This window comes from Magallana gigas, chromosome 7 (genome assembly GCF_963853765.1).
Source record: "Magallana gigas chromosome 7, xbMagGiga1.1, whole genome shotgun sequence".
Lineage (NCBI taxonomy): Eukaryota > Metazoa > Mollusca > Bivalvia > Ostreida > Ostreidae > Magallana > Magallana gigas.
This window is the reverse complement of record NC_088859.1, coordinates 5,675,342-5,819,520: the sequence shown is the minus strand read 5'-3', so window position 1 is coordinate 5,819,520 and position 144,179 is coordinate 5,675,342. Positions and strand designations below refer to the sequence as shown.

Below are 144,179 nucleotides of genomic sequence, written 5' to 3'. Positions count from 1 at the left end.
GATTTTAATTTTTCGGAAAATTGAATTTTTTTATCGAATAAAAAACGAATATGTGTTTTGTAGAGCTTTTTAAGCTGAACCTAACACTGAAAACTGTTTAAAAATCGGACGATGCATTACAGAGAAATTTGGCTTTAAAAATTGATTTTTCCGGAAATTTCGATTCCGCTTTTTTGGTTAAGAAAGTAGTATCAAGTTCTTGGTTAAAGTAACTTGTACCTAAAAATTAATTGTTAAGTCGTACTGTAACACATTCGGATTTTTTTTGTTAAGTCGTTCTTGAAATCGGAAAAGTTTTTGTTAAGTCGTACTTAAAATCTTTCGGATTTTGTTAAGTCATACCAGGAATGTTTCGATTTTTTCATCTTTTTATTTTAGTTTCTCTTGTTGTTGGTTTAAGAGCTCTATTTCTTACAGGAACTCCCAGCTTTACTTCCGACATGAACGGAAGTCCCACTCGTTGCTTTGCAACGAGCTTTGCTCTAGTTTTTTATTATTTTTCTGACTCCTCGGCTTTATATCTCAAAAAGTTTTCATCCGATTTCAATGAAATTTTCAGAGCATTTGTAAAGTAACCGTGCCTAAAGGATGTAAAAGTTTCAGCATTTATGTCACTTCCGTTCAAATTTGGCGGCCATTTTTAAATTTAAAAAAAGTGATTTTGTCCGGAAGAAATCTCCGTAAACTTTAAAGATATCGCTTTGAAATTTTTACTGATGATAGATGTATCAATTCTATAATGTACTGGGGGGTTTAAAATTTAGTTCATCAATTTTGCTTAAAACCGGAAGCAGTTCCAATTTTTGGAAATTTTCATTTTTTTGAACAAAATAAGACAATACCATCGTCTTATAGAACTTGCCATGGTGAATTCAAATCTGAAATCTGTTTGAAAATCGGACGATGCATTACAGAGATATCGGGGTTTAAAAATTGATTTTCCGGAAATTTTGATTCCGCGTCCTTGGTTTAAAAAATAGCGTAATGTTCAAAGTAAAAAAAATTCGTACCAAAAATAACTGTTAAGTCGTTCTTGAAATCAGAAAGGTTTTTGTTAATTCGTACTTAAAATCATTCGGATTTTGTTAAGTCGTACCAGGAATAATTCGATTTTTTCATCTTTTTATTTTAGTTACTCTTGTTGTTGGTTTAAGAGCTCTGCTTCTTACAGGAACTTCCGGCTTTACTTCCGACATTAACGGAAGACCCACTCGTTGCTTTGCAACGAGCTTTGCTCTAGTTATTATTCTTTTTCTTTATTTTTCTGACTTTTTTAAAGCTTAATATCTCAAAAAGTTTTCAACGGATTCACATGAAATTTTCAGGGATTATGAAGTATCACTGTCCCTTAAAGGTGTTAAATTTTTAACTACAACGTCACTTCCGTTTTTACGTTACGTCAATTTTTAAATTTTAAAAAAGTGATTTTGTCCAGGGCGTTTTTCAAAAATGCTTCAAGATAGAGACTTGGAATTTTCTGTGTTGAAGCATTGATCGTTTTTATTTGGACATAAGGCTGGAATTTAGTTTCCGTCACTTCTGGTCCAAACCGGAAGTGTTTTAAAATTTTCGAATTTTCGAATTTTTCGTTTTAATTTCAAATGTTCACGAGATTTGTAGAGTTGGTTACGCTAAATACGAAACTGAAATCCGTTTGAAAATCGGTTGATGCATTACTGAGATATCGGGGTTTAAAAATTGATTTTTCCGGAAATTTTAATTCCGCGTCCTTGGTTTAAAAAATAGCGTAATGTTCAATGTAAAATTAACTCGTACCAAAAATAATTGTTAAGTCGTACTTGAACACATTCGAATTTTTTTTTGTTAAGTCGTTCTTAAAATCGCAAAGGTTTTTGTTAAGTCGTACTTAAAATCATTCGTATTTTGTCAAGTCGTACCAAGAATATTCGATTTTTTCATCTTTTTATTTTAGTTACTCTTGTTATTAGTTTAAGAGCTGTGCTTCTTACAGGAACTTCCAGCTTTACTTCCGACATTAACGGAAGACCCACTCGTTGCTTTGCAACGAGCTTTGCTCTAGTTATTATTATTATTAGGGTCTTCCGTCTTCAGCGGAAGACCCTTCTATTATTCTATTGTTTCTTTTTCAATTTTATTATTATTATTCTTTTTTTCCTTACACATTTTGTGCAGGCGATTTCTCGGAAATGGCTGATTCGATTTCCTTCAAATTTGCACTGATGATGCCTCGTTATATGACGTTTGTACCCCCGTGAAATGTTTTTAAAATTCACTTCCGGTTGGAAGTTATCGTCAATAAACGATTTTTTAAAGTCAATTTTGTCTGCGACGTTTCTCAAAAACGCGTAAAGATATAGAGCTGAAATTTTCAGAGATGATAGATCTACCGTTTTTCTGGTGTACCTTGGTCAAGAGAATGTCCGTCATCACTTCCGGTTGTCACCGGAAGGAAATTTGAAAAATTGATTTTTTTGACTTTTTTATTTTTTAATATTTTATTTTGAAATTTTTACACCTTATAGTGACCCTTTTACTGATTCAGAATATGTAATTTGTTTTAAAATCGACCAAGGCATTCTCGAGAAATTAAGCGTCAAAGTTCTGAAGCGAGAGTCCGAGTAGCTCAGTCGGTATAGTCGTGGACATGGCCCAGGCGACCAGGGTTCAAGCCCCGAGGGCCGCAATTTTTTCTCTCTGTTTTTCGTTTAGATCTACGATTTTATCTTTAAATTGATAAGTTAAATCTAATCTATTCAAAAATTGGACGGAAGACCCACTCGTTGCTCGCAACGAGATCGAATCTAGTTATTTTTCTTTGTCTTTATTTTTCTGACTTTTTCAAAGCTTAATATCTCAAAAAGTTTTCAACAGATTTACATGAAACTTTCAGGGATTATGAAGCATTATTGTGCCTCAAAGTTTTAAAACTTTCAACTACAACTTCACTTCCGTTTTTACGTTACGTCAATTTTTAAATTTTAAAAAAGTAATTTTGTCCAGGGCGTTTTTCAAAAACGGTTCAAGATAAAGACTTGGAATTTTCTGTGTTGAACTAATGATCGTTTTTATTTGGACATAAGACTGGAAATTAGTTTCCGTCACTTCCGGTCTAAACCGGAAGTGTTTTCAAATTTTCGAATTTTCGAATTTTTCGTTTTAATTTAAAATGTTTACGAGGTTTGTAGAGTTTGTTATGCTGAACACGAATCTGAAATCCGTTTGAAAATCTGACGATGCATTACAGAGATATCGGGGGTTTAAAATTGATTTTTCCGGAAATTTTGATTCCGCGTCCTTGGTTTAAAAAATAGCGTAATGTTCAAAGTAAAATTAACTCGTACCAAAAATAATCGCTTAGTCGTACTTGAAAGGTTTTTGTTAAGTCGTACGTAAAATCATTCGTATTTTGTTAAGTCGTACCAGGAATAATTCGATTTTTTTCATCTTTTTATTTTAGTTACTCTTGTTATTGGTTTAAGGGCTCTGCTTCATACAGGAACTTCCAGCTTTACTTCCGATATTAACGGAAGACCCACTCGTTGCTTTGCAACGAGCTTTGCTCTAGTTATTATTATTATACTTTTTCTTTTTTTTCTGACTCCTGTTTTGCTTCATAACTCAAAAAGTTTACAATCGATTTCAATGAAACTTCCAGAGATTTTAGCAAGTAATCGTCCCTTAACGATGTTAAAGTTTTGAAGACAACGTCACTTCCGTTTTGACGTTACGTCATTTTAAAAATTTCTAAAAAGTCATTTTGTCCGGGACTTTTCTCAAAAACGCTTTAGGATAGAGGCTTGAAATTTTCAATGGTAATGATTTGGTCGATTTACCTCTGTAATGAAGCTATATAATAAAAATCCGTCACTTCCGGTCGAAAAATTGAATTTTTTGATCAAACAAAAAACGTACACGTATTTTGTAGAGCTTTTCAAACTGAATCTAATGCTGAAAACCGTTTAAAATTCGGAGGATGCATTACAGAGATATCGGGGTTTAAAAACTGATTTTCCCGGAAATTTTGATGCCGCGTTCTTGGTTTCAAAAATAGTGCAAAATTCATTCTACTGTAACAATTCGTACTGATCATAAAACTTTATTAAAAACATAAAATTATATGCATATTGTATAGTTTGCAAAGCTAAATACAAAACTTAAATTCGTTTTAAAAGCAGATACTGCATTGCAGATATATCGGGGTTTAAATATTGATTTTTCCGGAAATGTTGATTCCTCGTTATTGGTTTAAGAAATAGTGCAAAATTCACACTTAAAGTAACTCCTGCTGAAAAGATTTCGTACATGTCATAAAACCGAACTCCTTTTTTATATAGTTAATCAGAGTGTTTATTGAAACAATTTCGTTAATTCGGTCGATAATTACAGTCATTTCATGCATATCTTTTACAATTTAATGCTATGCTATGGTATGCGATTTTAATGATATGCTATGAGATTTGTATGCTATGCTATGAAATTTGTATGCTATACTATGAGAAATTGAAATGAAGGGCTTAATGATATGGTATGCTATGGTATGCTATGAGATTTGAAAAAAACGCCTCCATACACAGAAGAGTTCCACACATTTCGAAGTAAAATAATAAGAAGCCAAGCCAAAGTTAACCACAAATCTATCATGTAAACATTTATTTTTTCAAATAAAAAACATTTAAAACCGAGTTAAAATAATGTTGTATGCTATGCTATGCTATGCTATGGTATGGTATGATATGACGAATGCGATTCTATGAGATTGTATGCTAATGCCTATGGTATGAGATTCCAATGCTATGCTATGAGATTTCAATGCTATGCTATGCTATGGTGTATGTTGTAAAAGATATGCTTGAACTGACTGTAGGTTGTTAGTTTTTATTAGTCTTATTAGTTTTAATGGAATAATTATCGTACGATTCACCATGTCAACTCGCCATGGTTTGACTGCGAACAACAGCTGATAGCGGTGTGTCAGAAGAATGGCCTGCAAACGGCGATAGTGGAAATTTCAGCTCAACTAACGTATGACAGATTATAAAGGTATGTTTCAATACAGAATATGTCGTATTGACTTTTTCTTTTCAAAGTGTTTGTGCACTTTTCAATCTAATCCGACATTCCTCTGACTCTAAACTTCGCTTTTGACGTGCGTAATAATATAATAGCGGGCATTTGAGTCAGAGAAATCTCGGGATATTATCTGTTCAATGTATTATCATGTGTATGTTTTGCTCACTACTCTTTAAAATTTCTATTTATTATTATGTATATGTATGTCTTATTTTGTATTGAACAAGTCAACACACCACACACTGTAAAACAGTGCAATTAAAAGGGGTGGGGGTCCAAAGGCACACAAGAGTAGAATGTTGTAATTAGAGTACATGTTTGCATGATGATAACTTTACCCTAAATATTTGAATATAGCAGATCTTTACCATATCACCTCCACTTAATTAATGAATTAAAGAACTCAGACAGACTTGTGCTTAATTAAATAAATATATTTGACATTGTAAATATTCAGTCTAATTAAAATTAAAACTTTTGTCTGGCTCGCCGTTATATATGATTATCGCCTGTGAAAGAGCATGTAAAACAGAGTGCAAGATGAAAAGAACTTTAAGTTCAGATTTTAGGTTAATGTTCCCTGATATCTTTAAAACATTCTTCTCAAGATTTTATTATTTCACAGAACCATTGTAAATTCTTTGAGATTAGTTTATCTTATATATATATTGAATTTTATTGATTCATTTTAGGTAATCTTTACATGCAGAACACATCTACATTGTAAACAATTTTTACAGTAAGACAAATGTATGTAATAATTTTTACTACATGTGCCTCATCTCTCTATCTCTCTCTCTCTCTCTCTCTCTCTCATGCTTTTAATCTTGGCAAAGCATCACAGAGCAACATCATTTTGTGCATATCTCTATCTAGGAAAAGAAATCAACAATGCTTTAAATTTCAAAATGAGCATGTATTATCGTGCAGTCCCTCATTTTTTCATTGTGCAACTAAAATCCAAAGCTTTGTAAAATTGTTTATGGAATTTTATACATACTAAACATAATATTGTTTTTAAAACCTGTCATTAATAAGAAAAGAGAAAAAAATCCTCGCTAAATTTATTTGCAAAAAAAAACAAAACAGTAGAATGCATTTAATAAAAAATGGTATAGCAGAAAATTATACTTTGAGGCTGTTCGGATGAAATACTGTAAGATGTTTTAATTCCACCGTGTTAAAATTTCATGATTTTTACTAAAGTATCAATTGCGATGGTTTTAATTTCACGCTGATTAAAAATTAAATTGATCAGAATAGAAGCATTTAAATTTCATAATATTTGGTTAAAGTGTTCAAACTAATGGTTCTTAGGAAAATCAACAAATAGGGGGATGGTATACATGTAAGGGTATTTCTAAGTGATATGATGCTTTTGTCATGATAATATCATGTATATGTATGTAGTTTTGAATAAGGTTTCTTATTTAGGGAGGTTGAACAACAGTTGACCTCTATAAGATTAGGTAAAGATGCTTTATTTATGGAGAGCACTATAAATCTGTGTTAAATAGAAGAAAGTGGAAATGCTGGGTTCACTTAAATGGCCATATTTTTCTTAATCCTTAATGGAATTGGCAAAATGAGGTATACTTTTTCTCAGAATAGCATAAGCTTTGTAAGTTTAAGACAAGATGACTTTTCAGAGAATGTTAGTGTAAGTTTCAAGACTACATGGTATTTTCAGATTTCTCATTTAACTGTAATTTTGAGTGGATTTTGTACCAAAATTGGGAAAATGGATGATTTTGTTGGTTATATATGTCATTACATGATTTATTAGCTATATACAAGGGAAGTAAATCCCTTTTAAATGTGTAGAATGACCACCACTAGAGTAAATTGGCTTAGAAAGTTGGTATTTCCTATCCTGATGACAATTTATAGGCTTAAGTTAATTACCGAGATAAGAATTAATACCGTAAAAGAGTTTTGATCAATTGAATTATTTAAATTATAAATTTGCAGCAATTTTGCTGTCTGATTTCATGAAATAACATTAAGCAACCTGACTTATAACAGGCCCGGTTCTCTCTAAAAATTGAAGTAGAAGGGAGAAATAAAAAAGTAGAAGGGGATCTGGAGGTCTAGCTTATAGCTAGATTGTGTTTGAAATGCAATAATAGCCGGGTAATTACGCCAGGGTCTTATAGACAACCCTGAACTTATATAACTCAATTTTTTTAAAACAGCATATTTTTCTTTCAAATAAAATTCACATGTAGACAAATGCAGTTATCAAAGCATAAAATATGTTAAAAAAACTCAAGTTTTTGCTCCTTCCTATCCAAAAATGATATTTTAGATATATTTACAGAATTCAAAAAGCCACCCCCTCTTTCCAATTGTCTCCATTACCCTTACATGTTGGATATGTAAATGTACATTTGACCTTGAAATAACATCTGCTAAAATAATTACTCTCGAAACGATCAAGAAACAACATATTTTTACCCTTTTATTGTATATATGCATCAAAAATGTAGGAAAAGATGTAAAATTTGAACATTTATCATGGAATTCTCATCCGTCCCCAGGAACCCAGTTGTGTTTGAATTTCATTTTAATTAAGAGCAGACATCACACATGTAGGTCTTACTATTTTAGCAAAGTTAATAGGAGACTAGAAACCAGAATAAATAAGATATTCACTAATAAAATATGATTATAGGCTTACTGTTTCATAAAAACAAGAAATCACATGTATTGCGGCATGCCTTTTTGTGAAAAAAAATGTTACATTTCATCCATTTATCAAGAAAAGATCAATTTTCAATACCAGTGCATGATGGTTGACTCGAGGGAATTGCCACAAGTTTCATAATATTAGGTTAAAGTGTTCAAACTAATGCTTCTTTGGAAAATCAAAAAATAGTGGGAGGGTATACATGTAAGGGTATTTCTAAGTGATGTGATGCTTTTGTCATGATAATATCATGTATATGTATGTAGTTTTGAATAAGGTTTCTTATTTAGGGAGGTTGAACAACAGTTGACCTCTATAAGATTAGGTAAAGATGCTTTATTTATGGAGAGCCCTATGAATCTGTGTTAAACAGAGGAAAGTGGAAATGGTGGGTTCACTTAAATGGCCATATTTTTCTTAATCCTAAATGGAATTGGCAAAATGAGGTATACTTTTTCTCAGAATAGCATAAGCTTTGTAAGTTTAAGACAAGATGACTTTTCAGAGAATGTTAGTGTAAGTTAAAGGTAGCAAGGGACAGTTTCGGATAAAGTACCAGTCAATATTTTTGTAAAATTGAGAGTTGCTGTACTTGAAGGCTTATGAGTGTTGCTAAAATTCATGAAATGATTTTTAATGATTATCATTAGTTAGAGGGATGTCTCTTGTTGAAATTGATATTCAATATGTAGGCCCCATATGTTACGTACATGAGATTCAGAAGTAAAATGCGAAACCTGCGGCTATGACTGTTGTGTTGACTTTAGACAGTGAAAATGCAAGTTACAGACGGGAGGGTAAATAACACGAAAAGGAGGTGGATGGGGCAATATTATAAACTATACACCGGTAAGTTTCTGACATGTGATGGAGGAACATGCACATGGTACGGAAGGTCAACCCTTTCCAGGGAATTGGCTGGGGGAGGTCTAAAAAGTGGAAAAATCATGAAAAATTAGCAAAATATGGAAGGGTCTCATCTCATCTCATCAAAATATCATAAAAACCAGTATGTAGAAAATTTTACAGGTTTTGACTAGTAATTTTTATTCAGAAATTGGTGATTGGCCTTATAAAGAGTAAATTAAAGGTACTTGGGCTGAATGGGAACTGAGGAAATTCTAGTTACAGGGTTCCGAAGACACACGTCCCGAGGCTACAATGAAATGTATCAAAAAAACTGTCCTGTGCCATCTAATGTCACGTATCAGGATATATCATACTTATTACACTGCATGGTCAGTGTATTTTTTTTTCAGAAATACTATGCATATGTTAATGTAAACACAGCTATTATTAGTACCGGTACATGTATTAACACAGCTTATTGATTTTTTTAATTTCAGCTATTGGTGGCCACGTGGTTTTTACCTGTTGATTCTTTTGAGCTCTTGAGGTTAACCTGTCACCTCTACCCACATGCATATTCCTTAATGTGTTCTACAGACTATTTACCAGTAATTCAAATTAAATCGGATAATTCATGAACAGTTACTGTAATGGAACTTTAAGAAAGCATCATGCCTTGTTGTGGTTTGTGTTTGATAAGAAATTATAACAAACAAAATTATGGCTGTTTAAAGTAATATACAATTGTTAGCTGTGAAAATTTGTTTTTCAATAAAAGTATGCAATTATGTTTCCTTCATTTTATTTTTAGCTCACCTGAGCCAAAGGCTCAAGTGAGCTTTTCTGATCACAATTTGTCGTTGTCGTTGTTGTAAACTTTTCATATTTTCATCTTCTTCTCAAGAACCACTGGGCAGATTTCAACCAAATTTGGCACTAAGCACCACTAGGTGAAGGGGATTAAAGTTTGTTCAAATGAAGGGCCACTCCCTCTTTAAAGGGGAGATAATTGAGAATTATTGAAAACTTCAAAAATCATCTTCTCAAAAACTATTCGGCCTGAAAAGCTTAAACTTGTGTGGAGGCATCCTCAGGTAGTGTAGATTCAAGTTTGTTCAAATCATGGTCCCTGGGGGTAGGGAGGGGCCACAAGAGGGGGATCAAGTTTTACATAGGAATATATAGAGAAAATCTTTGAAAATCTTCTTCTCAAAAACTATTAGGCCAGAAAAGCTCAAATTAAAGTGGAAACATCCTCAGGTAGTGTCGATTCAAGTTTGTTAAAATCATAGTACCAGGTGGTATGGTGGGGTCACAATGGGGGAATGGATTTTTACATAGGAATATATAGAGAAAATCTTTTTCTCAGAAACTAATCAGCCAGGAAAGCTGAAACTTATGTGAAGCATCCTCAGGTAGTGTAGATACAAAGTTGTGAAAATCATGACCCCAGGGGTAGGTTTGGGCCACAATGGATGGGGGGGGGGGGGTCAAAGTTTAACATAGGAATATATAGAGTAAATATTTAAAAATCTTCTTCTCAGAAACTAATCAGCCAGATGATTCTTTATAATTGTTAAGTTCTTTGGCCTCTCAAGAAGGTTCAGAGTTTTGTGTAGGTTTATATCCCATATATAAACTATTGTTAAGGATCTTTTTGAGAACTGCAATACTCAACATGTGATATGACTATAAAATCAATTTAAAATCATCCTTTTAGAAAAGGAACTAATGATTATAAACATAATAAGGGGGTAAAAAGGATTTTATTTATACAGGATCTACATGTATTATTGTACATTGTCCAGATAGTTTGCATTGTGACTCCATTAAGCTGATTTTATCATACCTATTGTTCCTCAGGTGAGCGATGTGGCCCATTTGCCTCTTGTTTTAGTTTTTCATTGTTTTTCAATATTAAAAATTAAACATATGTAACCTACGGTAATTTTCAGGATGAGTACAAAACTAAAATCCGTTTTTAAATCGGACGATGCATAACAGATATCGGGGTTTAAAAATTGATTTTTCGGAAATTTTGATTCTGCGTTTTTGGTTTCAAAAATAGCGTAAAGTTCAAACTCGTACCAAAAATAATTCAATTTTTTAAGTACTTTGACACCTTTGGAATTTTTTGTTTGTTAAGTCGTTCTTAGAATCGTTAAAGTTTTCGTTAATTCGTACATAGTATCATTCGTATTTATTTTTATCTTAAGCTTTTAGTTGAAGTTGCTGTTGTTATTGATTTAAACACTCTGCTTCTTGCAGGAACATCAAGCTTTACTCTTGACATTAACGGAAGACCCACTCGTTGCTTTGCAACGAGCTTTGCTCTAGTTATTATTCTGTTTCTTTTCTTCTGACTCCTTTTTTGCTTCATAACTCAAAAGGTTTTTAACCGATTTTGATGAAATTTTCAGAGATATTTGCAAGTTGGCGTCCCTTAAGAATGTTAAAATTTTAAAGAGAACGTCACCTCCGTTTTGACGTGACGTCATTTTTAAAAATTTAAAAAAGTCATTTTGTCCCGGACTTTTCTCAAAAACGCTTTAAGATAGAGGCTTGAAATTTTCAATGGTTATGATTTGGTCGATTTACCTCTGTATTAAGGCTCGAAATAAAAATCTGTCACTTCCGGTCGAAACTGGAAGTGAAACAAATTTTTCGAAAAATGAATTTTCTGATCAAATCAAAAATGAACATGTGTTTTATAGAGCTTATTAAGCTGAATCTAACACCGAAAGCCGTTTTAAATTCGGACGATGCATTACAGAGATATCGGGGTTAAAAAATTGATTTTTCCGGAAATTTTGATTCTGCGTCCTTGGTTTAAAAAATAGCGGAATGTTAAAAGTGAAATTAACTCGTACCAAAAAAAATTGTTAAGTCGTACTTGAACACATTTGGATTTTTTTTGTTAAGTCGTTCTTGAAATCGAAAAAGGTTTTTGTTAATTCGTACTTAGAATCATTCGGATTTTGTTAAGTCGTACAGGAATAATTCGATTTTTTCATCCTTTGGTTTTAGTTACTCTTGTTATTGGTTTAAGAGCTCTGCTTCTTACAGGAACATCCAGCTTTACTTCCGACATTAACGGAAGACCCACTCGTTGCTTTGCAACGAGCTTTACTCTAGTTAGGGTCTTCCGTTTTCAACGGAAGACCCTCTTGTTATTCTTCGGTTTCTTTTTAGGGTCTTCCGTTTCCAACGGAAGACCCTCTTGTTATTCTATTGTTTCTTTCTATTATTATTATTATTTTTTTTTATGGAAACAGAAGACCCTCTTGTTATTCTATTGTTTCTTTCTATTATTAGGGTCTACCGTTTTCAACGGAAGACCCTCTTGTTATTCTTCGGTTTCTTTTTAAGGTCTTCCGTTTCCAACGGAAGACCTTATTGTTTTTGCCCTATTATTAGGGTCTTCAGTTTCCAACGGAAGACCCTCTTGTTATTCTTCGGTTTCTTTTTAGGGTCTTCCGTTTTCAGCGGAAGACCCTCTTGTTATTCTACGGTTTCTTTTTCTTTATTATTCTTTTTTTTCTTTTTCTGACTTTTTTGGAGCGATATTTCTCGAAAACTATTCATCCGATTCGCACAAAATTTTAAGGACGGATAAAGCATGATCGGTGCTACATATTATAAAATTTTTAAATGATGACGTCACTTCCGGTTTCAGATATTGACGATTTTGAAATTTTTAAGGGTCATTTTGTCCACGCATCTTCTCCGAAACTAATCAAGATAGAAGCTTGAAATTTTCAGGGATTGTAGATGAATGTATGTAGATGTACCCCCATGCTTCCAATGATGAAAATTGCTAAAGGCCTCAAAGCTCACCTGAACCTGAAAATTGGCACCAAATTTTTTCACGAAATTTTTGCACATTTTCTGTGATATCTTTTGATGTATAAATATTTTGTTAAAACATGTAATGCAAAAGTTGTTTCAAATTACACGGGCTTTCGTTTATTATCAAGAAAAAGGGGCTGGTCCCTCAAATTAGGGGCCAAGAGGGCTGTAAAGTCTTTTTACAATAACTCTTTACTGAATAATAATTTGTTATTAATTATAGAAGCAAAAATGTTTATTGTTGGGCTGTTTATCTATACAGTACCATACTTAAGTCATATGATACGTAATTAGGGGTTTCAAGGGGCCAGAAATTCAAAATTTCGATCATTAATATATGAAAAAGGAGAAATATTTTGAAAAGCATTGTAGAACAAAAGTTGCTTAAAATAATGTTCTGTACAATATGTCACCTTCAATTTTTTTGTTCATGACCCCATTTAGGAGATAAAGGGCCGGCCCCTAAATCACATTTGTTAAGATATCCTAAGAACGGTTAACATTTCGTGAACACTTGTTGAACAAAATATGTTTATATTTGCAAGACCTTTCATTTGATATCAAGAAAAAGGGGCTGGCCCCTCCAATTAGGGGTCAATAGGGGTCTTAAATCTTCTTACAATAACTCTTCACTGAACAATTATTTGTTATTAATTATAGAAGCAGAAATGTTCATTGTACAGCTGTTTATCTATACAGTATCATACCTAAGTCATATATTACGTAATTAGGGGTTTCAAGGGGCCAGAATTCAAAACTTTGATCATTAATATCTGAAAAAGGAGAAATATTTTTAAAATTAATGTAGAACAAAAGTTGTTCAAAATAATGTTCTTAACAATATGATACCATAAATTTTGTTGTTAATGGCCCCGGTAAAGAGTTAAAGGGTCGGCCCCTAAAATACAGTTGTTTAGATATCTCGATAACGGTTAACCATTCGTGAACATCTGTAGAACAAAATACGTTTATATTAGTGAGACCTTTTATTTGATATTAAGAAAAAGGGGCTGACCCCTCAAATTAGGGGCCAGAAGGGCTATTAAGTTTTTTTTTATACTAACTCTTTTCTGACCAATAATTTGATATAAATCATAAAGCAAGAAAGGAGCTTTTATTAAGCTTAATTTAAAACTGAAATTCGTTTTAAAATCAGACGATGCACTACAAAAATTTTGGGATTTAAAAATTGAGTTTTCCGAAAATTTTGATTCCACGTTCTTGGTTAAGAAAATAGTGTTATGTTCAAAGGTAAATTAACTCGTTCCTAAAATAATTCGGAAATTGTTAATTCCTACTTAAAGACATTCGGGACTTTTTTCATTAAGTTGTTCTAGAAATTGTAAAGGTTTTTGTTAATTCGTTCTTGAAATCATTCAGACATTGTTAAGTACTACTAAGAATTATTCGATTTTTTAAAAATATATTTTTTATTTTCTTTGTAGTTTGTTTTAGAACTCTGCTTCTTACAGGAACTTCTATCTTTACTCTCGACACCACCGGAAGACCCACTCGTTGCTTTGCAACGAGCTTTGCTCTAGTTATTATTATTTTTTTCTTTTTCTTTTTTTTCTGACTCCTTTTTGGCCTTATAACTCAAAAGGTTTTCAACTTATATAAAGGAAACTTTCAGGGATTATGTGCAATTATAATGCCTCAAAGATGTAAAAGTTTCCATAACAACGTCACTTCCGTTTTGACGTTACGTCATTTTTAAACTTTAAAAAAAGTCATTTTGTCCGCGACATTTCTCAAAAACGCTTTAAGATAAAGTTTTAAAATTTTCTGTGGTTATGAATTTGGCAATTTACATGTGCAATAAGGCTGGAAATAAAAATCCGTCACTTCCGGTCAAAACCAGAAGTGAAACAAATTTTTCGAAAAAATGAATTTTCTGATCAAATCAAAAATGAATATGTGTTTTATAGAGCTTATCAAGCTGAATCTAACACTGGAATCTGTTTTAAAATTGGACAATGCATTAAAGAGATATCGGGGTTTAAAAATTGATTTTTCCGGAAATTTTGATTCCGCGTCCTTGGTTTAAAAAATAGCACAATGTTCAAGGTAAAATTAATTCGTACAAAAAATAATTGTTAAGTCGTACCTGAACACATTCGGATTTTTTTTGTTCAGTCGTTCTTAAAATCGGAAAGGTTTTTGTGAAGTCGTACTTAAAATCATTCGTATTTTGTTAAGTCGTACCAGGAATATTCGATCTTTTATTTTAGTTACTCTTGTTAGTGGTTTAAGAGCTCTGCTCCTTACAGGAACTTCCAGCTTTACTTCCGACATTAACGGAAGACCCACTCGTTGCTTTGCAACGAGCTTTGCTCTAGTTATTTTTCTTTTTTTTCTTACAAATTTTGTCCGCGCGAGTTCTCGGAAATGGCTCAGCCGATTTTCGTGAAACTTTCAGATCTGATAGATATTGATCTGAACCTTATTGGAAATTTTTTATATTGATGACGTCATTTCCGTTTCCGATATTTTAACGTAATAGCGATTTTTGGAGGCTTAGTTTGTCCATGGAACTACTCCTAAACTATAAAAGATATTGAATTCAAATATTCAGGGATTGTAGACAAAAGATTGTAGATGTGTATGATGTCGATCAAATTTGTCTGTTTAAAAAGGCGCCGAAGCTCGCCTGGACCTGAAAATTGAGTTTAAAAAAACGTCGTAATTTTTCTAGGTTTTCTGTGTTTATCTCTTTTCTGAAAAATATTTTGTTAAAAGATGTAATGTAAAAAAGGTTTATATTTACAAGACCTTTTTTTTTATATCAAGAAAAAGGGGCTGGCCTCTCAAATTAGGGGAAAAAAGTGCTCTAAAGTCTTTAATATGTAGCCCTTTACTGAGAAATATTTTGTGAAATGTTATAGAAGCAAATATGTTTATCTCACAGTTATGTATCAAAGCAGTGTAAATATTTTGTTATATGTTACGTAATTAAGGGGTTTTACGCAGAACAGTTAAGGCGGTCAATAAAAATATGGGCAAATTTTTGTGATGAAAACACGTATACTTTAGTTTAACCGGCATGTCCTTTTTAAAATCAATAACAGTCACTCAAATGCAATATATTTCTAAAATATATATATAACAGTACAATATTTTATGTTCATAGTGGTCACGTGATATGGCAGTCGCATGGTACAAGCAGATGTATTTGTGGTTTTGAGGTCATTTAAAAAATTCAATATTGCAAGGGCATAATCATGTCAAAATTCACAACCGAATTATGAAATAACTTGATGTTATATCGTAGATTTAGAAAAACGGTGCGAACCTTTTAAGATAAGAATATTTGTTAGTAGAAACCGTAATTTATAATGCATATGTTGAATAATTTTGAAGGTCACAGGGTTAATTTCATTAAAAAATAATTAATTTGCAAGATTTTACAAGGATCGTAGAAGTTTTTAAGTTACATAGCATATTTCAAATTCACATGTAAAAGTTTGTCGGGATCAGGTAAGTGTATGCCCTTGCAATTAAGGTAGCTCCATACTCGTAAAATTCTCTGAGGAAAGTTGAAAAACCGAACTGATTTCGATTTAATAGACTTAAATGTCATCAATTGTTAGAAAAAATATACATGTCATCACACTTTTTGAGATGCCAGATAAACATAAACTAAAGCATATTTTAGCATTAGAAAAATGTATTTTTTTTCTGTCAAAAGTAAAATCTTGTAGGCAGAAATTTGTTTTTCTTGTTTAATTTTAATGTCAACTTTATCAGAAAACTAAAATTACAAAAATATTTTAAAATTAATCGTTGGAATAAGAAAAACTATAGCATTTAGACATACAACTGAGAGAAAAGTCAAAAAAGAGTTATTTCCCCTTTGCATAGATAAAATATATAAAAATTTGGAAATTTAGTATAAAATTAAGTGCAAAAATATCTTTAACCTACCAATAATTCTAATTACATCCATGTGATTATATTCACATAAAATAAATAAAACTATCTTGCACAATTTTTAAAGAATTCAAAGTTTTACAAAAAAGTGTGACGTCACAGAACACTGGATCTACTTTAAGTGATTTATTTAGGTACTCAGATTTTAGATATACGATATTTTATACAAAACCGAGGTGGCTTCTTTATACGATGCATACTTTTAACAAAATGAAAATAAAACTATATAGGTAGCATTCTACTACTAATAATTTTAAACAAAATATTCATTTATACTTTGCCGTTAATGTATGACATTTATTTTTCTTCGCTATAAAACTGCACGATAGCCTTCGATGATTTAACTTAAATGCGTCATTTTGAAGCATATGACGTCATATTTTGTAGTACAGCGAGAACGACATCTCGCTTATTTTTCAGTGTGTACGATATAACGGACATCAAAATTGTAAGTAATAGCATTTGTTGTTTTTAATTAAAAGATTAGTATAAGTTAATTTGACTAATAAATAGATTAATAAGTACTTTCGAGGTTTGTAATATACTGTGATGTCATAATGCACATTTCCCGTACTTTTTGTCTGAACGGAGTTTATTGACAGCCTTAACTGTGCTGCGTAGGGGCCAAAAGTCCAAAATTTTGATCATCCATATCTCAGAAAGGAAATATATTTTGTAATGCAGTACAGAAGAAAAGTTGTTCAAAATGATGTTCTTAACAATATGCAACCTTCAAAATTTCGTTAAACGGCCCCTATAAGGAGAAAAGGGACCGGCCCCTAAAACTTACTTTCTCATATATCTCTAGAACGGTAACGAATTTTTAAACACTTGTAGAACAAAATGTGTTCAGAATTAAATGACCTTTTATTTGATATCAAGAAAAAGGGGCTGGCCCCTCAAATTAGGGGACGAAAGTGCTCTACAGTCTTTAATATGTAGCCCTTTACTGAGAGATATTTTGTGTAATGTTATAGAAGCAAATATGTTTATCTCACAGTTATGTATCCAAGCAGTGTAAATATTTTGTTATATGTTACGTAATTAAGGGGTTTTAGGGGCCAAAAGTCCAAAATTTTGATCATCCATATCTCAGAAAGGAAATATATTTTGTAATGCAGTACAGAAGAAAAGTTGTTCAAAATGATGTTCTTAACAATATGCAACCGTCAAAATTTCGTTAAACGGCCCCTAAAAGGAGATAAGGGACCGGCCCCTAAAACCTACTTTCTCATATATCTCTAGAACGGTAACGAATTTTTAAACACTTGTAGAACAAAATGTGTTCAGAATTAAATGACCTTTTATTTGATATCAAGAAAAAGGGGCTGGCCCCTCAAATTAGGGGACCAAAGGGCTCTAAAGTCTTTAATTTGTAGCCCTTTACTGAGAGATGTTTTGTAATATGTTTAAGAAGCAAAAATGTTCATCTTTCACTAATAAAACTATACATTATAAAAATTTTATTATGCGTTACGTAATAAGGGGTTTTAAGGGGCCAGAAGTCCAAAACTGCGATCGAATATATCTCAAAAAGGACAAATATTTTGAAAAGCAATATAGAATAAAAGATGCTTAGAATGATGTTTTAAACAATATTCAATCATAAAAGAATCGTTATCTGGCCCCAATAAGGAGATTAGGGGTCGGCCCCTAAAACGTCCTATCCCAGATAGCTCTAAAACGGCAAAGAATTTCTAAACACTTGTTGAACAAAATATGTTTCATATCAAAAGACCTTTCGTATGATGCCAAGAAAAAGGGGTTGGCCCTTCAATTTGGGGGCCAAAAGGGCTCTAAAGTCTTTATTCCATAGCACTTTACTGTGAAATATTGTGTAATATGTTTAAGAAGCAAAAATGTTCATCTTTCACTAATAAAACTATACATTATAAAAATTTTATTATGCGTTACGTAATTAGGGGTTTTAAGGGGCCAGAAGTCCAAAACTGCGATCGAATATATCTCAAAAAGGACAAATATTTTGAAAAGTAATATATAATAAAAGATGCTTAGAATGATGTTTTAAACAATATTCAATCATAAAAGTTTCATTATGTGGTCCCAATAAGGAGATAAGGGGTCGGCCCCTAAAACGTACTATCCCAGATAGCTCAAAAAACGGCAAAGAATTTATAAACGCTTGTTGAACAAAATTTGTTTAATATTAAAAGACCTTTCATATGATGTCAAGAAAAAGGGGCTGGTCCTTCAATTTGGGGGCCAAAAGGGCTCTAAAGTCTTTCTTCCATAGCACTTTACTGAGAAATATTTTGAAAAGCAATATTGAATAATAAACGATTATTATTGAATAATGATGCGCTTGTCAATATTCAACCATCGATATTTTGTCATATGGCCCCAATAAGGAGATAAGGGATCAGTCCCTAAAACGGTCTTTAGAAAATGGCTCAAAAACGACAAAGAATTTCTAAACACTTATTGAACAAAATATGTTTAATATCAAAATACCTATCTTTTTATATTTAGGGGCCATAAAGGCTCTGAAGTCATTATTCAATTATTAAAGTATTTGTTTTATACTTCATTGAATATATATATATCTTCAAAATTTACTCGATGTATAAATTTATCTAAATTTGAAAGCAAGAACGCAATATGCTCAAATAATTTAGTTTTATTCAAAAAGCACGAATCGCGAGTACTGCTTTATTTCATCAGCTGATCTGCATAAATTTATGTCATTTGGCTATGTGGCAATAGAAAATCAGGATATCATACACTTACATTTACATGCACGTAGTATTGTAATACTTTTTGCATTCTTGTAATGAAATTCAACCCAGGAAATGATTCTGTCTGGCTAATCCTATAAATTTGAGGAAGAAAAATATGTGAATAAATGATAAAGATTCTAACGATAAAATCAGTCGGCGGTCGGGAGAGGATGCTTGCAAAGCGAAATATCTTTGAACGAGTTAACAAGATTAAAATGATTTAATTCGGATTAACTCATATTTTTCCCAACGGAGTAATTTATGGTTAGGGAAATGACCGAGGAGTTACGATTGGACGTGATGTCTATATCTAATATTAGCACAGCTGGTGTTGGTAGAAGAACTACGCAGTTAAAAGATCACTAGCAGAGATTTTTATTCGGCAATCAAAGTTGAATGCTATAGACACTTGGACATCACAAGAAGTAGAAGCATTTACCCAAGCTTAAGTTTGTCTTATTGATTTTCGTACAGTACACATCTGACGAAGTGCACAGTGTAAGTTAAACCTACGACGCGATGATTATGAAATTCACGCCATATTACTGTAAGCCATATGAATTTGTTTGATCATGTTGACGTTCAGAAGGCAAAGGTCGACCCACAGGGAACTGATACGATTTTTTGTGATTTAAGTTTTTTTTTTATTTTTGTTTATAATACACAAATCAAACAGCAATTTCGTAAAGTTTAGTAACAGTCTACACGGGACTCCCAAAACGTAGTCTTTGGCTCCATAATGCATTGCGGTAAAATGGCGTTCCTTATGTAAACAACTTATGAGTTATGCCCCTAGTTCTAAATAAATCTCAGGGGTTGAAATATTTCAGGAAAACTCACTAGCCCAGAGGTTACTAGTAAGTAAAAAATCACTAGCCCAAAGCTCAAATCAGCTAGCCCAACCATTTTAAGATGCAAAATAAAAATACATGTAGAACACAATTACAGCTGTTTAATTCATTTTGAAATAAATTCTTCTCAGAGATAATACATATTATGTTTAAACTTCATTCACATCATCGTAATACAGTTCTGAATCCCCTGATTTGCTGGCCCGATGGACTATCAGTTGGTAAAAATTAGCATGCCCGAGTTTTAAACTGATCGCCCCGGGCGTCGGGTTACCAATATATTTCAACCCCTGAATCTCTTAACTTGGCCAAAAACACAACAAAAATTAATTTTAAACTTTCATAAACATTTCTGAACGTGTATGTGTCATGTTCATAACTGCTTACTTGTAAATTATGTAAGATAAATTTTTAAAATGAAATATCACCTATATCTTCGATCACTCAATACTATACTGGCATGCGACCAGTTCTCACTGAGTACCATTTCTCGCCAGTACATTGTGACGTCATTTTATCAACACATAAAATTATATTGGTAAAATGACGTCACAATGTACTGGCGAGAAATGGTACTTGGCGAGAACTGGTTGCACGCCAGTAACTGTTCAAAAATAAATTATATGGTATGATATGATCATTTATCTTTTTTTTTTAAAGTCAAGTTTCATTTACTTCATTTTCAGGCTTAATCATTTAATTATGTAACGTTGAATAGTTATGTATTTAACAAGGTTTTCTAACTTCGGGATCGCTGCAAGCGATTATAATTGTTTTGATGATAATTATCTGTTTAATTTAAAGAGTTGCTGTATCTAGAGTGACAATTTGTTTGATTTTCTAAGTTCTAAAACAATCAATCCTATTTTTACAATACAAATGAGACGTTTTAAATCATTGCTAGAGCAGCAAGTTTTTGTTAGTAACCGGGGCTCTTTTCGTTTATGTACTTATCAATTTGTGAGTTTGGTGACTAAATTGTAACACAATACGAAAAAAATACTGTTGACTCCGTTTTGGGAGCTCGTCTAGACTGGATAAGAGCAGGTTTTCAAAAAGTTTAAGGACAAAAAGATAATGACAAGCCTTTTTGGTTGACCTTTGTAATAAACATCAGCTTTGACGGGTACAATATTTCATAAAACTACAGGTAAATCTTAAGTGAAAGACATGCTATAATTGTTATCACAACACAATTAATACCTCTTGTTCTGAACCTATATGATAACGCCATGCCTTTAAAAACCTCATAAAAAACAACAAAAACGAAGGAAAAACATTATACTAGTGGCCCATGTATAAATGTAAACAGCGTTTCAATGTTTTTTGTTAATAAATTCAGAGCAATAATAACACGAGAAAAATAACTTGATACAGTGAGATGTTTCGCTCTGAGGAAGGTATGAAACATCGAGGTGCGAATCATGTCAGCGCGAAACAGAATAGGTGCGAACCATCCTGGGTTTTGTTCATAACATGAGCTCTTCTGGTTTGGTTGATTCTCCCCCATTTTGGATTGTTGTTGGTTGTTGATTGAGATGAAGACACACTTATAGCATTGTAGAATTATGTATAAGAGGATTGATGGTCATGGACAATTTTAGTCTGTTTATTGATCTTTTAATGAAGAAGAGCTCTATATAAAAAGAGCTCTGTATAAAGCTTCTTCATCATGGAGTTATCTCTCCTTGCTTGTTCATAATGGAATTAATAATCATTAAATATAATGTAATTAAGAAGTTGTATGATCAAAAATCATATGCAAGTATTTATATTTATTTAAAAAAACAATTTTAGGAGTCTTTAGATAAACAAATAGACTCATTAATAATAAAGTAATAATTGGCTAACCAAAATCACTGATAAACAGTACATATAGAATGATTTTGGTATAAATATCAGATGGTGTCCAAATAGTGTTATATGCAGAAAATTGGAAAATGGATCAGAGGTATGAGTCTACATTTAAAATTTTTTATGCTGTTCTCTAATAAGTTTTTTGTTTAAATGCGCACAGGGAGACAATCTGTCTGCCCCTGCCGATGCAAGATGGGAGGTTGTTTTAAATAAAACATGTTTACTAGCCACCTTTGTTTTAGTTTATCTATGAAAACATATACAATTAAAACAAGTTAACAAATGTGGGAAATTTATTTTCAACTATTTTCTTGTACCTTTTCAAAATCGTCATGCACTTTATTATGATCTTTAGAAGTTTTTTGCTAAAATTATAGGTTTCATAGTCATTTTTGAAAGATTTCAGGAAAGAAGGTGGTCGTCATTACAATATTATAATTTTTTTACTCCATAATGAAACTTAATTAAATGCATATGTGTATGAGACTTGACAAGTTTGTGTAAGGGCTATGATACTCAGGTGACCGTTAAAGTTTATTGGCCTCTTGTTTATTAGTCCCCTACCGGTTTCACCGAAGGGGACTATAGCTTTCCTCTGCGTCTGTCAGTCCGTCTGTCTGTCTGTCTGTCCCACTTCAGTATTCCGTTGTTTTTTTCATAGCGTTTGACGAATGATGTGAAACTTGCGGAGCAGCTTCAAAATATCAAACAGCAGACCAAGTTTATACTTTTGTAGCGTATAGTCAACACAATTTCCAGAAATTTAATTTTTTCCACTCCAAATTTTTTAATGATCGGGTTCGTTATCGGGCTCGGTGTGTACTAAATGAACGAGGACATTATGTGGTCAGTAAAATAATAAATAATATCGTGCATTATTTGTTTTATTACATTTATCATTTCTAATAACAAACAAATAAGTTCTGTAAAATGGTGTTAAGTATTGTGTAAATTTTAACGTCAGGGTTTTATCATTATTATTATTACTATCGGGTTCGTTATCGGGTTTGGGCTGTTGAATGATAGACTAGACTTCTGTGTTTGCTTTCCTTCAAATATGTACTTTTTTAATGGATTTTTGAGATTGTTTGCTGTTAATTATAATCATTTTTCATAATTTCATACTTTACAATTACTACATTTATGATAGGGGATATTTGATATACAGGGTCTCAAACTTTTGCCATTCTCAATCAAAGGGGTTACCGGTAGGGGACGTGTATTGCTTATGCAATACTCTCAGAATGCTTGTTGAAATCTGTTATTCAAGGGTAGTAATGTCAATTGCAAAAAGATGCCAGTAATATGACACACTTTCAAAAAACATTAATTCCTTGTGTAGTCGTTTCATCATGGTATATTGATTTCAATCAGTGTTTTTTGTGCCTTCGTGGAGAAGAAATATTTGATACAAATCTTCAAAATTTCATATTATTTCATTTCACATTTTTTAAATTAGGTCTTCCATAATTATTGTCCATTATTCTATGTTTGATAAAAGCTGTGCTTAGGTTATGAAGAAACTGGGTTCAAGGGGGAAAAAATCTACTTTAATTTAATCTCATCAAGTTTATTTTACTAAAATACTGTAATCAGTAGAAATTTGAAATGTTTAGAGCACATTGTAGACTATCGGTATATATAATTATATCAGATACTCAATTGGATTGTCGGGAAAGATGATTATCATAAGAGTAGCCTACATGTCGGGCCTTATGTGCAAGCAGGCATGAAGAGGTTAGGTGAGGTGAGCCTACTATACTTTAAGCTTGAGTTGAATAATCACTGGATTGAAATTGTTTGTTTGAAAATGTTGTTTCTCTTTATTTTATCATCCTTCCTCATACATTGTCATAGGTTTGATATTTTGAATTGACATTAAACGTAGAATAAAGTTTTGATGTCCTTATCAGGGTGAACACTTAGAAGAAGTTTTGTTGAGTCTATAGGGGGTATGATGTTATGAAAATTGTTTGTTTTAGGTACTTTTGTGCAATAAATTTTATGTAAAAATTAAATTATGATTTAATCATAATTAAATTATAATTTAATCTTAAAAAGATGATTTATAAAGAGAAAGTTAAAACTCATGGGCTTCTTACTTCACACAAAGGCTGCTTATCAGAACTTTATCACCAGATGAGTCTTAATTTTGATCTAAGGTCATGTGGGCAAGTTCAAGGTCACTGGTAGAAAAAACTTCAAGAATAATATTTGTTCTGTATCTCTCAAAAAACTAAAGAAGTTGTACTTCAAACAAAGATTGATTTTACACGACGGTGTGTCAAGATTTTGAACGGAGTTCATTTGGTCAACTTCACAGGGGGTGGGTGTCTAGGTATCATCTTTTAACTCTTGCACTGGCTCACAGTACCTCTAATTGGTCCAAATAATTAGTAGATGAACAGTTTGCAAGTCTTCCATATTGACTGCAAGGAATCTGTTGAAATTCTATAGGTATTTAGGACACAATATCTAAGTTAGGAATTTTTTTTACTGTTTTCTATATTATCTAGATATCTAAAGTAGGAAGAAAAAATTCCGTTTTCTGTTTTCTCTGGGAATTTGGATGTTTGGAATTTAGAATTTTGTGGCAGACAAAGAATAATGTGCATATTTGCATAAATTTTTTATCTTATTTTTTGTAAGTTATTCTCTTTCTCAATTTATTATGTAGATTCATTGCATATTCTGCGATTTATTATATGTAGCATTGTAAAGTAATGGGGGAGCATTGGATATGTGAGATACAGCTTTTTTCCCTTGACCTTATTATGAAATGCTGAACTGGTCCATAAATTTTAGTTGCTTGAGCTGATTAAAGATTTGGAGCAGGTGCCCTTTGATGACCATATTAAAGTTTCTACTGGTCCAAAATTCATCATACTTGGATTGCTATTTGTTTTATGATACTTATGCACTACAGGCTTGAATGCTAAATCTTAGCTATAGAATTTGAATGCTGGATTAGGTTAAGGTGTTTGGAGCATGTTGTATAAACCCAATCATTTGGGTGACTAAAATAGACTGATTCTGTTGGTGTATATTATATAGGCGAATGTCTAACTTTCTATGATAATTGGTTTGTACGAAAAAAAATTGATATTGTATTAACCAAAAGATCACATTATGCAGCTTTAAGATTTTGGAACAATTCAAGTTGAGAAAAGCTCCTGCTCCTGGTTAAAGAATGAATTAAATACAATGTTGTATCATATTTTGTTGTACAAGTATCATATTTTACAACATTATCAACCTATTTACTGGTTATGCCAATGAGGACGATAGCAAGTTTATTGTCCCCTAAGACAGCAGCTGTTCACCATTTTCCTTTTCAAAGGGGACAATGAACTTGGTATTGCCCTCATAGCCAGTAGATAGACATATGATGTCATCATGTGATACAATATAGTATTAATTTACAAATCCAATTTGTATTATTCGATATAAAACAATATCTTGATGTGGTGAAATATTATGACTCAATGTCATACATTACTATATTGTATCATAAAATATCATATGACACAGTATTATATAGTATCATAGGATACACTTTTATTTCATAATAATATATTGATAAATATTGTATCATATAATACAGAATGATATTTAAGTCTCCTAAATAAAGTTTGGAGACTAATTGATTTTGTACGGTTTCTTCCCCTTTTGCTTCTTTCCCACTCTGAAATTGTTCGTCGCATTTCTCAAAGATAGCTGAATAGAATTGTACAAAACCCTAGAATACGATAGACCTGCATATCTAGATGTGCACGCTGGTTTGATTTTTCTCATTTGGGGTTGAACCTTATTGGAAAAATCTTGGACTTTATTGTAAATGGTTTTAACTTGAAAACGGACAAAGTTTTTAGAATCATAAATTGACTGTTAGAAGCAGTATAAAGGGTTTATTAGATCTTACCCCTGGGCTCATCCCACCCCCCCCCCTGAAATTGGAAATGACCATATATCTCAGAAACTGTTAAAATCCTGATGCCTAAACCATATATATCCTTGTTCCATGTCTTAAGGGGCATCAAATGGTACGTAGGTCATGAGCCCTGGGGATGGTCCTGACCCCCCCCCCCCCCTCAAACAGGAAGTGCACAAATAACTTGAAAATGGTTAAGATCCCCACCCCTAAACTGTATTTATTATTGTTCCTCGAGTCAAGGGGCATCAAATGGTATGTAGGTCATGGGCCCAAGGGGTGGTCCTGACCCCTCTCTAACAGGAAGTGCCCAAATATCTTGAAACGGTTAAGATCCCCACCCCTAAACCATATATATTCTTGTTACATGTGTTAAGGGCCATCAAATAATTTGTAGGTCATGGGCCCTGGGATTGGTTCTGACCCCCCTCAACAGGAAGTGCACAAATATCTTGAAAACTGTCAATATCCCCTCCCCATAGCATATATATTCTTGTTCCTTGTGTTAAAGGGAATCAAATGGTATGTAGGCCATGGGCCCGGGGGTGATCCTAACCCTCCTCAAACAGAAAGTGCACAAATAATTTGGAAGCGGTTTAGATTCCCACTTCTGAACCATATGTATTCTTCTTCCAGGTGTCAAGGGGCAACAAATGGTATGTAGGTCATTGGCCCTGGGGGTGGTCCTCACTATCCTCAAACAGGAAGTGCCCAAATATCTTGAAAACGGTTAAGATCGACACCCCTAACCACATGTCTTCTTGTTCCTTGGGTCATGTTGGTTCACCTGATGTATAATAAAGGACCCCTGGGGAACATCATGAAACTTCAGAAATAGAAATAATCAAGTTGTAACTCTTTTTGTCTGTAAAGTTTGACCATGTGGGTCATCCCTACTCCCAATGATGGCCTCATTCGTTTGGGATACTTTATAATTGTCCCGATTATAATTACATCTTGATACATATGATAAACATAACATGTAATCATGTATCATAATACATGTTTACATGATTTGGTGTCTATCTTATATAAAGTTTTCATTAATTAACTACTATTTTGATATAATATGACAAATGTGGCTTAATGAAAGTAATGCTGTGTCTTGGTAAGCTTTGTAATATGTTATTAATTGTGGCTCCTGTTTAGCTAGTTAATGTATAACTATTTTGTCAAAATCTACATTTGAAAGGACAGCAAATGTAATTAACTACACACATAATTAACTTCTAAAAGAATTCAAAAGTCCAGTGGTCCTTCACATAATAAGTGATAATATTTACCGCGTTTGAACTCTCTTTACCTTCCATAATGCTCCTTGTATATACTAAGCATATCATGTGACATAGATATCAGTAAGCATGTTTGATGTGACTTTAAATGTCATCTAATTTTTTATGCAAATATATTATTTGTAAGTTGTATTAGGTGCCAAAGGGTTATATTATATAAATAGTCCCTTTTCGGGAGGTATGAGGTTGACAATGGTTTTCGAGGGGTGTCAATTTCAATAGTTACCCTCCCAAACAGGCACTATTTTTTTTATTTTACTGAATGGTCTATTTTACTGCTTTTATATAGAAATAAAGTGAATTCTACGGAGAACCTTACGCGCATAATTTACATGCATGTAACAATTCGTTGTGTTACCTGTTACCAAATGTGTTGATAACGCTGAGGGTAATAGAACGGATTACCAACTGCGTCTAAACCAATCAGATTTTAGTATTTAACATGAAAATATAATAATTCTATTTATAAACTATTCCCTCAAATTGTGAGAGATTCAGCGATAAATGAACTCATGTGATATGTAAATGCAGTGTTTTCCCGAGGAAATTATTGATACATCGTGGGGAACTGTCGTCGTTGTAAACTTTTCACATTTTCATCTTCTTCTCAAGAACCACTAGGCAGATTTCAACCAAATTTGGCACAAAGCATCACTAGGTGAAGGGGATTCAAGTTTGTTCAAATGAAGGGCGACGCCCTCTTTAAAGGGGAGATAATTGAGGATTATTGAAAATTTGTTGGTATTTTTCTAAAATCTTCTTCTCAAAAACTATTCTGCCTGAAAAGCTTAAACTTGTGTGGAGGCATACTCAGGTAGTGTAGATTCAAGTTTGTTCAAATCATGGTCCCTTGGGTTAAGGAGAGGCCCCAGAGGGGGATCAAGTTTTAAATAGCAATGTATAGAGAAAATCTTTAAAAATCTTCTCACAAACTATTAGGCCAGGAAAGCTCAAATTTGAGTGGAAGCATCCTCAGATAGTGTAGATTCCAGTTTGTTCAAATCATGGTCCCCGGGGGTAGGGTTGGGCCACAATAGGGGGATAAAGTTTTACATAGGAATATATAGAGAAAATCTTTAAAAATCTTCTTCTCAACAACTACTGTAAGTCGTTTTAATTCCACGGTGTTAAAATTTCATGATTTCTAATTTAGTACCAATCGCGATGATTTTAATTTCATGCTGATAGAAAATCAATTAATCAGAACATAAGCATTAAAAACTAATGGTTGTAATCACGGTGGGTTTAATTTTGCGAGAAATGATGAATCGCAAATAGTGAAATTTAAACCATTGTGATTATTTGCCAATCTACAGTATTAGGCCAGAAAAGCTCAAATTGAAATGGGAGCATCCACAAGTAGTGTAGATTCAAGTTTGTTCAAATCATAGTCCCTAGGGGTAGGGTGGGGCCACAATGGGGGGATCAAGTTTTACGTAGGAATATATAGAGAATATAGAGAAAATCTTTAAAAATCTTCTTCTCACAAACTATTAGGCCAGGAAAGCTCAAATTTGAGTGGAACCATCCTCAGATAGTGTAGATTCCAGTTTGTTCAAATCATGGTCCCCGGGGGTAGGGTGGGGCCACAATGGGGGGATCAAGTTTTACATAGGAATATATAGAGAAAATCTTTAAAAATCTTCTCACAAACTATTAGGCCAGGAAAGCTCAAATTTGAGTGGAAGCATCCTCAGATAGTGTAGATTCAAGTTTGTTCAAATCATGGTCCCCGGTGGTAGGGTGGGGCCACAATTGGGGGATAAATTTTTATTCAGGAATATATGGTGAAAATCTTTTTAAAACTATTTAGCTAAGAAAGCTCAAATTGGCGTGTAACCATCCTCAGATAATGTAGATTCAAGTTTGTTCAAATCATGGTCCCTGTGGGTAGGGCGGGGCCATAATGGGGGATAAATGTTTATATATAGAGAAAACCTTTAAAAATCTTCTTCTCAAAACTATTAGGCCAAGAAAGCCCAAATTTGAATGGAAGCATCCCTAGACCGTATAGATTCAAGTTTGTTTAAATGATAGTCCAGGGGTACGGTGAGGCCACAAGGGGGGATGCATTTTTACATAGGAATATATAGAAAAAATCTTTAAAAATCTTCTTTTTAAAGACTATTTGGCCAGAAAAGCTTAAACTTCTATAGAGACATCCTCGGGTAGTGTAAATTCAAGTTTGCAAAATCACAGTCCCTAGGGGGGGGGGGGGGGGGGTGGGACGTGATGGCGGTTTGAATTTTTACATAGGAATATACAGAGAAAATCTTTAAAAATATTCTGGGAAAGTTTTCGGTCCAAAACTCAGTACTTAGTGTGAAAGCACAGGTTATGCAGATTTAAGTTCGATGAAACCATGATTCCCTAGAGAAAAGTGGGGCCATGAAATGGGGGGGGGGGGGTAAAAATCTTCTTACAGGTACAACAACAAAAAGGGCTTGATATTTACCCAAAAAAAAGAGGTGGATAAAAATTGACAGATTTTTAATTTTTTTAGCAAGATCTAATGTACTTAGTTGTCAAGATATTTTGATACTGAAATGCTAATTTGATCAGAATTAAGGCAATTGTTGCTCAGGTGAGCGATGTGGCCCCTGGGCCTCTTGTTAAGTTAGGAATTTGTACTTTAGCGAATGGACATATATCAGAGGTGTGCCTATTGCTAGGATTTTTATTTCTAATGATTTATTTAAAAAATACTAGCTGTTGAACTTAGTTAATTTTTTGTCAAGATATTGCATAGAGAGTACCGCTATTGAACTGATAAGTCCTCCTACACTTTTCAAGATGGGAATTTGTTCTTTTGCAGATCAATTAGAAATATATCAGAGGTGTACAATATCTTAGGATTTGATTTCTAATGATTTATTCAAGAAATACCAGCTGTTGATTTAAGTAATTGTTTGGGTATTAAAGTATTGCATATAGAGTACCCCATTTCTTGTGATAGGTAATGTTCATCAATTCAGCATTGAGAGATGGATTAAAGATTTAAATAAGGATACGTGGCGGCACTGTGTCATGCATGACATGGTATGTGATCTTCAATGCATGTCGGTATCGCAATGCAAAAAGGAAAACACTGGAAAAAAATCTTCTTTTATCTGTCTAATTCTTTCAAATGTTCATGACGTCCTCATCATCAATTACATATGTGTGATCAATTGGTGTTCTTCAAAATGACAAGTGAGGGTTTATGTTCCAATAACATTTAGAAGTATGTATTAATTTTTTTTTTTAATTATAGATGCCTAAAAGAAAGAGGGCTGTAAATGCTAGAAAGCAACGAGAAAAAGACAGAGACAAGAAAAGACAGCAGAGACAAACCAAACAAGCTCCTCAAGATGTCTCAGAAGTGCAGATAATGTCAGAGTCCTCTGTCCCCTGCGGGACAGAGGATGGAGCTATCACAGCTTCTCCCGGTAATCTTCCGGGGTTTGGTTCTATGGGGTTTCCACCTAAAGAGGAAAAACCCCTGGCCAGGGTGCAGGCCTCGCCTCGAGTGAAAATGCATTCACCTGCCCCGAGGTTGCCATCTCCTCGGGGAAGTCTGTTTGTCCGTGAGCAGGACAAGGCACCGTCCCCTGACTCCCTAGAAAGGGTTTGTGCTCCACCGAGGGCACCTGGACCGGACACCGTGCACGTGTCTGGACCAGCAGGTCAGGCGCAGCTGGAAACCTCTATGTATGGAGGGACCAGCAGGAAAACAAAAGATGAGGGCTACTTGACGGTAAACAAAAAGGAAACTGAAAGGAAAACAATGATATATATGAAAAACAATGAAATAGAATATGAGAATGATATGACTGAAACACTATCAATTTCTGAAGGTGACTTTGAAGACAAATTGGTGGGACCAAATGCAGAAAACTATGTTGAAGGTAACATGGATAAAACAAATGCAGCTCAGTGTTTGGAGACATTAAATGTAAGAAACAATCAAATAAGTTGTTCTGTTCAAGGTTCATTTCATCAAGCTGATCCATTATTTCTTGAAAACTCTGGAACACAATGTGTTGCAAATTGTCTGGCAGGATTGGCATATCACAAACTTAAAAATGCAAAAAATTGGACAACAATGGATATGGATAGAGTTTTGATGACTGGAGATGAATTGTACACATTTTTGCAACGAAGCTCATCCATCAGTGATAGGTACTTGCTTGTCGAAGAATTGCCACACCTCTTTGAATGTTTCAACCAGTCGTATGAATTTCATGCAAATGAGTCACTTGCAAGTGTTATAATGGCTGATGATGGGATAAATTATGCAGCATTTAATGCATTACCACTTGATGAAGCAATTCAGATTGCTCTTACAGACACTGACGGCTTTTTTGTCTGCTTTGGTGGAAATACTTTGCTAATAGGAAAATTACAAAAAGGCTTCTTTTCTTTTGACTCCCACTCAAGGTCTACTGAAGGAATGTTAAGTATATTTGGAAAGAGCACAAGAGTTTTGCTTCAGAGTGTAGAAGAAGTATTTTCACATATTCAAAATCTAGCACTTTCAATGGGATATTCAAAAAGTGTGGAATGTAATTTGACTGGTGTTTCCTGCAAAATGAACTACATAGGAAATGACAGCAGTTTGCATAAGACAGGAGATGTCGTTACACATTTTGAACAGACAAATATACCGGTTGAAAGTTCTTTTGAAACTGATGATGGAAAAGATGATTTGATTTTTATCGCCCAAGATCAGATACAGTTCAGTTTTACCCCTCTGACTACCAGCTTAAAAAAAAACCTTTGTCAAAAGGTGAATGTACCTTACATTAGCGATTCTGCTGCAATACAGTTTTCTATATCGACTATGACAACACCAAGACAGGAAAAAGAGATTTTAGGTGATGGCAACTGCTTTTTTAGAGCTGTCTCTTTCTGCCTTACAAATTCGGAGGATTTTTACAACGTAATGCGCAGTGCTGTCTGTCAGCATATCATTGAAAACAAAGAGTTATTTGAACCATTCACAAATGGTGAACAGTCTATTGATAATCATCTTAAATCATCCAACATGTCACAAACAGGAACGTGGGCTACTCAGGTTGAAATATTTGCTACAGCTCACTTACTGAATGTTGATATATATACATTCTCTGGAGGGCGTTGGATCAGATTTTCAGTCAGTGATGTAGAACCTTCAGAGCAAAGCAAAACTGGTGCAATTTATTTAAACCACCACCAGCAAAATCATTACAATGTCGTCCTTTCAGTAAATGGGCATGAGTCAGACATGACACAAAAGCAAAATGATGAAATTGTAAATGAGTATGAAAAGCGATACCGAAGTCGAATGCGTTTACGAGGAATCAGACAAACATTACCAGAAACGGAGAACAAGACTAGATATGTGGAGAAACGAAAACAATCTTTAAGGAAAAGATACCAGGAAGATTTAAAATATAGAGACAAGAAACTGAAATCGTGTTCTGAAAAATATTTAAACAGTGAAAAATTCCAAGCTAATTTGAAACTGCTAAGCAAACAAAGATACCATAATGATATTGAGTATCAAAACAAAACGAAAATCAGAAGCAATAAAAGTATTACTGATAGATATGCAGCAGACGAGGAGTATAAGGAAGCTTTTAAGAGAAACAGTTTGGAAAGATATGCTTCTGATGAAAAATACAGAACTGACACTAAATTGAGAAGTATTCGAAAATATGAATCGGATGCTAAACACAGAGAAAATGTTAAGAGCCAAATTAAGCAAAAGTATAAGTCAGATGAACTATACAGAGAGCAAGTTATTTCTGAGAGTTCAAAGAGATACAGGACAAATGAAAACTTTAGAGAAAAAAAACTTAAAACTGCAGCTAAAAGATACGAAAAAGATGAGATATATAGGTCAAAAACAAAAGTTTCTAGCAGAATTCAATATGATTCCAATCCAAGAGTTAAAGCACTAAAAAAGGAGAGTGTAAAAAATCAGAGAAGTGCCAAACATTCTAAATTGAAAAATGAAAAAGGAATTGTGAAAGCGTTTAAAGAAAAGGCTATGCAAGGCATTGATTATTCGTGTTGCTGTTGTGATCGGCTCATGTTTCATAATCAAGTCCAGAGATGTAATCGACACTCATATGCCAAAAATGACCAAGCAAGAAATGTTGCTGAATTATGTATTCAGGATAAACATTGCCACACATGCATAATAACATGTCCAGAAAATTGCATCAAGTCTAAGTTATGGATTTGTTTTACATGTCACAGGAAACTCTTAAGTGGTAACATTCCAGCAGAAGCAGCAGTTAACAAAATGGCGCTTGAAGAAATCCCAGAGGAATTAAAACGACTAAATAGCCTTGAGAGACATCTGATTGGAATACACATTCCGTTTATGAAAGTTATGGCTTTACCACACGGGAGTCAAAAAAACATTCATGGGCCAGTTGTTTGTGTACCATCAGATCTAAGAAAAGTTACAAGTTTACCATTGAAACCTGGAGAAGATCTGCTGCTGAAAGTCAAACTAAAGAGAAAATTGAACTACAAAGGTTACATCGAATATCAATTCGTTAACCCAAATCACGTATCAGAGGCATTAGAATTTTTGAAACGGAACAATGAATGGTATGAAAATGTAACAATTGACACAAACTGGAAACAATCCGATGACAGTTGTCAGGAAATGGTCGAAAGTGCTGATATCTTATCAAAAGATGATGAAGAACACATTGCAACAGATACCTGTTTACAACCAGTTGATATCGCACAAGAAGTTCTTGATCATTACTTTGATGATATTTATAATATCGCTCCAGCAGAAGGAAACAATCCAGTAAGGATGTTGCAAACACAAGGCAATGAGGCAAAGACATTTCCATACCATTTCCCTAGTGGACACTTCTCGTGGAATGACAAGAGAGACACAAGAATAACACTGTCAAGATATTTTAACAACCGCCTTATGAATTCAGATGACAGATTTGCAAAAGACAGCAGTTATATTTTCTTCAGTCAGTATATGTCTGATTTGAATCAAGTAATAGAGAAAACGCAAATATCAATCAGAAAATCGGTCAAAGGCATTCTTAGTGGTCACAATATGACAGCAGATATGGTACAAAACCCTGAATTACTTTCAAAGTTGATGAAAAATGATGAGGCTTTGCGATTCATGCAACCGATACGGGGAACGCCAGCATATTGGTCAGCTGCTCAAAAAGATCTATTTGCTATGCTAAGACAGTTAGGAATACCAACTTGGTTTTGCTCGTTTTCAGCTGCAGAACACAGATGGAATGATGCAGTTGCAACAATATTGAGACAACACAATGATTTAAGAGATCCGTGTGTTTTGGACTGGTCTGAAAAAAATGAGGTGCTAAGAAGCAATCCCGTTACCGTTGCAAGAATGTTTGAGCATAGATTTCACGTTTTTCAGACAGAAGTGATTTTTTCACCATCAGAGCCAATTGGGAAAATATCAGATTTTTTCCAAAGAGTCGAATTTCAGCAAAGAGGGTCACCTCACATGCATTGTTTATATTGGGTAGAAAATGCCCCGAAACTCGATGAAGATGGAGAAGACGCGGTTTGTGAATTTATTGACAAATATGTTAGCTGCGCAGTGCCCTCTGAGAATGAAGATTTGGATCTAAGAGATGTGATATTAGCTGTACAACAACACAGCAGAAAACACTCAAAGTCTTGCAGGAAAAGAGGGACAGATTGTAGATTTAACTTTCCTAGACCTCCATCTGTATGTACCTTTATAAATTCTCCAAATGATGAAGACAACTTGCAAGATGATGCAGAAGCTACGGATTTAAAACAGGAGCAATCAAATGCTAAAGAAATATTATTGCGAGTTTGGAGTGAAGTACAAGATGGATCAAACGAATCTGAAAATACAGAAGATATTTTTAAACGAATAGATTTGACACAAGAACAGTACATAGACGCACACAGACAATTAGCAAAAAAGAGGTCAGTTGTTCTTAAAAGAAACCCACGTGAACTTTGGATCAATCAGTACAATCCGTGCCTTTTAAAATGCTGGGATGCCAATATGGACATACAGTTTGTCTTAGATCCGTTTAGTTGCATCGTTTACATTATCTCTTACATATCAAAGTCGGAGAGAGAAATGGGAATGGTGTTGAAACAAACCAAAATAGAGGCAGAAGAAGGTAATGAAAGTGCTCGTACAACCCTGAAGAAAGTTGGTTCTGCTTATTTGAATCATAGAGAAGTCAGCGCACAGGAGGCTGTCTATCGCGTATGTAACTTGAAAATGAAAGAATGTTCTAGGAAAGTAGTATTTGTACCAATAGGAGACAATCCTACTAGGCTGACAAAACCATTGTCTCAACTTAAAAAAAGCAGAACAAGGTAAATGAAGGGAATCTTGACGAAGACAACGATGAAGAAGATATCTGGATGACAAATATTGTTGAAAGATATGAAAGCCGGCCAAATGAACCATTGTTTCAAAAAATGTGCCTGGCAGAATTTTGCTCAGAATTTAGAGTACTCGCTAAATCCCAGGTTCCAAAGACTCACAATGAAAATGTATTTGAACTGCAAAATTCGAAAGGTTTCATTCAAAAGAGAACACGTACAAAACCAGCAATAATAAGATACCCAAGGTTTAACCCAGATAAAATGTCAGAGAAATATTACCAGTCTTTGTTACAGCTGTTCTTGCCTCACTGGTGTATTAATCAATTGAAACCTCCAGGTTTCGAATTGTATGAGACATTTTACGAAAATGGACATGTTCGAATCTCAGGAAAGCAAAAGTTACAATCGGTCAAGTCAATTGTTGACATGAACAGACTACGGTATGCGAAGAATGAAGATGTAATAGCAGAAGCAGAGGATAATTTTGAAAACATTGGAGATCCAGAAGATGCTTGGGCTAACCTCTGTCCTGAGACAGAATTAATGAGACACGAATGTTCTGCAGAGAGAACTGATCTGAATTTGGATGTTGCTGAAGAATTGCCAGACATGCAACCAGAAACTAATTTTGATATTCTCTACAACATACAACAGGATACACAGTCAAAAGAAGAAATGACAAATATTCTTCAAAATTTGAACGACACTCAAATGAAAGTATTTTACTTGGTGCGTGAGTGGTGTTTGAAGAAAAGTTTCGGACAAAAACCTGAATTAATGCACATTTTCATAACTGGTGGAGCGGGAACAGGCAAAAGTCATTTAATTAAAGCCATACATTATGAGGCATCACGTTTACTTGGAAAAACAATGCCTACTCCTGACAGTGTTTCAGTGCTTCTTGCAGCATTTACAGGAACGGCTGCATTTAACATTGGAGGCAATACAATTCACCATTTATTTTCACTGCCAAAACATATGTCTTTGCCTTATCAACCACTGAGAGAGCAGAGTCTAAGTGAAATGAGAGTTCAACTTGGAGATCTGCAAATTTTGGTTATTGATGAAATTTCAATGGTGTACAAAAAACTATTATACTATGTTCATGAAAGATTAGTACAGATAAAGAAATGCAAGGAACCATTTGGAGGAGTGTCAGTGATAGCTGTGGGCGATTTCTATCAACTTCCACCTGTGAAGCAGCGCAAAGATGAAAGACTTTATAAAGACAACGCTCTTTATCCTTTTGATTATTGGGTAGACCTTTTCAAACTTATGAGACAACGTGAAGACATCCCGTTTGCAAATGCATTGAATACACTTCGAACTAGAGAATTAAAAGAACAATTGGAAGAACCAACCAACGTTATCCTAAATGAATGTGTACGACAGGGACCTGAAGATGTTCTCCACGTCTACTCAACAAATGATGAAGTCAATGCCTATAACTTGTCAATGCTCAGGAGGAAATGTGAAGACCTTGTTGAAATAAATGCTCAAGACTTCACAAAAGATAGAACTACTGGCGAACTCATCCTCAGAAGCAAACCTATCAGTAGGTCTAGAACAGATAGTCTTCCAAGCACCTTATTGTTGGGTCTCGGTGCAAAGGTCATGCTCACAAGAAACAGCAATGTAGATGATGGCCTTGTAAATGGAGTTATGGGCACTGTAGCAAAATTTGTTTATGGTCAAAGACATGCACAAAATACTGTTGTTGCAGTGGGAGTACTGTTTGAAAATATAAATGTTGGGAAGAAAACTGGACAGAGAAGTAAAAATGGAAACCTTGTTCTTATTGAAAAAGTCCAAGAGGATATTCCTGAGCAAAAAACAAAAAATGTTGTTCGACATCAGTTTCCATTACGATTGGCTTGGGCTTGTACAGCTCACAAAGTACAAGGAATGACAGTTGACAAGGTGGTAGTTAATTTAGACCGAACTTTTTCACCAGGACAGGGTTATGTTGCGTTGAGTAGAGTAACGTCAAAGCAGGGATTATTCATTGAATCGAACAAACCAGAAGTATTGCAAAAAAAGATATACGCTGATCCAGAAGTCAACGTAGCATTGCAGAGAATGCCGAAATTAAAACTACCAAACTTTGAAACATCTCAGACTGGCATTAAAATTTATCTTCACAACATTCAAAGTCTCGGTAAACATTTCGGAGATCTCTTAAAGGAAAGCCGATGCAAAGATGCAGATATTATCTGCCTAACAGAGACTTGGCTAAGATCTGGACAAAATGTCAATATGTTTGATATCAACGGTTTCAATTTCTATCCAACAAATAGGCAAGATTCTTATGACGATACCAATACCCAAGTTTCAAAATTACGTGCCTCAAAAGGTGGTGGAGTAGCTGTTTACATTAACCAAACCACAGTAAACAAAGTTGTCAGTTTCCTTCCTGTAAAGAATGTAGAGGGTATCTGTGTAAAATGTTTGCCAGAAGATATAGCAGTTATCGTTGTCTATCGCCCGAACTCTGTGGGTGTTCCTCAGTTTTTAGCGAAACTCGAAAAAGTGATTGCGTATTACAGATCTCAATGTAAATACTTTGTTTGTCTTGGAGATTTCAACGAAGATGCAACGTCTGCAGGCCCTATTCAGAATTTTATGATTAATAAAGGTTGTAAGCAGATTGTTGATTTCAAAACAACAGAGGGAGCTACTATTTTAGACCATGTATATGTGTCAACATCTTTAAAGGCAGAAGTGGTAAAAATGTCAACATACTACAGCTACCACGATGCATTAATTCTGAACATCAATTCCAGAAAATAAATATTAACTGTGTTTCAACTCCTTTTTGCGCCAAAAAATAAAGATTTTGACAGCAATTAAGTCTTAAATATTGTGGGCATTCATTCTACATGTAAATACCCACTGCAAGTAAAAGCCCAATTCAGGAAGGTACTAGTAATGTTTACCAAGCATTCTAATTAAATTCACAATTGTCGACATCCGATTTGCAAACATCTGCATATAATTTTAAAATTGATAAATTTAACGCCCACCGTCATCTCGAGATCTTGCAAATGATATTTACATATGTTATACTTTTCTCATCTGTATTGTATAACAAAAAATTAACATTTACGACTAAAAAATGTGGTTCAAAACAGTATTTCGGATTATTTATGAAATCATGAATAAAAATGAATTGTTTGACAAACTTTTGAACTTCTTATGCTAAAAAAGATTCAACTGAGATTACAATTTAAGACCTAAAAGAGCCCAAATATATACCAGATTTCTCAAGAACGAATTTCAAAATACTTGATGAACAAATTGTGTTTAGAATTATAAACCCTTTATTCAGTATCAAGAAAAAAGGAATGGTTCCTCAAACAAGCGACCAAGAGAGAAAGGTTCTTTTGTTTCCTTACATATTTTGTGCACGCGATATCTCCGAAACGGCTCGAATGATTTTTATGAAACATTTAGACCTAATAGATAGTGGTTATATTGATATCATCATTTCCTTTATTAAGAAATTGACGTTTTAGCGATTTCTAGAAAGGTGGTTTGTCCCTGGATATTGAGTTCAAACTCTCAGCTATAGAAGACAAAAGATCGGGGATTTGTAATTTTATTTTCATTTTGATCTGACTTGAAAGGGGTCGATGCTCGCTTGGACCCAAAAATTGAGATTAAAGGGGCATGGTCACGATTTTGGTCAAATTCTATTTTTATGTTTTCATTATTTACAATGCTATAGAAATGTATTTCTAATGATCATATAAAATTTGAGAGTCATTCGTAGAGTTATTATCAAGATACAGGGCTTGCAATTCTTTGTCATGTAAACAAGGCTCGTGCCCGGTTTTTGTTTACATACGTTCAATATACCAGTAACAAATATTTTTCCGGCTGATTTGTCTTTCTTTTTATTTGTTTTAAACATTGATACACAGTTTTAGATTGAATATTTTGTTAAGACATGTAATATAACAAAAGTTTATATCTCATTTGATATCAAGAAAAAGAGGCTGGTCTATCATATTAGGGAACCAAAGGGCTCTAATGTCTTTTATCTGAAGCCCTTTACTGAGAGATATTTTTTGAAATCTTTTAGAACCAAATATGAGGGTTTTTAGGGACCAAAAGTCCAACATTTTGATCACTCATATCACAGAAAGAAAAAAAAATTAAAAATGCAGTACAGAAGATAAGTTGTTCAAAATGATGTTCTTAACAATATGCAAACCTTCAAAATTTCGCCAAACGGCCCCTTTAAGGAGATAAGGGATCGGTCCCTAAAACCTTCTTTCTCATATATCTCCAGAACGGTAAGGAATTTCTAAACACTTGTTGACCAAATTTGTTTAGCAGTAAATGTCCTTTCATTTGATATCAAGAAAAAGGGGCTGGACCCTTAAATTAGGGGACCAAAGGACTATAAAATATTTTATCTGTAGCCCTTAAATGAGTCATTTTGTGAAAGGTTGTTAAAGCTAAATTAGGTATAATACGTTTATATATCCTAACAATATAATGATTTTCTCTTGCGTTACCCAATTAGCGTTTTTAGGGACCAGAGGTAAACAAGTTTAATCTTTTCTATCTTAATTGGAAGAAATGCAAATATTTAAAAAAGCAATGTAAGAGAACTTATAAAAACGATACAATAAAGCATTATTACTTCACTCCTTTTTCCATATCATGTTTTGTTGCCGAAAATCAAAGTCGATGATGTCTTATTTCCTTCTAAAAATCGGACGGAAGACCTCCTCGTTGCTCGCAACGAGATCGTGTCTAGTTATTATTCTTTTTCTTTGTTTTTCTGACTTTTTTAAAGCTTAATATCTCAAAAAGTTTTCAACGGATTTACATAAAACTTTCAGGGATTATGAAGCATTACTGTCCCTCAAAGATGTTAAATTTTGAATTACAACGTCACTTCCGTTTTTACTTAACGTCAATTTTTAAGTTTTAAAAAAGTGATTTTGTCCAGGGCGTTTTTCTAAAACGCTTGAAGATAGAGACTTGAAATTATCTGTGCTGAAGCATTAATAGTTTTTATTTGGACATAAGGCTGGAATTTAGTTTCCGTCACTTCCGGTCCAAACCGGAACTGTTTTAAAATTTTCGATTTTTTGAATTTTTCGTTTCAATTAAAAATGTTTATGAGGTTTGTAGAGATGGTGATGCTGAATACGAAACTGAAATCCGTTTGAAAATCGAACGACGCATTACAGAGATATCGGGGTTTAAAAATTGATTTTTCCGGAAATTTTGACTCCGCGTCCTTGGTTTAAAAAATAGTGTAATGTTCAAAGTAAAATTAACTCGTTCCAAAAATAATTGTTAAGTCGTACTTGAACACATTCGGCTTTTTTTAATTAAGTCGTTCTTGAAATCAGAAAGGTTTTTGTTAATTCGTACTTAAAATCATTCGGATTTTGTTAAGTCGTACCAGGAATAATTCGATTTTTTCCATCTTTTTATTTTAGTTACTCTTGTTATTGGTTTAAGAGCTCTGCTTCTTACAGGAACTTCAAGCTTTACTTCCGACATTAACGGAAGACCCACTCGTTGCTTTGCAACGAGCTTTGCTCTAGTTATTATTATTATTATTCTTTTTCTTTATTTTTCTGACTTTTTTAAAGCTTAATATCTCAAAAAGTTTTCAACGGATTTACATGAAACTTTCAGGGATTATGGAACATCATCGTCCCTTAAAGATGTTAAATTTTTAACTACAACGTCACTTCCGTTTTTACGTTACGTCAATTTTTAAATTTAAAAAAAGTGATTTTGTCCAGGGCGTTTTTCAAAAACGCTTTAAGATAGAGACTTGGAATTTTCTGTGTTGCAGCATTGATCGTTTTAATTTGGACATAAGGCTGGAATTTAGTTTCCGTCACTTCCGGTCAAAACCGGAAGTCTTTTAAAATTTTCGAATTTTCGAATTTTTGGTTTCAAATTCAAATATTTACGAGGTTTGTAGAGTTGGTCATGCTGAATACAAAACTGAAATCCGTTTGAAAATCGGACGATGAATTACAGAGATATCGGGGTTTAAAAATTGATTTTTCCGGAAATTTTGATTCCGCGTCCTTGGTTTAAAAAATAGCGTAATGTTCAAAGTAAAATTAACTCGTACCAAAAATAATTGCTAAGTCGTACCTGAACACATTCGGATTTTTTTTGATCAGTCGTTCTTAAAATCGGAAAGGTTTTTGTTAAGTCGTACTTAAAATCATTCGTATTTTGTTAAGTCGTACCAGGAATATTCGATTTTTTTCATATTTTTATTTTAGTTACTCTTGTTATTGTTTTAAGAGCTATGCTTCTTACAGGAACTTCAAGCTTTACTTTCGACATTAACGGAAGACCCACTCGTTGCTTTGCAACGAGCTTTGCTCTAGTTATTATTATTATTCTTTTTCTTTATTTTTCTGACTTTTTTAAAGCTTAATATCTCAAAATGTTTTCAACGGATTTTAATGAAACTTTCAGGGATTATGAAGCATTATTGTCCCTTAAAGATGTTAAATTTTAAACTACAACGTCACTTCTGTTTTTACGTTACGTCAATTTTTAAATTTTAAAAAAGTGATTTTGTCCAGGGCGTTTTTCAAAAACGCTTCAAGATAGAGACTTGAAATTTTCTGTGTTGAAGCAATAATCGTTTTTATTTGGACATAAGGCTGGAATTTAGTTTCCGTCACTTCCGGTCCAAACCGGAAGTGTTTGAAAATTTTCGAATTTTCGAATTTTTCGTTTCAATTTCAAAAATTTACGAGGTTTGTAGAGTTGGTTAGGCTGAATACGAAACTTAAATCCGTTTGAAAATCGGACGATGCATGTCAGTGATATCGGGGTTTAAAAATTGATTTTTCCGGAAATTTTGATTCTGCGTCCTTGGTTTAAAAAATAGTGTAATGTTCAAAGTAAAATTAACTCGTACCAAAAATAATTGTTAAGTCGTACCTGAACACATTCGGAATTTTTTTGTTCAGTCGTTCTTAAAATCGGAAAGGTTTTTGTTAAGTCGTACTTATAATCGTTCGTATTTTGTTAAGTCGTACCAGGAATATTCGATTTTTTTTCATCTTTTTATTTTAGTTACTCTTGTTATTAGTTTAAGAGCTCTGCTTCTTACAGGAACTTCCAGCTTTACTTCCGACATTGACGGAAGACCCACTCGTTGCTTTGCAACGAGCTTTGCTCTAGTTATTATTCTTTTTCTTTATTTTTCTGACTTTTTTAAAGCTTAATATCTCAAAAGGTTTTCAACGGATTTACATGAAACTTTCAGGGATTATTGAATATAACTGTCCCTCAAAGATGTTAAATTTTAAATTACAACGTTACTTCCGTTTTTACGTTACGTCAATTTTTAAGTTTTAAAAAAGTGATTTTGTCCAGGGCCTTTTTGAAAAACGCTTGAAGATAGAGACTTGAAATTTTCTGTGTTGAAGCATTAATCGTTTTAATTTGGACATAAGGCTGGAATTTAGTTTCCGTCACTTCCGGTCAAAACCGGAACTGTTTTAAAATTTTCGATTTTTTCGAATTTTTCGTTTCAATTTAAAATGTTTCTGAGGTTTGTAGAGTTGGTGATGCTTAATACGAAACTGAAATCCGTTTGAAAATCGAACGACGCATTACAGAGATATCGGGGTTTAAAAATTGATTTTTCCGGACATTTTGATTCCGCGTCCTTGGTTTAAAAAATAGTGTAATGTTCAAAGTAAAATTAACTCGTACCAAAAATAATTGCTAAGTCGTACCTGAACACATTCGGATTTTTTTTTATCAGTCGTTCTTAAAATCGGAAAGGTTTTTGTTAAGTCGTACTTAAAATCATTCGTATTTTGTCAAGTCGTACCAGGAATATTCGATTTTTTTCATATTTTTATTTTAGTTACTCTTGTTATTGTTTTAAGAGCTATGCTTCTTACAGGAACTTCAAGCTTTACTTTCGACATTAACGGAAGACCCACTCGTTGCTTTGCAACGAGCTTTGCTCTAGTTATTATTATTATTCTTTTTCTTTTCTTCTGACTCCTTTTTTGCTTCATAACTCAAAAAGTTTTGAACCGATTTTGATGAAATTTTCAGAGATGTTTGCAAGTTGGCGTCCCTCAAAAATGTTAAAGTTTTATAAAGAACGTCACCTCTGTTTTGACGTGACGTCATTTTTAAAAATTTCAAAAAGTCATTTTGTCCCGGACTTTTCTCAAAAACGCTTTAAGAAAGAGGCTTGAAAATTTCAATGGTGATGATTTGGTCGATTTACCTCTGTAATAAGGCTGGAAATGAAAATCTGTCACTGCCGGTCGAAACCGGAAGTGAAACAAATTTTTCGAAAAAATGAATTTTCTGATCAAATCAAAAATGAATATGTGTTTTGTAGAGCTTAATTAGCTGAATCAAACACTGAAAGCTGTTCTAAAATCAGACGATGCATTACAGAGATATCGGGGTTTAAAAATTGATTTTTGCGGAAATTTTGATTCAGCGTCCTTGGTTTAAAAAATAGCGTAATGTTCAAAGTAAAATTAACTCGTACCAAAAATAATTGTTAAGTCGTACTTGAACAATTCGGATTTTTTTGTTAAGTTGTTCTTGAAATCGTTAAGGTGTTTGTTAAGTCGTACTTAAAATCATTCGTATTTTGTTAAGTCGTACCAGGAATAATTCGATTTTTTTATCTTTTCATTTTAGTTACTCTTGTTATTGGTTTAAGAGCTCTGCTTCTTACAGGAACTTCCAGCTTTACTTCCGACATTAACGGAAGACCCACTCGTTGCTTTGCAACGAGCTTTGCTCTAGTTTTTTTTCTTTTTCTTTTTTTTCTGACTCCTTTTCAGCTTCATAACTCAAAAAGTTTCAACTTATTTAAAGGAAACTTTCAGGGATTTTGTGCAATTATAATGCCTCAAAGATGTTAAAGTTTCCATAACGACGTCACTTCCGTTTTGACGTTACGTCATTTTTAAACTTTAAAAAAAGTCATTTTGTCCGCGACATTTCTAAAAAACGCTTTAAGATAGAGTGTTGAAATTTTCTGTGGTTTTGAATTTGGCAATTTACATGTGCAATAAGGCTGGAAATAAAAATCCGTCACTTCCGGTCGAAACCGGAAGTGAAACAAATTTTTCGAAAAAATGAATTTTCTGATCAAATCAAAAATGAATATATGTTTTATGAAGCTTATCAAGCTGGATCTAACACTGAAATCCGTTTTAAAATCGAACAATGCATTAAAGAGATATCGTGGTTTAAAAATTGATTTTTCCGGAAATTTTGTTTCTGCGTCCTTGGTTTAAAAATTAGCGTAATGTTCAAAGTAAAGTTAATTCGTACCAAAAATAACTGTTAAGTCGTACTTGAACACATTCGGATTTTTTTTGTTAAGTCGTTCTTGAAATCAGGAAGGTTTTTGTTAAGTCGTACTTAAAATCATTCGGATTTTGTTAAGTCGTACCAGGAATGATTCGATTCTTTCATCGTTTTATTTTAGTTACTCTTGTTATTGGTTCAAGAGCTCTGCTTCCTACAGGAACTTCCAGCTTTACTTCCGACATTAACGGAAGACCCACTCGTTGCTTTGCATTTGCGTTTTCAACGGAAGACCCTCTTGTTATTCTTCGGTTTCTTTCTATTATTATACTTTTTCTCTTTTTTTCTGACTTCTTTTCGGCTTCATAACTCAAAAAGTGTTTGACCGATTTTTATGAAACTTCCAGAGATAATGTGAAATAATTATGGCTCAAAGATGTTAAAGTTTCTATAGCAACGTCACTTTCGTTTTTACGTTACGTCATATTTAAAAATTTCAAAAAGTCATTTTGTCCGCGGCTTTTTTCAAAAACGATTCAAGGAAGAAAGTTGAAATTTTTCGAGCTTATATATTGATCGTTTTGCATCTGTAATAAGGCTGGAAATGAAAATCTGTCACTTCCGGTCGAAACCGGAAGTAAATCAAATTTTTCGAAAATTTGAATTTTTTGATCAAATAAAAAACGTTAAAGTATTTTGTAGAGGTAAATAAGCTGAATCTAACACTGAAAACCGTTTTTTAATCAGATAATTCATTACAGAGATATTTGGGTTTAAAAATTGATTTTTCCGGAAATTTTGATTCCACGTTATTGGTTTAAAAAAATAGCATAAAGTTAAAAGTTAAATTAACTCGTACCAAGAATAATTGTTAAGTCGTACTTGAACACATTCGGATTTTTTTTGTTAAGTCGTTCTTGAAATCGAAAAGGTTTTTGTTAAGTCGTACTTAAAATCATTCGGGTTTTGTTAAGTCCTACCAGGAATAATTCGATTTTTTTCATCTTTTTATTTAATTTACTCTTGTTATTGGTTTAAGAGCTCTGCTTCTTACAGGAACTTCAAGCTTTGCTTCCTACATTAACGGAAGACCCACTGGTTGCTTTGCAACGAGCTTTGCTCTAGTTAGGGTCTTCCGTTTTCCAACGGAAGACCCTTTTGTTTTTCTTCGGTTTCTTTTTATTATTATTATACTTTTTCTTTTTTTTCTGACTCCTTTTTTGCTTCATAACTCAAAAAGTTTTCAACTGATTTCAATGAAACTTCCAGAGATTTTAGAAAGTTATCGTCCCTCCAAGATGTTAAAGTTTTAAAGACAACGTCACTTCCGTTCTGACGTTACGTCATTTTTTAAATTTTAAAAAAGTGATTTTGTCCGGGAGTTTTCTCAAAAACGCTTTAAGATAGAGGCTTGAAATTTTCAATGGTTATGATTTGGTCGATTTACCTCTGTAATGAGGCTATATAATAAAAATCCGTCACTTCCGGTCGAAACTTGAAGCGAATCAAATTTTTCGAAAAATTGAATTTTTTGATAGAACAAAAAACGTATACGTATTTTGTAGAGATTTTAAAGCTTAATCTAAAGCTGAAAACCGTTTAAAATTCGGAGGATGCATTACAGAGATACCGGGGTTTAAAACCTGATTTTCCCGGAAATTTTGATGCCGCGTTCTTGGTTTCAAAAATAGTGCAAAATTCACACTGAAAGTAACTTCTACTGTAACAATTCGTACTGGTCATAAAACTTTATAAAAACATAAAATTATATGCATATTGTATAGTTTGCAAAGCTAAATACAAAACTTAAATTCGTTTTAAAATCGGATACTGCATTGCAGAGATATCGGGGTTTAAATATTGATTTTTCCGGAAATGTGGATTCCTCGTTATTGGTTTAAAAAATAGTGCAAACTTCACACTGAAAGTAACTCCCGCTGAAAAGATTTCGTACAGGTCATAAAACCGAACTCCTTTTTTATATAGTTAATCAGAGTGTTTATCGAAAAGATTTCCTTACTTCGATCGATAATTACGTTGTTAGTTTTTATTAGTCTTATTAGTTTTAATCGAAATAATTATCGTACGATTCCCCATGTCAAGTTGCCATGTTTTGACCGCGAACAACAGCTGATAGCGGTGTGTCAGAAGAATGGCCTGCAAGACTGCGATAGTGGAAATTTCAGCTCAACTAACGTATGACAGATTATAAAGGTATGTTTCAATACAGGATATGTCGTATTGACTTTTTCTTTTCAAAATGTTTGTGCACTTTTCAATCTAATCCGACATTCCTCTGACTCTAACCTCCGCTTTTGACGTGCGTAACAATATAAAAGCGGGCATTTGAGTCTGAGAAATCTCGCGATATTATCTGTCCAATGTATTTTCACGTGTATGTCTTGCACACTAGTCTTTTGAATTTCTATTTATTATTATGTATATGTATGTCTTATTTTGTATTGAACAACACACCACACACTGTAAAACAGTGCAATTAAAAGGGGTGGGGGTCCAAAGGCAAACAAGAGTAGAATGTTGTAATTAGAGTGCATGTTTGCATGATGATAACTTTACCCTAAATATTTGAATATAGCAGATCTTTACCATATCACCTCCACTTAATTAATGAATTAAAGAACTCAGACAGGCTTGTGCTTAATTAAATAAATAATTTATATTTGACATGGTAAATATTCAGTCTAATTAAAATTAGAACTTTTGTCTGGCTCGCCGTTATATATGATTATCGCCTGTGAAAGAGCATTTAAAACAGAGTGCAAGGTGAAAAGAACTTTAAGATCAGATTTTAAGTTAATGTTCCCTGATATCTATAAAACATTCTTCTCAAGATTTGATTATTTCACAGAACATTGTAAATTCTTTGAGATTAGTTTATCTTTTATATATATTGAATTTTATTGATTCATTTTAAGTAAACCTTACATGCAGAACACATCTACATTGTAAACAATTTTTACAGTAAGACAAATGTATGTAATAATTTTTACTACATGTGCCTCAGATCTCTCTCTCTCTCTCTCTCTCTCTCTCTCTCTCTCTCTTTCTCTCTCTCTCTCTCTCATGCTTTTAATCTTGGCAAAGCATCCCAGAGCACCATCATTTTGTGCATATCTCTATCTAGGAAAAGAAATCAACAATGCTTTAAATTTGAAAATGAGCATGTATTATCGTGCAATCCCTCATTTTTTCATTGTGCAACTAAAATCGAAAGCTTTGTAAAATTGTTTAAGGAATTTTATACATACTAAACATGATATTGTTTTTAAAACCTGTCATTAGTAAGAAAAGAGAAAAAAATCCTCACTAAATTTATTTGCAAAAAAAATACCCAGTAGAATTCATTTTAAAAAAATGGTATAGCAGAAAATTATACTTTGAGGCTCTTCGGATGAAATACTGTAAGTCGTTTTAATTCCACTGTGTTAAAATTTCATGATTTTGACTAAAGTATCAATTGCGATGGTTTTAATTTCACGCTTCTTAAAAATTCAATTGATCAGAATAGAAGCATTTAAATTTCATAATATTTGGTTAAAGTGTTCAAACTAATGCTTCTTAGGAAAATCAACAAATAGGGGGATGGTATACATGTAAGGGTTTTTCTAAGTGATGTGATGCTTTTGTCATGATAATATCATTTATCTCATACGTGTGGTGTATATTACCCATGTGATAAACCTTTGCTATATCACACGGGTGATGCTATATCAAATACTTCCGGTCGGAACTACTTTTGACACAGCCCCTCGCTTCAACGCTTCAGTGACCTATTTTCGAAGATTTGCTAGTACTTTCAACATAACTATATCTACTACAAAAATTAATATAAAATTGATTTTGTCAAAGATTTAAATTCCAAATATGAAGGAAAACACATAACTGCGTAGAACAGGCGTCGGAACCGGGGGGCTATTGTGAGTGGGGGGGGGGGGGGGCGGGGAGGTTTGCCCCCCCCCCCACCTTTTTTGCAAAGTTATTCATAACCGTAACCACAAGACCCTTTTTTTCTTGTTTGTCAAGATTTTTGATAAAGTTAGCCCACTTCCAACTTTCAATTTGCTTTGTGAAGTTTATAAAACTACAAATTACGTTAACTAGGCTATCAAGGAGTTCATCCTGACGACGCGATGAAAACAGAGCGCTCTGGTTGTTTTTATAAATACAAGAACTTACCGAAATAATGTTTCATGAGACTTTTATTCCACCACCAGTAAGCATCCTTATTCACTATTTTCAATTTTGAATCATAAGGCTAGCCTAGTGTTTGTTTTATTAAACATCATGCATCAACAACTGTTTCTCGTTCGAGTCAATTCAAACTAACGAGCATTCGCAACTTTGTGTATGTCAACAAACTTGATTATTCAAGTCTTCTAATCGGAATTTCCATTTAATCAAGTGAATAAGCTCTAAGAAAAATTATCTAGAGCTAAAAAATTATTTTAAGGTTTATTTCAGTGAAACTTTACATTAAAACAGTTAGATTTATCTCAGGAATGACGTACTAATTTGTATTGCGCAAGGTCACAATTATAGCCGCATAACACAACGTTGCATCATCGTTTTTAATCTTTGAAAAAAACCAATTTGGGTCACACAAGGGACTGTCTCAAAAGCTTCATAATATAAATCAAATTATATGAGATAAATAGAACATCTATAATTGTGGGATTTTATATTTGCTTTATCCAACTCGTTGAAATGGTTATATTCGCTCGGCAAGCCTCGCGAATATATACACCATTTCAACTCGTTGGATAAAGCAAATATAAAATCACACAATATAGATATCCTCTATGTATATGTATGTAGTTTTGAATAAGGTTTCTTATTTAGGGAGGTTGAACAACAGTTGACCTCTAAAAGATTAGGTAAAGATGCTTTATTTATGGAGAGCCCTATAAATCTGTGTTAAATAGAAGAAAGTGGAAATGCTGGGTTCACTTAACTGGCCATATTTTTCTTAATCCTTAATGGAATTGGCAAAATGAGGTATACTTTTTCTCAGAATAGCATAAGCTTTGTAAGTTTAAGACAAGATGACTTTTCAGAGAATGTTAGTGTAAGTTTCAAGACTACTGTGGAATCATTAGATTTCGTGGTGGCTCAATTTTCGTGGATTTCGTGGGTACCTCTCATCCACGAATTCACATCCTCCACGAATAATATATTAGGGTTATAAAGTCATATTTCGTTTTGTAGGTATAAGAAAATACACGAAATTACGTCCCCACGAACCTATAAAATTTCAGCAATCCACGAAAATTGGCCCCCACGAAAATTAATGATTCCACAGTACATGGTATTTTCAGATTTCTCATTTAACTGTAATTTTGAGTGGATTTTGTACCAAAATTGGGAAAATGGGTGATTTTGTTGGTTATATATGTCATTACATGATTTAATAGCTATATACAAGGGAAGTAAATCCCTTTTAAATGTGTAGAATGACCACCACTAGAGTAAATTGGCTTAGAAAGTAGGTATTTTCTATCCTGATGACAATTAATAAGCTTAAGTTAATTACCGAGATAAGAATTAATACTATAAAAGAGTTTTGATCAATTGAATTATTTAAATTATAAATTTGCAGCAATTTTGCTGTCTGATTTCATGAAGTAACATTAAGCAACCTGACTTATATAACTCAATTTTTTTTAAACAGCATATTTTTCTTTCAAATAAAATTCACATGAAGACAAATGCAGTTATCAAAGTATACAATATGTAGAAAAAACTCAAGTTTTTGCTCCTTCCTATCCAAAAGTGATATTTTAGATATATTTACAGAATTCAAAAAGCCACCCCCTTTTTCCAATTGTCTCCATTACATGTTGGATATGTAAATGTACATTTGACCTTGAAATAACATCTGCTATAATAATTACTCTCGAAACGATCAAGAAACAACATATTTTTACACTTTTATTGTATATATGCATCAAAAATGTAGGAAAACATGTAAAATTTGAACATTTATCATGGAATTCTCATCCGTCCCCAGGTACCCGGTTGTGTTTGAATTTCAATTTAATTAAGAGCAGACATCACACTTGTAGGTCTTACTATTTTAGCAAAGTTAAAAGGAGACTAGAAACCAGAATAAATAAGAAATTCACTAAATATGATTATAAGCTTACTGTTTCATGAAAACAAGAAATTACATGTATTGCGGCATGTCTTTTTGTGAAAAAAATGTTACATTTCATCCATTTATGAAGAAAAGATTAATTTTCAATATCAGTGATGGTTGACTCAAGGGAATTGCCACAAGTTTCATAATTTGAGGTTAAAGTGTTCAAACTAATGCTTCTTTGGAAAATCAAAAAATAGGGGGAGGGTATACATGTAAGGGTATTTCTAAGTGATGTGATGCTTTTGTCATGATAATATCATGTATATGTATGTAGTTTTGAATAAGGTTTCTTATTTAGGGAGGTTGAATAACAGTTGACCTCTATAAGATTAGGTATAGATGCTTTATTTATGGAGAGCCCTATGAATCTGTGTTAAATAGAGGAAAGTGGAAATGCTGGGTTCACTTAACTGGCAATATTTTTCTTAATCCTTAATGGAATTGGCAAAATGAGGTATACTTTTTCTCAGAATAGCATACGCTTTGTAAGTTTAAGACAAGATGACTTTTCAGAGAATGTTAGTGTAAGTAAAGGTAGCAAGGGACAGTTTCGGATAAAGTACCCATCAATATTTTTGTAAAATTGAGAGTTGCTGTACTTGAAGGCTTATGAGTGTTGCTAAATTTCATGAAATGATTTTTAATGATTATCATTAGTTAGAGGGATGTCTCTTGTTGAAATTGATATTCAATATGTAGGCCCCATATGTTACGTACATGAGATTCAGAAGTAAAATGCGAAACCTGCGGCTATGACTGTTGTGTTGACTTTAGACAGTGAAAATGCAAGTTACAGACGGGAGGGTAAATAACACGAAAAGTAGGTGGATGGGGCATTATAAACTATACACCGGTAAGTTTCTGACATATGATGGTGCAACATGCACATGGTACGGAAGGTCAACCCTTTGCAGGGAATTGGCTGGGGGAGGTCTAAAAAACTGAAAAATCATGAAAAATTAACAAAATATGGAAGGGTCAAAATCTCATAAAAACCAGTATGTAGAAAATTTTACAGGTTTTGACTAGTAATTTTCTTCAGAAATTGGTGATTGGCCTTATAAAGAGTGAATTAAAGGTATTTGTGCTGAATGGGAACTGAGGAAATTCTAGTTACAGGGTTCCAAAGACACACGTCCCCAGGCTACAATGAAATTTTTCAAAAAAACTGTCCTGTGCCATCTAATGTCACGTATCGGGATATGTCATACTAATTACACTGCATGGTCAGTGTATTTTTTTTTTCAGAAATACTATGCATATGTTAATGTAAACACAGCTATTATTAGTACCGGTACATGTATTAATACAGCTTATTGATTTTTTTTTTAATTTCAGCTATTGGTGGCCACATGGTTTTTACCTGTTCATTCTTTTCAGCTCTTGAGGTTAACCTGTCACCTCTACCCACATGCATATTCCTTAATGTGTTCTACAGACCATTTACCAGTAATTCAAATTAAATTGGATAATTCATGAACAGTTACTGTAATGGAACTTTAAGAAAGCATCATGCCTTGTTGTGGTTTGTGTTTGATAAGAAATTATAACAAACAAAATTATGGCTGTTTAAAGTAATTTAGAATTGTTAGCTGTGAAAATTTGTTTTTCAATAAAAGTATGCAATTATGTTTCCTTTATTTTGTTTTTAGCTCACCAGAGCCAAAGGCTCAAGTGAGCTTTTCTGATCACAATTTGTCGTTGTCGTTGTTGTAAACTTTTCATATTTTCATCTTCTTCTCAAGAACCACTGGGCAGATTTCAACCAAATTTGGCACTAAGCACCACTAGGTAAAGGGGATTCAAGTTTGTTCAAATAAAGGGCCACGCCCTCTTTAAAGGGGAGATAATTGAGAATTATTGAAAATTTGTTGGTATTTTTCAAAAATCTTCTTCTCAAAAACTATTCGGCCTGAAAAGCTTAAACTTGTGTGGAGGCATCCTCAGGTAGTGTAGATTCACGTTTTTTCAAATCATGGTCCCCGGGGGTAGGGAGGGGCCACAAGAGGGGGATCAAGTTTTACATAGGAATATATAGAGAAAATCTTCTTCTCAAAAACTATTAGGCCAGGAAAGCTGAAACTTATGTGGAAACATCCTCAGGTAGTGTAGATTCAAGTTTGTTCAAATCATAGTCCTAGGTGGTATGGTGGGGTTACAATGGGGGAATGGATTTTTACATAGGAATATATAGAGAAAATCTTTAAAAATCTTTTTCTCAGAAACTAATCAGCCAGGAAAGCTGAAACTTATGTGGAAGCATCCTCAGGGAGTGTAGATACAAAGGTGTGAAAATCATGACCCCGGGGTCAGGTTTGGGCCACAATGGGTGGGGGGATGGGGGGTCAAAGTTTATAGGTCATAGGAATATATAGAGTAAATATTTAAAAATCTTAATTTTCATGATGAGTACAAAACTAAAATGCGTTTTTAAATCGGACGATGCATAACAGATATCGGGGTTTAAAAATTGATTTTTCGGAAATTTTGATTCTGAGTTTTTTGTTTCAAAAATAGTGTAAAGTTCAAACTTGTTCCAAAAATAATTCGATTTTTGTTAAGTACTTTGACACCTTCGGAATTATTTTTTTGTTAAGTCGTTCTTAGAATCGTTAAGGTTTTTGTTAATTCGTACATAGTATCATTCGAATTTATTTTTATCTTTTAGTTTAAGTTGCTCTTGTTATTGATTTAAACACTCTGCTTCTTGCAGGAACATCAAGCTTTACTCTTGACGTTAACGGAAGACCCACTCGTTGCTATGCAACGAGCTTTGCTCTAGTTATTATTCTTTTTCTTTTCTTCTGACTCCTTTTTTGCTTCATAACTCAAAAGGTTTTTAACCGATTTTGATGAAATTTTCAGAGATTTTAGCAAGTTGGCGTCCTTTAAAAATGTTAAAGTTTTAAAGAGAACGTCACTCCCGTTTTGACGTGACGTCATTTTTAAAAATTTGAAAAAGTCATTTTGTCCCGGACTTTTCTCAAAAATGCTTTAAGAAAGAGGCTTGAAATTTTCAATGGTTATGATTTGGTCGATATACCTCTGTAATAAGACTCGAAATGAAAATCGGTCACTTCCGGTCGAAACTGGAAGTAAAACAAATTTTTCGAAAAAATGAATTTTCCGATCAAATCAAAAATGAATGTGTGTTTTGTAGAACTTATTTAGCTGAATCTAACACTGAAAGCCGTTTAAAAATCGGACGATGCATTACAGAGATATCGGGGCTTAAAAATTTATTTTTCCGGAAATTTTGATTCTGCGTCCTTGGTTTAAAAAATAGCGTAATGATCAAAGTTTAATTAACTCGTACCAAAAATAATTGATAAGTCGTACTTGAACACATTCGGATTTTTTTTGTTAAGTCGTTCTTGAAATCGGAAAGGTTTTTGTTAAGTCGTACTTAAAATCATTCGTATTTTGTTAAGTCGTACCAGGAATAATTCGATTTTTTCATCCTTTTATTTTAGTTACCCTTGTTATTGGTTTAAGAGCTCTGCTTCTTACAGGAACTTCCAGCTTTACTTCCGACATTAACGGAAGACCCACTCGTTGCTTTGCAACGAGCTTTGCTCTAGTTATTATTAAGGTCTTCTGTTTCCAACGGAAGACCTTATTGTTATTCTTCGGATTCTTTTTCTTCTTCTTCTTCTTTTTTTTTCTGACGGTTTTTTGTGCACGCTATATCTCAGAAACGGCTCAACCGATTTGCACGAAATTTTCAGATCTCACTAACTATGTTGTGAACCTTATCGGAAATTTTTTTGGTTGATGACGTCATTTCCGTTTTTGAGATATTGGCCTTTTAATGATTTTTAGGGGGTTGGTTTGTCCAAGAGTGTTCTCATAAACTACAAAAGATATCGATTTCAAAATTTCAGGGATGATAAACAAAAGATTGCTTCTCTGAACAAACGCGTTCATATTTTTCTAGCACAAGAAACGCCGGCGCTCGGTAGGACTCGAAAATTGAGATAACAAAAGCGTTCCTTTTTTGCTTGGTTTTCTTAGTTTATCTCTTTTCTCGTAAATATTTTGTTAAGACATGTAAAAGAAAAAAGATTTATATTTACGAGATCTTTTGTTTGACATCAAGAAAAAGGGACTGGCCCCTAAAATCAGGGACCTAGAACCCTTTCAAGTTTTCACTTTATAACTCAAAAGCGGTTAAGATTTCGATATAGCTGTCGCTGCAAAAGTTGTTCATTATGATCTAATTAATGTCATAACAATAATATTTTGTTGGGGTATTGCGTAATATGGGTGTTAAAAGCTAGACTTGTTACCATGTATTTGTGTTTTATTTGGCAAATAAACGGGGTATTAGTGCGTATAACTGACATAAAGGGTACCAGTTTATATATCGGGAATTGTTAGAACGTTTTATTTATTTTCTGGTGAAACACATTATGGATAAAAGAACTTCTTCTATGCAATGCATTTGAGTCGCATTTAAAATCTAGCTGGATTCCGAGCTGTGTATGTGAACAATTACGTATCCGATCCCTTGCCCGCGGCAGAGGAAATAGGTCACGGCTGGACTAGCGAGCGGTCTACCGTTATCCGATACCCAAATTTGCGCCTTGCTGTTATGCACCCATGGGTTTATTTATTTAGCTGCAAACAGAAAAATTCCAATTTTAAAGATTTTACCTACTTCCATAGACAGTAAACCAGCTTACATGCGGAAAGTGTTTAAACAGTGTAATACTTTTCTAGTAAAACACATTATGAATAGAAAAACTGTTTCTATGAATTTATTTGAGTCGCATTTAAAAATCTAGCTGGATTCCGAGCTGTGTATGTAAACAATTTTAAGCATCCGATCCCTTGCCTGCGGCCGAGGAAATAGGTCGCGGTTGGATTAGCGAGCGGCCCAGCTATACCGTTATCCAATACACAAGATTTGCGCCTTGCTGTAATGCACACATGATTTATTTTTTGCAAAAGATTATACCTTTACCTACGAATGAATTCTGTTTTTGTCTCGTAATTTCAAAAAAAGATAGTATGACTGTCATTGAAAAAAGGTGTTACATAATTGTTCTTTGTGATCTTGTCTATGTCATAAAATAGTTCTTTCGTTTAACAGCGCATCGATTGTGAACATTTCAGTGTGGTTTAAAACAAGAGGGTTAAACGACCACGAATTTTGACAGATTTGGCTACAAAGAGTGTAAAAAAGATAGACACAAAACACAAGTGCGATTATATCTTGTAGGAGATAAGAAATATATATAATTAATCTACGTTTGCAATAAATACAAAATTTTATCATAAGAATATTTGAACATTTAGATCCGCCGAATATTTCTATTTCCCTTCATTGTTAAATGCTGATTTGAAATAACGTTTCGAGGTATAATAAGTGGAGACATTTTTATTAAGCTGCATGTTCCGATTGACCATTACATCTTTGTAAGATCATTCATTTGGTTTGCATGGAAAATTATTTGATACTCGTATTTACACGGAATTGATAGCCTTTTAACGTTAGATATATTCAAAGTAAAAAAATATAATTGGGCATACAAAACCCCCATAAATACATCATGGGATAGTTTAGAACGGTTAACTGTTTGGTCTCATCCTTCGAATGACCGGGTTTATTCATCCTGCATGTTTTGCATCAATTATAAACAACGTAAACTTCAAAACTATTAATGAACAAGTATACACTTTTTTATCAAATAGTCATGCTGTATATTTTATTTGTTATTGTCAAAATCGTAATACAATCATACTAGCTTAGGCGTAAGGGGCCAGTTTAAACTCGAGGCGAAATAACGCGAAACCCTTTTATGTCGTTTATTTTGTAAATAAATTTTTACATTGTACGGTAAAACTTGTCTAATTTGGTGGATAAAAAACTTGGCAGGAATGGCCAACTTCCTTTTAAAGATATTTGTTTCAAAATAATTATAGTATTCATTGCAGTAGGTCTTGATCGTGTATTCTTGCAAAATTTTCAATTCTTTTGAAATATATTAGATTACATCGATCTTATTTACGGTACCTATTTTCATTTTCATTTTTTTTCGGGGGGGGGGGGGGTGGGCAATAAATCCATAACGGAATACATACGATGGAAATGCTTTTTCAATCGTAATTGATAATTTTTCAAACATCCGATTAACCTGAAAATTCTTAACCGGAAATTGCTAATAAACATTAACAAGTCAACAGTGGGCTGAACGAATTAATGACGAGAACTGTTATTATGCAGGAAACAAAAGATTAATATTTATATATAAATGAGAATTTTATATATAAAAAATTGAGAATTTTGACAGAATAATATGCAACTTTGTACGTGTACCCATACAACGGGGATAACAAACGATATCGGCAGTTTTACTCCCACGGTATCCTGAATCACGGCCTTAAAAAAATGGGGTGAATTATAATCTACCTATCTAATTTTGGCAAAAAATGCGTATTTATTTTTAACAAGACTTAACGGTATAAACTGAAATGAGCTGCTAGTTTGGATCTTTATCCACAGTTGTTTAAATCAATAGCTACGACAGAAACAATTGTCGATAATTGAGCATTAATTATCTCGCAGAAGGCCGATCGATCGATAAGTGACCGGACTACGGGAGATAACTCTCACTAATTATAAGCATCGCGGCCGGAATAGACAAGATCCCGATTGCACAATATTTTTTAATAATGCACAATATCCGGATTCAACAAGTTTCAACATGTATATTATTTTTTCATTGAAATAAGGCTTAATTGACCAGGAAAACTACTGCAACGTATATCATTACACACATTCTTAGCATAACCCTCGTTCAAAAGCGTAAAAATATTTTATTAAAAATCGGACCAAGCAGCTTTAACATTAAGATTTACATGTGTAAGACACTTATTTGTCATGTGCATGATCCTGGGCATGAATTATTTTCAATACTTGTTTATTTCTCCAAAGTGATCTCTAATTCTATTCACAACTGTTGTCATTTAAAATTACGTGAGGTAAAAAATTTGAGTCGATCTCAACTGTTAACTGTTATATATCGAAGAAATCTATTGATTTTATCATGTGTTACGTAATGAGGTAATTAGATTTTTAGGGGTCAAACGTTGAAAATTTTGATCACCAATATATCATTTGATATTTGACATTTCATTTGATATCAAGAAAAGGGGACTTGCCTCTCCAATTAAGGGACCAGAGGGCTCTAAAGTCTGTTATCTATAGCTGTTTACTGAGAGATATTTTGTGAAAGGTCATAAAAGCAGAAATGTTATCTTACAGTTATGTATCCAAGCAATGTAATGATTTTATCATGCGTACGTAATAAGAGGTTTTCAGAGGTCAAATGTTCAACATTTAAACACCAATATATCAGAAATGAAATATCTTTTGAAATGCAGTATAGATGAAAAGATGCTCAAAATGATGTACTAAACAATATTTAACCTTCAAAATGTCGTTAAACGGCCCCTATAAGGTGATAATGAATTGGTCCCTAAAACTCTCTTTCCCGTATATCTCAGGAACGGTAACAAATATCTAAACACGTGTTGAACAAAATATGTTTCAAATTAAAAGACCTTTCATTTGATATCAAGTAAAAGGGACTGACCCCTCAAATTAGGGATCAAGATGGGCCTAAAGTATTTTTATCTATCTAGTCATTTACTGAGAGATATTTTTAATAGGTTCCAAAAGCAAAATAAGGTATGCAACGTACTTTGAAAAAATTACGCAGTTTGAATTTTTTTTATTTAACCTAACAATTCAATGATCTTCTCATGCGTTACCTAATTAGGGATTTTAGGGGCCAGAGGTAAAACGTTTAATCTTTTCTATCTCAATTGAAAGAATTGCAAGCATTTAAAAAAGCAACGTAAGAGAACTTTTAAAGCATTACAGGAAAGCATTAGTACGCAACTACTATTTCCAGTTCATGTTGTCAAAAGTTAAGCCCATGACGTCAAATCCGTTCTAAAATTCGGACGGAAGACCTCCTCGTTGCTCGCAACGAGATCGTGTCTAGTTATTATTCTGTTTCTTTTCTTCTGACTCCTTTTTTGCTTCATAACTCAAAAGGTTTTTAACCGATTTTGATGAAATTTTCAGAGATATTTGCAAATTGGCGTCCCTTAAGAATGTTAAAATTTTGAAGAGAACGTCCCTTCCGTTTTGACGTGACGTCATTTTTAAGAATTTAAAAAAGTCATTTTGTCCCGGACTTTTCTCAAAAACGCTTTAAGATAGAGGCTTGAAATTTTCAATGGTTATGATTTGGTCGATTTACCTCTGTATTAAGGCTCGAAATAAAAATCTGTCACTTCCGGTCGTAACTGGAAGTGAAACAAATTTTTCGAAAAAATGAATTTTCCGATCAAATCAAAAATAAATATGTGCTTTGTAGAGCTTGTTAAGCTGAATCTAACACTGAAAGCCGTTTTAAAATCGGACGATGCATTACAGAGATATCGGGGTTAAAAAATTGGTTTTTCCGGAAATTTTGATTCTGCGTCCTTGGTTTAAAAAATAGCGTAATGTTAAAAGTGAAATTAACTCGTACCAAAAAAAATTGTTAAGTCGTACTTGAACACATTCGGATTTTTTTTGTTAAGTCGTTCTTGAAATCGAAAAGGTTTTTGTTAACTCGTACTTAGAATCATTCGGATTTTGTAAAGTCGTACCAGGAATAATTCGATTTTTTCATCCTTTTATTTTAGTTACCCTTGTTATTGGTTTAAGAGCTCTGCTTCTTACAGGAACATCCAGCTTTACTTCCGACATTAACGGAAGACCCACTCGTTGCTTTGCAACGAGCTTTGCTCTAGTTTTTATAACCTTTCATTAAAAAAAATCTTTTTTCATCTTTTTATTTTAGTTACTTTTGTTATTGGTTTAAGAGTTATGCTTCTTACAGGAACTTCCAGCTTTACTTCCTACATTAACGGAAGACCCACTCGTTGCTTTGCAACGAGCTTTGCTCTAGTTTTTATTCTTTTTCTTTCTTTTTTCTGACTCCTTTTCGGCTTTATAACTCAAAAAGTGTTTTACCGATTTTTATGAAACTTTCAGAGATTATGTGCAACTATAATACCTCAAAGATTCTGAACTTTCTTTGAAAACGTCACTTCCGTTTTTACGTTACGTCATTTTTAAAATTTTCAAAAAGTCATTTTTTCCGCGGCGTTTCTCAAAAACGTTTTAAGATAGAGGCTTGAAATTTTCAATGCTTATGATTTGGTCGATTTACCTCTGTAATAAGGCTCGAAATGAAAATCGGTCACTTCCGGTCGAAACCGGAAGTGAAACAAATTTTTCGAAAAAATGAATTTTCTGATCAAATCAAAAATGAATATGTTTTTTTGTTGAGCTTATCAAGTTGAATCTAACACTGAAATCCGTTTTAAAATCGGACGATGCATTACAGAGATATCGGGGTTTAAAAATTGATTTTTCCGGAAATTTTGATTCCGCTTCCTTGGTTTAAAAAATAGCGTAATGTTCAAAGTACAATTAACTCGTACCAAAAATAATTGTTAAGTCGTACTTGAACACATTCGGATTTTTTTGTTAAGTCGTTCTTGAAATCAGGAAGGTTTTTGTTAAGTCGTACTTAGAATCATTCGTATTTTGTTAAGTCGTACCAGGAATAATTCGATTTTTTTTTTCATCTTTTTATTTTAGTTACTTATGTCATTGGTTTAAGAGCTCTGCTTCTTACAGGAACTTCCAGCTTTACTTCGGACATTAAAGGAAGACCTACTCGTTGCAAAGCTTTGCTCTAGTTTTTATAACCTTTCAGTAAAAAAATCTTTGATATTAAAATTGGGAAAAAACAATATAATATTAATAGTTTAATTCGAAATCAAATAAGATGAAAATATATTCAAAATAACATTAATATTTGTAAAACACATTATTTCATGCTTCCACAATTGACAAAATATAAGTAAAAGCTAAAATAAAAAAAAATAAAAGGAATTTCAAATTTGAAAATATGTGGTCAGTTTCATTTATTAAAACGTTGTTTCAACGTCGAAAAGTGGTTGATGTCTTCAACGTTTAGAGTAAGTTGGGTCTTCAACGTGGAATCAACGTTGATACATGGTTTGGGTTTCAACGTTGAAACCTCAACGTTGAATCAACGTTGAATAATGGTTGATCAACGTTGCAACTTGATTTCAACCTTTCTTCAACGTTGAAACAACGTTGCGTGCCCACTGGGCTGGGGATATCATTTAATCTCAGTTCATCAGACAGTTCATCTTTTTAGATATTATGCCACAAAAACTCTTGCTTCAAGACCTCCGAGCCCAAATCTCGAGAGAAAAAAAAATTACATATTCTGCATTCATTCAAATGTCTATATCGAAAAAAATAAGGTCTGTAATCTGATAAGGTCGTACTGTACAGATGTTTCGGCGGCATGTCTTTGATGCAGGCAATGCCTAGAGCATCTGAATTTAGCGAGCTGCTGACAGAAACAAGACTGTCACAAACCGGAAATTAACGATATTTTGAAACGAGCTCTAAATTTGTACAGAAAAAAGCCAATATTATTTTGATTTTCGATAAAATTAAACGGAAAACATTAAAGTTCATTATTTTAAAGATAAAATCGTTAAACAAAACACAATTAAGAAAGAAAAAACAATTCGGCATCCGGGTACTTAACCGGGTCGCTTGAGCACAAGTTCACCACTCTAACGAATGAGCTACGCGGACTCTCGCTTCAGGGACTTTAGAGCCCAAAATCTCAGAAACGCATTAATTGATTTAAAATCGTTTTTATATTCTGAGTTTATTAAAGCGTCTCTATATATCGAGTAATAACATAAAAAATATTTTTAAAAAATGTAAAAAAAAAAAAATGTTTTTTTGTTTCCTCCTGAGACGACCGGAAGTGACGGTTGACATTCGGATATGCAAATAACACTGCAGCCGAAGACTTTGTTCCATCCCGGAAAACGTCAAAGTTCTATATTTAATACTTTTTGAAGAAAGTTGTGAAAAAGCAAAAACATCAAATCTTATGTCTCAAGACCGGAATTGGCGACCCAAAAAATGTCGTACAAATTTTTCCATTAAAAAGATCTGAAAGTTTAAAAATCGACTGAAGCGTTTTTGAGAAAACGAGACAGAAAATAATAATAACTAGACGCGATCTTGTTGCGAGCAGCGAGAAGTCTTCCGTTTCCGGAAGTGACGGGCAAAAAAGGATCTATTATTTTCTTACAATTTTTTTTAGAGTAAGATCTGAAAGTTTCATCAAAATCGATTTCACTGATTTCTACTGTACCCCACTGTACATTTCTACTGACCAGCACTGTACCCCACTGTATGGCACTATACAGTCTAACTGACTTCGACTGAACCCCGTTCTATTTCCTTCAAAGTACTTGGTCTAATTGTTGAAACCATAGAAAATAGTATACTTGTACCATAAAAATACGCTTTGACTAGCGATCTCGCGAAACTTTGGCTTCTTTTCCTTGCCCATCCATTCTTTGACTAATTTAAGCTCTTTGTCATTTTCTTGTCTATATGTAAGGTTCGTCAAAAGCGAATTCTTTATCATCTTTTGCCCTTCGAACATGTGGCCCTTTGTCATCATCAATATCATAGCCGCATTGCCTACAGGGTAGACGACTTAAAGCGTCTGCGTTCAGATGTTGCTTTCCTGGTCTGTGTTGTATTTCCATATCGAAGGTAGACAACACTTCAAGCCACCGAGCTAATTGACCCTCGGGATTCTTGAAAGTAGTTAACCATCTTAATGAGCTATGATCTGTCTGCAGAATGAATTTCCTCCCATAGAGGTGAAATACACTACAGCCAGGAGTTCTTTTCCTGTCACGCAATACTGTCTTTCCGACTTTGAAAGAACTTTGTTAGCTATATATATATAAGCAATTAGCCTCTCTTTACCTTCATGAACCTGTGATAACACAGCCCCCATTGCATAATTACTTGCGTCTATGTCCAATACAAACGACTTGTTAAAGTCGGGAATCGCAAGTACTGGGGCGCTTAACAGGGCGGTTTTCAATTGATCGAAGGCAGTTTGACAATCTGTACTCCATGTAAAAGAATCAGTGCTATTCTTCTCTATCAATTTATGTAAGGGTTTTGCAATACCGGCAAAGTTTCTAACAAACTTCCTGTAATAGCCGCATATGCCCAAAAATGAGTGAAGTTCACTGACATTGGCTGGTGCTTTCATTGTTTTGATTACCTCTATTTTCTTGCTATCTGTAGTTATTCCTTTGTCCGATGTGACATGCCCAAGATATTCTACAGACCTGGGCGTTTCCTCTTAAGGACACTGCTAAGTAGAGACCTTTTTCCCTGTCTGTCCACCCATTCAAGGCCGCACATGCTTCAAAATGCGATTTGTAATCTAGCCACGAAGCGCTGCTATCAAATGTTGCTGGCTTTATATAGTTGGATGGCTTCTTAAAAGAAGTATCGGGATTTTTATATCCTCCCTCATCTCTTTCTGTGGGTGCTTCAAGCGGTCGTTGTTGCCTGACTGTAATTTGCGGATCATTTTCCCTTACATCTATTCGATTCTTCTCACGAAACCTCGGCGATGCCGTTAAACCGAGATCCTCTTGATATTCAGGGTCATACATTTGGTTATATTCTCCTCTTTTGAATCGGTTTTCTGTTGGACCTTCAGACATAATTCCAGAGTCGCTTTTCCGAACAGTTTGATGTGCTGGAGTCGAGGTCTGCTGTTTTATATCCTCTCTAAGTTTCATCGAGTGTTCAAACGTCGTCCTGTTAAGCTCCTCAAGCTCCGCTTCAATTCTCTCTATTTCCTCGGTAATATTTTCCAATGCCATTTTTACAATAAAAACACGAGATTTTTATTTAAAAACTTTAATGGACAAAAATCATACAATCAAACGTTGCCCCACGTTGGGCGCCAAATTTTGTAACGTGCCTGCCTAAACACGCTAATATTTATTACGGGTCCCCTCAGATACCTTGCTGAGGTGTTTGATTTTTATGATAATTGTTTAAGATATATAATAATTTTCCTTGTCGCTTCCCTAGCGTTTATTGATTCAAAACTCAATTAAATATAAATATGTGAAGGTATGGGCCCTAGCCAAACCATATGCGTCGCTCCGACACACCTCGTCGCTTCTATCAGTCACTTCAAGCGACCCGTCGCTTTAATCGGTCGCTTCAAACAACCCGTCGCTTCTATCGGTCACTTCAAAGCGACCCCACAAAGCACCCTTATAACTGACAACAAGTGTTTACCCGCTGAATCTAACAAGCAACGCTCACGAAGACAAGTTGTTTCTATACGCCAGTATTTACTTATTGTTCTGCAAATCGATGAGCAATATTGACTAACGACCAACAAGCTTGATACGTGGAAGTATTCACTTCAGTGTCTACACAGCGACTGCATGCAGACTCACGGCATCTCGTATTTATACCCTTTGATTACGTGATCTGAGATACTCAGAACAATCAAAGAATCGGGCGTTTGTGACTTCAGAGTGTCTCTCGGAACTCATCACCAATTTTCATTAACCATTTATGTTACATTTATATCAACTGTACATGTTTAAGTCTGACTAGGCATGAACAGATTTACTCATTTTTTAACAAGCTAAAAGACCCTAATACAATTTGATTTGTTCTTAAACTTTAAACATGCCTAAGCACCTAGATAATCAAGATCACTCTCTGTATCTAAAGCTGCCTCTGTGATTCATTTACATAAATTAATCAGCCATGCAAGTTTGAATAAGTACTATTATTGCATATAACTGTGATGTGCTTCAAAATCCTTAACTTCCTCCAACATCCGAAACCAAAGGCTCAGATTCAGCATCTATGCACTTTGAAAAGAAATAATTTTATATTAAAGTGCGTTTTTATCGTCGAAGTTTGGTAATTAATCAAAATTATATCTTACAAACTTAAATTATTAAGGTTTCAACTTTGACTGCAAAAATACAATACAGTAGAAAACTTGTGCAATCAAAATTATATCTTAAGTAAGCCGATGTAACGACGAAAACTGACCACCGCAGAATATTGGCCGGAGTCATTTTACTACGTAGGAAAATGTCCCACTTGGTTGTAGAATACTTGGAATACATCGTAGAAATTATGGCCTTAAGAACCCCTTTTCTTCGTGTGGGTTGTAGAAAAATGACCCCGTGGAACATTGATTACATTTTATTCGTATTCTTTGTATACTTGCTTAGGTCCAACATTTACAGGGATGGGGTCGGGGTGTGAAAAACATTGCCTGCATGATACTTAGATTATGGAAACATATTTCTCTTCGGTATCACCAAGTTGGAAGAAAAGAAAATTCACCACAGTCTCTATCGCCATGAGTGATTAAAGCTATACATGCTATAATTTGCGTCAATTTTGAATAAAGGGGAAAATGTTTGTGTTTGATTACTAATAAAAGTTACCTCTATGCTGTTAATTATAATGCTCAATTCAAACACGTAACTAATATATCAAATATTAAACAATAAAAAATATTTATTTTTCTGCCAGGAAAGTAATGTCTCCTCGTGAATATCAATCTATCACGTGATATCGACAGCTAAATTTAGTCTATCATACCAAAACTGGTGAAGGGTCAACATCTTCTTAATTGTGATAGTTTCACAAAGGAAAGGATATTTTCAGTAAAGCATAAATTTGTCCGGTATACGAGTACAAACAAAAGAAAAAAATACAAGCCTGTTAGTAGATATGAATACTTCCTTTAAAAAAAAATGACGTAGACCTGTGTTTTTCCCCAATACTATTTATAGATCCTATAAGTGTTAATGCAGAAGTAAGGGTATCGTGAATGACAAACTTATTTTACTCATTATACATGTATGTATTTCAAATTAACAACTGTTAAGCATATTTAAAACCAAGTTGGATATTTAATTAGGCAAACAATAACGACCACCTAGTTCTCCGCGGACATGCGCAATGAGGTCGGTTTCGCTCTTCCTTCATCACTATTCATGAAAAGGTATATTTTTCTGGCAGGAAAATAAACAATTAAAAATCTATATCTTTGTAACGAGATGGAATTCACCATTGTAATTTACAGATTAAGGATAACTTTTATAAGTAGACAAACACATGCGTTTTCACTGTCATTCAAAATTAACGTAAATTATAGCGTGTATAGCTTTAAGTTTTCACCATTGGTCTGAAATTAGGCACATCTCATCACATGCACGAATCAAAAAAATTGTATCGGGTGTGGGAGCAAAAAATAATACGGGTTTCCTTATGTATAGTAAAATGACTTACGAAAACTTTTTCTGATATGTTTACTAATTAGACGCGAACTATCAAGGCCCTAACCACACTTTCTCTCGCAACATTATTCTTAAGTTTACCCGTAGAAAATTAAATCTATGAGGAATCATCCTCTCCCAATTTCTTTAGGAACAGGTAAAAATATAGGAAACATTTCCGAAAAGATTAAGATTTTAAAAACTAGCGTAAAAATTTCCCCTTTTTAATTCACCCAGGCTGAAAGCTTTTGTTATCTTTTCTAATCATTTTTGTGTGGCGTCTATCTGTCTTTTGAAATTTTCGACTTCTTCACCAGAAACACTGAGTCAATTATTTCAACCAAACTTGTCATTAAGAATTATTCAGAGAATGGAAAATTAGAGCCACGTCCTCCTTTAAAGGGAGATAATTAAGAGTTAATGAAATTTTTTGGTATTTTTTTTAGTTAGCTAGAAAAGCTGTAAATTGTGTTGAAGCATCCCCAGTTAAGGCCAAGCTGCGTCCCCACGGCGTGTTCACGGCGTTGTAAAATTCATGGAATCGCCGTAGGATCGCAAGGAAAATTAAGAAAAAATGTACCGTTTTTTTGAAAATTTTACAAGTAGAGTCGTCAAGGCGTCCTTACGGCGACCGAGGCGTTCTTACGGAGCTCCCACGGCGTGTAACTGCGTTTCCACGGAGTTCTACTTGGCGATTAACTGCGCTCTCGCTGAGTCTCCGCCGCGCGCTCATGGCGTGCAAGGAGATTTTACCGCGCGTCCACGGCGTGCTCTGGTGCTGACTGCGTGCACAAGACGTTCTCTACTTCTTGGTAGATTAATATTAATTTGTACAATTGTATGGGAAACAAACAAGAATTTACAACTAGTAAACAAATGATTAAACATTGTTTTGATTTTATGAAAAGGTACATTGTAATATTGAAACATAGTTACTTCTTAACAATTTGTGAAGGACTAGGATAAAACTTTTAGTAGTCAGGTCTACAAAAAAAATCCGTTATTAGTTGTAAGAAAACATAGAAAAGATTTGCAAACATCAGAACCAAATGGCATGAATTCCATCTACGTCCATTGATAGGCCTTGGAATATTAGCAAATTCTACTTTTTACACATCCAGTTTGATAACTATTACATCGCTTGCTATTGTACAACAGCCATTTTTCGAGTTTTCGTGGTCTTGATGACAACGCAGTAGAAACGCCGTGGGAGCGCGGTATAAACGCAGAAGAAACGTTACGAGAGCGCGATAAACGCAGCAACAGCTCTTTGGGGTCGCTGTGTGAACGCAGCCAAATGGAAAGCAACTTGTTCAAACGCTGTGGATGCGCAGTTAGAGCGCAGTGAGAGCGCGATTGACGCAGTGGGATCCCAAAGGTCTCCGTGCAAGCGCAATTGACTTATCACTGCGTCTACACTGCGATTAGCTGCGTTCCTTGAGCGCACCGACGGAGCTCTCTTGGCGCTGTTGGAGATCTTACGGCGCTGTCACGGCGACCTCACTACGCTTCTACGGCGTGTTTATCAGAACGCCGAGCCACGGCGCGTACTTTGTGCATGTTCAAAGTGCGCGCCGTCGCATGGCGTTCATCAATGTTCAAGGCGATCCCACCGCGATGGACGAAGATGCCGTTGCGTTCTTACGGCGCTCTAGGAGACTCTACTGCGTTTACCTTGGCGTTTTACATTATTTAAGGACGCAGCGGGATCGTCGTGAGGACGCAGCTCCGGTGTGACAGGGGTTTTAGGTTAGATTAAAGTTGTTCAAATCATGATCCCCGTGGGTAGCGTTGGTCCACAATGGGGGGGGGGGGGTACAATAGGAATGTATAGAGAAAACTAAAAATATTCAATACAAAAACTGATAGGCTATAAAAACTTTAAATTGCGTGGAAGCAAGTTTGTTCAAATCTTGAAATTGATGAGGTAGGGTTAGTCTACAAATTAGGGTTAAATTTTTACATAGGAAACTATTTAGGAAAATCTTTTTAAAAATCTTCTAAAAAACCAATAGGCCAGAAAATCTGTAACTTGTGTGAAAGCACCCTCAGTAGGGTAGATTCAAGTCTGTTCAAATCATAATTGCCATGGGTAGGGTTAGGCTCCATTATTTTAGGGAGTCACATTTTTACAAAGGAATAGTCAATACATAGAGAAAAATCTTCTTCAATCCAATAGCCAAGAAAAGCTGTAAATTATGCGGAAATATCCTTAGGTAGTTTGGATTCAGGTTTCTTTAAATCATGATTATTGTTTTATTGTAGGTTGGGCCACTCAATGTCCAATAACTTTAACTTAAAACTCTGCATCGTCGACAAAATATGATAATAAAGTAAATACTAGAACTTGTCTTTAACAAAAAGTAAGGGCTTTTCGACATCCCCTTTCCCTTTTTTGATTGTAAATGTCAGGTAAAATCGTATCTATTTCTTATTTAAAAATTCTTCACCGCCTTAGTGTAATCAGTTGCCTATTAGAAATATAACCTTATAAATAATGCAATGTCAAAAAAAGATAACTTCAGAACTTTAAAAGTAAATATACTTTTATTTCTAAAAGAATGTTTCCAAAAAATCATAAAAAAGTAAGTATTCCTTTCTCAAATATAAAACGTGGTATGCTTAGAGTATTAATGTTCTAGGTTCATTGAGCAGAGCGCGATAACTCTTTCTAAGTCACTTTTTCAACTTTTAAAAAGTTGCAATATTCACGCCCTTAAAACTCCTATAAGAAGTCAAAAAATGGACCATAATTTTTACATTGTACTCTTAACTCAAAACTTAAAACCGAAAAGTTTTTAAAAATAGGATGAAAAATAAAAAAGATACAGCTAAAGGGTTGTTTTTAGCTTTGACCCCTCTAGATCCCTTATCTTAAATTTTTTTTGTATCCCAAAACATTTTCCGGTATGTAAATTAGGTCCCTCAATATAAATATCAAATATGAAAATATTAACTTGAAAACTGTTTGAGAAAAAGTGGCACGCGTGAATTCAGATTAACATTAAAACACCCATAGACGATTTTTTATCAACTTATAAAACCGGAAGTTCTCAATGGTTTCAAACGAAACTTTAAATATATGATAATTATGAAAGTTTTACCATTAAAAAAATTTGGTGGTTATTTCAATATTTAATTTTTTCATCCCCCCCTTTTTTCATAGTTTGAAGTCTTATATCTCAATAACAGCAAGAGATAGAAAAAAATTGTCGCTTACGATTTTGTATATCATACCATGAAGTATCTAAATCCAAAATTTCTTAGTTTATAATAAAAAAAAATAGATACAAAGGTCCTTTTAAAATTTTGTTTTTTGCATGTGTAAACCGGAAGTATATATACCGGAAGTCCAAAAAGGGACATACAATTGCTAAACGAATCTAACATTAAATTTTTATTATTTTGATCCGTTTTCAAAAAATCGCTGACGAAACTTTGTCAAGAAGAAAAATAATAACTAGAACTTTTTTGTCTTCAACAAAAAGTAAGGACTTTTCAACAGCCCCAGTTTCCCTTTTTAATTAAATGTTCAAAAAAAATTTATTCTTTAATTTATTTCCAAGTGTTCTAAACGCCTCGGTAGCTTAGATAGGAACTTATGAGTAGTGCAATGTCAAAAGAAAGATAACTCCAGAACTTTACAGGTAGCTACACTTCTAATTTCCAGAGGAATATTTTCAAAAAATCATATTGAAGTAAGTATTCATTCCTCGGACACAAAACTTGGTATGCCTATAGTATTTATGCTATACATTCTTACAGCAAAGCGAGATAACTCTTACTTTAAAAACATTTGAAATTTAAACAAGTGATGATCTTTGGGCCCTCCAAACCCCTATTAGGAGTCAAAAAGTGGCCTCTTGGACCATAATTTTTAATTAAAACTCTTTATTTTAAACAATAAACTGAAAAGATTTTTAAAATCGGATGAAAGGTAAAAAAGTTACAGCTAAAGGGCTGTTTTGCACGTTGGCCCCTGCAGATCCCATATTTATTCGAATTATCTACCCAAAAACTTTTCCGGTCAATGGGTAGTGTCATTACACAAAAGAAATATTGTAATTTTTACTAACAAACTTTTTTAAAAAACGAATCACGCGTGATTTTAGTTTAACATTGAAACTCCCATAGACATTTTTTCATAGGCTCATAAAACCGGAAGTACTCAATATTTTGTATTCAAACTTGGAATGTATGTTTAATAGTGCTATCTGAACAATGTTTAGGCGTCTTATAAAATTTCTATGGTTTTTTTTCTTTTTCACCCCCCCCCTTTTCTCAAGTTCGAGCCTTAATATCTCAAAAATGGTAAGAGATAGAGGAATGACTATGCTTACGATTTTGTACAACTGGACAAGATGCATCTAATTCTTAAATTTGAATGCTCTAACTTAAGGAAGGAGTCTTTTCATTATCAAACATACTTCTTATAATAAGAAATGCATGAAATTTTGACACAGTCAAACGGATCATATTACTTAATGATTCTATCAGTTTAATTAAATTTGACCTTTTTGTTTTCGGATAAAGTTCAGGTCAAGGTCACTACCTTTTTCCTCAACGTAAAGAGTGATAAAAATAAGTGTAGCTCTTTATAGTTCTGTAGACATTTGTTAAAGATTTGAAGAATCAAATCTTCAATGAAATCATAGACCATGAGAGTGTCTATCAGCTTATACTACTAAATTGGAATAAATATTTATACTAAAATTGATATTGCTTAGCCCGCATTTCCTCTAATTTTCTTAAATTTTGAAGAAATTTTGATTATTTTTTTATGCTTCCAATAATAAAATATTTCTAATTTTTATGTATTATGAAGACTTTATATAAAGATATAAATTGACAGAAAAGCTAATATATTGACCGTTTCATTAGAGAGAAAAACTGATTTTAGTGATTTTTTCACAAAAATCTATGTAAAGAATGAGCGCTTTAAAAGGCTTATAAAAATGTTATTTGATAGGCAAATCATATTTTAAAAACATATTCTGAAACCCAAGTATCATATTATTAGTTCACATTAGTAAAAAAAAATCCAACATTATTGTTTTTGTTTTTAAAATGCTTAAACAGACTCATTATATATATATAATCTGCAGCAATTCTGAATTGCGCAACATGTGATATTTTCATACGCCAATATTACGCCAAAAATATAGTTCTTGTTCCATTCTAAACATTCATTACATTTTTCTATGCCAAGTTGTATGATAGTAAAAAAGAAAGGAAAATATACTATTTTAATTTCCTTTCATCTTGATTTAATGAACAATTAATCAAATTTACGTTTGGCAAGTCGAAAACCAGAAAAGACTCCTTCCTTAAAACATAATAATGATATTACGTTTTAATGAATTCTTAGTATATTCCTTGTCAAAACCGGAAGTGTCGAAACCGGAAGTCCAAAACCTTACATACTTGTGTCATCAACAATTGCTATAAGACTATTGAATTTTTGTTTAAATATTTCTTTCCGTTTTCAAAAAATCGCTGACGGAAATTCTGTCGAGAGTATAGAATAATAATAATAAAACATCAGAATAACAATAGGTCTTTTCGACCGAAAGTCGAAAAGCCCTAATAAAACAGAACGAAAACAATAGGTCTTTTCGACCAAAAGTCGAAAAGCCCTAATAAGGCATTGGCTTCTAAACTCAGACTCTAGATAAGTCGGGCGATTGGCCAATGCTGACCGCCATATTCCAGACTAAAGATTGACAATTGTCCAGGACTCTACGATTCTTTAACAATGAGTGAAAATTTACAGGCGATGACATTAAGTAAGCTGAGTGAAAGATTGACATATATTAAATAATGTAATAAACTCAAGATGTCTTTGATGTCCTTTACATAAAAACTGATAAATACAAAATGTTGTTTTAAGAGATTAAAGCAGTAAGACACAACATTCTGTCTCTTTGAAATTACCAACATAAAGTCTGACAAGTGTCAAACACATTGAAATTATTTATAAACATTAAAATGTAAGTAAATATACTAAAAGAATTGTTGCATTTGAAAAGTAAGGTCTAATTTAAAGTTAAAAAAGAACAGTGAATTTTGCACTGTGATACTTTCATCAAATGCAATAAATTGCAAAAATGCAAAAAGGGAGTGCACGCGAGCGCATCATCATGTACTTAAGGGGAATGTTACAACCCTACGAAAGCTTAGCAAAGGGTTCCACATGGCAAGCTGACGATCGAGTACTTCTAGAAAAACACAGACATCGCTTTGTTTAAACTGATGTTATATATGTAACTCTAAAATGTAGAGTAAAACGAGAGGCGCATCTATAGTTCAGCAAATCTTTAATTTGCTTTCGCTGCGCCAACCCCTCGCCAAACATATGAGTTTATAATTGAGGTCAAAATTCTATGGGGGTCAGTTTTCATCGTGTGGGGAGTCGTAGACCTACACGTTTGGAATGGTTTTCTACTGTAGAAAAAGGATCCTACTTGTCATAGAATACTCACCGTGGGTGAGTTTTCTCCGTAGAAATTTGACCCCTGGGACACTATTCTATGGGGGCAACTTTTCGTCGTTACACCGGTTTTTTTTTGGCGTAAAAACTACAAACACAAAACTCTTTATTTTCAACCAAATGTAATTCACACCAACACTAGAATTTTCAAGAAAATATTCCATTGTTCTTCTTCGGGGTCATCTCAAAATACAGGTTCAGTGACTAAACAATTTTTTTTCTTTTCCGAACTTTAAAGCAAATTTAAAAAATGAAGCAAATTTACTCATGTAAAAGGATCTTTAATTTGATGCAAAACAGTGGGCAATGCAAGAACCGAAAATGATCAGTGTATCTCATAATTCAAATGGCTTTAATTTTTATTTGCTTATAAAAAAAACATGAAGAAAAAAGTTACATTTAAACTATCCTTTTTTTAAAATGTGATTGTGAAGTGATCAGTATTATAATAGCTTAAAATTAAAAGGATGGTTTATGTTTAGACACCTACATATACATGTTTTAACATACCATGTGAAAACAATTCTTTGGCTAGCTCTGTTGCAACATAGCATATCTTCATTCTTAAGTTCTGTTGCATTTATTAGTTCATCGTTTACAAGCAGAAGAAGTGATTCAGCAACAACGTATTGTCCGCAAATTTTGATTTGTTCCAGCAGTATTGAGTTATATATGATTAAAAGTTTTTGACTGGAGAATCTATACGTGTTATAAATTAAGGCATTTTGCAAATAAACTTTTAAACGCCTGCACCAGAGTAACTGCTTACACCTTTGATATTTCAACACATGTGAGATGATGTCCGTAATGTATAATTTAATTTTATCTGATAGGTTATAATTGTGAAATTAATCAAAAACCTACTTTCATTTTCGATAAACAAGCCCGAAATAGCAAAAATGAGAGTAAGGTGGTGGACATGCTTTGGCGGATCCAAGTCAGGCGTAGTTTCGATCAAAATATATACTTGCAATGAAATAATATTGAATAAATAAGTAAAGAGTGAATATATTTACTGTGAGCTTATTTAGAAAATACATAAAAGTTAAGATTTGACAAATGTTGAATAAATAAAATGAGTTGATTCGTTTCTTCGGTGAATGATTTTAGTTTCTGATTCGCTTACGAAGCACGACCTCTGGTGAGAGAATGGATAGAACTTTCCAGAACGGGGTAACCAAAAACGCGGATTGACTAATAAACGAAAAGTGTAGGACAAGTTCATCATGCATCGCGGGCAGATACCTTGGATCGGACTTCGATTAATACAAAAAGTTAATATATAAAATGGAACATTTAATGCTTTTTTAGTATTTATGGAAAGAACTTTTCAGAACGCGGTGCCAAAAAACGGGTTGACTTATTGACATAATGGCGGAAAGTGTAGGGCGAGTTAATCATATGCATCGGGCAGATACTTTGAATCAGACAACTTTGGTTTAATTTATGCATATAAATATGAATAACCTAGCGTGTTTTGATTTCATACATTTTCATACCACGACAGATTGGGAGTAAAACTAAGACATTAGATTTTAAACGTTATTTAATGAACAGATTCTACGTCTATATGGATAAATGATGTAAACTATGCATAAAATAGGGCGTCCCGCCTCTTCATATTGTTTTTCAAAACAGTCTTTTATCTGAAATACTTGTTTTGGACTGTAATAGAAATTTTACTGAAATACACTAAATACCAATTAACTGGTTTGAAATGAACACAATAAAAAAGTTCATTTTTTCAGGCAGCTTCAACAAACAGAATTAAAGCCACGTATATGTACATGTATATATTATCCATTTCAATTTAGATTTTTCATCCCTGCCCGCTCCTCTAAATATCTAACAATGCAGTTTTTTTTATTTCAATTTTAAAGAATAAGTTAAGGAAAAAATCGGACAAAGTATATACAAAAAATGAACCAAAAACATTTTTCAACATATGAAGCATTATACCATATTAATGTGTAAAATGTTAATTCCCGCGCTTGCGCAGGCTATTATGTAGTGTTTTTAAAGAACGAGATCTTTTTGATGGACTCGGTCAAACAAAATTATGATGCCATGACAAACATGCCTTTACTTACTTGTGAACCTTCATTTTCTGACAAGATGTCTCTATTGTATGAGGAAGAGATTGATGTTTTGCTATCGTGCTGATCCTCGTTCATAGCTTCAACAAAAGGGATGCTGGCTTTTACATCATCATTTCCAGTCAAACGGTCATTCTAATGAACACATACAAACTCTTTATAAATTGAGTATCCGGTGTATCAAGTTTTATTGTTGAAATTTAATAAGAACACAAAAACCCGCTGGTGATAATGAAAAACAAACTATTTTGTGATAAGTAGTTGTTATAAGCCTCACACTGTTCGTTCTGTCAGATATTGTACAGTCCGAGACGCGTCAGCGCTGAGCACAGTACAATCGCTGACATAATGGGAAGATTAACGCTTATAAATTACACAGAACATTTGGTCTGTTCATAACACGTTAACAGTTTTTGCGATCGCTCTGCTTCATTTCATTCACCCTGAACTATCTAATAAGTTAATAAGCATTAGGCCTAAACAAATCATTTTGCGTTTCTTTATGTTATTTACTAAATATTGAATAAAGAAACACAAGACGATGAAACATGTTTAGATAAACAAAACGTTTTTTGCATTTGTCCTGTCAGTCAACAATGTGTCATGGAAAAACATACGCAAAGGTGAGCATAGTTCGACTTTTCTGAACATTGGTCACTCTTGTACTATAAACGAAAGAGGATAATGTGATTCTGTTGGATCAAAATGTTCTTATATGGATTTATGAATGTTTGGTATAATTTAGAAATCGTTCAATTTCATACCAAAAAACCCCAAACTTTAATCGAACATTTCCAACTGAGTGAATATTTGTTTTAAAAATTTGTGCAATAGGTTATTTTTATTTGATACCCATTCACATCATATGTTAATTGCGAGGAACAAATTCATCTGCACGAAAAAATTTCGTTCATAAGCGATGATCAATGAGTGGGTCTACATTTGCATGTGTATTTGAAAGTCGATGAAAGATAGCAAACAAAACAGTCAAAATGAAATTTGCATATCCCAAAATATATATGAACTTTTAGATCTGATATTATAAAATCGATTTGGAAAATTAGACATTATCTAAGCATTTAATATTTTGTCTTATAATGCTTTGTACACAATTTAAATAACAACAGAAATGATGTAAGCGGAATGAGATTCATGTTCTACTTCAGGTACTAACTCTCACCATTCGTGAGTCTTCGTTTTTTATTCCAGGGTCTCTCTGGTAGAATACTGAATCTGTTGCAATTCCACCACGTGCACCACTTGATTGTCCATTTTCGGTGGGCTAAAAAAGGGGTATTCGAATGAATCTAGTGAACAACATACAGTTCGGTTATCCTGCTACTTGTATATATCGCAAATTCATCAAATATTTTATTAAGAATAACAAGAGGCTCATGAGCCACATCGCTCACCTGAGCAACAATGGCCAACTACTTTGACTTAAAACACTTTAAATAATTAAGAACAGTAAAATTTGATATTTAGCAAAGTTAAGTACCATAACTTTCTGATGTAAGACTCAATATTTTTTAAAAGGGTAGGGGTGAAAATATATTGCAATATATAAATTATATATAACACTGGTATATTATTTCCTGCAGTTTTTGAACATCTGTGAACAGTCAATTAGCTCTTTAAAGATAAAAAATTACATACATTTTCTAAGACGTATATCGGTTTAAAAATCAGCACACGTTGTGGGCCTACCTTATTGTGTGTAATCATAATTTGAACTTGTTGATTCTACACAATTAAAAGATGCCAACATTTTATTTAATTCATTTTTTGTCTCAGAGGTCATGCAATACATATCTATTTTAAATGATGAAAATACTGGAAAAGGTAGTTACCATTTAACAGCAATATTTTTTGTTTGGTCTATTGGTATTTATGACTTTTCATTTTCCACATCTAAGTGAATATTTTTTGTGTTTTTATTTAAGATGCCAAGCTCTATAAATATACTATGCCGATGAGATACTCTTCATTTTCACAGCCTCATATGTGAAAGTTAACAAAGATTGACGGACGGAGGATCACAAGATACATGAAGACTCGATGCCAGTACGCAGTGTTTGATCTCTGTGGCAAAAGTTGCAAAGGCTACAGTCAAAAACCTAATTAGTGTAACTACCTGGTGTAAACTTGTGTGACGTTTTATAACCTTACTCACTTGATGATGAAAACATTCGACTGGAAAATGTTGTCACGTGATATGTTAAAAAGCTATATAATTCAATGTATTGTTAGGCATACAGGTATCAGTTTTGTACTAAATCCCATTATTTATTTTCATTTTTCCTTAAAAACAACAAACGGCTACATACCAAGATGATTTTCTGCACCAATATTTTCTTAAAAATAATGATCATGCAGATATCCTCTTAATTATATATATATATATATATATATATATATATATATATATATATATATATATATATATATATATATATATATAAGTGGAACCCTATAGCGATAAGACTAGTGGACAAGAAGTGTTCTTGTGAACGTTTGGCAACATCAACAGTATAAGCATTACAGTCTCGTTGTGTTTGAGAACTGATCATTATAAGTAAGATCATTTAGCTGTCTATTATTTATAGCTAGTAATTGTCAAAAAAGGGAATTTAATTTTTGGGGTTTAGATTTAAACATTTAGTTTTTTTTTTAACGAGAGTGAGTGTGTGAGTTAGAGTGAAAGCGAGTGAGAATTTTTTAATATTCTCTATTGATTTATTTTCTTGTAAATAAATTCATTAATTGAAAATGTCTGGAGTGTTATTTGGAGATCGCCTGACTCAACCACGTTACACAATAGAATGATCTAATCAAATTGTGCATGCTTCAAAAGCTTCACCAAAATTGACCAAGTAATAGCGGAGATACTCCAATAAAACCCAGGTCCTTATTTTAACAGTTAACTGAACGCGCGCTTTCTTGTCTAGACAGGCTGTAACGTCGCAACGAGGACGGCCATGTTTCAAACAACGGTAAACAGTAGAAAAAGCGCTGCAATTTTATCGCATTTTAGTGTACTGTAGTGCTTGTGTAAATATAAGGAAACTGTGGTTTTATAACAGTTTTTAAATATACATGTAGTATGAAGCTTTAGATCATAAGTTTAGTTAATGAACGTTTTGTGCTATCTATATATCATGGATGGAGTAAATCCTGATGGCAAAATAACCGCAACTTGATATATATATATATATATTTATTTATTTAAGTTATATATATATATGTAACTTATGTACATTCACCTGAAGAAGGATGTAAATCCAGAAAGCGCTAGTGAATAGAAACTTTGGAACTGTTCATTTTCTTTTTTGATTATATATATATATATATATATATATATATATATATATATATATATATATATATATATATATATATATATATAAATATATATATATATATATATTATAAATATTGACTTGGGTTGAGGGCAACATTGATTATATTAGCCACCGAGGGACAAAATATTGCCCGACGCGAACTGGAGGGCAATATTTTCGTCCCAAGGGGGCTAATATTATCAACGTTGCCCGAAAACACAGTCAACATTTGTTTTGTTATATGAAGAAACAAACCAGTATTTAAGAAAGTAATTGAAAAAAGATCGCCGTAATTTGCTCAGCTCAACAGAGAATTCACGAATTCAATTTTGTGCAAAGTTAATTTCCAAAATGTGTGTGTGTGTGTGTGTGTGTGTGTGTGTGTGTGTGTGTGTGTGTGTGTGTGTGTGTGTGTGTGTGTGTGTGTGTGTGTGTATGTGTGTGTGTGTGTGTGTGTGTGTGTGTGTGTGTGTGTGTGTGTGTGTGTGTGTGTGTGTGTGTGTGTGTGTGCCCGGGGCCCTGTTTGTAGATGTGTAATTTTTCACTTTTAAATTTAATGGTTTGACTATATGCAATATCTACGTATTTTTTTAACTGTTTCTTTTTTCTCTTTATTTCTTTTTAATTAGTTCAAAATGTCATATTGTTTATTTCTTCCCTACTGATATACTTACCTGCCTACAGTACTTGCATGCACAATTAGCTTAAAAATGGATCGGTATGACGGTAAAGTATGGCTCTTGCTAGTATATATCTATATAATCTCTATATTAAAAAAACTAAAAACAAATCATACGTCAATGAGGCAGGTATCGCAGTCTATACTGAAATAGCAAGTACACGCATTACATATGTTTGATACACCTCTAAATTTATCGCAGGGAATATAGCACGAGAGCACTGTGACGTCATCCATGACTTTGTTAGTCTTTGTTAACGTATCTCGACTCAATACGAAGGTATGGAAACATGAGTCTCGCCAACCAATATGCGGTACTCAAAACATGTCTTCAAATCGTAAAACGACGTAAGTTACGAGTTAAAAGTCAGCCATTGTTGGCATAGCACCACGGGTGAAAACATCAGAGAGCATTATGGGATGTAGACAACAAATTTTGTTTGATGAACTGTAGGTTTACCTCGTTCTTTTTCCCGCGTACACTAGTTTGAGTGTGCCATACGGCGCACCATGTTTTTTGTTGTTTTTGGATGGTTATCTGAGGAAATAACAGTGTACGTACTTGTGCACATGCCAAAACACTCTTTTTATTTCAAAGAACACTTTGTATAATTCATATATCTCAATTACTTGTCCAACTCTTAACATTTATGATATCTGAAGGCCTCGTGCAGGATTATGGTGTGCCATTAGTGTCTACGTCGTACATCACACTAGAATGTATCTCAATGAATGAGATTATATTGAACATGTAAGCATATTTCATAAGAAATCATATTGAATGTCTGTTCGATATTTTAAGTACAGCATATAATTGCCTTGCACAAAAGTCCTGCTTAAATTTTATAACTATAGAAATTATTCGTGACATAAAAATTATCAGTGTGTCTAAGGATGAAACTGTACTATTGTTTTACATATGATTTTTTTAATTGTTTTTCTTATGATTGTATTATTTTGTATTGCAGTCTTTTACCATATAGGTTAACTGATTGTCATCTTATTTGGCATCCCACGGATCAAAAATATCAGTGGCAGTACAAGATCAATCTTATGAAGTATTTGATATTGTAGCCAATGTAGTTTAATTCCTGTGTAGACTTAAATAGGAGTTCAAAAAGTTTATTCCAAGAAGTTTGTGAATATTTGTAATCTTTTTCTTTCCATTTTGATATAGATGTGCATATCTCTCTTTTTTATCCAATAGTAAAATGTACACGTGTTTACAACCTTTACATGTATTTATAAACAGTAAAATATGATTTGGGATAATTGATCCATATTATATTGCGCATTGTAAATTTTGTAAGTTATATCTTGTGTAAGCAGTCTGGTCATAAATGCAGTTTTAATACTTGCTTACTCTATTACAATTGTCTTTGGATTAATGTTTCAATTTTTCAAAGCTTAAAATTTTTCCATCTATATTAAGTAGATCACATATTCTGTATTGACATAAACTTTTTAAAATATTGATTTTTTTATTATCTACTTTAATTTTGGATTGTTCATTTACCATATATGTTAATTTATAATTTGGGGTTTATTAAGTTGAGTTTGCTCCTTAATCTTTAATCAGCTGAGGAACACGTCTTTCAAAAAATAGTTTTCCAAATTTTTACATAGAGTGTACGAATATTCTAAACTACTTCTCCATATTTCAGAGATACTGAGTTTCAAAATTGATTCCAAAATCGTTACCCATTTTGTGTCAGCTCTAATAAGTCTTTTTATCTTAGAAGATAAAATTCCCTAATCAACCGTTTAAAGACCCCCACGACTATAATTTTGTATGATTGTACTTTTCCATACTTTTTGAGCTTTACAACCCCATAGGAAATGAAAAATAATTTAAGTCTTCTATTTTGTTCTAGCGAAACGAAAACTTTTATACCCAGAATCTCAAAATTTAAATTGTTTCAACCAAGTTTTCATCGTAAGTGATAAAATGCATCCTTTGAACATTTTTTGGCTACCAATCAAAAACAAAAATGTCAAGCCTGACACTTGTGCGAAGGAGTCTAAAATCATACAAATGCTTCATATGATTGCGGTGTGTCATCCATTATAATGGATGTGGTATTTAAGATATTTTGTATTCTTCTCCATCTATAAGTAAACCTTTTTACATCTCTTATTAATATTCCTAAAATCTCGGCACAAAGAAGATAGCCTTTGAATTATAGAATGTTTTTTATCAAATTTTTGAAAGAGTATCCACAGTTATAGAAGTCTTATAGTTATTGTTTTTGAGATAAAACTCAATGAGATAGTGTCAAAAACCTTTTCTAAGTCAATTAACAGTAAAAAGCCTGGTATATCATACTGCTCTGTATATTACATAAGGTCATAAATATGTCTTATATTTTCCCCAATTATTCTTCCCTTCAAAACTCCTGTCTGGTCCTTTTTTATTGATTTATCTTGAACAGTTTTCATGCGTTAAGCTAAATTTCCTGATGCCAGTTTTCAAATAACATTTGATAAAGTATATGGGGCAGTGTGTTAAGAAATGGTTTGGTTTCTCTAGATTGGGGAATGCATGTTATTACATGTGTTTTCATAGGCCCCGTGCCACGCTCCCATCCCGAGCAACTCCCATTAAACATGATAGGTAAATGTTTACCCGTACATAAAATCAACAGTTAATTGGGAATGAATTAAATTCCCGTCGAGTGCCATTTCATGTTCTGGCCGCCCTCCCTTTAGTTATAAAAGTTGGCCACAATTTCGCATTTTCGTTCCATATCTGATACACTAGGACTACTATTTGTAATGAAATAGACATGAGCTCCTCTACCCACAAAATAAATGCACTTAATATTCTAGCAAATTATAACTCTCAAATAACTTTTCAAACCCCAAAATTTCCCTTTTTTCAAAACTTTAACCGGGTCTTTCCTGCGAAACTGTCTCCCGCTACAACCAAATTAACAAGACACAAATTTAACTCGTTTATGAACCCCCCCCCCCCTGAAATATGCCTTTGCTTCGAACAATTACTTTTTTTGGACTTTCAGTTTTTCATGTAAACAAGGTGTATCTAGGTCTTACGGGTTTGGATATGAAATAAATTTATTTGACATCAAATGATTTGTTATAGTTACCAAAGAAAAATCTGCGTTGCTTAAAGTGGGCATCTTTATGCGTGAATCTGAAGTGAGGAGTCAGATGAGATGAGATGAGGCTCGGACGGGGGGAGGGGGCATGAACATTTTCATGATCAGCGCATGATCTCGATAACTGATTTAGACTTTTCCTACTTATATATCCATGATAATGACCTTCCTTTCATTCTCTGTATCCCCCTTTCTCTCTCTTTCTCTCTCTCTCTCTCTATCTAACTCTCTCTCTATTTATTTGTTATACCAACGTACCTATCATGAATACACAGGTGTGATATGTTTTTTCGAAATTATAGCGAAAAGTTTTGACTTTTGACATGTAATCACCGATTTTCATTTTGACATCAATGTTTCGAATAGCTGTAAAGAAGTCATAACTCCTTCATCTATTTTCGTTCAAAAAAAGTAACATTTTTAACCGTTTCTTTCTTTTCGTTCAGTTTCTTGCTTTTATTATTTAGAAACGTTGTCAAAATACTCAGTGCCCAGACTCATATAAACGAAACCATGATTTCAATCAGTATATAATCATTTCATTTTATTGCTTTTTATAGCGTAATCTTAACTCATCCATATAAGAGGAAGATATTGAGTTTTGTGTGTTTTGAAATAAATTTCAATTTTTAAGCATGGAAATCTAACAATTATATAAAACGCCTACCTCCCAAAAACCAAGGATAGATTCCACATCTACGACATGTCGTTTAACACATCGTGTGCAGTCAACAACATCTTTGGACATACTATCCCTTTGTAAGATATTGTCCTCTGGGAGATCATTATACGGGTTTATTTCACATCTGTATCCTTCTAAATATTGTTTCCCGTGTGAATGAGAAGTCTTTGTCAAAGTTTCCAGAATTTCAGAAATGTTCTTTCTCAGTAAAAAACATGAGTTATTGTCAATGGGCCGTGGTTTAACTACTACGGCTTGGATCTCAATTGAGAAGGGATACCTTCCACTATCTTTTTCACTTTTATCACGAATGCCAATAAGCACTTGATTATTCATGTTTTCCAATTTTAGAATGACAACAGTATGGTATATGCACAAAGTTTTTCCATATTCCCATAAAGTCATTTTCATGTTGTTAATACATGCACAGACAAGGCGATGAAAAATAACCAATGGCAAAAATTCAAACATAAAGCAGAGCGTAGATGAAACATTACAGTCTTCCCGAATAATTTCTGTGGTGTATTTTTCCGTGTTCATGCATGGTACGTACCAAAACGTTGGGTCTACCTTTGCTAACATATTTAGGCCTTCCATATGAATTAAAATGTACTCCTTGTATTGCTGGTAATCGTTGTTTCCCCACAAACAATCAAGTAACGTATTATACAGCAAACCACTGCTTGTTAACGAATTACGTTCTTTCTGTTGATCTGGAGGTATCGTTTGAAAATGTCTCTCATCAATTACGATGCATTTAAATGCATCAACAAACCATTGCACGTCAAGAATGATAATATTTTCTATTTCTTTCCGAAATAAAATCACTCCTGTATCATGAAAAAACTTGAGCGCAGTTTTCAATTCCCCTTCCGTATTGATTTGAAGGTCTTTGGACTTTTTAACAGTTTCAAGCAGGCATGAAAAAAGACAAATTTTTATGGACTCCCTCATTTTTTTAAGGAAAGATTCTAATTTAGTCCAAGCAACTGGGACATGTTCACCCCAATGCTTCTGATTCGTCATTGTAAATGCAATGTAATCTTTAAGATCTTTCATATTTTTTTCCGAATTTTTCTCTACAGCAAATTGTGTTTTGCAAATGTGTTTTGCTAAACCTTTTGGAAGACTACTGTAAATTTCACCAAAATAATTTTGAAGAACCTAAAACAAAAAAAAATATAATGTACGGTTACTAAATTAGAAGTAACGATATCAAATAGGACTATTTTATTCATCGGTAGGTTGCTTAATTTTGCTCAAAAGTTCAAAAAGATACCCCAAAACACACTTAAGATAGTGATTAAACATAACAGCAAGGGGATAAATTATTTCACTAGAAAGTTCACAATGTGACAAAAAACGAGGAAATGAAACCAAAGATTGTTTCTTCAAAACGAGTGGGGTTATAACGTGCAAGAAGGGTATGATTAGGGTGAACGACCTTAAGCACTGGCATATCATAAAAATGTTTATAACCCTTGGGTATAGATTAGTTTCGGGTGTATGAAAAATGCATAACACAACAAAAAATCATTTAAGGAATGATTTCAATATTTATTTGTTTTATACGATATAAAATGGTTTGGGGCAGTTTACGCTTTATAAACCGCGAAGCGGTTTATAAAAAAGCGTAAACTGTTCCAAACCATTTTATATCGTATAAAACTAATAAATATTGAATTCATTCCTTATAATTTATTTGCTATCAATTGTTGATAAAAACGGTCATTTGATCTATAAAATGACATCAAATTGAACAAAATTCAAACGTAACGTCAGGCGGATTGATACGTTTTTGACATTTGTCTTACTATGACGAAGGCAACATTCTTTATACAATATAAAATAAATTTTTCAGCCAATCAGAAAGCGTGTTACAACCAGAATTAAATTATTACGAAATGAAACAGAAGGTATAGAACCTTTTTAAATAAATTTGCCAATACCCGTGTATGACGGGAAAATACTTTTTACTAAAAAAAACTCGGTACATTTACTAATTTTATAATGAGGTATGTAAATACTGATTTATCATTAATTTAGGTAAACTTCATCGAGAAATAAATGAAAGGAACTCTGCGTATATAATCAGTTGATGTACGTTACATCATATATTTTATATGTTTGCATTGTATGTCATTTAGTAAAAATTCTACAAATTATCTAACCTCCCCGCCAGTTTCTTCGTCTTTAGAGTGGGAGGCAACCAATATTACTGGTGCTGAATCTGAACCATATGTATGAATGGATCCAAGCCAGTATTGTATATAATCTGTCAAAAAAGAATATTTTTTTTAAAATGTTAAACTATAAGGCTATCGATGTTGAAACGTTTTACTTTTTCTACCAATGTCACAATGAAAATTTATTTTAGGAAATTGTGTCAAAGGTTTTTAGTGCGGAAAATGAAATTTAAAAATACGAAATAGGAACATACATTTTGCCTTTGAACATCTTGAATTGTAATTTATTCTTGTAATCGAGTATAAATTCACAGTTAGCAATGTGCAAATGCAAAGTATCAATATAGTAGGTTTATTTTCCAGCATGTATGCAATGTAGAGAATTGTTTGTTTAATAGTTCACACATTTACTTGCGTATGTCCAATCGCTGTAAATTAGCCCCTCTTTGTCGCATGCTTCAATGGCCTTACTGTTTAAGTTTTTCGATGCATCTACTACAAGAATATAAAACGCCCGCGGACTGAAGAAAATATGATGACAAGCATAGTAAGCACTCTGTCCAGCAAAATCCAGAAGGCTTAGCATTTTTAAATTGTCTTCGTTTGCAGAATATCCACAATCACTAAAATCCCATTGCTGCAAGAATTCATTAATTTTTTTATGAAAATCAAATGAATTCCTTGTGTTGCCTATAAGTGTATTTGCATTAAAAGTTGTGTCGTCTTGAACAGAAGAGGAAACATCTTTTTCCTTCGAGGCGCTGCTTGTGTTTTCTCCAGTGTTTATTGTCTTTTCATATGCTGTTATAGTAATAAAAAACAAACTTTAATTATGTGTACGTATCCATGGGACTTAAAAACAAGTTTGTAGTCATGTTTAACCTTTAGCTTTTGGATCAATTTGATAAACAAAATAAAAGCACGAGTCTCAAACTCTTAGGCGCTTTTCTTCAAAATGTTTCCTAAGTTATATTACATTTTGATATTCCTAAACAAAAAAAACTTTTCATTCAAAGCTATGAATCACGAATATACAATTTTACATTTTGAAAATTTTTTTTTTATTTTCAGATACATTTCAACAAATTTTTGAAACTAATGCTGCATTATGAGGGTTGTTCGGAAATTATTGAGACAACTCGAATATTTTCTTTTCTAATTGACAAATTTTGGTGAAAATTGGCATAGACACTGAAGAAACACCAACAAATAATAAAACAAAGTAATATTAAAAGAATATTTAATATTTTGTTTACGACGGTAGATAAACAAGTCGGTGGTCGGGGTACCCGGCGTAGCCATGAACTCGGAGATTTAACAACTTAAACATCTACTCTATAAGTGTCCGTAGAATTACAGTTAATGATAAAAGAAATCAAATTAAATATGTTCATTTTGCTGTTCTTTGCGACTAACTTTTGATTAAGTTTCACTGATGTTCGAGTTGAAATACGGATATGGTACACATATATTTACCGAACAATAGAAATCTGACAACGACTTTACATTGAATTTTGACGTCAAGGCGGTGCATTGTAAACCGTCAAACTGGTGGAAATCTCAGGGGAGACCTTTTAAGGCCACGCAATTGCTTAAAAAAGCTATACAATGACAAGACAAGGTATAGAGCTTGAGTTCATCATATTTTTTTTCACTGATTGTTTAACTAGAATTAGGCCAAAGGGATTAATTATCAAGTACTTTTGACACACAAACTGTTGTCAACAGTTCTAAAATATATAAAAAATGACTGCAGAAGACATTCACAGTAATTAGACTTTCGGGTAAAAATAACTCGATTTTCCCCTTAAAAAATTAAGAATGAGAGAATATGTAAATGATGACATCTGAAATGAAAACAAAAGGTGGGAAATAAAGAATAATTCTTATTTCCGTTCGTTTGTAAGGTGTTTAAAACACAGGATCAATAAGAAGCGTTAAAATGACGTTGCAAAAACTTTGCGGTTGCGCCGGGTCACTGGACAAAGGCACGTTGGTCAGCTTACGAGGATTGATCTATTCATGCCATGGACAAGAAACTTGTCACATTGATAATCTCTATCCTGATTTACGTTTAGGTGACATTTCAAGAGTTTATCTTTTTTTACTAAAAGAATAAGAGAAAATGTCTCAATAATTTCTGAACAACCCTCGTATTAGATAAATGGATTGCCCTTTCCTCTATTATCTATACCGTTTTAATATTTTTCATTGAATATTTTAGTACAAAGTAAGATATAATCAAAATAAAACTATAAAAGTGATTAATGCTAGCATATGTAGAAAAGATATCGTTAAAACCAGTTATCTTAAAAATATTCCCTATAAATCACTTTAAATAGTGTATAAAAATGTTGCAGACAGAATTTATATCAATCAACATCGTCAAGCCAACACAGTTGGTATGTGATATACATATGTGTATATAAATAGTCCAAATAAACATTACTATATTAAATACCTTTTTTTCTACTACCTTTGAGACCAATAACTATTGCCTGAACAGTCAGTAAATAGATACTTTATTATACCAAAGAAAACTTTTTTTGACGGCGATGCAGATTTTTTTGTGGTAAATAAATTTGTTAGTAGCCTCGGTGGGGGGGGGGGGCGTATTTCAGTCATTTCATGCATATCTTTTACAATTGTATGCTATACTATGGTATGCGATTTTAATGATATGCTAAGAGATTTGTATGCTATGCTATGAGATTTGTATGCTATGCTATGAGAAATTGAAATGAAGGGCTTAATGATATGGTATGGTATGCAATGCTATGGTATGCTATAGCATATGTAAAAAAAAAAAAAAAAAAAAAAACGCATCCATACACAAAAGAGTTTCTTAATTCCGAAGTAAACTATTATGAAGCCAAATTTTACCACAAATCTGCAATGTGTACATTTAGTTTTTAAGATAAAAACATTTAAAACCTCGTTAATATAATATTGTATGTTATGCTATGGTATGCTATGGTATGATATGACGAATGAGATTCTATGAGATTGTATGCTATGGTATGAGATTCCAATGCTATGAGATTTCAATGCTAAGCTATGAGATTTCAATGCTATGCAATGCTATGGTGTATGTTGTAAAAATATGCTTGAACTGACTGTATAGAACTTCAAACGTCAATTTCACTCCTCATTTCCTTATTTTCATATCAATTTCTTACAAACTCCTAAAAAGGGGAGGGGGCACCTCCATGATAATTCAATTTTTATATGTTAAATTTAAAAAACTTGTTGCAGCGAGAGAAAGTGGGGGCGGGGTGGGTGGGGGGGGGTAGCCCCCTCCCCCATGCTACATGCCTGTTATCTACGTTGATATTTCCATTATAGAAGGCTGAAATTGGTTGAGTAATGAAGGAATCTAGGCATTTTGACCATGGCCGCCGACGGGTAGTAACTTATGCTAAATTGTGTCTTTGAAAATCCACCCATTGTTAAAAATAGGAGTATTGGTTTTTCAGAGATCATAAACTTTTTCACTTAGACATCGTAATTAAAAGTCCCAAATATGACCTGCTTCATATTCCATTTACTAGTATTAAAATTATAACATATAAAGCCTTATGGCCTTAAGTTTATAATTATTACTCTTCACAGTTCAAAAAAGACTAATCGAATAGATTGAGTAAGCTTTTTTTTTTAACTCTTACCGTTTATCATGATAGGAATGAACAATATCAATAAATCATCTGTCATGTTTAATAATTTTGGTAATTTTCTCATTTGTGAGAGGCAAAAAAGGCACTAAAATAGGCATTGAGACAAGTTGTGTTTAGTTTCGGAAAACGTGATGTCATGCATGATTAAAGCATTTTTTTTACTAACACTCAAATAATTGAACTGTATTTGATCCTAAAGATACGTTATCTGATTTGTAAAAGCAATTAGCACAATATTAATTATAGGAGTTTTCAAAAGAATAAATAATTGCAACAGTTTGTGCACTCTTCAACCAGCTTCGTTGAATAATCATTTTTAATTTAAACTTTAATTTCTTTAAAATCTTACTTTGTTCTGAGTTTTGGCGGTTGGTTTTGGGATTCTTTTCTTCATTCTCATTTTCACTTTGTTCTTTATTTTCAATATTGACTTCCCTTTTATGGTCACCTGCTGAAGGGGTAACACATAGACATCCTTTGTTCTTCTCATTTTCCTTACAACCTTGAAAAAATTGTAAACTCAATTACAAGAATTTACCCGTTTTGTGTATTTTTTTAAAAATCCAAATAATGGCAATGAATATGAATATGTTATTTACTTCAGAGCACAGAACTTAACATCAAAAAGTCGTTTAAAGTCTTTATTTATTCTTTTAAAGGTTAATCAAGGTAGCGCATGCTTGTTTATACTAGTAGTATAGAAATTCAGAAGGTAAAGGTAGAGTATATGTCACCGACCCACAGAAACAAAAAAGCTTTAAAATCTGAGCTGCGCTCCAACAGTCGTTTATATGTATTTAACGTATTGATAAAAATTGGAAACAAATGAATTAGAGCAATGATATTTAAAAAGCCGTGTACCCAATTATAATATTATATTTTGCCATTCAATAAAAAATAAAAGATACATACATTCCTATGTCTCTTGCAAAACAATGTATTGATATATATTTAATTCAAATCTATTGTTTGTTAAACCTTGAACTAACAAAAAGATAAACAAGATATGCACAACAGGCGAGGCTTGTGCCTACAAGCACGGCAATATTCTTATTTGGAATATTTACATAAACGTATATTCACAATATTTACATACAGGTAATATCTAAAAAGATTATTTTAGATTTTTATATTGATCAAAATTGAAAAAAAATGTCAATTAATGTTGTCTTTCTTTGTTTTTGTTTTTTGATTTGGTAAAGTAAGTTAAATTATAATTAAAGACAATAATATTCTGATCAAAAATGATTTTTAAAGGCTAGACATTAATATTAATGACCAAAAAATTGTCTTTAAAGGTGGATTAAAGGTTGCTTTAAAAAAGTCTTTATGCTCCTTTTAAGAACCAAGCAGCAATTTTTACTGTTTTTTCTTTACCCCCCTCCACTCGGCAGCCTTTAGGCAGCTTTGAGGCTTAAAGATAGTCCAAAGGTGGCTTGAAAAGATTATTTAGTCTACTTATAAGCATATGTAGAATGCATTTAAGGCAAGCTTAAAGCATTGTGCAATATAAAGCATAGATGAATGTAGTCAAAGATTACAGAGCTTATCGAGTCAATGCATCACAGTTATTATATGAAAATCAAAAGTTGATGATCTTTATGAAAATAGTGTATTGTGTGCCATGCCATAATATCACATTAAACAAATTTGTATCATATTTAGATTTCATGCTATATCATATGACATAATCTGTTTATACATTACTAAACGATACATTGTTATATAATGTTCGAATACAAAATTGCGTCATGTGATAAAATTATATGATACAAAGTAGTATTCTATATTGTACAAAAGAAATTGTGCATCATATGATATTGTATCATATGATATTATTCCTGGAATTTTTCAAAGTTCTAAAATTGCGTTCAGATACATGTAACAACCCCTTAAAACACACGTGAAACATATATATATATATATATATATATATATATATATATATATATATATATATATATATATATATATATATATATATATAAAACAAGCACAAACATTGCAATAACTCAATAACTCTCAAATTGACATATATCAGCCCATAGTGAATAATATAGATACTGTAAATTCCTAATTAAACGCGAGGAATTAATATCCGCATAAAATCGCGAAAAGCCCGTCTCGCGAATTTTAAAATCTCGCTTTTAATTTTCAGACATGTAAACTACATGAAACTATGATAAAATTTCGGCATTCGCGATTTTATGTTCTCGCAATTTGATGGAAAACCGTTGAATCGCGGAATTAAGTACTCGCGTAAAATAAGGAATCTACAGTATATATAAAGCACAGAGAAATTCACTTTTGTTGGAGCTTTACCGTCCGCCCCGACCGATGCTTTTTTGTCTTGCCTAGATGGCCGAATGGGGAGCGCGGTGGCCGTTCACTGCCAGGAGAATGAGTTCCAGAGGTCGTTAGTTCAAGCCTCGGTCGGGGCGCACGGTGGAGCTCCAACAAAAGTGAATTTCTCTGTGCTTTATATATATCTATATCATTCACTATTGGCAGGTACATGTATATGTCAATTTGAGAGTTATTGCAATGTTTGTGCTTGTTATATATGTGTGTATCTATGTAATGTTTATCGTTCCGATCCTCTCAAATTGTCGCTTAACTGTATTCTACCTGTATCTCAAGCGACTGTGTAGTGCGCGGCCAGCGCGCTAGGTTCCGTTCGTCATCGAAAGCAAGATTTTTGTCTTGACAAGATGGCCGAGTGGGGAGCGCGGTGGCCGCTAACTGCTAGGAGAATGGGCTCCAGAGGTCGTGAGTTCAAGCCTCGGTCGAGGCGGACGGTGGAGCTCCAACAAAAGTGAATTTCTCTGTGCTTTATATATATCTACATGTGTATTTACTTTTAATGGTGTTCTCCTCAGCATTCAGTTTAAATTCATGAACATGGATTTCGATTCCTTTCGTTGGTTTGGTGGCGGGATTTTTTTCTCCTTTCAGTTTTTTTACAAGAGTTGTCTTTCCTGCCCCAGCACAACCTATCACCATTCCTCTTCCACTATACACAGCTATGGATCCCTTTTTCATGCTTCTTACAAATTGTTGTCTGTTTTCTGTCCTCCAACTTACTATTTCAGGTGGGATTTTCACTAAGTTATGAAAACATAAATAATCAAATTTATACCGCATACTTCAATGAGGCATTATCTATATGTTGATTATCATAGGGAAATAACCATGAATCCAGCAAAAAAGCCTCCCATTGAGTTACTATGGAGTAGCCTCTTGGTAGCCTCCCAGTGTGTGGCTACCTAAGACGTCATCTAATAAGTTTGATTATTTAGCAAATTTATTGATAATATTAAATTCAATAATTTGATACTGACAATGGGCAAATATACAAGATTTTTTAAGAAAAAAAAATAGTTATTTTAATTACAATAATATGTTACATTAATATATTGCCACACAAACTCAGAATTTTTTTAATGAATTTAGAGCCTCAAACCACCATCTCCAAGTCTCTAATGGGAGATGTTAAAATATTGCTCTAAACCAATGAGTGTGTAAACTGTCTAATCTAGGTAAAATTGCTGACAAATTTCATGATATTCTTGAATTATTGAGAGTTACTGATGTTAAGACATAAATATCCTGAGGACAAATACTAATTAACACCTAATTCTCTGAATACCACGTTCTGCGAGCTTATGTCTTGTACTAATGGTACAATTATGTTATTTTATTATCAAATTATACAGTCTGATATGATAATTTGTCCCGAGATAATAGTCTGTCCTCCATAATTCTACTTTTTCCCCTTCTTCATTGTATATATTGTATATTTATGCTTGTTTACTACTTCTTTACTACCTACTTATTTATTTACAAAAATATATCTCTGAAGTTTGAACTGTATATACTGTTTGACCTCATATACCATTTCATTGTTTGAGTGAATAAACCAAATTGATTTGAAAATTGATTTAAAAAGAAATTATTTATAACATTCAAATTGATTATTATCATTTATTATATATTTATTAAAATCCAATCAAGAGTAATACTCTAATTCCCTATTATTGATCTAAAGGGGCATAATCACGACTTTGTTCAAAAATGAATTTTTCGTTTTTAATGTTTACAATGCTTTAGTAAAGCATTTCTATTAGTCGACCAAAATTTGAGTGTCAGTCATCGAGTTATATGCGAGATACGGAGATCATAATTCTTTGTGATGTAAACAAAGCTCAAGTCATGTTTTCGTTTACATTTTGTAGAGCATGTTCTATGTTAAGATCTAAAATGAATGTGACAAACATTAGGAACTGTTTACTTATGTATCAAAACGATAGGCTTAAAAAACTAATAGAAAGATAAGCTTAAAAAGGAAGTTTTAACGATATATTGTACCAATGTTTACAAAAAACAAGGCACGAGCCTTGTTTACATGACAAAGAATTGTGAACTCTGTATCATACTTATAACTCTACGATCAACTCTAAATTTTTTGTTGATCATTAGAAATTCATTGCTAATATATTATCAACAATAAAAAAGTGAAAATAAAATTTACCAAAAAATTGTGACCATGTCCCATTAATAATCCCAGAAATGTTATAATTTACAAATAAACTCCACACTGCTCTAATTTTACTGACTTTGAAGTAACCTCCTAAAGGTGAGACTAAATTATCAGGAAAACCATGTTAATGAATGACATGTTTAATTTATGAAAACCGAACGTCCGACGTTACTTTCACTCTTCACAGAAAGGAAACAAAAAACATTCATATTTTTAAACTTTTTTGTTTTTAAAAATTGCTCTGTTGTGTTTCGATGCATATCGCGTTTGTTTTTTTGTACCATCATTCTAAAAGAGCTTTGCAAAGAACTATTTTGTGAATGGATTATTATGCTGCCTTCACTGTCAAAAGTAAATAAATACCAATGATATGGTTGTTGCAACCACTATTGAAATAAAACCACTATTGAAATAAATTATTTCAATAGTGGTTGGGAATGCATTTCATTAGAAAAATCACTTTGCAACCACTGTTGAAATAAAACCACTATTGAAATATTTTTTTTCAATAGTGGTTGGGAATGTATTTCATTTGAAGGATCACTTTGCAACCATTATTAAAATACGACTACTAATGAAGTAATGATTTAAATAGAAGTTGGGGATTTATTTCATTATAAGAACTACTTTACAGACACCATTGAAGTCCAACTACTAGTAAATTTATTTTTTCAATCGCAGAAGGAAAGGAAATACTTTATAAATATAACTATATAATCAATATTGTAACACATTTGGAAAGAAAGAAGTTGAATATTATATTTGCAAACGATTTTGAAATAAAAGAAATCTAACGAATAATTTAAAATACACAATTATGTTACAATTTTCACTGCTGCGTAGAAAAAAATAACCAATTCTCGCAAATAATCATGATATACATTTGTTTTTATCTAACAAACAATTTCAAATACACAATTAAGGTACTAAAGACTTGCATATTTTACGGTAATAATAATCAAGATTGTGAAATAAATGTACTTATTTAAGTATTTTCACTGTTGTGCAGAAATAACCAATCCTCTCAGATTAACATATATAATTGTTTTCATTTTTTCTTTACCTATTTCTCTCTCTATAGATATATCATGTATTATGAAAATTGTAAATTATTTGTACTAAAGGACAACCCGATAACTTTTATTCAAAACCCCTGCATATTAAAAAGTAATTTATAGCTTACATGTCATTATAGATATATGTTATAAAGAATATCACTATTGAGATAAATAACTTCAATTATAGTGGTTGGGGATGTACTTCGTTATGACCAATATTGAATGAAATAAATTATTTCAATAGTGGTTGAATATGCGTTTCATTATAACCACTATTGAAATAAATTATTTCAATAGTGGTTATGTATGCATTTCATTACAACCACTATTGAAGTAAAGTATTTCAATTGTGGATAAGGATGCGGTCTATTTCAACAATTATTGAAATAAAATATTTCAATAGTGGTAGGGATGCATGACTGTCATTTTAATGCCTATTATTCCGACTGTGCATAACACTTTCGGTTCCAGATGACAGGTGGTATGGGAAACATGACCATATAGAGGTAAATCAAAGAACATCATAATAAAAAAGGAATTTATCATCTCATAAGACATACTTCTCATATTCAGAAACTCCCCTAGCAGATAGGAAAGTGTTAAAACAGACATATTAAGAGACATAAAACTGAAATGCATCATCAACCACTATTGAAATACCTTATTTCAATAGTGGTTGAAATGAAAGGTATCCCTAACCACTATTGAAATTACTTATTTCAATAGTGGTTGAAATGAAACGCATCCTTAACCACTATTGAAATAACATATTTCAATAGTGGTCGTAATGAAGTACACCCCCAACTACTATTGAAATAATTTATCTCAATATTGATATTAATATTTATAATAATATTTATCAATAATTAATTTTTCAATGTACAGCTGGGGGTTTGAATAGAAGTTCTGGCAATTTACAAGATTTTCACTAAAGTGCCAATAATACACATTATTCATAGGAAATGATATGTTTGTAGAAGGAGAAATGTACAGAAAAAATATAAATTTTCAAAGTAATATTTATAAAGAAATGCATTCTAAGCTACAATTGAAAATTTGTTTTTATAGTAGTTGTACTTCAATAGTGTCTGTAAATTGATTTTCAAAATTGAATACATCCTGGAACACTATTTAAATAATTTATTTCAATAGTGGTTGTATTTCAATAGTGGTTGCAAAGTGATTTTTCTAATGAAATGCATTCCCAACCACTATTGAAATAATTTATTTCAATAGTAGTTTTATTTCAATAGTGGTTGCAACATATGGTGCATTTAAGTTTTCCTAATAAATATGAATTAAATATTATCTACAATAAAATTTAAACAAAACTTTTATACAATGAAAACTAGGACGCTGAAATATATCAAAAAGAGTTATAAGATTTTGAATTCCAATACAAAAGTCCTTTAAATATTCAACCGATACATATTCATGCATAATATAAGCTATTACCTTACAGGATCCAATACCTATAAGATATTAGTTATCTGAAAATTTCATATATTCCTCTATCTTTATGCATTAAAATAGTTTTGTATAACTTTTTTACATTCTTTATTTCTCTAGAGTAGGTTCTCTCGAAGAGAAAACGTACCCTAAGTCATGGGTACTTTTCTTCAGGGTACATTTTCTCCTGACACCCGAAGAACACCTCCTAAAAATGTAAAGCTTAACAATCGTTGGACTTTCTAACAGCGTTTCAAGACGAGCTGAACGAATCAGAAAATGAAGTGTCTAAATATTTGAATAAAAAGGAACGCCAAACGTTATGTTTTAACCAAACGATTGAATTTCTATTACTCTCATTAATCAATCTGCTAAATAATCAAACTCATTAGATGATTTCAGAGGTAGCCTCACTCCATAAGAGGCTACCAAGAGGCTACTCCATAGTAACTCAATTGGGGTACTGCGCTGGAATCCTGGTTTCCCCTACTGATTATATAAAGACAATAACCTTAGCGCTAAAATAATTTATCAGAGGCCCGTAAGAGGCCGAGCAATACTCTCTTTTAATGTTGCAAAACTGGTAAATCTTCTTTAATATTCCGAAATTCACCAATGCATAAACAAAGTGTAAAAAGAGATCAATGTGATCAACAGTATGTCCACTTTATCATAAGTACTTAGATATACCAACTAAAATGTTATTATCATATGTCTCTACGTAATAATATAGACAAAAAGGGGGAAAAAGATGAAGGGCGAATTAGTTGCTATACAGGAAATGACCCAAATAATGTAAAGCAAATATTGAGTAATGATTGTACATCATTTTCAAGACCAGCCACTATCTTGGTCAGGAAAGAGAAGTTTTGGCAAGAAATGTATACAGTGAAAGGATATTTTTGATACATTATTATTGAATATTCGTTGTTAAAAAATCAAAAATGATTTTTGAGAATGTTTTACAACCAAAATTGAAAGAAATGTAATTATTGTGCATTGCTGTTTAAGGAAAAATATGATTGTAAAGTCTCTTTCAGAGAGAAATTGTGATATATAAAATTCATATTTCAAATATTTTTTATGAACATTCATTAACTAGCAAAACAATAAAGTACTTTAAATTACAAATACTATGTTCTGATCAATACATCTAGTTGACAAATATTTACTGCATGACAATTATATATGAATGTTAAGAATTCCGGTAAAAATTGGAAGCAAAGTTCACAAATGTTGGTGCATGCTTTATCAATTAACAATTCATAATAAATAACTCTAAATACTATTTTTGCTATTGTAAAACCTCGGTCGGCCATCATGTCATCACCCTCTTTCACAAAATTAAAAAAAAAAAACTGAATCCTCTGTAATGAAATTATCAGACACATTGCCACCATAACGTTTTAAAACGAATGTAAAATTCCCTACCGATGAATTAGTTAGCGAATAATTTGCTGTGTTTATAGAATTATATATACTATATGTATGTGATTGAGTAGTTGGAGATCTAGGTAAACAAATTTCAGTACAATCTAAAACAGCACGTGCATTAGAGTACTGATTTATAAAGGGAAATGGCATATACTTTTTACTTGTCTCCGAAATGGCCATCTCGAAAAATGTCCAAAAACATTATAAAATGTGTTAGATTTATTTGATTTTTTATGCAGGCTAAGACAGACACTAAATTAGTTTTATTGTCATAAACTGATCCCTAGTATCTTCTTGTACCTCTATTAACATATAGGCTTCTGATACAAATGTCTCACTGCTTCCAGTATCACTCTTCTTAGAAATAAACAAACACTTTTGGTTGGTTGCTGGAACCAAAGCTTAAGTGTCTAAGACCCATTCTTTTTAGTATACTTTTGTGGAGAAAAAATTCCCTTTTCTAGATTTTTATAAGCATTCGGTCGCATTTTCCGCACTAACAAAGTATGCCAAAACTTCCTATTTCTACGGTATGCTGAAGAAATTGGTCAATTTAGTGTATGGGTGAGGGGCATTAGCCAGGAACCGAAGAATATTAAAATAACAAATACAGCTTAATAAGACAAACAGACAAAAATTTAAAATCTTGAATAGTTTAATGGTCTGTCCATGATATTGAAGTTGTTATTTCATCTGCACTTCAAAAACTCATTAATGAAAATACTTACATTTAATATTTTTTTATGAATCAGATACCTTTGGAACAATTTATACTTGTCGATAATCGGCGTAACCAATCCGACCGATAGTAAAATACTCGTTGACATCTCTAATTAAAGTCAAGATCTAATAAATGATTTCAGAGTGCCTTTTTGGTGCTAGAATCATTATGACGTCATAATTGATTTGATGAATCTTTTCCAGTATTTTACGGCTTTAAAGGAATTATGTAGAAAATAAAACAATATTTTGACATTCTATATTTAATAATGGGAAAAATAATCCCGGTACCTATATTCAATTTGACATCATTTTAAAGATATTGTCAAGAGCTTGTTTAATGCCATTTTTGGAGAGCTGTAGGCTATCTAGATATATTTCTCAAAAATGGACAAAACTCCGAGATTTGTTATTTTTATCTTTCATATTTCATAGAAAATGGTTGTTTAAAACATGATTTTTCATTGTGTTTACCAAAAATTTAAGCCCCGGTACACCCTATGAAACATAGATATTGTTATGAAGCATTATTAAAGGAATTTATATCGTGAATTTCATAAACCTGTAGGCACCTTTCATTTACTAGATCTTGACCTTCGAATACATTATTACTTACATATATTTGCAATTTCAAGAATCGATTGTTGGTCCGTGGGCAATTCCTGTAGTAGATAGTCATATCCCAATCTTTTAATTTCAGCTTCTTAAAAAAAAACAACAATCACTAAGTTTATCCTGTTTTTTCTATCTTATATTCTTTAAAAGCCATTACAGCTTTTGATTTTATTTCAAAATTTGAACGAAATAACACACCAAGAATTAATAAAGGCATTTCCGCGTCTTCTCTGTTCTTTTTTGTATCGCAAACATCTAGGAACATATAAGAAATATTAAAGAAAGTATTTTACTCTATGCAATGCAAAGTATACAACTAGAGTTTAGACATCACTTACAATATAAATATGTTAATGTTTTGTGCTGATTGGGATTCCTCCTTAATTTCATGATAAACAGATTAAGCAGAATAATAGATTTTTTGGAGTTGATTTTAATCAACTCTCCTATGCAGTTACTCTGGCAAACCGAAAGTGAAACAGTGTTTGGACCTAAGCACAAATCACCACCGCTGACAAGACTACGTTCTTGAAAATAATAGAAAAAGTCGATGTAATGTATGCTGAAGCATTGTTTTTTCAAGGAAACTTATCTATGAACACTTTAAAAAATAGTCAGATTTTATATAATACAAACAAGTTAGATATTTTTGTAGTCTCATGTATTCCTACGCCAGAGTTCAATATAGTCTCGTTCAACCAAACGTTCGGCTGTCTTCGTAAATCTCTGACAAGCAAAGAGGCTCTCTTGCTTGTCGGAAATTAACGGAGACAGCCGAACGTCTGGTTGAACGAGACGAGAGTTCGATATCAATAGTGTTTTGATCCATACAATTTTTAGAATTGTTTCGATTACTAACACATAGTTTAAAATCTATCTTTAAATATTACACAATATGATTCATATGGGGTTTCTCGAATTTCTTGTCAGAAAAGTCTAAAAATCCATATTATAGAAAAGTGCGTAATTTAAATACAGACTAGAAACTAATTGCCATGCAAGATAAGTTGATTTTAAAATTAATGATAATCGATAAAATTGCTCCCGTTAGTACTTCAGTTCTTTGATTGTTTTTACTTTTAATATGCAAATATTGCCACCGTGCCCCTCCTTTACTGAAACAAACCTTTAAGTTTATCGAAATTTAAATACAATTTGAATGAAAGTAAGTGATACTCATTCAAAATTAGCTGAATCGTGTCGCATTGTACAAGAGCTATCAATTCGTTAGTATTTGGACATATTTTCTTCTGAACATTTTTATTAGCTGGAATGAACAATTTTCATCTATATTTGAACTTACACATATAAAACCCACATATTGAAAACAATGAAGTCAAATTATATTACATTTACAAGTCTGAGTATTATGTTTGAAATAAAAAAAATTTGCAATCACCTTTCCAATTAACTTTCTTCCTCTGTATGATTACAGCTACAGCTACTACGAAACATACGACTCCCAAGACAACCACAACACTTGTGGATATAATTATTGTAATTTTATTATAAGTATTGTCAGAGTTTGAAGCTAACGTTTTATTAGCTCTAGAAAAAAACGTAACATCAGTTGTTTCCATTGCTATCGTTACATCAGCTGAACTCCTGTAATCAAACAAAAAAATAACATGTTCAAGCAAAATTTTTTTTTGACGTTTTGAAAAATTGCATGAACAAGGTATTTAAAAATCAAAGAAACAATAGGTTTAAACTGCTTCGCTTAACTTGTTTTTAAATTTTGTTCTATCATCAATCTTCGTCATCACCTACATTTATGTATTATCATCACATCTTATTCATGAAAAACGTCCATTGCTACAAAATAATATCTCATGTTTTCTTCTCTAATCCATTAAGTTAAAAGTTGATCATGAATCGATAGTTTTCTTTTGCGTTTTGGATGACCCTGGGAGAAAGCTAAGATGAATCCTTTTTCCATAATATACATGATGTCGTAGTATACACAATATGTATATATTCTTCCTGCATATTTTGTTGACAATCGGCTCTCTCTCTCTCTCTCTCTCTCTCTCTCTATTTTATTTATTGTACCTACTGCAGTTTACCAATTTAAGTTTAGAAGAGAAAAAGTTTTGATAATAAATTTTGTTCATATATAGAGGTAGTATGATGAATGATTATAGAGCCAGAACAGAAGATGTAGTATTGTTCGCTTCATAAAATATGTTTAATTGAAGCACCTCAATTATTAGATAATCACCAGGATGTCTTACTTACAGATCCATTAATATTTAATGAATTATATGAAGAGAGATAGGGAGTTATACACAAGATATTAAATTTTTAATCTTTAATAATGCAATGTACCAGAAGCTTATGATTTTTTTAGAATTGAAAAATGCAAGCATTTAAGAAAATTGGACAAAAATCTTCCAGTAAAACGATTGTTTATATCTGAAGACAGGTCATGTTTTTTATTTAATTTTTACTGGTAGTTTTTGTAGGAAGGGGTGTGGTTTATGGATGAACTCAATTTAAATTGTTAAATTGGATAAAAATATGCATAACAATAACGGTTTTATTTCATGATTGATTAATCCATAGCTCTTATTGGCTGATATTAATTATGCTAGAGAAATAAATAAGGTATATTCACCTACTCGTGACTAACGATGTGAAAATAACATTTATTTTTCTTCTTTGCTACAATTTGTTATCATTATATTTTTTGTTAAATGAAATTTGCAATTTTCACTGTGTTGGCGATTACTGATGTTAACAAACTAAGTAAAGGCCCCCAGCAATAACTGTATAATATTTACCAAACATATATTAATAACATTTCTTCAATTTTAATGTATAGAATGGTTAATGTGGGTATTTTTAATGCCTCGGCAAAATTTGAAAGTCAAATGATAATAAAAGTTACGATGTAAACTTTGAAATTCTTTGTTCTGTAAACATAGCTCCATATTGTTTACATATATGTTTTTAATTGATATAAGTTACAGTCAAATATTTCATCTTTTGTCAAATATATATATATATATATATATATATATATATATATATATATATATATATATATATATATATATATATATATATATATATATATATATATATATACAGGTTAAATATATCACTGAAAATGAGAGAAACTAACGACCCTGTAGCAATGGATTTTTATACTGACGAACATACAGTTGAGGATTATTCTGTAATAGGTATCGAAAAATTGTACAAATATGAAGTTTACAGAAAGTTCAGAGAAAATTTGTGTAAGAAAAAATTAAATACTTATTTGCCTTTTGGTATCAACAAAAGGGAACATTATTGTCTTTAGACTACATTATTACTAGTTTGTAGAGACACTTTCTATATTTTATGTCACGTTATCTATACATTTTTCATATATTATTTGTTTATGTACTAATTACGGCTATCAATGGGCTTTCTATAGACTCTCACCTATATTTCATATGTTTTTGTAATATTGTTGTATGACGTAACTTGTCAGACTGTATTCATATTGTGACGTCATAGTATATGTTCTACGTTGTGCTGCTATAGACAATAAACACCGACAGATGAAGACCGGTAACACGGTCGAAATATTTTGAAACAGTGTTTTAAAGTTTTTTATTATATATATATATATATATATATATATATATATATATATATATATATATATATATATATATATATATATATATATATATAAAGTTTATGAACTCATTTAATCAGTACCTCGTTTGCCATGAGTCATTATGTCAAAGAAATGGTAAATCCTTACTCTAACTTATTTGTAAATAAATATAACACTTGAGCTTTGTTTACATTACAATGAATTCTTACCTCTGTAATTCTCTCATAACTTGACTTTTAACTTTCAAATTTAGGTCAATCATTATTTCGTTTTATGGATTTTTGAGATGGTTGACAGTTTGTTTTTGTAATTTTCAAGAACATTTATTTTTTACATAAACAGATTTTTAAAAATGATTTCAAATCTTGTCCTGGTTCCTTTAATAAAGAAGCCATTTGACCCTCTTTATTATATCACTTTCATGTAGTTGTATAAGGAGAACATTTTAGGAAATCAAGGACAAATTTTATTGAATGCGAAATTGAGTCTCCAGTCTTAACATTTACCAAAAAAAAAAAAGAGAAAAAATTATGTGAAATTTCATAATAAAATATGATGTGAATTTGATGATGGGAAATAGATGTTGATTACAGTTACGTCTTCTTAAGATAAAGTTTTACAAATTAACTTTTAATGATGTCACTATTCATTTTGTTATATTTAATAAATTAATTTTGCTCATATATTCTTATTAAAGAAATGCTACATTTTTATGTTATATTTTAAAAATGATTTTAAAACGGGGCAAAATATTATAAATCTTTCCCCTCTTTCAGTAATTAGACATTATTCTAGCTAGAGACGTACGAACAAGGAGGGGAAAAGAACATTACTTACGTTTTGTTTGATCGGCAAGATGAATCAGCAATGTAGCAGCGATCATAAGGATCAATTTCCATACATCTTGGGACTATTAAAAAACAAATAGTTATACCTTCTCTCTCCTTGGTTTTTCTCTCTCGTTAAACAACATATACAATAATATACTTTGAATAATTAAAGTTGGTAAAAGGCTAAACTTACATTTATAAGTTTCATCACTTTGATATAACATATCTGGGCATCCATCGTCAAAAGTTGTACAGTTGTAACCATTCACAATATTTTTTTCTTGTACATATACCATACATAGTCCTTAAATGTAAAATGATAAGAGGCCCAAGGGCCATATCGCTCACCTGAACAAAAGTGTTATCATTCTATTTTGATTTGTTTAATTATGAAACATTTTAAAATTATTTTAAACACTATAAATTTATATTAAGATCTAAGATGAATCAGCTGACACATCTTATTATCCTAGGCTTCAACGTATTAAAAATAATAAATTGGACTACATGTATAAATACCTTTCTTTATACAAATGTACATTAAGTTTTTCTCAATCTATGAATTAGCTGTCATTCGGATTTAGCTATTGGTCTACAATAATATTTCAATAAGATATTGAAAGAAAATAGTAAAATTCAAGAGAAATTGGAAATTTGTTTATTCAAACCAATACCATTTGTAATTAAACTGATCTCAAACAAAGTAATATTAAGTTGGAAAATGTAACAAATTTGAACAAAGTCCAGGTTGCTGTGAAATGGTTTTGTTCATTTACTAATCTTATAAAGGCTTATCAATTACATGTACTCATAATAAACTGCAGTATTTAGTGAAATTTCAATTCTAAATTTTTTCTGACCGGGATAACCCTTATTTAAATCAGGATTGGTTCAAATTTGATAAACTGCAATTTTTCCAAAACTTGGCAATTTCGTTTCATTTTCTTTGTAATATGTCATTGTTTGACTAGTGCTTTAATAGTCCTATATTTGTTATTTGGATTTGATCCACAGAATAATAATTTGAATATTCAGGTAAAAAAAAATAAAGACCTTACCATACCATCTTTGGCATATATGTATTCATAATTATATTACACATCCATTGGGACCATTTTCAAGCTCTTAAATACATGCATGTATTGGCAGTCAAAAAATTATCATATTGTACTTAAAAATTAAAAATATATTATATGAAAGCCGATATTAGTCTCTGTTTTGTAAAATCATATTTCAAAAAAAGGTTTTTAATCGATCCATCAAATAAATGTTTGGTGTATCAAGTCACCTTAACCGTTTTTCATTACTACATTGTAAAAAAAAACTAATCGTTGTAAATAAAATCATTTTTGGCAACAAATTTTGTAATAATACACTTGTGTGTGTTTTATTAATAAATCTTTGTAATTCAAGCTTGTAAAATAATGACTTTTTTGCTTCTAAGTTGAGCTGGAAACCCATCTTAGGGCCCAAGCATGGATTTGGGAGTCACAGTTTTAAAATGTCAAATCTACAATATCTTTCGATTCTTGAATAGAAATCTCCCATATTGTAGTATTGTATTTTTTAAGTAGAACATATCTAAAAAAAATTCCCTACACATATATTTTAATTTTGATCTTTTAACCCTTTCAGGGGGCACTAGATTAGTCCATGGGCACGGTTTTTAAACTTGGAAATCTACACAATCTTAAGGGGCTTTCATTGTGATCTAACTATTTGTATCATTTAAGTTCTAGAAAAAATGATTTCTATGTCAAACTTGGAACCCCTCTTTGGGCCTCAGTAATGGTCCAGGGGTTACATTTTTTTTTAACAAATTAGAATCTACACTGTTTTTGAGAGCTTGCATAGTAATTTTGCAAATTATAGCTTTGTATTTCTTGAGCAAATTTTTAACATTTTCTCTATATATTTCTTTATTTCAATTTAAACCCGTCTTTGGGCCCCAGTAATGGCGTTAGGGTCACGGTTTTAACAATTTAAAATCTACGCTCATGATGCTTGCATAGTAATCTCACAAATTATACCACTTTAGTTCTTGAGAAGACGATGTTTAAACTTTTGTCCTTTTCTGAACCCCTCTTAGCGCCAAAGAATTGATCCAGGGGTCACTGTTTCTACAGTTTAGAATCTACACTATTTGAGGATGGTTGCATAGTAATCTCACAAATGGAATCACTCGAGTTGCTGAAAATTTATTTTTTTTAAATTTACCATACATATGCATATTACTATGTTAATCTTGAAACCCCTCCTGGGCCCCATTATTGGTGTAGGGCTCGCGATTTTAAAAATTTAAAATCTACACTATCTGAAGATGTTTGCATTATGGCACAAATGGAAGCAGTGTAGTATTTTTTAAAAAAGTATTTATTTTCTAGTCCTAGTTCATATGTTTTAAGAGAAACTTCGAACCACCCTTTGGCTCCCAGTATTGGTTCAGGGGTATTTTAACAACTTATAATTTAGACTATCTGAGGATGATTGCACAGTAATTTCACAAAATTTATCAGTGTAGAGTTTTAGAAAAAAGATTTTTAATTAATTTCCTTACGTATTTCTATGTTAAGCTTTGAACCTCTACTTAAGCCCAAGCATTGCTCTATGGGTTCACGGATTGAACACTTTAGAATCTACACTATCTGGGTGTGTTTGCATAGTAATCCCACAAATTGTAGCTTTGTAGTTCTTGAGAAGAAGATTTGTACACGTGTTACGAAAATTATTTCTCACATCCCAATACATATTCCCTGTTGAGAAAAAGTCCAATAAACCATATCAAGAAATGAATTTCTGTTTCCTTGTTACAGCGCTTTTATTCCCGTGATTTTATTCTCTGCTTAAACTGCTTTGCTCAAATTATGGTGGGTATTTGAATGTTCGTGTCATGACGTTATAAACATCGGTCCATATGCCAATAAATAACGAGCTCAGCTGTTTGCACAGTCAGTTGGGTTCTGCACTTGTGCAGATCTGCCACGGCAGAGCAAGGTCTACCTCTGACTCCCAGTTCTGGGATTGACGATGAATAATTCTATTTATTGTTAATTAGGATTAGCTGATGAAATTCATTGTTTATTCAATCAGTTTATTATACTCAAGTTTATAGGCAATATATAAAGTGGGAGGATTATAGGGAGGGGATTTCTGCACGGTTTTGCGGGATATAGAAATTTATTTGTTATAGGTTTTGATGCATACTATCCATAATATTTTTATTGCCATCCCATCAAGTTTGGGAATACATTAAGTGATTTTATATATAAATTCCCAGAGTCAGGATTGGCATTATTCAATAAATTGGAAATATCCTTATTTTATTTAAAACCTGACTTTGAGTTTTCTTTAATGCCAATACACAGATTTGGGAGACCCACAAGTTGCGAAAAACATCCTGGATTAATAAGATAAAACCAAAGTTTGGTATAATATAATTTATATAAGCGGTATACCCAGCAAAATCACAACATTGTTGTGAGCAGTGGGATACTTAAACCGCAACATTAGTGTCAGAAGCGGGATACTTAAAATGCAACATTGTTGTGGGAAGTGGGATATTAAAAATGCAACATTGGTGTCAGAAGTGGGATGTTAAAAAACGCAACACACATTTCCCTATATATTTCTAAATTAATCTTTAAACCTTTCTTGAGGCCACAGCTTGGTCCGGGTTTACAATTTGAACAGTTTAGAATCTTCACTATATAAACAAGCTTTGGTGTAAATATTAATCGTCATTTCTTGTGCAGAGGTTCTTGAGAAGATTTTTAAGGCATATCCTGTTTTTACTGTTTCGAGATTATCCATCTCTTAAAAAGGGTTTTTCTCTTTATTTTAACAATTTAGAATTTCCTTCCCATAAGTATGATTTGAACTAACTTTGGTTAAATTTGGCCAAGTGGTTCAAAACTGTTGAACGTTTCTAAGCAAATGGTCATACAGACAAAAATACAGACAGACGGACGACGGACAACAGGTGATCAGAAAAGCTCACTTGAACCAAAAACAAAGCATATATAAATCATGACAAAATATGAATACGTTTTATACTGGTTCTTTACAGTAGACATTTATAAATTATTTCTGATTTTTGACTTCAATGAATCAAATAACATCGTTTCAACATTACAGGAAGTGCTGTAATTTATAGGCATTCCAATTCATTTGTCCCGTTCTTTAGTCTAAAAGATCAACTACATGTAAATTACTTAAGTTAGTTGACTACTATTTATGAGATATACATGTAGGTGTAAAATCATATGACATAACTCTAATTTCTATTTAGTTCAGGCGACCGTTGCTGATATAGAGAGGTATTACATGTCTAGGAACTTTGATAATTAAATTGTGCCCATTAGTTTTATTTTAATAAATCAAGCTTTTAAAAACGGCTTCAAAAATTGCTTCATTTTTAATATCTAAAAAGCATGCTAATAAGTTATCTAGAGCTACAATCTATGGGAAATACAATTTAAAGATATGCAGAAAAACGAAAAAATAAAAATTAAATCTGCTTGGTTCGATTTTATATCAAAATTTTGTGTACGCTTTGAACGATGGTTATGCTAAGTATGTGAATGATTATAGACATTGCAGTAATTTTCCCGGTCAATTAAGCCAAATTCCAATGAAAAAAATATGTACAAAATTTGTTAACAAAACAAGCTACAAAAAAGGGTATTGCGTTATTTCGCCTCATGTTAAAATTTGCCCCTGACGTAGAGACCGCAATGGTTGTATTAAGACTTCGACATCACTATAAATAAAGGTCATACTGTTCATGTAAATTAAATCAAAGTACTGAAGAACTGACGGGAGTTGATTTTGTCGATGTTTATTTATTTTAAAATCAATGATATGTTATTTTGCATGACAAGTACATGTAGTTTCTAATTTGAATTACGCACATTTTTATAATATGAATTTTTGGATTTTTTCAGCAAGAATGTCGAGAAACCCCCATGTTAAATAATATTTAAATATAAAATTAATTCAATCAAACTATGTACAGTGGAGCCTCAGTTATCCGGACGCTTTCGTTCCCAAGTTGAATCGTCCGGATAGGTGAAGCGTCCGGATATCTGAAATGTGTCTATTGTTGTCATGAATGATAATGTATTTGTATGCAATGGCTCCCAGTGTTGATACTAGTTTTTTTTTTGCCTTTCATACCATATAGCAACACATGCTAGAGTGAACGATTCTAAGAGATAAAGAACTCTGCTTTATTTTATTATTTTGTCATGAAATATTAACCGGACAATAATGATAACCGAATCTAGCTGAATTCTTTCTGTCTAAGTGTGATATGTGTGTGATACACTATTGTTCGCAATTTTCCAATATTTGAAAGTGATTTGGGAAGTCAGTGTATTTAAACAAGCTACTCATGAGGGTCTAGCACGTAAAAAAGGTGTGAAACTTAATTGACAGGGGTAATCTTTTGTACTGAGTAGGGTATCATCAAATTTTACCGTCCGGTTAAATGAAGCAAGATTAGTAGTAAATTAGTGTTTTGTGGTAAAAACAGACCGTCCGGATCCGGAACGCGAAATTCCGGATAAATGAGACAAAATAACGTATAAAAAATCTGTTCCCAAATAAAATCGTTCGTAAACTGAAGCGTCCGGTTATCTGGCGTCCGGATATCTGAGGCCCCACTGTATCAGTAATAGAAATGTTCCTCGAAAATTGTATGGATCCAAGCAATATTGAACTCTAGTCTCGTTCAACCAAACGCTCGGCTGACACCGTAAATCTCCAACAAGGATTTACGGAGACAGCCGAGCGTCGAGTTGAACAAGACTAAATTGAACTCTGGCGTAGGAATACAAACGACTACAAAAATATATAAATTGTTCGTACCATTTAAAATCTGACTATTTTCAAGGTATTTACAAATAAGTTTCCTTGAAAAACAATGCTTTAGCATACATTAGATCGAATTTATCAATTATTTTCAAGAACTAAGTCTTGTCAGCAGTAATGATTTGTGCTGAGGTCCAAACACTGTTTCACTTTCGGTTTGTCTGAGTAACTGCATAGGAGAGTTGATTAAAATCAACTCCCAAAAATGACATATGTACATTTTGTTCGCTAATATTTCTGAAGTTTGCCTTGTTTACAATCGATGCATAATATGCAGGTTGAAATAACCAATCATCCAGGGGAAGAAACCAAACGATTCCCATTTTTAAACATTCCCGTGATGCATTTTGGTTTGTTTTTTTGTTTACCCAAAAAGAAATTATTCTATTGACTTTAAATATTTCTGACTTTGAAATGATATCGATTCTGCTGGTGTAAATAGGGGAAAGTTCATAAATTTCTAGGATAGCTGGATAGTATGGAAAATTATTTGATACTGTAAGAACAAAGAAATCGGACCAAGCAGCTTTAAATGTTGCGATCGTATTCAATCGCTAAAATATTAAGACCTGGTATAACCATTGAACCATTTATTTCACATTCGAGTGTATGCAAAAATGTCACTGCATCAATAAAGGAACTTATACATGTATTTTAATAAAAATACTTATAAAATAACTAAATAATCAACGTAGTCGATTCATATTTGTTTTTTATCTAATTTGTTGTCACGAAATAAAATTAGTTCCAATGAAATAAAATTCATTCCCACAAGTAAATGTTGTTCACACGAAATAAACGTCGTAGTCACGAATGAGAGTCTTCGCCATGAAATAAAATTCATTCCCACAAAATAGAGTCATGGAATAAATTTCGTTGCCACGAAATAAAAGTCCTTCCCACAAAATAAAAGTCGTGGCCATGAAATAAATTTCGTTTCCACGAATAAAATTTGTGGCCACAAAATATATTTTGTTCCCACGAAATAAATTCCGTTCCAACGAATTCTTTTTATTCAAATGAAATTATATTTGAAGGGATTTGTCAAATACTACGTCTCGGGTTTCTTCTTCAATATTAAATAATTCCCTCGAAATACACAGCAAAATGTGCTACATATGTTTTTCATATGTTAAACATATGTTAAACATACGTTTCTTCACATATGTGAAACGTATAAAAACACCACGTATGTTTCACATTCGAATTTAAACCCATGTTTTACATACGTTTTACGTATGTTTAACATATGTTTTTTTTTTATTTCAATATGTTTAACATTTGTTGCTAACCATATGTTTCATATGTTAAAATCTACCCATTTATATGTACTAAGGAATAAACTAAAATTCTTTACATTAAATTACCTAGTAAGATTTTACAAAAACAAAAATCAAACAAAGAACTACAATAACACACATGTTCAGATCACATTCAATTTAATTTCAAACAGCTCCATTACAAAATCAGTCTTCAAATCGTCAAAATCATCTTCAAAATTTTCAGGTTGTGAAAAAGAAGATAATTGTATTTGTAAATTCAATAACATCATATATTCTACATTTGCAATAAATCTAATTAAAAAAAACAATCCTAGCTGTACATTAATATGGTGATACATAAACCATAAAAAGCATATTGGATTGTCTGAAATTTTATACATGAGAGAGAGGGGGGAGGGATACACAGGCAGAAAAAGAGAGAGACAGGCAGTCAGACAGAGAGTTGGTGGCTATATAGAAAAGGCAGAAAAGTAAAAATTTTACACAGGTATAAACCGTTTACCGTCTGTGTATATTCAGCCTCGCTGCCAGATTTCTGCCCAACTATAATTGAAAAAAAAATTATGCATAAAAATTGTTTACCAATCAATTAGCTGTTCGTTTTCTGAAATATTTTATAATTGTGTAATTCAACTACTGTATTTAACTCACTAGCATTTCTTTTACTATAGCTAACGTTAAACCTTTAAATCTTTTATCAACATAATTAACGCAATCATTTTATACTGGTTGCACTCCAGCAGTTCTTTCTAAAAACCACATTGAAGTTCGTCGATCGTTTATCGTCTTTCAACCCGAATTTTCCCGTTATGTTCCCTCTATTACTACCGACCATTGTATGATACAATTTTAAAATGCGAGTAAATTAAAACACTTACCTTTAGCTAGGCCAATTTACCCTGCAGCTTGATCTTCTGCTTCCATGACGTAAAAATGTGACGTAAATTTGTGAACGACAAAATTAAAGCCAATTCCGTATTAAATCCGGATTTGTTATTTAATCAATATATAAAGAAAATACATGGCTTCAGTTAATTTATTAATTCAGTTATACATCCATTCATTACTACATGTAAAGTTCGAGCCATTTACAAACATGTATAACATGCGCGGATCTAAAGGGAGGGGGGAGGGGGAGGGTCACGGCCAAACACCACTCCCTGAATGTATAATAGCAAGGTTTTTCTTCACACATGTATCTCACGTTTTAAAATAAAGTATGAAATACATATAGAAAAATACACACATGTATAACATATGTGTAACGTATGGGAAAAGTAACATATGTTACACATGTGTGTATGTATACATGCATTTATACACACTTGTTTACCATATATTTTTGAACTGTTTAACAGGTGTTGAAACATCACGCATGATTAACATATGATACACATGAGTTATACGTATGTTTGATCATGACATATGTGAAACATATGTGGCACATTTTGCTGTGTAAACATTGTTTAAATAGAGACAATATGATATATAAATTGCATTTTCTTTTTGCTTTTTGTTGCACATATATCAGTTTGAAGTTCCTCCAAACAGCTTTCGAATTTCCTTCAAAACGTTTACCGATCTCGATGGAAAATTGGTTCACGCATGCGCACATCCTGGTTATAATGCCTGGTTACGTAATATAAAATATTACCTATTCTATACATCCGGTCCTACGATCGGCTTACGCGGGCGAACCTTCCCCGGGCAAATGAAGCAACAAGCCGGGTTACCAAATGCTAATCGGCGCATTCGGCGTACGCCGGTTTGACAAGAGAAGTCTACGATGTCAATGTTATAATTAATTATTACGGAATTCATGTAATTTTAACAAATTCATGGATTGTTATAACAAATTATACAATTATTTTAATTTTAAATCCGATTTTACAAATTTAACTATCTTGGCAGCGATGTCGTTATTTTAATTTTAATTTGTTTAAACAAATATCAAACTTTGTGAAAACGAATTCAGAAAATTTGTTATAAAAGATTAAATTCGTTATAATGAATTCCTTGATTTTGTTATAACAAAATTTGATTCGTTATAACGGATTCAACAATTTGTTAAAACGTTTTAAAATCTTTTTATCAAACTCAAGAATTCGTTATTTCTAATTCAAAATTTTTTTTATCGGACCTTGGGCCTGCTTTTTTCATTGGGGTGTTATATCATTTTACGGAAGCCCATTAATACGGAAGCCCATTTAGGACCTATCAAAATATTTTTAATTTGATATAACGAATTCTTGAATTCGTTAAAAACGAGTTTCAATCGTTATAACAAATTGTTGAATCCGTTGTAACGAATAAAATTTGTTATAACAAATTTTAAGAATTCGTTTTATCGAATTTAATTTGTTATCACAAATTCGATGAAATCGTTTATTTAAATTTTTAAATCTGTTTTAACAAATTAAATTTGAAATAACGAATTCTTGAATTCGTTTTTTCAAAGTTTTAATTCGTAATTTCGGTTTTTTTAAATCGGTCATAACATATTTTCATACCCCTTACTATATCGGCTTTGCTAGAATTCCTACATAGATAGAAACAAAATATTTAAGAACTGCTACATATGTAGCAACGCATTTTCACCAAAAATACCATGCAGGACATACATATTTGTTTCGACGGGTTTCTGCCCAAAATCCCAAAAATTGTTTAGTTAATGCTTTTAATCAATGAGCATGCTGATTTATTAAAGGGTACCTGCAGCCCAGCCAATGTTGAACTTATGTCATAGAATTTATTTACCTGAATTTAATGCAAAAACCGCATCGAAATCGATGCAAAAATAATGGAGTTACGCCTCTTCAAATGCCTATTTTTACCTGCTTTTAGAAATCTATTCAAGAGAAAATGAAATTAGGTAAAAACGTGGCTTCAGAGACGTCACGAGGTTAACACGAAGGAAATTTCCTTACAAAGCCATACAAAATAAATTCGATTTTACAGCAAAAATGATTGATATAGGTCTGATAATTTGACGTATCTAGTTATTTTAAGTATCGTTGATTTAGAAAAATGTATCCGTAATTATTTTGTTACAGTCAGATTTCTATTTAAACCATTTTAAAATTTACTATTTTAATCGCGTTTTACCGATGAATACGATATCTTTAAACGCTTGCATGGGCAGATTTATGTTCATTATTCATATTTATTTTGGTCGGTGCGTGTCCAAACCCAATAAAGCTTAAAGAGCTTTATGATAGATATGATTAGCTGCAGGACTGTAGCTCCCGGTCTGAAAAAATTCGGATGGACGACCCGGAGGCTACCATAGTAAAAAAAAACTGCAATTTACGGCGCACAAAAAAGCGCTAGTTTTGGACTTATTGACCTAATTTTCACAAAAACTCTGCAAAAATAATTAGTACCATTAAATTCTTCAGCCAATTTACTACTGATATCGTCACTTTACTTGCCTCAGACTTTCTCTGAAACATGATAACCGACATCGGAAAAGAAGTGTTAATTTACATCGAGATCGAGAGTCGCCATTTTTAAATGTAAACAAACTCGCACAACTTTAATTTACAGGACTGGTGATGGTGTTTAAAAGACTATTAGAGGCAGGTGAAGTGGTGATATCTGTAGTAAAATATCCGAGGAATTTTTTGGGATCAAGTATTTGTAGAGAATATGTTCGTAAATGAGATTAAAGAGCCCAAAACTACCACATTTTTTGTGCGCAGTAAATTGCAGTTTTTACTATGGGAGGCACTGTAGCTCCCAGGTCGTTCATCCGAATTTTTTCAGACCAGGAGCTACTGTTTTGAAGCTAAGATTTGATATGCACGCTCCGACCGAAATGATCACCTCATAATATTCAACGAATCATGTCTTTCTGCTTATATTTATATTATTTCCAATTTCTACACCTCAAAACAACATTTTAAAACCACTGGTTTTTTTTTTTCATGCATTGCACATGTTATGTATTATTGCAGCAAATATCGTTTCTCAGTTATGCTGTAGGATACGCCCATTTTGTGTCACTTATTTTTTATGAAATTATTGGGCTATAGGTTTCAAAATCGATTTGAAATGTTATCACAGTAAAGGACACTTGAAAAATATAAATATGATTTTGTATATGAAATAGCTAGGCATTATAACCAGGATGTGCGCATGCGAGAACCAACTTTGCATCGGGATTGGTAAACGTTTGAGAGGAAATTCAATAGCTTCTTGGAGGAACTTCGAACTGATGAAGGTGCCAAAAAAAACCCACAAACAAACCAAAAAACAAACAAAAGAACGCGTTTTTTATATCATATAGTCATTCAAAGTGATAAGAATGGTATGTGCCTTTGGTTTAAACTAGAATATATGCGAAGACAATAAAGGCAATGTTACAGGAAAACAATAGACACGTAGCTTCAAACGGGTGAGTGGGTGGCGGTGGCAGGGAAGGGCCTGTCCCCATGCAGTTCCCCCCTTTCCTTTCAATTTCGGAGCATGTAAAAAATTGAAACTGGGAGGAAATAATCAGTAAAATTTAAAAGTTTGAGGTAAACTTAGCATTTCTACAACAACCGGCCCCACGGCGTTCGATTTTCGAATTTTTGAACAAGATTTTTTTTTTGCAAGTCAAGAATTGTTGGCGATTCTCCCATCCCACCACTTTTTTATGCGGAAATTTTGTATACGAGTTGACCTGTACACGAGTTGGTGTGTGTACGACTTGACCGGACACCCTTCTTTTCACTTTTTTACGATGCCACCTGCCTGAACAAAATATCACGGTTTCCTTACATATACCAGTAAGAAGAATTGGGTTTCTATTTAAACCAATATTACTGTATCTCATACAAACACCTACGCTTAGATTCAATATGAAAAAATCCACCCAGGGTCTCAAAACTTATACCAAATGTCAATGTGTCCTTGTGCTGATCACCAGGGTCTGTTTACCCATCACCTGGGTCTCAATACCTATAACAATATAGGTTTTGAGACCCTGGTAATGGGAACCCAGACCCTTGTGATATGTATACTGACCTTGGTGATATGCATTAAGACTCTGGTGATGGGTTTACTGACTTGGTGATGGGCACACAGACCCGGGAGATACGTTCACTGGCTCTGGTAATAGATATAGACATCCTGATAATTATAATACTGACCCAGGTTATGGGTTTGTATACCCTGGTGATACAAACACTGACCCTGGTGATACGTACACTGACCCTGCTGATACGTACACTGACCCTAATGATACGTACACTGACCCAGGTTATTTGTATGCAGACCCAAGTGATGGGCACACAGACGTTCAACCCTGGTGATATGTACACTCACCCTGATAATAGATATAGACATCCTGATAATCGTAATACTGGCCCAGGTTATGGCTATACAGACCCTGGTGATACGGACACTGACCCTGATGATACGTACACTATGCCATTAAAACATTGAAAAATCCTAATCCGTTGGGGTAGGGGGTTTGGTGAACCTTAGACTTCAATTTTACAGTTTATTTCCTCCCTTTCATTTCAGTTTTTAACTGGTTCCAAAAACATTCGGGGGGGGGGGGGGGGGGGGAGGCAACTCTTTGTTATTCACCTTTTATATGTAAATTTTTAGAAAAATGTTTCTTGCGAGAAAACGTGTGCTGGAGGGGGTAGTCTCGTCCCCCTGTTCCACTCCACCCCTTCCCCCACTCCAATGCTAAGTGCCTGTTGTTTTCCTGTGAAATTGCTCTTTATTGTTCTCTCAAATACTAATATTTATTTAACATTTTGGGTAAATCTAATGTACACAACATTCCTATCACTCTTATTGAACATATATGATGTAAAAATCGATTTTTTAAATACTTTTTTAAATTGCGCAAATATCAGTTCGAAGTTCCTCCAAACAGCTTTCGAATTTCCTCCCAAAGGTTTACCGAAAAGTTGGTACACGCATGCGCACATCCTAGTTATATTGCATGGTTATAAGTATAAATCAAAGTACCGAAGAACTGACGGGAGTTGATTTTATCGATGGTTATTTATTTTAAAATCAATGATATGTTATTTTGCATGACAAGTACAGGTAGTTTCTAATCGGTATTTGAATTCCACACATTTTTATAATACGAATTTTTGGACTTTTCTACGGAAGCCTATTTAGGACCTATCAAAAAATATTTTTGAATTTGATATATGTGTAACGAATTCTTGAATTTGTTAAAACGAATTTAAATCGTTATAACGAATCGTTGAATCCGTTATAACGAATTAAATTTGTAATAACAAATTTTAGGAATTCGTTATAACGAATTTAAACCGTTATAACAAATTCGCTGAATTCGTTATTTCAAATTTTTAAATCTGTTTTACCAAATTAAATTTGAAATAACGAATTCTTGAATTCGTTATTTCAAAGTTTTAATTCGTAATTTCGTTTTTTTCAAATCAGTTATAACATATTTTCACCCAATTTGTAATAACAAATTTCATGTTTTCGGGAACAAATTAAACGGGGCGGACTTTATTTGTCCCATATCGGCGTACGACGAAACGGCGAAATGGTAAATGAAGTAAACTGGCGTAAGAACAAAAATGGAGGAACATATTGTCACAGCTGTTGCTGTAACCATGGTAACAGATGTAATAATTTCAAAAGACACCTTACTTTATTGGCTTTGCTAGATTTCCTACATAGATAGAAACAAAATATTTAAGAACTGCTATATATGTAGCAACGCATTTTCACCAAAAATATTGTGCAGGATATACAGATATACGGGTTTCTGCGCAAAATTCCAAAAAATTGTTTAGTCAATGCTATTAATTATTGAGCATGCTGATTTATAAAAGGGTACATGCAGCCCAGCCCATGTCGAACTTGTGTCATAGAATATATTTACCAAAATTTAATGCAAAAACCGCATCGAAATCGATGCAAAAATAATGAAGTTACGCCGCTTCAAAGTGCCTATTTTTACCTCTTTTAGAAATCTATTCAAGAGAAAATGAAATTAGGCGATAACAAGGCTTCAGTGACGTCACGAGGTCAACTCTAGGGAAATTTCCTTACAAAGCTATACAAAATATATTCAATTTTACAGCAAAAATGATTGATATAGGTCTGATGTTTTGACGTATCTAGTTATTTTAAATATTGTAAATTTAGAAAGTTGTATCCGTAATTGTTTTGTTACAGTCAGATTTCTTTTTAAACTATTTTAAAATTTACCGATGAATAGGATATCTTTAAACGCTTGCATGGGCAGGTTTATGTTCATTATTCCTATTTATTTTGGTCGGAGCGTGTTCAAATCCAATAAAGCTTGAAGGGAGTTATGATAGATTTGATATGCACGCTCCGACCGAAATTATCACCTCATAATATTCAAAGAATGGTGCCTTTTTGCTTTTAATTATATTATTTCCAATTTCTACACTTCTAAACAACATTTCAAAACCACTCGGTTTTTTTTTCATGTACAGCACATGTTTAAATTATTACAGCAAATACCGTTTTTCGGTTATGCTGTAGGACACGCTTATTTTGTGTCGCTCATTTTTTATGAAATAATTGGGCCATAGGTTTCAAAATTGATTTGTAATGTTATCACAGTAAAGGACACTTGAAAAATATAAATATGAAATTTTATATGACATAGCCAGGTATTATAACCAGGATGTGCGCATGCGTGAACCAACTTTCCATCGGGATTGGTAAACGTTTGGGAGGAAATTCGATTGCTTCTTGGAGAAACTTCGAACTGATGATAGGTGCCAAAAAAAACCGCGACTTTTATATCATATAGTCATTAAAAGTGATAGGAATGTTATGTACCTTTGGTTTACACTTAAAAAAGATAATTAAATATTTGCGAGGACAATAAAGGCACTGTTACAGGAAAACAATAGCCACGTAGCTTAAAACGAGTGGGTTGGTGGGGGTGACAGGGAGAGGCCTGTCCCCATGCAATTGCTCCCCCCCCTTTCCTAGCATTTTCGGAGCATGTAAAAAATTGAAAGTGACTGGGAGGAAATAAACAGTGAAATTTAAGTTTGAGGTAAACTTAGCATTTCTATAGCTACCCCCACGGTGTACGATTTTCGAATTTTTTAAAGACTTTTTTTTTTGCATGTCAAGAATTGTTTGGCGATTCTCCCATCCCACCCCCCTCTTTTCACTTGTTTACGATGCCACCTGCCTGAACAAAATATCACGGTTTCCTTACATATACCAGTAAAAAAGAATTGGGTTTATATATAAACCAATATTACTGTATCTCATACAATATACCATTCACCAGGTTCTATAAACACCTACGCTTAAATTCAATATAAAAAAAAATCAAGGTTAGGAGGAAAGGGATAATTTATTTTGTTTTTCTTTTTTTCAGGGGGGTTGGGGGGTTGGGGAAGGGTAAGGGTGGTCAGAACACCCACCCCATGTAGCTCTATCCATAACCCCTCACCAAGGTCTCTGTGTCCATCACCTGGGTCTGTATACCCATCACCAGGGTCAGAATACATATTACCAGGGTCAGAGTAAGTACTACCAGAGTCGGTGAACGTATCAACAGGGTCTGTATACGCATAACCAGATTCAGTATACCAATCACCAGGACACCAGGGTCTCAATACTTACCGAGGGTCAATGTGTCTTTGTGCTCATCACCAGGGTATGTTTACCCATAGCCAGAAATCCACGTACCATCACCAGGGTCTCAATGCCTATCACCAGGGTCAGTGTACGTTTCACCAGGGTCTATATGCCTATCACCGGGTCTGTATATTAGTATTAATAGGGCCAGAGTGCACATCACTAGCGTCTGTATTTCCATATCCAGAATCAGTAAACCCATCACCAGGGTAAGTTTACCTATAACCAAGGTTAGTGTACCCAATTACAAGAGTGTGTATACGCGTAACCAGAGCCAGTATACCCATCACCTGGGTCTCAATACCTATAACAATATAGGTTTTGAGACCCTGGTAATGGGCAGACCCTGGTGATACGAACACTGACCTTGGTGATATGCATTAAGACCCTGATGATGGGTTCTAATGACTTGGTGATCGGCACACAGACCCTGGTGATACGTACACTGACCCTGGTTATAGATATAGACATCCTGATAATCGTAATATTGACCCAGTTGATGGGTATACAGACCCTGGTGATACGAACACTGACCCTAGTGATACATACACTGACCCTGATGATACGTACACTGACCCAGGCTTTTTGTATGCAGACCCAGATGATGGGCACACAGACCCTGGTGATACGTACACTGACCCTGGTAATAGATATCGACATCCTGATAATCGTAATACTGACCCAGGTTATGGGTATACAGACCCTGGTGATACGAACACTGACCCTAGTGATACATACACTATGCTATTAAAACATTTAAAAATCCAAATCCGTGGGGGCATGGGGAAAGGCGTACCTTAAACTTCAATTCTACAGTTTATTTCCTCCCTTTCATTTTAGTTTTTACCTGGTCCCAAAAACATTAGGGGGGGGGGGGCTCCTTGTTAATTCATCTTTAAGATGTAAAAGAAAAATGTTTGCTGCGAGAAAGCGTGTGCTGAAGGGGGTAGTCTAGCTCGTCCCCCTGCCCCTGCTCCACTCCACAACCCCTCCCCCTCCGATGCTAAGTGCCTGTTGTTTTCCTGTAATATTGATCTTTTTTGTTCTCTCAAATACTAATATTTATACAACATTTTGGTGTAAATCTAATGAACACAACATTCCTACCTCTTTTAATGAACATTTATAATGTGAATTTCGAATTTTCCTATACGTTTTTAAATTGCGCGAATATCAGTTCGAAATTCCTCCAAACAGCTTTCAAATTTCCTCCCAAACGTTTACCGAAAAGTCGGTACACGCATGCGTACATCCTGGTTATAGTGCCTGGTTGTACTTTATAAAATCAATGTACTGAAGAGCTGATGGGAGTTGATTTTTTCGATTATTATTTATTTTAAAATCAATGATATGTAATTTTGCATGGCAAGTACTTTCCTATATGTATTTGAATTACGCACATTTTTAATAATATGAATTCTTCCACAGGAATTCCGTGAAAACCCAATATGAATCATGTTGTATAATATTCAAAGATCTATTCTATCAAACTACGTATCAGTAATCGGAATAGTTATGAGAAATTGTATGGATCCAAGCAAAATTGAACTCTAGTCTCGTTCAACCAGACTCTCAGCTGTATCCGTTAATCACCGACAAGCAAGAGAGACTCTCTGCTTGTCGGAGATTTACGGAGACAGCCGAGCGTCTGGTTGAACGAGCTCTGGCGTAAGAATATATAAAATGTACGACTTCAAAAATTATCTAAATTGTTCGTACCATTTAAAATCTAACTATTTTCAAGGTATCTTTAAATAAGTTTCCTTGAATAACAATGCTTAAGAACTCATTACATCGAATTTATTGATTAGAAGTAAATGTTGTCAGCAATGTTGATTTGTACTTAGGTCCAAACACTGTTTCACATTCGGTTTGCCTGAGTAACTGCATACATGTAGGAGAGTTGATTAAAATCAACTCCCAAAAATAGCCTATTCTATACATCGTTCTGATGGTAAGTTGGTTCACGCATGTGCACATTCTGGTTATAATGCCTAGCTACATCATATAAAATTTTATATTTATATTTTTAAGTGCCCTTTACTGTGATTACCCAGCCCAATAATTTTATAAAAAATGAGCGACACAAAATGGGCGTGTCATACAGCATAACCGAAAAACAGTATTGGCTGCGCTGCGTAATCATACATAGCATGTGTTATTCATTAAAAAACAGTGGTTTTAGAATGTTGTTTTGAAGTGTGGAAATTCGAAATAATATAAATATAAGTATTAAAGTAATAAGGAATCATTCTTTGAATATTATGAGTTGATAATTTCGGTCAGCGCGTGGTCATATCTATCATAAATCCCGTCGAGCTTTATTTGATTTGAACACGTCCCGGCCAAAATCACCTGTACCTAGTAATACTCAAAGAATGATTCCTTATTCTTAAATCAATTTTATTCCAGACCAGTATTTTATTTTAAGTAAGGCGTAATCTCACGGTTTGGTGATGTAATGAGATAAAAAAAAAAATGCAGATATGTTAATAAATCAGCATGATCATTGATTGATAGCATTAATTAAACAATTTTTTGGAATTTTGCACACTCAGAAACCCGTCGATAATTAAACAATTTTATTGAATTTTGCACACTCAGAAACCCGTCGAAACAAATCTGTATATATTGTATTTTTGGTGAAACTGCATTGTTACATATAGTTCTTAAATATATTTTGTTTCTATCTATGTAGGAATTCTAGCAAAGCTGATAAAGTAAGGTGTCTTTTGGAATTGTTACATCTGTTATCATGGTTACATTTACTTCATTTAATACCACTTCGCCGTTTTAACGCCGATCAATTGATCGGCGCATTTTGTCGTACGCCGATATGGGACAAATGAAGTCCGCCCCGTTTTATTTGTTCCCCAAAACATGAAATTTGTTACCACAAATTGGGTGAAAATATGTTATAACCGAGTTTAAAAAACCGAAATTACGAATTAAAACTTTGAAATAACGTATTCAAGAATTCGTTATTTCAAATTTAATTTGTTATAACGAATTTAAGAATTCGTTATTTCAAATTTAATTTGTTAAAACAGATTTTGAAATTTGATATAACGAATTCAGTGAATTTGTTAAAACAGATTAAATTCGTTATAACGAATTCCTAAAATTTGTTATAACAAATTTAATTCGTGGTAACGGATTCAACAATTCGTTATAACGATTTAAATTCGTTTTAACAAATTCAAGAATTCGTTATATCAAATTCAAAAATATTTTTTGATAGGTCCTAAATGGGCTTCCGTACTTTTCGACACAAGAATGGTGATAAAACCCCATATGAATCATGTAAAGTAATATTTAAGGATTAGATTAAATTCAATCAAACTATGTATCAGTGATAGAAATATTTCTGGAAAATTTATGGATCCAAGCAATATTGAACTCTCTCGAGTTGAACGAGACTATTTTGAACTCTACCGTAAGAATACATACAACTACAAAAAATATCTAAATCGTTCGTACCATTTAAAATCTGACTATTCTCAAGGTATTTATAAATATGTTTCCTTGAAAAACAATGCTTTAGCGTACATTATTTCGGATTAATCAATTATTCTTAAGAACTAGTTCTTGTCAGCGGCAATATTTTGTGCTTTGGTCCAAACACTGTTTCACTTTTGGTTTGTCAGAGTAACTGCATAGGAGAGTTGATTAAAATCAACTTCCAAAAATAGCCTATTCTATACATCGTTCTGATGGAAAGTTGGTTCACGCATGCGCACATCCTGGTTAAAATGCTTGGCTACTTCATATACATGTAAAATGTTATATTTATATTTTTTAAGTGCTCTTAACTCTGATGACCCAGCTCAATAATTTCATAAAACCGAGCGACACAAAATGGGCGTGTCCTACAGCATAACCGAAAAACAGTATTGGCTGCGCTGTGTAATAATACATAGCATGTGTTATGCATTAAAACAGTTGTTTAAGAATATTGTTTAAAGTGTAGAAATTGGAAATAATATAAATATTAAGTAATAAGGAATCATTCTTTGAATATTATGAGTTGATAATTTCGGTCAGAGCATGGTCAAATATATCATAAAGCTCTTCGAGCTTTATTGGATTGGAACACGTCCCAAAATCTCCTGAGACCAGTAATACTCAAAAATTGATTCCCTTTTCTTAAATCAATTCTATTCCAAACCGGTATTTTTTTAAGTATGGCGTAATATCACGGTTTGGTGATGAAATGAGATGAAAAATGCAGATATATGTTAATAAATCAGCATGCTCATTGATTGATAGCATTAATTAACTACATTTTTGGAATTTTGCGCCGAAACCCGTCGAAACAAGTCTGCATATATTGTATTTTTGGTAAAAATGCGTTGCTACATATATAACAGTTCTTAAATATTGTGTTTCTATCTATGAAGGAATTCTAGCAAAGCGATAAAGTAAGGTGTCTTTTGGAATTGTTACATCTGTACCATGCTTACAGCAACAGCTGTGACAATATGTTCCTCCACCTTTGTTTTTACGCCAGTTTTCTTTATTTACGATCTCGCTGATTAACCCGATCAATTGATCGGCGCATTTCGTCGTACGCCGATATGGGACAAATGAAGTCCGCCCCGTTAATTTGTTCCCCAAAACATGAAATGTGTTACCACAAATTGGATGAAAATATGTTATAACCGATTTTTTAAAAACCAAAATTACAAATTGAAATTTTGAATTTTGAAATAACGAATTCAAGAATTCGCTATTTCAAATTTCATTTGTTAAAACAGAATAACGAATTCATTGAATTTATTATAACATATTAAATTCGTTATAACAAATTCCTAAAATTTGTTATTACAAATTTAACTCGTTATAACAGATTCAACAATTCGTCATAACGATTTAAATTCGTTTTAACAAATTTAAAAATTCGTTATATCAAATTCAAAAATATTTTTGATAGGTCCTAAATGGGGTTCCGTACAATAATTCTCTAATTACAAATGATTGATACATTGGTTTTTCCTTTTTCTGATCCAGAAATTTAAATGCTGAAGTATCCTATCTTCTTATTCACATTTCTAGGATATATTGTTGTTTATTTCACATGATGCTTAAAATTTTCATTTAATTACACTAAAGTTGTGCCATTCAGTCACCTTTTAGTGAAAATCCGTTCTTAATTCGATTGTTTAATGACACATCTTCATCATATGTTGAAAATTGGTCATCTCTATCTAAATATAGGTCACCTACTTACCTTTCGTAACTCGAGGTCTGGTCTGGTTATAGCAAAACTCCATTAATGTAGTTAGGTCGTGGACAGGTAGACAGTGGTATCTGTTTAGAGGGTTTTTGGAATCGTCAGAACAGTTCAGTCTTCTGGATGCCTCCTCCCAATCAGTTTGATTTTGTGGACAAATGTCCACCCTGTTAACACCAAACGCGTATGCTGCCGCGGCCTGTAATAGATAACAAAATGAATATTAATGTATTTAAAAAGAATGTTTATAGAGTAAATGAATCAATAAATTTTAAAATGCTAATTTCAATCACTTGAAAGTTTTAGTATATCATATAAAGTACTAAGTTACTAAAACGATGTATCTCATGTTCTAACGCACATGATTTTATATGAACTGAACCGTCCAGTATTAGTATACACAACCACATCCTATAAATATAGACAGATCAAAATGCATTCTACAGTAATATCAATTGTTGATTCTTGTTTTGTTTTGTTTTTGTTTTTGTTTTTTTGGTTTTTTTTTTTTTTTACAATAAAATGATGTTTTAAAGATTAAATATAAAGTTACTGTAGAATAAATAGGAAAGAAACATGTTTGGTATTACTTTATTTATTAATTGAAATGTAAAACACTGCAACTACATTTGAATGTTAAAAAGACTTTCAAAAAGTGTTGCTTATACAACTAAACTAAGATTGTTCTGTGATTTTAATGTGATTTGTAAATCACCTTTCTTAAACAGTGGGAGAACATGTGCCAGTTTTCCACAATCTTGAAAATGTAACATGAATTGTTATATTGTTTATTATGAATTGTTTAATATATTATTTGATTTTTTTTATGTCGTTTACTTTCTTCTAAACTAAAAAATAACAATAAAAGACCATCATATTTTTTTCTTTTTTCAAACTTTAGGAAAAGTTCTTTAGTGGTTGTATTCAATCTTTCGTTATTTTTTTGTTTTGTTTTTTTTATTAGTTTTTGTTTGTTTTTAAGGAGGGTGGGGTGGGGTTGGGGTGGGTAGAGATGGATGGGTCGCGTGTGCATTTGTGTTTATCCAAAATCATGTATCAAATTGTTGGAATGTTAGTTATGCCTTAAGGATTCTTTATTAATTTTATCCAAGCCACATTCTCTGATGAAACCATTTTTGTCTTCATGATTTATCCAAGAATTGATAATACATCATATTTTTCATTTTATTATTTTGTAAGATAATTAATCTACTCCGTATAAAAAATCTTTAAAAGCATTAAAACTTGACTAAATACTATGGAGTTAAGATTAACGAGTTTATGAATATCTTGTAAGATAAATTGTATATGAGCATAATTTCGTATACACAAAAAAGATCATAATTTAAATCAAAATATAACCAGTTGCGAGAGTGGGGTTCCCAGATAGGTAAAGTTAGCTACTAGTAACTGGCTACTAGTAACTGGCTACGAGAAGTAAAAAAAGCTAGCTACTAGTAACTGGCTACGAGATTAAATAAAAGTTAGCTACTAGTAACTGGCTACTAGTAACTGGCTACGAGAAGTAAGAAAAGCTAGCTACTAGTAACTGGCTACGAGATTAAAGAAACTTGGCTTCTAGATACTTCTTACCGTCCATGGGAGAACACATACTTTTGTTCTTAAGATGTACATTGCACTATATCACTGTCAATTGTCAATATATCTCAAGTAGCTGTATATATAGACTGCAGATATATGACTGACTTGCTAATATCAACATTCTGTGGAGTCATCCACATAATATTACCACACAATTACTCAGATATCTCTCTTGATGTAGTCAGCTACTTGTGCATTTCGTTATAAATATCTTTATTTTTGGCAGTTTTGTCAACATATCTCAAGTAGCTGAATATATAGATGTAAGATATATGCCAGTCTTGCTAAAATCAACATTCTGTCATTACTTTTGTCCTGCATAAACATCAATTCATTACAAGGTTGAACTTAATCAAATTCTTTGAACGTTAATCCCTGAAGATGCATAAACATCCTGACCGAGATCTATATTCCAGTGCATAAGGGAGATAAATACACAAGGGGAAATAATTTGACTTATTTCATCTATATTCTATATTCGCTTAGCAACGAGCATAGATATATTTTCCCACAAAAAATGTTTTTAGAATTAAAATCATACGCTTAAGAAAGATATTTCATTTTAAGAACAGTCTTTAAAACCAGTAAAAAAAAGTTGAATAGAGGTTTTGTCTTACAGGCATATATCAGGTAGTTAGCATTATCCAAGCGTGGGACTGCAATTTCTAAATACCGCTCTCGATCCATAATACTTACCGATATCCAAAGATACAATCTTTTGCGGACTAGATAATACAGATTGATCAACAGTTTGTTTAAATCATGTTTTCTATTTAACAATAATCTAAACATTTTTTTTTAGAGTGATGAAATAATAAACCTATGCACAATTTAATTTTTACGGATCTTTTTTCAAAATATATATTTTAATGATTTTTACCCAAAATACGCCCATTGTGATCCTGAAAAGGCCGGTCCCTTGGGTAATTTTATTTCCAATTGATTAAGGGCGTTAATGTGTAAATAATATCAAAATAAAATTATAAGAACTTAAATTATCTTTGAAAATTTATTTCATCTTATCTCATTTGTATGCAGATTTATCTATTTTTGATAAATAAGCAAGTGTAACATAAAAATTTTTGTTTTGAAATAATAATTCCTTTATTTTACATAGGATATAAGTCAAAAAATTATTTTGTGAAATTCTAATTTCAGGCTTAGGCTTATATTCTTTATGTATGAAAAAGCGCCATTTTCCGCAATCTGTTCTATTTTTAGCAACGACCCTAGCTTTTATAATACCGATGGACCACCCAACAGGATAAAATTTGATGAGAACATATCCTCAGATACATGTTTGAAAAATATGAAAAAATTCTGTACGCATTTTATTTATCTAGTGGGGTATGGACCATTACCTTAAGTGATGGTGAAGGAGAAAAATTCAGTCTCGGCATACGTCATTAAAGAAATATTTTCTGGGGATAAATATGAACCATGTTGATCTACACGACCCAATTGTTGGTAGGTATTGCGAGTGCAAAGCGGGTGCATGCACAGTTAAGTAATGCGCACATATAGCAACAATCATTTAGTATTTAGGAAATGGAAAACACTCGCAATATCAACCAAAATTGGATATATTGACACCATCTGTTCAAGACGCAGCGGCAATTCCTGAAGTATAGAGATTGATCTCAAACTTCTCGACTAACTCATGTATGTGATAGTAAATGAATAATCACCACTTTAAAATTGTTTGCATGTGTTGTTATTGCATTAATATTTATTAAAAAGATGTGTATCAGATGATTATTTAAGAGTGGAAAATGCAGATTCATATGACCACACTTTGAATTTAATAGCAATATGTTAAATACCACTGTTTAACTAAGTATTATAAAAGCTTGACCTTAAATTTCAACGCGTCAGATAAATCTATTTATAGAAGCAGGTACTTTCCATTTAAAAATGAGAAAGGGCGAAAATATGGGAAAGTACGCTATACCTCTTTGAGCTATGGCATGAAATAAGCTAATTTAAGGGACAAATATTGAAAAATTGTAAAACTATGTTTTTCGTCACAACATATTACTAAAAATAAGGAAGCTAAAGTGACGGTACTCTAAAACAACAGAGTTAAGAAAAATGTTCATTTTCTTCTTAAAAACCTTCCGCCACATAATATAGTCTCCTAGTAAACTCTGTAAATATGTAATTTTTCCTTTACTATTTTATTCAATATAGTAAATTGGCATTATAAAATATGAAATAATGAATAGAATCAATATTTGATCCATAATTTCCAGAATAGAGATGACCCAAAATGGCTGCCCAAAAACAGAGGATCGAACCAAAATATTTTTTTAGAGTAGATACTGTACGGAATCAGTAGAAAATTCGTGGTGGCTCCATTATCGTGGTATTCGTGGGTACCCTCCCCCCTTTTTATTTTCGAATTTACATTTACAAGATTTGGAAAAGTTAGTTTTAAAGCTGAAACTGAAAACCGATACATCCACGAAATAACATTCCCATTAATAACCAAAAAAAACCCAAATCCACTAACATTGGTCCCAACGAATTTAATGATTTCACAGCAAAAAAAATTATAATATATTTTCACTTAACCCTTTCAACGCCGATAGTCAGTAACATCTTTAACGTCATCTTGCCATACAGTGACGTCAACGTTATGTTATGCGGTAAAACGCGACGTCGAATTGCAACGTAAAAAGTAGCACCTGTTTATTTCATAAACATATGCACACCAATACTGTATTTATTACTCTACTAAAAGTAAAGTTTAAATAAATTCAATATTTCATCATACCTATTTCTATGTCTATCATAAATAATTAAAAAATATTATCCTGTAGTTAACTTACATTGTTTCAACGTAAGCAGAGAAATAAGTTAAAGTCGACATGTGAGTATAACGTATATGACGGCTGTATTTCGTTTAAATCTTCCAGATTTTTTTTGGTATTCAAATTGCAATAAAAATCAATCGTATCATTGGATGCAATTTTTTTTTACAAATTATTACATCATTTGGAGAGCATTAGCTAAAGGTACTTGTTTTCAACAATTCTCTCTCTCGCTGTTTTTTTCTCTCTCTCTGTCTCTCTTTCTGTCTCTCTCTGTCTCTCTCTTTCTCTCTGCTTTTCATTTTCCCCTTTTACACATTCCTCTTATTTCTCTTTTGCTATTTTGGTCATTTATTTGAAATGAATGCGAATGTGGTAAAGCCTAAAACAGCAGTCGACACACAGCCCCACTTCACAGTCTTGACACCACCACTGGATGAGTGTTTTCTTGAAACGGGCATTTCCAGCACACATCACGCATATTTTCCTTTTCCCTTCTGGAATGAAGGACGGAAAATGCCTCTCGGTGGGCCTTTCTAAGGTTCTATTATGTACAGGCACCAGTCTCACCTGTCTGTTTCTGCTACATTGTACCCTGCCTGCACCTCCCTATCAATTCCTGGCAGAGTTGCTGATGGAATTCTAGATGGTTAATTTTTTGTTGAACCTGGAAAGTGAATGCGTTAACTGAAAAACAATTATGAAATATTTATGGTGGTATGGGACTCCTCTATATTGTGACACACTTCCTATTGAAATAAACAGTAAAATTTAGTAAAGTTATTTTTTCCCCTCAAAATAATTAGCTAACAGTGTAGCACAATGAGTCAGAGCTCTAACTATGAATCTGTACAAGTCATGAGTTCGAATCCTGATGGGGTTTTTACAATTTACCTTCAAATTTCTGAATCTTAAACAAGTTAACCTTTATGTTTGCTATTCTTAGTGTACAATCAACACTAAAACAGTTTAATTTTTAATTGAAATATGAAATCATACAATACCCGCTGCTGTGACAAGACAGTGAAAGAGAAGCTTTCTCCACATTTTTAGACTTTTGAACTCGGGTTCAAACTGTAGAATTAATTGGTCCCCCAGATCGACTCCCATTGTGTGGTTATATTTATATTGGTATAGAGGTGTCTCGTCCTTTGCCATTTGTTGTCTGTACAAATCTGTTGCAGATAATATTTTTCATTAAAATTATAGATATTGCAGAGAAAAGGGGGGGGGGGCGTATTTCACGGTCAAACGACGATGTGGTGAATCTAAATTCGTACCGTGGGGAACTGGTTGTAGTCAGTAATTTTCACGCGAATCTCTCCCTCCTGAATTGGTGTGGTTTTGAAACTGGAAGGCATCCCCTTTCGAGTTTTTATGACTGTGCCGGTACTGTGAGTCCCCTTATCCAGAAGGTCGTAGACGAGAGCAGGGCTTGTGAAAAAGCTGTCATAAGTGACGTGGTGATCCTTGTAAAAGCGAGGTTCCATCTGATCAGATCCAACACTTCCTGATAACCCTAGGGAAAATTCCTTATTACCATTAGCAGGGTGCGTTTCATATCATTTCTGGGATTAAAATTAGCTACAAATACTTGTGCATTATATTGAAATAAGATATAACCAAAATCTTTAACAAAAGCGCACATTAAATAACAACATACTTGTCCATTGGGACTTTGGCGTTCATTCATTCTTCCTTTGTAAACATTGATGTGGTGCGTGTACCCGGTGATGGAGTCTGACAACACCCAGAGCTTTATACCCCATCGGCGGGCTTTCTTGTTGGATATATACTGCTTTAACTGATGCCTGCCTTTAAAGCCAACCATGCGTTCGTCTACACAGACATCTTGATTTAGACTTGAAAGAACATAATAAACAAATCAGGAAATATTTACAAAACAGTAACCAAGGCTTAATTAGTATTGACTATAAATATTAATTTCTGACAATTATCGGGGTTTTTTTTATTCCTTTTGTAATTCATTGCACGTGTACGAAGTACATGTGTTTGCAGAGAAGTATTCAAGAAGTTTTTTCATCAATTTAAAGGATAAATTAATAATAAATGCAGCAACATTTTGCTCGGGGAAGTATTTTTAAGCGATTGCTCTGTGTGTGTGTGTGTGGGATGGGGTGGGGGTGGGGGTGCTTGTTTTTTAATGAGTCGGAATAAACAACATATCGCTGGGTTTAAGCATTTGATAAAAAAGAAATGAAAATAATTTTTTCTCGTTTTCATATAGTTTTAATTTCAAAAGGTCTTGTCTTTATTAAAGTTAAAGTATGTGTATTGTATTTGACAAAACCCATGCCTGCATGATACGCAAAATACATATGAGAAGCTCGGAGATAATTGAAATTTTAAGAATCTAACTAATTTATATACATGTATTTTTTTTTTTTTTTAATAATATATTTTATTCAGAAATACGCAACCCTTTACAATATCTGATTGCCCCGGGCCAGGACAAGCAGTTAAAAAATCTTAACTAATAAACAGATTATAACAATCGAATAAGTTCTAATATTTTACCTCTATATATTTTTGTTTTTGAAAAATTCAACATCAAATCCATTTCTTTAGAGAGAGATCTTTTGAAAAAATTCAAAAGCGTGTTACATGATTGAAAATGTTCATTCATTCTACATGTCATTTTATATTTATAAATTACATATGATACATATGATATAATTGTATTTAAAAATACTGTTTTTGAATTTTCTTCTAAATAGAATCCTATAATGATGTGTTTCCAGCATACATCGAAATTCAAAATACTATTCAATTTTTGCCACAATCTTTGTACAGATATACAATCAAATAAAAGGTGCTTAATGTCCTCCTTTTCACACGGACAGAATTCACAATTTGCATTAGACCTTGATTTACATTTGTATTGAAAGGAATTACAATTCAAAATATTATTTAACAACTTATAATTAAATTCACTAAGTCTTTTGTCATACATGTTCTTAACCTTTTTTTCATAAATATCTTTCCAATTATCTCTACCAATATTAAATAAATTGTTAAATGCAGATTGGTAACAAGGTGGTTTGAATTTTTTATGAAGCAAGTTTACATAGTAGAATTTACATTTCTTATCGAATATATCAAATGTTCCCTTATGAAAATTATAAACATTTCTTTTCAGTATTTTTGTATAAAAACAACACTTCATATCAAAACACTCACTTTTTTTCTTAATTACATTCTTTAAAATATTGTATTCACACAACCAATTATTTTTCTTCTTTAGATCATTTGAAAGATCTTGTAGTGTTTTGAATTCACCATTTTTGTTGAATAAATCTTTAACAAACAAAATTTTACTCATTACCCAGTTTTTGAAAAATAATGATTTTCCCTTATGTTCAAACAGAGTATTATTCCACAGTGGTTGTTGTGCAAATGTTACATTTGAAAGTTCAGATATATTAATTAACCTTTTACATTCATTAAAACAACACAGCATTTCTTTATACACAGTAGGTAGATGTAACAAACATACAATATTTTCAACTTTTCTTTCAGACATTAATAGTATATAATCTGTATCTAACCCCGTGTTTTTTTATATATCCTTTAAATATGTTATTAAGAATGCAAGATTCATCTACAAGTCTTTTTACCCATGATGCTTTTATAGCCTTAAGTTTCAGTTCTATGTCTACTAGACCAACGCCTCCGTCCTCAATTTTGCCAATTATTGTATCTCGTTTTATTCTATCTCTTTTATTCCAAATAAAATTAAAAATGCTACATTTGATCTTTTTCAAGAAATCTTGATTTGGGAGGGGTAAAATCGACCCTACGTAAATCAGTTTTGAAATAGCTAGAGAATTTACTATACAAGTTTTTCCAAAAATAGTAAGTTTTCTTTTTTTCCATGATTCAAAAAGTTTTTCCATATCATCGTAATTTTTTTTCCAGTTTAAATCAAAACATTGTTCTTTATTATGTCCAATAAAAATTCCTAAACATCTTACAGCATCGTTTGTGACATTAATTTCGCCAATATTAGAATGTTTATCTTTAAGTTTTCCAAGAAGTATACATTGTGTTTTGTTTAAGTTAACTTTAGATCCAGCATGATCACAAAAAGACGTTACAGTTTCAATGGCTTTGTCTAAGGAAAGCATGTCTCTAAGTGCTAAAGTAACATCATCAGCATGTTGTAGATCTTTAATTTCTGTACTCATATTAGCAATTTTTATACCCTTTATATCATTATTAGTTTTAAGTAAGTTTAAAGGATAAATTAATAATAAATGCAGCAACATTTTGCTCGGGGAAGTATTTTTAAGCGATTGCTCTGTGTGTGTGTGTGTGGGAGGGGGTGGGGGTTGGAGTGCTTGTTTTTTAATGAGTCGGAATAAACAACATATCGCTGGGTTTAAGCATTTGATAAAAAAGAAATGAAAATAATTTTTTCTCGTTTTCATATAGTTTTAATTTCAAAAGGTCTTGTCTTTATTAAAGTTAAAGTATGTGTGTTGTATTTGAAAAAACCCATGCCTGCATGATACGCAAAATACATATGAGAAACTCGGAGATAATTGAAATTTTAAGAATCTAACTAAGTAATTTATATACATGTATAAAATAACGGCTTATGAGGGTTTTTTTTTTAAATTTAGTTATTAGCGAGCGCATTAAAAAAATATGTGCCGAAATCCTCATTGGTCAGTTTGCTGCGTGCACTTGCTTTTGTAAGCGCCCGATAAAAATTTACATCTGACAAGAACAATGCCATGATGAAACGCTCTTTAAAAAATTACGCACTTTGAAAATTTGAAGTCTAGTATGAATAATATTCAAAAATCTTTCACCATAAGTTAAAAAATCAGGTATTGTTCTACTGGTAAATAAATATTATTCTGCTTATGACAGAAACATGTATTTTTTCTTTTAAAATGCGAATGGAGTCACTTTCACGGACATCCTATGAGAGCGCATTCCATTCGTTAACAACAGTGGGAACAAAATGAAGATTAATATAATTGTAACCGACAATTTGGTATACTATAGTTTTGTGAATTTCTTGAAGTATAATTGGATCATTAACACGTTTATTTAGGAAAATGTCCATTACACAATCGGGTAAAAGGTTTCTTTTACTATCGTTTCCCACCCTGTATCGAAATAAATAGATTCTCTAGAAGCAAAAATAGGTAATCCTGTGACAATCTTGCTGCATTGTATTTGTTCTAATTTGACTTCCTGTTAAGTTTAAATTTGAGTTTTTTTCTTTAATTTCAATTTCTTTTGTGCATTTGCTAAAATTATTCAGGGTTTGGTCGAAATGATTGAAATTTTTAAAACAATAAATAATTGTTTTAACCTTGTTTAGCTCAATAGGAAAAACTTAAATAGTTCAATGGGGTATATTCAAATAGATCAATGGGATATATTTAGAAAAGAACCAAATTCATTCTAAGCTAACTTGATAAACAGTTTCTTGATTAAAACTTTTTTTTTCTTTTCTGATAAGCTTAAATAGTTTTACACGTAAAGAACAACTCGGGTTATCCATCAATTATCCATGAAGTGCATCTTGTATAAACTGTTCAATAATTTGAAAATTACTATGAACTTTGTTTCAAATTTATTTTGAAATTCATAAAGAATATCTGTATGCAATTATTAATGTGATGACATCTGAAGTGTGTTAAACAATTTGTAATTTTAAATAAACAGATATGTGCAATTGCAAATATATTTACATATAAACATATAAAAGTAAATGATACATGTAGTAACAAACTGATATTTTTACTATAAAAATGAGTGTAATACCCCGGGGTATATACGCGTAAAATTACCCTTACCGAAAACTTTCAAGCTGAATTTAGCATTACAGGTACATTCAATATTCTAATAAGTTATCAATTTACATTGATTGTGTGATCGGAGTTTCATTTAGAAGTGTTCAATGTACTTGTAGTTTTTACCAAATGTCTCATTTACTATGTTGATGACAGGTGATATCTTGTGTAGGGGATCATATCCGTCTTCGCCGGGCTCTGGAACAACTAAATTGTCACTGCAATGCAGAAACTGCAGGATGGCCTGGAAACGATTTCTTGACATAATTTTTTTCAAAGTTTGGCGTTTCAAAAGACCACGCACGGGGGTTCGATTCCCAGTACGACTCAAATGTCGGCTTTTTCACAATATCCATGCTCAAAAGTATTCCAATAAATGCAAGCATTTCGTCAGGTGTCACCGGAACCCTGTTGCTAAAACGGCAAAGTGGCCCCAATATTCTTGGAGGTCTGCTTTTTTGGGGCGATTTTCTGGTCCGCATAACGATTTGTTTCTCTTACTAGAATATCTATCATATCATCATCGGCATGCAAGAATTACACAAAAAAATCCAGAATTGCCATACCAGGACCAAAGTTGACGGGCCCAGCATTTTCTGTAAAATCTGGCTCCGGCAGCTGGAATGTCTGAGGGTCAACTACGCTAAACCATGGACCTCTGAAAAAGGCAGCTTCTTCTTCACTTTCTAGGTCGGAAACATCTTCGTCGGATGCGTCAACATCGTCAGACCCAGAGTCAGAATTGTTCGCCATTGAAAATTGTTAGCGCAATAAAATGACGTCATATTTTTGACGTTAATTTAGGGTAAAATGACGTCAATTTTAGCTATATCATACATACAATATATAATATAACACAAACTTTTTATTTACCATCTGTTTATTTGGAACTTTTCCATACGTTACGGTTAACAACTTTTTTGGGTAAATTCATTCTATAGATAAGTATAAAAACCGACATTTACGTCGCTTTGGCATAACAAGTAACGACATTTTCGTCGCTTTGGCGTTGAAAGGGTTAATGGTCATATTGGCTCCGTCCCTGGGCCTAAACCCTCACATAGGGGTTATTTTAAAAATTCACGAGTTTGGTTTTTTTAGAGGGCTTCTTGGGCTTCATAACCACGCATTTAGTTTACCTCAAATATATAAATATAATGTTATTGGAGTAGAGAAAAAGAAGGTTAGGTAAAGTCATAAATTTCTTATTTAGATTCCTCTTTTAAAAAGATTATTCATCAAATTTTAAAAAAATGGCAACAGACGGACGGAGATCGATAGTAAACGTCAACCGAGTGACTCATGGGATCTAAAATATTGTGTACCAAACATTAATAATCTCATCCGCCCACTCAAAATTCGAGTAATACAAAACATCTATATATACAGCAGTTTAATTCCAAAGATCCTATTGATGATGTAGGTGCTGGCACGATAAAGAACCCCTCACATAACCAGTGGCTACCAACCATCAAGCGTTAAACGAAAACACTTCTCTAAAATGTTTGTAAATATTGTAAAATCATTGGTTTACTTTGCATAAAATTCAAATATTAAAAAATACACTGACCAAAATCAAATGTACTAAAGACATTTTTTAAAATTTCTCCATAAATTTATTAAACCACATTACGTAGATTTACGCGTTGATGACGTCATTGATGTCGTCAGTGGAATGTCGTGTAAATTGATCTAAAAGCATCTATTAACAGATTCAAATGTAAGACATAAAAGAACTCTATTGTATGATAGATATGTTGTTTTGATTTGTTAAGAATTAAACAATTCTCAATTCGGAAGTCACTTGGAATACCTCGCACAATTTATAAGGTTTGAATATCATCTACTGGTCTGTTGCAGTGCAGCAATAACGATTGCCCGTAGACATACCTACAGCCGTAGGGTGAGTTACAATGCATCGGACACATACCTTGGATCGGACGTAGTTGGGGCAACCCACACATCGAAGGAATAAATTAAATGCCAAGAGATTTCTTCACAGGACGCCCACATATTTGGTTGCATAAGGATGGGAAAGGTTTTTTTCCCCTTTTGACCTTTGGGTTGACCCCGCAATGGGGAACAACGTTTGCATAGTGTGGATTGGGCTATGGACCTTATTTTTAATAAGAATTTGATAGTCACACTGTCAAATAAAAAGCAATATAGGCATCGTAAAATGACAACAAATATGCCATCATTGAAATTTAGTTACGAAGATTTTACACTAAAGCACTATTTGAATGGTGTGCATTTGATTGTAATTAGTGAAAATGCGTGTAAAATAATTAGAAAAACAGAAGTTTTGAAACAAAATTTGATTTAAATAAGTCGAAGAAATTTGAACAGTAATGCCAAGGTCATTTTTGCTCCATATACTCATTTCACCATTGATCGGACACAAATTAACCATGCATGGGACAGTTTTCAGTGCATGATTTCTTCTAATAATAAGGAGATTATGCGCCCATACCTAGTGATAATCTATAAAAGTGAAGTAAAAGAAAAATGAAAGAAATAATTGATTCAAACATTTTCCTCAGACCACTTAGAATTCCAGTTTTACGGATACGGCCTTTTTATAGTCTGTCCCAAGATATTTTTGCCGCATATTTTCTTAAATTATTCAATATTTATAAATACCTCTTGGTTCAGACGATGTTCATTCAATAGTATGAAAAAATCCCAAGATTTCCCCTTTGAAACGCCCCCTCTAGCTTGTCGGGTATCAGTACACGGCTAAAAATAAAAAGTCTACGAGGTTTTTCCATTGCCAAGGAGATGAAGACGCCCGGATGATAACGTTGAAAAATTGCACGAGGTGTCCCGAGTATTTCCGAATGGAGAAAAGATGTCAACATTCCCCATTATAAATCTCCTTAGGAAATCTGTTTTCGTTCCTGTGAAATTTTACGAGGGAAAAATGATAATGTGTGAATGAAGTTATCTTGGGAATTTTCCCTTTCATCGATTTTAATTGCACTTCAGTCACAGGTATGTGTATTTTTATTAAAAATCGTTCAAATATGCAGCATAAATATCTTGGGACAGACTATAGTCCAAAATTCCTGTAGGATCTGGCACGATAAAGAACCCCACAAAATAAATATTCCTTCGAACAGAAACAATATATAGTCTATATTCCTATATGCAGATTTGTGGATTTACATTTAAAAAAATCTGAATGGCAATTGAATAAATATATTTTTCCGACCTTTGTATTTTTGCATTAAAATCAGAAAATGTTGGTATTTTTAATCTCTTCCGTATTGTATAGCTGTCCGATGCTTGGTAAATAATGTTCGATCCATGGTGAAATAGTTCAACACTTCATTTATTTGTTTTATTTTCTACATTTATGATAATTTCACAGTTTTTTCTCCAATAATTAATCAAGGGAAAAACTTGAAACTTTAAAAACACGTTTTATTTATATTTGAACGATATTTGACGCGTGAACTAAGGGAAAAAACCAAAGGTGTCCGATGCATGGTGAAATCACCCTATATTGAAACCTGATTAACTACAGAGGGGGCGTTTCAAAGGAGAAATCATCTTGATCTTTTCATACTTTAAAAATGAAAGTTTCAATACTTAACGTTAGTATTTTTAAATATCGAGTAATGAGGTAAAGTGTGAATTGAAAATATCTTGGGACGGAGTACAGAAAACTGTTCACTTCCCCGTATTTATTGAACTTAATTTTTAACACGCGTCAATGGTTTGATTTATGCTCAACTTGAAAAGGCTTTTAAAAATCCTGTGTTATGTGTTGTTTGGATGTATCGTGTCAATTGTTCGTTCAAAATGTAATATTCTATTATATATTTATATAGTCAACTCTCCTTACTAATGTAGCAGTAAACTTCATCACCTGCATATGGTGTTTTTGTCTCTCAGTAAATTCGATATGCAAGGGTATGCTCTAACGTATGAACAGTTTCTAAAGCGAGGCAAGCTACTGACAAACAAGTTGATAAAACAGGACATTCAACAATCTCGTTTAAAATCATCTTTTGATGATTCTACGTTCAATACAATGACTTTGTCAACAAATACAGCTTGAAATTTTAACACAGTGTTTGTTAAGGCATGCCATATCGTGGGATATATTTTTGTACCAATCGGACGTCAACTTCCTGTTAAATGAGTACTTTGTTTATTTTAGCCAAAATTTTCACACAAATTTTCCTCAAAGATTTCTCAGCAGCTATTTATCGCAGATGCTTGAAATTTTAAAACACTATTTGTTTAGGCATGCCATATTGTGGGATGTATTTCTGTACCAATCGGATGCCAGCTTTCTGTTAAATGTCGACTTTGCTTATTTTGCATATTCACATCAGAGTGGGGGTATCACTAGTGAGCATTGGCTCACAGATATCTTGTTCACACTGTGATCATTTATGCATATCGTGTTTGTAGGGGAAGAAAGTGGAGGCTATGGTGTATGATAACTTTGTTTCTAATTCTTCGATTCAAATTCATCTGGCGAAAATAAAAATGAAAACCATTAAAAACATGAATTTAGTTTATATGCGAGTTTAAGGAAGTATTGAAGTCTGAACATTTGAAGGAAAATCGTAAGTCATGCATTTCCTCACAGACATATATTTATAAGTATTTATTGAAGTAATTCCAGACAACAAGCTTGATTTAATTTTTTTTTAAATTTATGGAAGAAATAATATGCTTTCTATTCTAAATGGTTACTTTAGTGTATTTCTACACTTAATGATTCTTTATCATACCAGTTTGAGCTTTGGATCGTTAAGCAATATGCCATAAAGGTAGATCCTGAAAGAAAAGTCCACTTTAATATAAGATTAATCAACGAAAAATATGTAACAAATCCCCGTATAATAATTTAGGGCACAATAAGTTGAGTTTCAATGGAGTGTAATGTTCGAGAACCAGTTATGTTATTATAAATGTTAGTAAAGTACATGATTCTATCACTTAAAACAATCATTTCCTTTTGAACATATAGTTCTAAAATGATCATCAAAATGTTTAAATAAATTACCATGGATTTCATTGAAAAAGGGGGCTATTCTCCTGACACCTGCAACCTTAAGCCGTTCTGTTACAACCAAACCTTTAAAGTTATTCAATACAAATTATAGTACATAAACATTTTACACAGTTAAAGAATATGTCTGATTTTTTTTTTATTTTATATAAATGCAAACCAAACAATTATTTCCTTCTAATATGTAGTTCTAAAACTGTTATCAAAATATATGAATTAATTAACTACCAATTAAAAATCATCAACAAGTGAGAGAAGCAATAACTTGGAACAGACTGGAACTTGGAACAGAACTAACATGGAATAGTATATATACATCAGACTTGTCCAGAGATTCAAAGGGGAATATCATAAATAAAAAACAGTCTCTACGCGACTTTAAACCCATATACTCAACACTTTCATTTAGCAGTCGGTGCATTGTTTTCAGTTTATAGCCGGTGCTTACAATCCAATATTACAAATAGCAACCGTTACTTTTAAAATCCACGTGTATTCCATATACTTCTTTTTAATATACTTTCACGTTCATTTTGTCTTCCTTCATGAATCAAAATACTAGTATATTAGCCCCCGCTTTGCGTCGGGCAATATTTTGTCCCAAGGGGGATAATATAATCAATATTTCCCGAAAACACAGTCAACATTTGTTTTGTTATATGAAGAAACAAATCAAAAAGAAAGTAGTACAGATCGCCGTAATTATATCAGCTCAACAAAGAATTCACGAATTCAATTTTGTGCAAAGTTCATTATAAAATATCTTCAGCATCAAACAGTCACTGGTGATATTCCGCCGACCGTAAGAATTAACATAAAGATGTTCTGCCTGATTTTATTTCACACTAATTCGCAAATCCTTATATCCGTTATGATAGCAAACCGTCGCATTGCGCGTCCGTTGTTTACTTGCTTTGACTGACTGTCTATTATGATGTCATCTTGTTTTGGAGTCGCGAAGAGTTACTTACGTCATCATTTACCAATCAACAAATCAGAGGCGATTATTTGAAATAGAGGGAATGTTCTCTATATATTATTCCTAGCCGGTCAATATCAAATAAATATTGACCAGTCAATATTTTTCGGACGAGCTATTATAACGATTATTGACTATTCGTCTATATAGAGTTATATACTGAGAATATACAACTAAATATTACAAATATATATATATATATATATATATATATATATATATATATATATATATATATATATATATATATATATTAAAATGAAAAAAATAACAACACTAATCGCAAAACGTAAGCGCTTTTATTTCTTCCTCAGACGTTTCACAATACATTTAAAAACAAGTGACGTTAAAATCAATGACGTTATACAAACAATACTATGACGTCACAATATAGTATAAGGAAACAGTTTATAACGTTCATGTTATTGCATAGTAATGCAAAGTAAATACAGATACATTTTACTTTTTAGCTAAATCACTGTTCAAAGATGGTTTGAGAGTTTGTATAAAATGTTTTTCCGTTTCTCTTCTTTCCACTACGTTGTCGCTATAAAAATTGTAAAGCGGAATTACAGTAAAATGGCCTTTCCCGCAAATATCTAAATGTTTGCAAACTTTTATTTTACGGTATTCTGGATGTAGAATTTGCTGTTTATGAACTCGGATCCTAGTACGGAGTGTAGTTCCGGTTTCGCCGATGTAGTATTGTCCACACCCCCCGCACATTATACAATATATTAGGTTTTTGGTTCGGCACGTCATGCTGGAGTTTACTTTAAATTCCCGGTCTCCTATTTTGAAAATAATTCCTTCCTTTAAATATGGACAGGTTCTACATCGTTGATCTGGACATTTTCTACCTGTATGCAAAATGTTATTGCGGAATTTAGATTTGCAAAGTATGCGTTTCAGATTTTTAGGTTGTCTTTTACTTTCGATTACGCGGAAATTTTCGAGAACTTTAGACACCCTTTCATTTGTTTTGAGTACTTCATTTAGGTGTTTAACAAACGGTGTAATGTTCTTATTTTTGGGATTGTAGGTGGTAACAAATGGAATGATTTCTTGTGTTGTTACATCAGGGGACGGAGTACTTATTAATTGTTTCCGGTCGAGATTTTTAGATTTTTCAATTCCATCTTCGATTAATTTTTTAGGGTATCCCTGCTTGCGAAGATATTTTTTTCATTTCTTCCAGACGTTGATTCCTTTTCTGTTCGTCGCTTACTATGGTGCATATCCTCCGGGCTAAATTGTATGGAATCGCACGTTTTGTATGCCTTGGGTGGCATGAATTGAAATGGAGGTATTGGTGCGTATCCGTTGGTTTGTAGTAGATATCTGTTGATAAACTCTCTCCTTCGCGAGTTATACATATGTCCAAAAATGAAATATCATGTTGACTCTCTTCAACTGTAAATTTGATGTCATGGTCTATAATATTTAAAAGTTCATGGAATGCTTCTAAATCAAGGATTTCCTGATTCCAGATAATAAAGCAGTCGTCCAAGTATTTCTTCCACGTCTTCTTGATGTTTTCAGCTAAGTTTGAACCGGAATCTCTAGCTATCTTATCATATAAATGCTCTTCTAAAAATCCTAAGGTAAGGGTGGCATACGTGGGGGCCATTTTTGTTCCCATGGGAGTTCCTTTGATTTGTTCATAATGGGTGTTGTTGGATACGAATGTATTGTTGTTTACCACCAATTCCGTTGCTTCTAAAATGAAATTCTTTTCAAAACGATTGTTTATTTTCTCTGGAAATTTATTAATCCAATAACTTAATGCTTTGAGTCCTAGTGTACTTGTAAATATTAGTATACAAGTTTGTTACGTCCACTGTAACTAATTTGTCACCTGGTGTTACTCTCTCTGGCAAATAGCTAAAAAAATCCAAGTCGTCTCTCACAAAACTCTTCACCTCTGTGCAAAGAGGTTTCAAAAGAATGTCCAGTAATTGACGTTGAGTTGGTGATTTGGGTCCTCCTACAATATGGTCTGAATGTTAGATTCTCTGGTTTAAGACAGGTTATGTAATCAGAATTTTGAATTTTAATTGCTTCTCCAATAAATTTTGACTTGTGAATTTTGGGTAGGCCGTAGAATACACTGTCTCTGTATTTAAAGTTTGTCAAAAATTAAGTTTCTTTGTCCGTTACGGAGGATGTGTCTTTGTGTTGTACTAGATTTATTACTTTCTGCATAGTTTCTACGATCGCGATTTTCAGGTATTTTCTTGTAAAATTCTCCATTGGAAAGCATTGAAGTAATTTTGTTTGCGTAGTAGTTGGCGTCCATTATTACTACAGCGCCTCCCTTATCCGGTTCTTTGATAACAATTGTACAGTCATCTGATAAGGATTTCATACTTGTTCTTCTTCTTTTGTCAAATTACTTTTTTGTTTTCCTTTTCCGTTATTTTCAAGAGGAATATGTATATATATATATATATATATATATATATATATATATATATATATATATATATATATACCGGCCAATTTTCCGCCAAAAAAGGTATAATACAGATAGATAGATAAATAGATAGATAGAAACTTTTAGCTCAGGTAAGCTAGAAGCGGAAAAAAATAACTTTTTTATAATACTTCAAGTATGCATAGTAGGCATTGATGATCTCAATGCAGTCGTCCCTTCGAATGCGATTTTCCTCTAAAACATAAGTTCATCAAATTTACAGCAAACAGCTGAGTAAATATTTTGTTATAAAATGGTGACCTTAAAAAGAAAAAAAGAATCATTGAAAGACAGTCGTAATCTTTAAGGAAGAAGTCTTCTCGTAATCAGACATACTTCTAAGTTCTTATGTTAAGAAATTCATGAAATATTTACACAGTCAAACAAATCATAATAATCTATGTGTTATTAAGATTTTTATGCATAGCAAATAAAGTGGTGCAAGCCCCAAAGCGTGCGCAAATAGTGAAATTCCTGCAGTTACGTGGACTAGTAATAAAATTTACTTTTGACAAGTCGAATGTACCAGAGAAGACTCCTTCTTAAAAAACTGACCTTTCTTCTTTGATTAATTACTAGTAAGTAATCTTACTGTTGTTGTCGTGAGGGGACAAGAAAGGTACCCCTTCTGGAAACCATTTTGGGGCCAGGCTTGCAATCCCCCAAAAGCCCCTCCTTATCTTATACCTACTATACACTAAAACAAGAAATACTATACAATTATTTAATCCATGAGCATTCAATAGACCAGAATATTACTAGACTTCGTCATAATCGATACTGAATAGCAATCTGTTTCGTTTTAATATTATAAATAATAATAATGGTAAGCTCGAAGTCACCATTATTTTTTCACTTGTAACAAATATAAAGACGCCAGAAAAGGTCTGCTTAAAATATTATCTGATTGAATTATTTATAGCAAACAAAACAATCATTTTTTTGGAACATATAGTTCTAAATTGGTCATCAAAATATATGAATAAATTAATTACCATGGCTTCTGATAATATCAACAACACATCTTCTGAGCTCGGACACTTCCACTGGTTTGTTTTTCAAACCTTCTTGTAAAATTCTCCATTTGAAAGCATTTGAGTAATTTTGTTTGTGTAGTAGTTGGCGTCCATTATTACTACAGCGCCTCCCTTATCCGGTTCTTTGATAACAATTGTACAATCATCTGATAAGGATTTCATACTTGTTCTTCTTCTTTTGTCAAATTACTTTTTTGTTTTCCTTTTCCGTTATTTTCAAGAGGAATATATATATATATATATATATATATATATATATATATATATATATATATATATATATATATATATATATCCGTTACATATATATATATTTCCGTTATTTTCAAGAGGAATATATATATATATATATATATATATATATATATATATATATATATATATATATATATACCGGCCAATTTTCCGCCAAAAAAGGTATAATACAGATAGATAGATAAATAGATAGATAGAAACTTTTAGCTCAGGTAAGCTAGAAGCGGAAAAAAAAATAACTTTTTTATAATACTTCAAGTATGCATAGTAGGCATTGATGATCTCAATGCAGTCGTCCCTTCGAATGCGATTTCCCTCTAAAACATAAGTTCATCAAATTTACAGCGAACAGCTGAGTAAATATTTTGTTATAAAATGGTGACCTTAAAAAGAAAAAAAGAATCATTGAAAGACAGTCGTAATCTTTAAGGAAGAAGTCTTCTCGTAATCAGACATACTTCTAAGTTCTTATGTT

At 32.8% G+C, this 144,179-nt stretch overlaps 1 protein-coding gene and 1 long non-coding RNA gene across 3 annotated transcripts; both read right to left on the bottom strand.

Moving 5' to 3' along the window:
* Positions 1-81,633: 81,633 nt before the first annotated feature.
* On the bottom strand, positions 81,634-134,678 carry LOC105322597 (uncharacterized). The gene is made up of 14 exons (XM_066067804.1): positions 134,492-134,678; positions 129,372-129,610; positions 123,674-123,875; positions 102,861-102,971; positions 102,675-102,747; positions 99,624-99,829; positions 98,423-98,479; positions 98,226-98,312; positions 91,267-91,512; positions 88,758-88,910; positions 85,146-85,535; positions 84,720-84,823; positions 82,534-83,712; positions 81,634-81,666 (listed from the first exon to the last, which is right to left on the bottom strand). Exons 1-14 carry the CDS (start codon positions 134,676-134,678, stop codon positions 81,634-81,636), a joined length of 3,267 nt encoding a protein of 1,088 aa, XP_065923876.1.
* A 5,540-nt stretch (positions 134,679-140,218) lies between these two features.
* LOC105343865 (uncharacterized) lies at positions 140,219-143,683 on the bottom strand. 2 transcript variants are annotated; one of them, XR_010708002.1, is made up of 4 exons: positions 143,408-143,683; positions 143,005-143,109; positions 142,544-142,607; positions 140,219-142,344 (listed from the first exon to the last, which is right to left on the bottom strand). It is a non-coding gene; the product is annotated as an uncharacterized lncRNA (long non-coding RNA). The 2 variants fall into 2 exon arrangements; XR_010708003.1 differs by having other exon boundaries at positions 140,219-142,264.
* Between the last annotated feature and the right edge of the window lie 496 nt (positions 143,684-144,179).

Bases quoted from the DNA above. Each gene is read 5' to 3' on its own strand.
- LOC105322597 (XM_066067804.1), bottom strand. From the start codon at position 134,678: ATGGCGAACAATTCTGACTCTGGGTCTGACGATGTTGACGCATCCGAC. The intron at 129,611-134,491 runs GTATGGCAATTC...AATTTTCCCTAG, and splicing joins GCCCGTCAACTTTGGTCCTG to GGTTATCAGGAAGTGTTGGA. The intron at 84,824-85,145 runs GTAAATGTGTGA...CTTTTTTGACAG, and splicing joins CAGCGATTGGACATACGCAA to ATTATATACAATACTGGCTT.